Genomic DNA, 144,179 nt, shown 5'->3' with positions numbered 1-144,179 from the left:
GCCCGACCAGACACAAGCACAGCCGGTTTTTCCGGCTAATTTTGTACCTCTTCCACCCTTTGAGGCGACCGCGGTCATGGACCAAGGGCGCCGTGACAGTTTGTTGCTTGAGCTTATAGAGAGACAGGCTCGTATGGAGTGGGACATCGCTCTTGCTATTTTTCCTTTATACGAGTATCACATGAGGCGACACCGTCCCATTCAAGAGGGTTGGCCACACCCGTCCTTCTACCGGTACCCAGCTGAGGGGTACCCTGAGTCGGCTAGTGAGGAGGAGGAGGACGACGACCCAGCAGCGCCGCCGGCGAGAGCTTAGGCTGAGCAGAGGAGGAGGAGAGAGCAGGAGGAGGACCCGGACTTCACAGTGACGGTGGATGACGTGACAGAGGAGGCTGACGAGTAGCTACTGGTCTACTCACTTCCCCAATTTTCAGGCTGGTTTGGGGAAGTTCGTGTTTTGTATGTTCATTCTCGCTCTTTTATTTTATTTTGTCTCCTTTTTATTTTATTGTTTTTCATTCACTTATTGGTTGTATATTCCCGTTCCCCCGTATATATCTGCTGGTGTATGTTGGAGGACAACGAGGGCGTTGTCCGTTTTGGTTTGGGGAGGGTAATGCATCCTTTGAGTCTACATTTGCATTTGTTCTGCATTCACGTTTCTATTTTCAGCTTGCATTGTATATATTTATTTCATAAAAAATCACAAAATAAAAAAAAAATTAGAAAATTTAAAAAATTAATATAATATTCACGTTTATTTTTGCATATAGGTTGAGTCGGAACGGTTGATTTCCGTGATGATATTGCACTTTAACTTGTCATTTTACTTGAGCCTTGCACTTTTATTGACGGTTATTAGCTAAGTCTTACGCATAATCTACGAGTTTTTGTTCAAATATAGCTGACTGTGTAGACTTGACCCGATAAATTGGCAACCTACTTACAATTTCTGAGATGTAGAGCCTTATAACTAACTGGTGACATTCATGATCTGTTTACATAGGAATTGAGAGTAGTACTCCTTGCATAGCATGTTCATCATTCTTGCACTTTTATGACATTCGATTTCTTGTCAATTGCATACATTCGGGTTTGTGGTCGGTGTCACATGCAGGGAGGTGCTTGCAAATTTCCCTTTTCTTAAATTTTTTCACCCATTTAGCTCCACTTAAGCCAAATTTAGCCTTTTTGACCCATTAGCTACATCCAAAACTGAGCCTGCCTAGTCAAGCTAGTTTAGTATGTCTTTTGTGGTTTGTTTTTCCGTCTGCGAGTTTGGCTCATGTGATTTTGATGGAGTTGGTGGAAATAAACGAAAGGATGAAAAAAAAATTGAAAAAAAAAGAGAAATACGTGAATGAGAAGAAAAGAAAAAGAAAAGAAAAATGAAAAAAGATGATGTATCACGTAAATCAGAGGAAAAGAAAGAAAAAAATTTGGTTGAAAATTATTATTTGATTTGTATCATTTGTCTAATTAAGACCGTATTAAAAAAGGGAAGTTTGTGACGGTCTTCTCCTTGTTCTTATTTATACATTTTTTGAGGAGATAGTGTATTTGGTTAGTGAGTTGTGTGCCAAATAAAGGGCACTTGTGTTTATTTTTCAGTCAGTTGAGATTCGGACGGTCTTATATGGTCCTATTTAGGAACTAGCTTGACGCTTTTACCTCCATATTTCCATAATCTAGTTTTGCCTTTTCTCACCTGAACCTCACTATTCTTATAATATTTGTAAGCCCTCGGCTGTGACGGACATTGTTGGTTGGAATGTGTGCATTAGTACTCGAATCATCTTTCATTTTTGTTGCATGCATGCTATGTAGGTCGCAGTTTAGGTGAGTGACTGTTTTCTTTCTCTCTTATACATATACAATTCACCCTTTGCTTCATGAGAGAAGAGTGACCACGTGAGAGTCCCATTTTGTTGGTCTTGCAAGGTCGATAGGTCAGCTTTATTTCTGGACATCTTATAATTCATTTACGTATAGACTGCTGTAGCTGTAACTGTTGATTTCTGTTGCATTAAATTGGTTCAAGTAGACAAGTTATAGCTAGCTCTGAGTTATCATTTCCGTTCCATTAGTTTGCATTTAGTTTACTCGAAGACGAGTAAAGGTTCAGTTTGGGGAGATTTGATACGTGCATTTTATATAGTCTTTTTAGCCTTATTTTGCACATATTTCTATGCACTTTTGCACTGTTTTGTATGGCATTATGCCCGAAATGGCTACTTTGGTTTGTTTTGTCTGTTTTGTAGAAATGAACCTGAAAGTAGTGGAACCGTACGCTTTTCGTCCTGTTTTGCATGCATTTTGAGGAGACGAGAAATTTAGAGCGAGATACTGCATCGGGATGCGTGAAGGAATGGTCAACGAAGCAGCCGGCAACGAGTTTGAAGCTGTTTTGGAGGAAGAACACTCGATCAAATGCTTTTCTTGGTCGATCGAGTGGTTTTACATGCTGAGGAGGTCGATCGAGTAATTTATTCTCCTCGATCGAAGTGCTGTTTCGAGGCTTTCCTCGATTGAGTAACTTTATTGCTCGATCGAGAGGATTATCACCTGAAGTCCTCTAAACTGCTCGATCGAGAGGATTCGAGTTTTCACGGGCTTTAATTAACCCTTGTTGCATATTTTAGTTAATGGACTTTGTTATTTCTATTTAAGCATCGGATAATTAGGTCATTAACACTTCCTTTACACTACTCTTACTCTTAATTACTCCTAGAACGCAGCTTAATCTTTCCCAAAACTTTTCTACTGTAACTTTGCTTTCGGGTTATTTTGCTTGGATCTCGTTCGTTCTTTACGCCGGAATTCTAGTGATTGTAATCTCTTTCTCTTTTAATCTTAATGTCATCATTTATTGCTTTAATTACTTGTTCTTCTCTTCCTTAATTTCTGCCCTAGTTTTATTTATGCAATTTTATTATTGTTTCAACATGTTTATTATTAGTTCATTCATCATTATTAATATTGACAACATTACTAGCATGAGTAGCTAAATTCATTCATGTTGGGATTAGGGGATCTATGGTAGAATTGTGACGATGTAGCGAATATGCTAGATGATTTATTTGTGAGAATCTGTACCCATGGCAATTTAATTATAATACTGACTTAGTTGAGTGCACGCTTCTAAGTTACCCTTTAATCTGGTTAAATTTATTCCTGGATCGGAAGATTGGACTAAATAGACCTGCTATGAACAGTAGACTACCATGACGAGGACGAAAGTTAAGTTAGTGGAAATCTAGGATAGAAAGTGGACCAGAAGGACCTTCCAGTATCCGTCGCACAGTAAATTATCTAGACTATTTGCAGTTGAGTCATTAGACTACCATAGTGAACCGAAATCCCGACATGTTCCCTCTTTATTGATCACCCTTATTCACATTTTCTTGCCTTTATTGCTCTTTCCTTATTAGTCTTCCCTTCAACCCTTTATTAGTTTAGAAAACCAATTCAACCCCCCATTTTATGACCAAATAGACGGACCTTTAACAAATACCTTGCCTCCCTGTCGAGATCGACCCGACTTCCCTAGCTATATTAGTTAGTGCCAGTTGGTTATTTATGGTAGGTATACGACTAGCCTGTCAACAACCACCTAAACCGCCACCATCAGCTGCCCATAACCACCCCAAACCACCGGATGTAGCCCTTGCCCAGGTCATGGTCTAGTCAAGTCATGATGGGTGTCCAAACCTTAGCTATACACAGTTTTAATCAAGAAAACACAGTCCTACAACTTATGCTTCTTTCTGGCGAGACCACCACCTTAACCACCACTAACGACGTCCCAGAACCTCCCAGTAACAACGACCCACCACCATCATCCCAACCAACCCAGGTCTAGGTCACGACATGGCGAGTTAAGGGTCTAAAAACCCGTGTGAGTTACACGGTTTATCCAACAAACAACCACGTTTAACTCCTTCCCTTGCCGGTAAACGGTGGTCAACAAGAGTCCGGTCACATCCCTGGTGGTCTATGGTAGAAGTCACGGTTGAAGCAAGTCTTACGATGGTCCCGAACGCGAGTTATAATAGTTACAAAATCAATATATTATATTATAAGACGGTCTTACCATGAGACGATAACAAAGCTATATTCTCCTCCTCTTTCTTCTATAGATCTCCCTCTCTCGCTTTATGTGTGATATTATTATGTGAATAAAATTATAGGGTAGGTCTAACTTTGCTTTTATACTAGTAGAAGGTAGTCTTAGGAAGGTACTAGGAAACTTACCAATTTTATATTATGTATACAATTATTATTATTATTGTTATTATTATTATTATTATTATTATTATTATTATTATTATTATTATTATTATTATTATTATTATTATTATTATTATTATTATTATTATTATTATTATTATTATTATTATTATTATTATTATTATTATTATTATTATTATTATTATTATTATTACTAGTATTAGTATTATTATTGCTATTTTTTTATTATTACTACTATTAATAACACATGAGTACACGCGGCGCAATACACACGACCCACATTCATTCCCATCTCATTATTTTATTACTTATTTCCGTCTTATTCACGATTATTAATTATAAATGTCATAATTAATTCTTAAGAACACTCAAATCGTAAATATAAATTCCATTAAATTACGAGGTATTATACTCTTCCTACTTTACAAAGGACTTCGTCCCTGAAGTTCACCCAGACAACCCAAAATATTAACTCCATACATTCCAATAGAAATGCTATCATCACAAACTTATATTATAACGACAATTGCACATGTATAATATACCAAGCAATCGACAAAAAATCATATAAAACCATATAAGCAAAGTTATAGTAACTCAAAATAATTGTAGTATCACATTCTACCCTCCAAAAAAAATAATCTTCGTCCCGAAGTTTAACCCATTTATATCTACAACAACTAACCACCGACAGTGCGCGATTCTCTACTCCCACGAAGAAAGAGTTACGTCCTCGTAACTCCGACTTGCTATCGTTGTCCCATAAGCTTAATTCAATTAAGATATCAATTCAATCCATACAACATTTACTCGTAACAACATGCCAACTGGATTATCAAAAAAAATTTCATTGCACCACATATCAGACATATATCTAATGATCATACCTTTAAAATTATTTAAGCACACTATTAAAACACATTAACAAATAAGAACACATTAACAAAATTTATGCTATGATAAAACAATTTTATTAAAAACATTGTTCTAAAAACATGCATTTACAAAAGTTAGAAACATGCTGTAACTTCCAAAAATCACCAATAAATAACCGCTTAACTATTTTTTTGAGTTTTTATACTTTTTAGAAAATACAGAAAGTTAACTACATATGACAATAATAATAAAGTATATAGCTTAAACAGTCAATTTATAAAGATTTTTACAACTCAATTGGTCTGCACAGAATTTTATTAGCATATCGTTACAAATCTAGGTCAACTTGCAAAAATCATCATAAAATATCAAGACATCAAGATTTAACGTAGCTTATCAATTTAAATGTATACAGATCCTTTAAATAGTGGAGTTGAAATTATGCATAAATTATAAGCACATATTAAACCACAAATTTTACTAAAAATTTGGTCGAAAACATGACTGCACGGTAACATTTAGAACAATGTCCACTAAAACATTTATTTCTCCTAAACTGTAAAACATATACGCATTAAACCAGTGGCAAACGAAAGCTAACACACATGTTTATCACTCATTAAAATTTCCTATATAGTTAATAAAGAAGCTGGAAATGGTAGTCAAAGCAAACAAGGGTAAAATCAGAGATATCAAAGTTCCTGTCATACCACATATTCTACTAAGTCATATGTCCTTACTAGCAATCCACCTATGTTAAACTATCATAACTTGACATCACACTCTAAATATCTCCATTGCTAAAAAACATTAAAAAATGGTTTCGGGGAAACATGTACCGCATATCACTAGACATGTAATTCTAATGCACACATTAATAACATCCAATCATTCATATCTCACAATTTATGCTCATATACAAATTCAGTCTTCAAAATATCTCATAAAGAAATTCATAAGATAATCCAATCACCAAGAGAAAAAAAAAATCAAAACTCCATATCCACAAAATCACACGACCCTAGGCCATCATCTTCCATTTCAATTTACTTACCTTTCAATTTCTCATCCTGCAATAATAGTAGTATAATTTCTAGCTTAAAGAATCCAAAGACCCATATTTAAGCAACATTCTTATAATGTACCTATAGGTTATCATGGGCCGAGCCTAAGCATTAAATTAAGCCCAAGTGTGCGGGTCGTGCTACACGTGCGAGCCTATTTTATCAGCCCAAACCTAGCTCATGCGGGCTTAAATCGGGCTTTCGGGCCAATTCGGGCTAAATATTTTTTCCTCTTGAAATAAGTTTAGAAATCCCCATTATGAAATTAGATATTTTGTGTATTTTTTTTCAAAATTTTCGTATAGAATTATGTGATTTTTTCGAGTATTGTCAATTAAGAAGTAGTAACCTAATGTAGCTTTTATGAACCTATTGCTTGAGGTGACTCATACAAACCAAATGCCCAATTTTTAGTAGTGTAATAATATATTTTAGTGCGGTGCTCACCGTATGTTGTTGTAGTGTTGTAATTGATTTGATTTTTGTTGTTCTTTAGGCTAAAAAACATTCACTTAGCACGCCGATAATGGTTAACAATTTATCGGCACTAGTATGATAGAAAATCTTTGACTCATATTTAATCATATAAATACTGGTAAAAGAAAATACTAAGCCTTATCAAACAAATACATGTAAACAAGTGACTACGGCTTATTTATAATACAACAATTGTTTGGTTAATTATTTTATTAAATGATTATTAACATTCGTAAATTGTACATATTCGTAAATTTTGTATATGTTCGGCCGGACCAGGCCAAAATTCAGGGCATAGAGGCGGCCCAAACCCGACCCAATTATATTGAATCGGCCCATGGGCTTTTTGAGCCTAAAATCGAGGCCCAAGCCGGCGAAACATCGGGTTGGGCCGGGTCATGCTAGCGGGCTTGGGCCATATGATCAGCTCTAAATGTACCCCTTCTCTCTTTATTCTTCCCCGAGGTGTTCGGTTCAAAACTGAGAGGGCTATGGTACGAATTAAGGCTCACTTCTTAACCACACTAATAGGGGCATCTAATAACGTCTACCCGGGGTAGTGAATAACAAAGTACAACAAACCAAAGTACTTTAGATTAAAATATAATTAATAAAGGTTTTATTACAATTTAATCCAAACTAAATAAACTTAAAGTAAAATTAATTACAACTCGCAACAAGAATTAAATAAACCGAATAATATAACTACGTGATCTAAACTTCTAGGTAGACTGGTCAATATCCTCACGTCACCCCATGAGCTCCAAAATCAGCTAAACTCAAGTACCTGTCAGCCATCTGCTCCTCAATAATTGGTTCATCATAGGTGTTTAACGAATACACTGTCAACCAAACAGTTGAGTAAGAATAACTAACAAAAACATAAGGTGAAATAAATGTAAATGCATGATATGATATGATATGCCAATACAACCGAGCTTATCACCCGAAACACACGTTCATCCTGCAAATCCCTGGCCTGGATCATTCATCATCCCAATTGAATTTGAGGTATTCATCATCCCAACCAAAGTTGAGGTATTCATCATCCCAGTACAAGATTAAGGTATTCAATGCATATGCCATGTCAATATAAATAATAATCCCGGAACGAGTCTGAGGTATCCAATGCAAATGATATGAATAAACCAACAACACGCATAATCCAATGATATATATACTCCACATCCAACATCCAATGACAATTATCCACACAATTCCACAATTACTCTTATCAATTAAATAGTAAGACAAGTTGAGTAGTTATCCTACCTTTTTAGAAATTCGAATTATAAAGCACTGTAGATACCTCATTTATGAACCTCCCACAAACCATCCGGTGATGATTGGGCCGCATGTTTCGTACACGGACGATTTATGACAGTTCGTAAGTTTATCATCAAGTGATAGCTCAAACACTTGTGTCTACCCCTTGGTCGTCATCTACGTGCCATTACGGTCGTTTTGGCAGTAATTAGAGTACATTTGGAGTTCGGGTCAATAACCCTCTTCATATTCTAATAACCGTTTAAATTGCCGAGTCAAAATATTCTGAAATGTTCCGGATATTTCTATTCCATATTTTCAATCTTTTAATCTTTGGTAAATTATATCCCGGAATTATTTTATAAATAATAAGGAAATTAAGATCAACCGCAATTCCATAATAGAAACGCGGAAATATTTCTTCCGCAGGAGGAAACCCTTGGGGAAAGGACGCAGTGGCTGCTGCGCCTCTTCCAAGAGACGCAGTGGCTACTACTCCTCTTCCCCAGCTCCTTTTTGCGTATTTTGAGATCTTTTCGAGATTTACTTCCAAATTTTCTCCGAAACCCTAATTCCTTCGTGTGATTAGTATAAATAGGGAGTTTCGTCCCTAATATTTCTCACGCGAGTGTCCGCCATTCTCTTCTCCCTTTGCATTCTAAGACCACGCTCTTGCTTTTTGGCGTCTACGTGCTTGAACTTTCGAGCACGTAAGCTCGAATCCTTCTGAGTACCAGCCTCGTTTTGCATGACCGACCAAATTGACCAACTCCACATCAATCAACTTAATCAATCTGTTTAATTTCCTCTTAGAGGACACTTTCGTCGTACATTCGAGTCGAGCATCACTAAACGTTAACTTAGTTAATCTCGTTTCGTCAAACTTGTAAGTCTGAGGGTGTAAATCCCATATTTTATTATTGTACTTTATTATTGTAATCATTATTGTAAGGTTTACGTCGAAAATATGTTCAAAACCGATTTATAAAACCTTTATTCAAACTCTTTTTACGGATTACGGGAGACATACGTCGAGAAGGAACGCAACAACTCCTGCGCCTCTTCCTGAGGCTGCCGCAATTCCTGCTTTCCTTCTTCTTCCTTCGTCTTTTGTTTAGTTCGCCTGTTTGTTTTCGTTCGTCTTTACTTGTTCATATTTTCAACATAATAATTTTGGCATGTAAATCATTAATAATTTATCATCATTAAATTCCCAACTTAAATCCCTTATAATTCATATTTGCGGGTTGTCGTCATTAAAATCAATTCGGGTTTTTTAGAGGTTCGATTCATCAATATTGTATCTCTAAGATCCACCTTTGATATATTTATATCTGATATTCATCGTCATCATTAGTTCGTCATTAATAAACCTAATTAGCCTATTTAATTTAATTCATTACTAATCTTGTTATTAATCTTGCAATGAATTTGTTCTAATTTGTTTTGTCTCATGTTTTATTGTTTTTATGACCAATTCACATGTAAATAATATGTTAAACCACTTCCATCCGAATCAAATATTATTAATCGAGCATTAAAATCACCCATGAACATTAACGACATGCAATTCCGGTTTCACAGCCAGAATTCACCTCAGGAACAGACGCAGCAACTTCTGCGCCTCTTCCAAAGGACGCAGATCTGTTGCGCCTGTTCCGGGTTGAATTCTGTCCCTGAACTTCCGTTGTTTCTTTGGCCTAATTATTAGTTTACGTATTAACTATTACTCGTATTATCACTTAATAATCTGTTCGTTAGTTTATTTTCTCCTTTCTTTTCTAAAACCATCCGTGTTAAGTGTATTTTCGACGTAAATCAATTAACCCATTGTAATTTTCTTTATTGTATTTCTTTACCATATTGTTTGTATGCTCCCACATGCAATTAACCTAAATTCCTACCTCGACATTAATGCATGTTAAATTACGTGTTTACCGACTTAGTTAATTTTCACATGCTAGGATTAATCTAATTGATGTTGCATTGCATGTATATAACCTTCAACGTATCAAGTATAGGCGATTTTCCCTAATCAATAGTAGAGGCCGCTATCGAGGCGGGCGGTGATACGTGCATTTTATATAGTCTTTTTAGTCTATTCTTGCACGCATCTTTATGCTATTTTAGTAGTTATTTGCTACGAATATGCCCCGAATTGCATACTTTGGAAGTTCTTATATTAATTGCAGGAATGAGCTTAGAGATGCGGAATCAAGCCTAAAACATGTCCCTACGCATGCATTTAGGAGATGAGTTGAGTCGGAGCTTGGAAAGTACTATTTTGAGATGCGCATTGGAGTAAGGAAGTTAGGCGAGCCAAGAGAGTGCTTCAACTTGCCAGTTCCTGCTTGTAAGAGCCATATCTCGAGTTTTACAATAGTTATTGAGGTGATTCCAGTTGGAGGTGAAAGAGTATCCTCTTAGCATTCCAACGCCACCAACCACGCCCTATTTGTCCAAGTAACGAAGGAATGGTAGCCGTTTGAAGTTCAGTGTGCGAAGCAGGAATTACGCGCTGAGAAGTGCTCGATCGAGAACTATTTCTATTCGATCGAGAGCCCATTTGCTCGATCGAGAGCTACCTCTTCTCGATCGAGTGATTAAAGGGAAAGAAGTCCTCGATCGAGAGGAATTGTTCTTGATCGAGAGGAATGCTAAGGAATATCACTCGATCGAGAGCCTTAAATGCTCGATCGAGCAACAATCCTTGACGGGTTGGGCTTTTAAGCTTTATTTTCCGGAATTAGGTTAATAAATCCTATTTTCTTATAAATAGGAAAGTTAGGACGACATTTTGGATCTCTTCTCTTCTCCTTTTATCATCTAACACTTTGTCACTGCTACTTTTGCTACTGTTCCTTTAATTTACGGATTAATTTCAGTAATTCCTTTTCCCTTTTCTCTCTTTAATTTATTTAATGTTTATTATTTCTTCTTCTTTATTTCTCATTTTCCCTTTAATTATGTCTAGGTAAATCCCCTTAGTATGTTAGGATTAGGGAAGCCGTGGTAGCGATGTTTTAATTGACTTGAATGGATTAGTCTTGCGATAGGAATTGTTTTGGGCAATTTAATTGTTACTAGGTCGAATGAATGCATGCAGGAGACCAATAAATCTAGTTAACCCCGACCTGGATCGAAAGATTGGAAGGGAAGGCTTGCTTAATTACAATAGGGTATCGTAGTGAGGGCGAAAGTTAAGCTATTTACGCTATAGGGTGGTTTAAGGACCGAAAGGTGACGACCATAGCTCTTCTTATCAATAGTCTAATCGCCTCAGTATTTCCGATAGTGTAGCTGCCACGGTGGACCGACTCTTAGCATACTCCCTTCTCTTACTGTTAATTCTCTTATTCATTTCCCTCGCCTTAATCTCTAGTTTAGTTAAATCAATCAAAACCCCCAATTGTGACATTTAGACAGATAAATAGACAAATAGATAGTACACCGCCTCCCTGTGGAGATCGACCCTACTTACCGTTGACTTCTGTTAGTTGTACTTAGGTATTTATTTTTGGTACGAAACGACAGTATCAAATTTTGGCGCCGTTGCCGGGGAGGCAATCTATTTATTTATTTGTTTAACTTTATCTGTTTTTAGCCTCAGGGGATTTTTCCCTTGAGGCCGTTTTAATCTTTTTCCTTGAGTGCTGTTTTGATAGGCCTTACAGGTACTACCTAGACAGTTCTAGGTGAAAGACTGTCAAAGGGAAGGCTTGAGTACCTTTGACGCATCACCTATGTTCTATTATATGGAGCAACCGGTGATTTACTGCGGGAGATGTGGTGCTGCTGGGCATGATGCAGTTTGTTGTCTGACAGGGAATGACGAAGCTTACGCGTTCCAACAGCGTAGTCAAGCTAGTCAAGCAGCTGTAGTTGTGCCGCCACATCCACCTTATCAATGGCCACCGCAACAAGATCCTCCTGAGATACAGGAAGAAGACATGGCAGAGCTGAAATCTTTAATGGAGACAATTGCATCTCAAATGCAAGCTCAGCAAGATTATAATAGACAATTCTACTCGCGAGTTGATGAGCTCAAGTCTGTAGTTGCTCAGTTAGCAGCTGAGATGGAAAGAGAAGAGATCGCGGAGCTGACATATTCCATGGGGACGCTTTTATCACAATTGCAAGAGAGCAATAAAAATAAGGACGCTCGATTCCTTAAGCTCGAAATCGACATTGCTCGGTTTAGCGGTGAGATGCAAGAAGAAGAGGTATACCTTGCTGAGAGCGGTCTTTCCCCTGAGGAAACCATGTCACCCAATGCTGAGGATGACCTCTATGACTCGGATGACGAGTTTCTATCTTATTTCAATGCCTCACGCGAGGATTTCAGCGCTGTACAGGAGGAATCACTCGATCGAGTGACTTATACTAGTCGATCGAGTGATTTTCCAGGAGAAACAGCTCGATCGAGTGAAATTGCTGCTCGATCGAGTGGAATTCAGGAGGAAGTTGGTCGATCGAGTGATTATTCTGCTCGATCGACTGAGTTGGCCATTGGGAGCTTTGATTCGTCATATGGGTTCGATTTAGATGACAATTTTGACGATGATAACGGTTACGGTGAATCCCCCTTATTCAAAGCCGAGTTAGATGCACTTGAGGCTGAGATTTACGGGACGAATTCCACTGAGGGCAACGAAAGGACAGCTGAGTCGGTATTTGCTCCTAGCACGGATGAGGTATTACATTCTTTTGTCAGTGATTCCATTGTTGAGAGCAACCTACCTGAGGTAATTAGCGGTAATTTTATTATTGTTAATTTTCAAAGTAAGCTACCTCATTTGACTCGCGCTATTTCTTTTAATGCTATACCCCCTCCCATGTGGACGAATAAATTAGCAATTATTCACCATCCTTGTCGTCTCAATTTTGTTAATCTAAAACGAATCCCTACTTTATTGACGATTGCTCCCGCGCTCCTCTATTTTGTGGATAAATTTAGGAGCGCCCATAGGAAATTTGTTCGGCTTAAAAAGTTTAACATCTTTATTTCCTATTTCTGTAATCCACTTTTGTGCTACTTATGCTTCTGTGTAGCACATGCGCAGATGTACGATCTAATGCTGCGCGCTTTGAGCTATTTTGATTGCAACTAATTATAGAGGCTCGAAGAAAAGAAGGTCGAGCTGGGACCTGACTGAAGCTAGCGCTACCCGGGAGGCAACCCGGAGATTTTATTTTGCATTTTTATTTTATTTCAGTTGTAATAAATGGTTCTTATACCATAAAACTTTCTCAGTATGCTTGTCTTGTTAGTTTGCGGGCTGTTTTTATTGCGTTTTTGCAGGTATGCACTGAGGATTACTCGATCGAGTACTTTTTGTACTCGATCGAGAGCTTTTTCTGCTAAATTCACTCGATCGAGTGATTAATCTACTCGATCGACCACCTGCAAGATGAGGAACTACTCGATCGACTGTTATTCTCCTCGATCGAGCAGTTTTTGGATGCCCTTTCACGCTTTTGACTTGGATTAGCTTCCTGAGACGGTTTTTCGGGCCCTTAGCAACCTCCCATTTCATGGTCGGTTTGGGGAGGTCCCTTATTTCGCGTATCTTGTGAGTTTTCCGTATTTACTCTCCTTCTCCTTCAGTTTGCATTTCCTTTCCATGTTTTGGTACAATGGGGGCATTGTACGGTTTGGTTTGGGGAGGTTATGCATCCATATCCGCGTCTGCATATTGTTTTTATTGCATTTCTGTTTTCACATTTATTGCACTTCCGTATTGCATTGTTGTTAATTTCTTTAAAAAAAAAACAAAAAAAAAAAAAAAAAAATTAAAATTTAAAATTTCACGTTTATTTTAGCATGTAGGTTGAGTCGGAACGGTAGATTTCCATGATGATAATGCACTATAACTTGTCAATTTACTTGAGCCTTGAACTTCCGTTGATAGTTTTTAGCTTTGTCATACGCATAATCTACGAATTTTTGTTCAAATATAAGCTGACTGTTTAAACTTGACCTATAAATTGGAAAAACTACTTAAAAATTCTGAGATTTAGAGCCCATAACTGGTGACATTCATGACCAGTTCATTAGGAATTTTGAGTAGTACTCTTTGCATAGCATGTTCGTCTCTTTTGCACATTTATGAAATTCAATTTCTCGTCAAAATGCACATATTCGGGTTCGTGGTTGGTGTCACATGCAGGGAGGGCCTTGCAAATTTCCCTTTCCTTATATTTTTCACCCATTTAGCTCCACATTAGCCAAATTTGCCTTTTGACCTATTAGCTACATCCCAAACTAAGCCTGCCTAGTCAAGCTAGTTAGTATGTTCTTTTGTGGTATGAGTTTTCGTCCGCAGTTTGGCCGTATCTCTTTTGTATGGAGTTGTTGGAAAATAAAGGAAGGAGGAGAGAAATAAAAGTATTGGAAAAGAAAAAAAAAAGACGTGAAAGAAAAAAAAAAGAAAAAAGAATGCTGATGACGTGAACAAGAGAAAAAGAAAAGAAGTGTTGGAAAAAGAGTGATTTATTTGATTTAGCTATTTCAGACGGTGTTTAAAAAAGGGAAGTTTGTGACCGTCTGACTCCTCCGTTTTATTCCATATTTTTTGAGGAGATTGTGTTTGAGTTTAGTGAGTTGTGTGCCAAATGAAGGGCACTTGTACTTAGTTTTTCAGTCAGTTGAGATTCGGATGGTTTACTATGGTCCTGTTAGGAACTACCTTGACGCTTTTACCTCCACATTTCCATAACATGTTTTGCCCTTTCTCATCTGAACCTCACTGTTCCCAAATTATTTGTAAGCCCTCGGCTGTGACGGACATTATTGGTTGGAGTATGTGCATTAGTACTTGAATTGTCTTTCATTTTTGTTGCATGCATGCTATGTAGGTCGCAGTTAGGTGAGTGACTGTCCTTTCTTCTCTCTTTTACATATACATATTCACCCTTTGCTTCATGAGAGAAGAGTGACCACGAGAGAGTCCGATTTTGTTGGGTTTGCAAGGTCGATAGGTTGGCTATATTTCTGAACAGCTCATAATTCGTTTGCATATTGACTGCTTAGCTTAAACTGTTAATCTTTGTTGCATTAAATTGGTTCAAGTAGACATGTTAAGCTAGCTCTGAGTTATTTTCCCGTTCCATTAGCGTATAGTTTTGAGTTTACTCGAGGACGAGTAAAGGTTTGGTTTGGAGAGATTTGATACGTGCATTTTATATAGTCTTTTTAGTCTATTTTTGCACGCATCTTTATGCTATTTTAGTAGTTATTTGCTACGAATATGCCCCGAATTGCATACTTTGGAATTTCTTGTATTAATTGCAGAAATGAGCTTAGAGATACGGAATCAAGCCTAAAACATGTCCCTACGTATGCATTTAGGAGATGAGTTGAGTCGGAGCTTGGAAAGTACTATTTTGAGATGCGCATTGGAGTAAGGAAGTTAGGCGAGCCAAGAGAGTGCTTCAACTTACCAGTTCCTTCTTGTAAGAGCCATATCTCGAGTTCTACAATAGTTATTGAGGTGATTCCAGTTGGAGGTGAAAGCTTATCCTCTTAGCTTTCCAACGCCACCAACCACGCCCTATTTGTCCAAGTAACGAAGGAATGGTAGCCGTTTTAAGTTCAGTGCGCGAAGCAGGAATTACGCGCTGAGAAGTGCTCGATCGAGAACTATTTCTATTCGATCGAGAGCCCATTTGCTCGATCGAGAGCTACCTCTTCTCGATCGAGTGATTAAAGGGAAAGAAGTCCTCGATCGAGAGGAATTGTTCTTGATCGAGAGGAATGCTAAGGAATATCACTCGATCGAGAGCCTTAAATGCTCGATCGAGCAACAATCCTTGACGGGTTGGGCTTTTAAGCTTTATTTTCCGCAATTAGGTTAATAAATCCTATTTTCTTATAAATAGGAAAGTTAGGACGACATTTTGGATCTCTTCTCTTCTCCTTTTATCATCTAACACTTTGTCACTGCTACTTTTGCTACTGTTCCTTTAATTTCCGGATTAATTTCAGTAATTCCTTTTCCCTTTTCTCTCTTTAATTTATTTAATGTTTATTATTTCTTCTTCTTTATTTCTCATTTTCCCTTTAATTATGTCTAGGTAAATCCCCTTAGTATTTTAGGATTAGGGAAGCCGTGGTAGCGATGTTTTAATTGACTTGAATGGATTAGTCTTGCGATAGGAATTGTTTTGGGCAATTTAATTGTTACTAGGTCGAATGAATGCATGCAGGAGACCAATAAATCTAGTTAACCCCGACCTGGATCGAAAGATTGAAAGGGAAGGCTTGCTTAATTACAATAGGGTATCGTAGTGAGGGCGAAAGTTAAGCTATTTACGCTCTAGGGTAGTTTAAGGACCGAAAGGTGACGACCATAGCTCTTCTTATCAATAGTCTAATCGCCTCAGTATTTCCGATAGTGTAGCTGCCACGGTGGACCGACTCTTAGCATACTCCCTTCTCTTACTGTTAATTCTCTTATTCATTTCCCTCGCCTTAATCTCTAGTTTAGTTAAATCAATCAAAACCCCCAATTGTGACATTTAGACAGATAAATAGACAAATAGATAGTACACCGCCTCCCTGTGGAGATCGACCCTACTTACCGCTGACTTCTGTTAGTTGTACTTAGGTATTTATTTTTAGTACGAAACGACAGTATCAGGCGGGATTAGGTGTTCGATCAAAAGAGCTTCCTAATACGTACCCTCACCCCTTACTCCAGATCTCTGTGAACATCCGTGTTCATTGGCATCCACGAGAGTCATTCTAGACATAGAATGCTAAGGGTAACGAGTTCTTGGTGTTCATGTCACTACTTTGTGTCTTGACATGACACGAGGTATTCGAACGGTTTCGAATTTTACACAATAAATTGGTGGCAACTCCACAAATGCAAAAGCTTGCTCGCTTTTCTCCCGAGCGACCCCCGTGGGCCCGCGTCCACAGTTTGGCGACTCCGCCGGGGAATAATACACTTACGTGTAGCCAAGGGTGAAACTTGAACAAGGTTAGGGAATAGTTTGTACGAGACATTTGACGGTTTTCATAACTCTGTCTTCCTAGATTGTTTATTCGGCCTTCCTAGCCCCAACCCAACCCATTCGACCAATCGTCCCGTCTAGACGGTCCAAATTCTTATTTGGGCCTAAGGATGGATAGTGATTGACATCAACCATACCATGGTACTTACTCTTGTTTGTATCAAGGGCTTTCACTACTCGAGGAAATGGACTAGGAATCAGCCTCACTTCGAGTCCACTCCTATAACTACACTATAGTTGACTAGGACCAACATTTCCAAACATTGTCATTTCTTCAAACCCCACTTGACACAAGTGGCACACTCCCACTTCACAAGTCGAACCTTTTCTTTGAGTAAGTGTGTTAGAATGGTTGATCGTGTTTTGATTCGTCATCGATTTCTTATCTAGTTTTCAAGATGCCTGGAACTAGTCACACAAGTGTCAATGGACAACCGTCGAATGGTAATTATCTAATCCTAGATGCGCTAACTCGTCTCCAAGCTAGCCAAGACCAAGTGTATGATCGCCTCAACACGATCGAGGGCCGAATTGTGGCTGTAGAAACTAGGTTGCCTCCTGCAGAAAATGATGTGCCTCATGAATTTGTGAATGACTTCGTGAATGAAAATCCTACACCTTTTGTGGGAGCACAAGAGGTCAACCCTCCCGTAGGTCTGACTGAAGCTGAAAAACGACTCCAATATTTGGAGGAACAACTGATGTATCTTAAAGGGGATGATATCTATAGGGAAAATCATCGCAAGTATGAGGCAGTGAGTTCCAAATTGCCAACCAACTTCAACATGACAGATATCCCGAAATTCAAGGGGCATAAAACCTCTTTGAACCATATCCGTGATTTCAAGGATTACATGTCTATCAAAGGCATTAAACCCGAGATGTTCTTAAGGATCTTTCCTTCATCTCTTGACACTATTCCTAAGCAATGGGTCTACTCCCTAGAACACAAGAAGATTCCCACCTGGGATGATGCTGCAATCGAGTTTGCTAAACAATATGCGGATAATGCTGAGATCCAAGTCAATATGCGCACCTTAGAGGTTCTTACCCAAAATGATAAAGAAGGCTTCACCGACTTCCTAAGTACGTGAAGGAAGACTAGTACCCAACTTCTCGAACGTCCAGATGAAGCTACCCTCCTGGAAAAATTCATGGACAACTTAAAGCCCATTTATGCAAGTCATTTGAGGTACCAAAACATTAATACCTTCAAAGACTTAACTGTACTAGGAACAAGGATCGAATCTGACATCCGTAAAGGACTCTTGTCCAAAACGGTAGGTCGTGGATATCAAGGCTCAACAAGTCGTTCTTACGGCTCTACTAGCAAGACTGATGAGGTTAACCTTCTCAAACCATCAAGGAAGAATAACCCACAAAGGAAGTTCACAAATATTGGAGATACATACTCCAATGCTCTGAAGAGATTGATGAAACAGGGTAAGCTTCAACCCATAGGGCCTACACCTGAACCAGAAAAGAAATCCAAGTCCTGGGATGAGAATTCGTACTGCGAATATCATAGAGGTAAGGGACACGATACAGAAAAATGTTACAAGCTAAAACATGTACTTCAAGACATGATTGAAGACGGTCGCCTACCTATACCGCCTGGAGGTAAGCCTAACAATACTCAGAATCCTCTTGTAATTCTGATGATTACAAGTGAAGAATCTACCTTAGATTGTTAACATCTCATTTCTCCAGTCGAAGATGAGATCCATGCATTAGAATATGAAGGGAACTACTCCACCATTTCCCCTACTATCACCGAATTTATCGCATGGGCAAAGAGTGTGAATAAACAAGTCTCAGAATTAGAAAGTGTAGTGGCAACCCTACATAATCCAAGTACAACACCCAAAGAACGTGCGCCACTAAATCTCTCTCAAAATGCTACAGTGCAAGAAGTAGTAGCCGTGGTTGATGAACTAATCGACCAAATTATCCAATTAGAGGCCGAAATCATGAGGATGAGAGAGCTTGCTACTGTCAAAGGAGTATGGGCCGACGATGATGAAGATGAATACCTCACCAAACACTACCTAGTCAAAGTCAGTGAGAAAATAGTCCAAAACAGTGAGGACCAAGATATAGACCACCTTACTCGTTCAGGGCGTCCATATCAAAACGTTTCTCAAAATGGTCCCATAGCAAATGGTCCAATCACCAATACCAACGTTGTCATGCGAAATGATAACGAAGATACCTCTACTGACCATTTGCTAAAGCAACTACAGAAGACAAAGGCTGATCTTTCAGTCTGGCAACTAGTTGCAAGCTCATTCCTACATCGCCAAGCTTTACTGCAAGCCTTGGCCAAATTAAACGTGGCACGTGATTCCACACCCGATGACGTAGTCAACTTGGTCTTCCAAGATTCAACTAAGCTAAGTAACCCTGTTACTTTCTCGGATGAAGATTTGCCACCTTTCGGCGCTAGTCACAACTTGGCTCTTTACATCACTATCATTTTCTTAAAGAAGAATGTGCCAATGACTTTGGTAGATGATGGCTCGGCAGTCAACGTAATACCATTAAAAACAGCATACAAATTGGGCATGAAAGAGTCGGATTGGACCCCTACCAATCAAAGTGTTCGCGCATATGTTGGTACACGACGCAAAGTGGTAGGATTAGTTAACCTTGCCATAGCCACATGGCCAATTGAACGAAAGGTTAACTTCCAAATAGCGGACATTGAAGCATCCTTCAACATACTTCTGGGAAGACCTTGGATTCATGCTTCCAAAGCGGTAACAACCACCCTCCACCGGAAAATCAAGATCTCACTAGATGGTAAAGTGGTGACGATTACTTCGTCACCCATCAAGGCAGTAATAGAAAAGAAGTCAAATAACCAAGTACTCGCAGATCAGTTATATGAACTTGGGGACTTACATAGCGTAAACATCGTGGAAAGCGAGTTGGCACCTTTATACTTCAATCCCCACTCCAAGTTAGTGGTCAACCACATGCTCAAATCTCAGGGATACTTCCCGGGAATACCTTTAAACCCTATCCGAAGAAATACCTTTGCACCTTAAAAAGAAGGAAACTCTCAAAGGGTACCACTAGGATTAGGATACAAACCTACTAAAGAAGAAGTTCTCGAGATGCTCGCTCAATTTCAAAACCGCAAGAATGTGGGAATCCAAATGCGACCCTATGTCCCTACCCTAAACGGATACTTTGTTAGAGAGGGGGGGTCAAGAACTCTTTCACGGGTTTCCCGAAACTTGGCACTATCTCGAAAGAAAATTAGCTGGAATCGAGATCTTTCACGATTGCTACTTCATTCCTCCAGAAACGGTTCCTACCGTCAAGACTCGTCAAGCACCTTACTTAGACGAACAAGCTGTTAGCTTAATATTTCGAGAAGATTGATTTGTTAGAGCCGCGCAGGATAAGATCATTACCTTGATACTACAAGACGATCACTTCAACCCTACCGCATTGATCATAGAAACCAGTTCAAATCAACAGAAAGGATGGAGAAAATCGATCAAGTGGACGAACAACCAAGGAAGACTCTTCAAACTCACCACTAGAGAAGGAGATATGTTCAAAGGAGAACCAGAAGACGATGAATTCGAGTTAGAGTCAGAGTCGGAGTCTAGATAAGTTCCTAGAGAGTCTCCTCCTATCGTCACTCCCACTCCCCTTGTTTCTCCTAGCTTAGCATTAAGTAGTAACAGTAGTTTGGGAAATGTCCTAATAGCTGTCCCTTTACCGCCACTGACTACCGAACAGATGGCTTCTTTGTTTCAACTCTTTTCAAATTTTAATATGAATAAATTAGGTTCTACTTACTCTTTGTGTTATTCTGAATGCAATTCTGTTTACGATGATAATGAGGATAACCCAGACCCAGACTCAATCGAAATACCTCCCTACATAGCCAAAGAAATACTACAAGAAGGGGAAGGGGGACAAGTTATAGAAAACACCGAACCCATCAACGTAGGAACCGAACTAGAACCCCAAGAACTTAGGATAAGGACGACCTTGAGCCCCGCCGAAAGGCCAGTTTTATAGACCTCCTAAACGAGTTCAAGGATGTTTTTGCTTGGTCCAACAAAGACATGCCAGGGATCGACATGGATATCGCAGAGCACATAATACTAATCAAACCAGGTTTCAAACCCGTAAAACAGAAGCTTTGATGAATGAGGACAGAATGGGCTCTTAAAATCAAAGAAGAAGCCGATAAGCAATTCAAAGTCGGGTTCATCAAAGTTTCTGAGTACTCAGACTGGGTAGCCAACATAGTACCCGTACCCAAGAAGGATGGGAGAATCCGTGTTTTTGTTGATTTCAGAGACTTAAATAAAGCGAGTCCCAAAGATGACTTTCCTCTACCACATATCGATATATTGGTGGATAATACAGCAGATCACGCGTTGCTATCCTTCATGGATGGATATGCGGGATATAACCAGATCAAGATGGCCATAGAATACATGCACAAGACCCCCTTCGTCACTCAATAGAGCACATATTGCTACACAGTTATGTCGTTTGGGTTAATCAATGCCGGAGCTACATATTAACGCACCGCAACTACACTACTACATGACATGATGCATAAAGAAGTTGAGGTATACGTAGATGATATGATTGTCAAGTCCAAAGATAGAGAGGGGCACATTGCGAACCTTCACAAATTCTTCTTAAGACTACGAAAGTACAACAAGAGGCTCAATCCTCAGAAATGTGCATTTAGAGTAACATCCGGCAAACTCCTGGGATACGTCGTTAGCCAACGAGGGATAGAAATAGACCCTTCCAAAATCAAAGCTCTAATCGAAATGCCACAACCTCAAACAGAGAAAGAAGTTAGAGGATTCTTGGGTAAGGTGCAATACATAAGTCGATTCATATCGAAACTCACTATGATCTATAAACCTATCTTCAAATAGCTAAAGAAAACAGATTACACCATGTGGGATGATGACTGTCAAAAAGCATTCGACCGAATCAAGGAGATACTAGCCAAACCACCGGTGCTCATGCCACCCCAACGAGATCAACCTCTTGCTTTATATCTCACAGTAACTGAAACAACAATGGGTGCCATGCTAGCCCAAACCGTGGGAAAAGAAGAAAGAGCTATCTACTACCTTAGTAAGAAGTTCTTGGAGTATGAGTGCAAGTACACACCACTCGAGAAGACACGCCTCGCTCTTATGTGGGCAACGAAGAAGCTACGCCATTACATGCTTAGCTACTCCGTCAAAATATATTCCAAAATGGATCCTCTAAAATACCTCTTCGAAAAACCTGTTCTTAATGGATGCCTGGCAAGATGGACTTTGATGCTCTCAGAGTTCAATCTCAAATAAGTTATAAAAGGATGAAACTGTTGTTGTTCTCGATCATAGTAAGAGTCTTAAGGATGATATCATTCATTTTGTTGGAGTTTGGGGTTTGTTTTGAAAGATTAAGTAGGGTTAATTTATTTCGATTTTGTTTTAGCAGTTAGGGTTTGGAGATGTATATAGTGAGATAATGGAAATATTAGTTGAGATAATGTATGTATTTATACTAAGCAATATGTGGGTTGAGTTGTTTTTTAATTAATATATATGTTAGGAAGTTGTGCCATAATCATTATCATATCTCTCAGTGTTGCTTCAAATCTTATTACTAACCTTTCTCATTCCATATTGTCCATTCATATGCACAGTGATAGCAGTAATAATGCATGCATCGGAATTATAACGGGCCGTAATTATGCATGCATCTAGTAATATTTAATTTTTTTTTTTTTTAAGAATAAACAACGGTTATTTGTTAAAAAACCGTTGTCTTTAGTTATAACAACGGTTTTGTATATTACAACCGTTGTTATAACTTTCCCCCCAAAATTGAGTCACACTTTCCACAACGGGTTTTTATACTTAAAACCGTTGTAAATAGTTTTAACAACGGGCTCCTTAAGAAAACCAACTGTTGTTAAAACCTTTTACAACGGACGCTATAACAACGTCCGCTTTTTTATATAACAACGGGTTTTAACCGTTGTTATAGCCTGTATCTGTAGTAGTGTCTGTAAGACGCTCGGACCACCTAAGACAAGACACTCGTCGCGACGTGGAAGACGCTCGGATTTTCGCGTTTTCCTCGGATTATCCGCCCAGGCCCCACCCGAAGCCGCTCATCTCACCCTTCTTTTCTATAAAAACACCCCCTTTCTCCCTAATTTTCCTCACCTTATCTAACCCTAAATCACTCATCTTTATCCCCAAAACACTCCCTTCACATCAAAAGCCAACAAAACCCTTACTTTCCCAATTCAAGATGATGAATCTCAAGGGCAAAGCTAAGAAACTTGTTGAAGCCGCCGCTAAGAAACACAAGGGCTCATCTTCTTCATCCCCACAAGAAAGGATGCCGCCAAGGAACTTCCGCCCCATAATAGGAGGAGGGTATGACCAAGAAGGAAGTTCTCACCGTTATGGCTACCCCCAGGATGTTGATGACGAGTGAGAAATGCCTACCTCACCAATTCCATTTGTATGATACTTTTCTCTCCCTCTCTCTTTTGTATAATGCATTGCATTTAGTTTAGCTTTCAGTTGCATATTGTATTATATTTCATGTTACATTTACTTTAGTTAGTTCATATAGTATAGTTGCATTGTAATATATCTCACATAATTCATGTAGATAGTTGCATATAGACTAGAATTCATCCATAGTCACTAATGACCAATCCTATTCTTTTCTACACTAGAAATAGTGCTTAAATCGGTTTGGGGAGGTTTGATCATAGGTGACCATAGCTTACTAGAAAACACGCATCATATAAGGTAGTTTAGATTGCATTCATTTGCTATATATGTCATATAGAATTGCATTTAGTTAGAGCATGCATTCATTCATATTATATCATTGCATTTGCACTTCATTTCCATAAAATCAAAAATCCAAAAAAACATGTATTTCTTTTTTTTTTATTCCTACTCCTACATGTACATTGAGGACAATGTCCAAAATAAAGTGGGGGATGGGAATTTATATTCCAAAATGCATAAAAATTGAAATTTTTTCAAAAAATCACAAAAATATGTCTTTTAATTTCATAAAAACAAAATCCATAAAAATTTGAAAATTTGAAAAACCCAAAAACATGTTCGTTTCCTTTGTAGTGTAGTCTTGTATATATATATATTGTGTTTGTATATATTGTGTTTGTTCATCCTTGTTCACATTGATTGACTACGCCACATCCGAGACATGAGGCTATTGAAGACCGCATGGTATGATCTTTCCAATCTCCTTTTTCCTCTTTATGTTAATGACTATGTGGCTTTATTTAGATTGATGCGGTATAAACAATGTGAATCTAGGACTTGCATTTAGTTTATATGACATACTAGTTGGTAGAAGCATATGCATTAGGATGTATAAATGTTAGTTGCATCATGGCATGTAGTTTGCATGTTAGAAAAATGTTGTGAAACCGTCTATTTGGGAAGTTTGACAAGTGTACATAGGCCCTGGTAGATGCTTTTTCTTCTTAAGACTTTGCTTGTTAGAATGCTTGTAAAACACCCTAGGATGTTTCATATTAGTATCCTTTGACCCATGGTTTAAGGCCTAGTCAAGAGTATCTTGTGGTGTGATAACTCCTTGGCTACCGTTTATTCCAAGGTGACCCTTGAAACCATGCAACCATCTATCATCCATGTTCTACCATATTTTGTCATCAAAGGGAATGGGCACAAAAATATTTCAAATTTGAGTTCAACAAATGAAATGAAATGTCAAAAAGTTTGCAAAATGCATCAAATGAAAAAAGGAACAAAAATAGACTCCTAATGCTTCAAATATAAGCACCCTAACTACAAATGGGGTATATTTGAAAATGTTCAAAAGAAAATGCAAAGAAAGTTGAAATTGTCAAGTGTTAAAATGCCAAGCATCAAAGAAATGGCAAAAAGAAAGTGTTCTCAAATGTCAAATGCCACAAGAAATTGGAGGGGAAAAAAACAACAAAAGCAAACTCCCACATGAAACTCAAATACTATTGATCCCTTTATCCATCATATCCACTTTTGTGCATGGTAGAGAGGGGATGACCCTTCTTCTTGTCTAGGCAGGAAGGGGAATTCCGCGATTCTCCAGTGTTTCTAACACCATAGGGAGTCTATTCTTGACAAAAGCATTTAACAATTGAGGAAAAAGGTACCCTAGATTGACACAACTTGGAGGTGATTTATTTGTATCCTTTTAGGCTTAGTAGTTTGAAGAAACCATATCTATGAAGGAGTGTGTACCCTTGAATTGTTTCCCCTTTAAATAATTTCCGTCACTTAGATGAGGAAAGTGGCTATTCTTTTGTAGATGCATCCATTACTTGTTTTGTGTGCTTTAATGCTTGGATGTGTCGCCATTTTGGCAAGCCCCACCTTGCCTTGCAAGAAGGCATCCTACCTCATGGTTGTCTTGTTGTGAGTTGAAGGGGCGGAGTGAGACCCGCTAATTGTCTCATATCGGTTATATTATTAGGATAGTTTAAATAAAGGTCTAGTTTTTGTCACCTCTTTACTCGGGACGAGTAAAGGTTCGGTTTGGGCATATTTGATGTGAACATTATTTGCGCACATTGAGTCCTCTAATTGAACCTATTTTGCATACTATTATAGCGTCTCATAGCCATTTTATCCGTCAAATACTTCCTATTTTGCTTTCCTATTGCTTTGTGTTTGATTTGTAGAAAAGGAGACAATTAGGCGGAAATTCCCGTCTCTTGAGCTTATTTGGAAGGACATTCACAATCTTGGTTGAACGAGTATTGAAGGAAAGGAAAGAACCAAAGACTAACATTGCAAGAATATGAAGGATTGAAGGGAAATATTCTGAAGGAGAATCCGAGCATCCAAGGAGCCAAGACGCGCATCCAAGAAGCCTTGAATCCGAGTGTCCCAGCCTCTCAGCCGCTCGTCCCTCCGTGCAACAATCCGAGCGTCCCCTCCCCTTGGACGAGCGGACCACGGCGTCTTCAAAGATGACCATCTCTCCGAAATACTTGCGATTCCTTGCTTGGAACTTAGAATAGTTAATTACTAATTTAGCCTTAGTTAACCTAATGAATCCCCACTATATATACCCCATCTTGTATTATTGATAGGGGGGTCCTTAATTAATGTTTTAGAGTAGGAAGCTTCCATATTAGAAAATCCTCCTAGAATAGATTAGGAGTAGATTAGATTAGATTAATCTTTAATCTTTCCACAAAACTACACATTAATCTTTCCTTAATCATTGTTCAAGTTTATTATTATTGGGTAATTGAAGATTATTGGGTTATTATTGGAGAATTGACAACTCTTCATCAATCAATCAAGTATTCTTCTATTATTCTTTGTTTTATTATTTGGAATCATCTTCATAGGTATAATTCTCTTTACCCTTGTTTAATTTTTGTTAATCACTTTCATTTATTCATCATGTTTTGCTTTGTTAATATGATTGACAACCTTATTAGCATGTTGAACATGATAATGAGTGACTAGTCTTTTAACTAGAATTAGTGGGTAATTAGGGGAAACAAACATGGGGAATGATTCATGCTTAATCTAATATGTTTTCATAATTAAATTGCTTGCTTGTTGTGATGTCAACCTATGCACATGTTATGTTTGATGAAATGCTAAGCCTATGAATCCTTGCATTTTTACCCATCTATTATCTACTCAACAAGACTTGTAAGATATAAACCAACTCGAGTCTTGTTAGACCATACATAGAAGTGATTAGGAGGAAAGTAAGTCGACTTGTAGGTGTTGTACAATCTAATCGATTCGGCTCCGGGACCCAACTCTTCCTAAGAACCATAAGACATAAACCAACTCGGTTCCTCTACAACATTAATTGCTTCCAACTTTGTGAACATGTTTGTATGATCAAATCCCATGAATCCCCTATGAACCCATGATATCCTAGTATCCTTTATTATTTGTCTACACCTTTTATTGCTTGTTTTACTTTATTGCTTGTATTAGTTTAGATTCACCAACTACAAACCCAAATTAATTATGACACTAGCATAAATTGAGATAGATAGACTTAGAACCCACACCGTCCCATGGATCGACCTCGACTTACCACTAACTAGTTGTTTGTTGAGTTTTATAAATGTGTTTGATTGGATATGACCCGACGACATCTAACCCATCACTTAGTTGTCAAATCAGTTAGAGCTCTTTTACTTGTCGATCCACGAGGAAAGTTTAAACCCAACTAGGCCGGACCATTTCTGGTCAAGTCCATACTCCTGGGGGGTGCGGTTAGAATCACAGACTTAGATGGGAAAGAATTTGCCAACCCAACTAACCTCGACCAACTGAAATGTTTTTATGCCTAGAATAGGAACAAAAACGCGCCTCGCGTAACCTCACGTGTCGCTCCTGTTGCACGGAATAAAAAAAAAGGCCCTTGGCCAGCTGAAAGAAAGCTAACGTCATCTTGCTCTTGCATTTTGACAAATCGTCATCCTCATATCATCAAATAAACTGAATTGTGCTTTAGGAGTAAGTAAAATTGATGCTTATTTTCTAAGTTCATTACAAGCTCTTACTTAGAACAATTGTTCTTTTATATTTACTTGAACTACGCGCAAGGTTTTGATTTTATTTTTAAAATGAATACGTAGGCACTCCTTCACAGGATACAACCCATTATTTTTTGAATGTAAATAGAAGGACATTTGCATATGCATTTGGAATTCGACAAGAATAATAAAAGAAAATCACAACGGTTTCATAACCAATAAACCTCTTACTCATTTGCTTCCATAATAATAATAATAATAGTATGCCACATAATAAAAATAATGTTAAACTAAATAGGCCAGGATTCTAAAAACCCCCACCATTTTATTACAAATAATAATAATAATAAATAATAATACTAAGACTTAGGCTATTATTCCATTTTCCCTTTGCCTTTGTCATTCTTGTCATATTTCCTATCTCGATCACGAGCCGGGCGCTCCTGTGCTGTCTCAGATCTAATCACCAATGGTCTCTCTCGTGGTCTAGCCTTGCCATTCTTATCAACCACCTTCTCGACGATGGGAGAAGTCTTCGGTTTCTTCGACGGATGAATAACTCGAAATTCAGCATCTTCCTCTCCCTCGGTCAAATGCTTCTCTTTCTCCTTCTCTACATCACGAACCTTGTAGTCAACAGGCTCACGCTTCCTTAGCCTCTCGCGCTCCTCAGGAGTAGTAGCCTTCCTCCACTGCAAATAGGAATCTGATATCCATAAGGCGCTAACAAAAGAGTTTAAGAACCACATGTTCCTCTGAGCCCATTTGATGGCCCACTCTCTCCGACTCTCAGTAGTAAGTGCCATGGCAGTCTGAGGAACAGTATAGAGCTTTGGAATTGTCTGCTTCAATCCAACCAGCCTCATCAGTCTCTCGGGGAAGATGCATATCATAAACTCTAAGCCAGGAATGCGCACCGATCAAGTGGGATCCAGAGACGATACTTCGGTAATAGACTTGAGGTGCCACCAGAGTACAATCTAATCAGGAGACCATCCTCGTTCTTCAACTTGTTCTCCCATTAGTTGCAAACCCGAGTAAAGTCCACCATGTAGAACCTGGTCCTCATTGCAATTGAGCGAACATGATAAGCAGGAACATTAACTGGGGGCTCGATTAGCCGCAAACGCTCCATAAGCCAAACCTACCAACGCAGGTATTAGTATCCAAAAAAAAGAAAAAAAAATGAAAAGACGAAAAAAAAAAAGAAAAAAAAGTTGTATTCTTTTACCTGCAAGATGATGGGACTTCCTAAATAAGGAAGGTCACGGTTGGCTTTCCTGTTATCTAACCTCAATAGGATCTCTCCTAAACATAGGCAAGCTGGGCTTCTGCGCAGCTCCATCTACTTAACTAGGCTCAAATAGCGAGGATCACCTCTCATATCCTCATCAACATGCCCTTGAAGGACATAACCATGCAATAGGCAAAACCCGAATGCCCTACGCCTCGCAACATAGGAGATAGAAGGGCCTGCCCTATTTATGAACCGATCGATGAAATCAAGCATACTGACACCTTTTGAGGTCACAAGACGGTCAACCTCAGCTCTTGTCAATCCAAGCAAATACCTAAATTTATTCTTATACCCTTGAGAAGTAGAGGGTATAACAGGTATATGTTCTGGGTCCCAACCATCAATTGCAACAATTTCTTCAGGAAACGGACAGATATCGCCTCCAGGGAAGGCAACCACGTGGAAATTCGGATCCCAATACTCAAGACAAGCATCCAAGAATGGTTTGACATTCTTAATTAGCTTCAAGCTCAAAATCGATCCAAAGTTGTAGGCACCCATATCGTGTTTCTCCATATTTGAGAATTCGTTGGTCCATTCTTTGAGACGGATTTCTAAAGTATTCATGATGTATGATTAATTAGAGAGTTTTATGTAATAGACAAAAGAAAGACGGAATATTTATGTGAATAAAACCTCCATCGACGTCTACATTTATACTAAAATCTGTTTCCTAAAATCTGTCAGGACGGACACACTAGGGAAAGGGCGCAACACCTGCTGCACCTCTTCAAAGGAACGCAGCTCATGCTACGCCTCTTCCTCAGCTGTATTTCTGTGATTTTCCGCGTTGGATCTTTCCTAATTTCTTAAAGCATAATTTCCTATTCGTATGGGTTATTATTTTTGGTAATTCCGTCGAATTACTATATTTCGAGTTTCCTAATATCACGGGCACGCATTTCGAGGCGACATTGGCATTTTCGTCAACTCAGCACACTTACCCATTTCTTTTTAATTTTCTTTTTTGGGGAATCATTTCACCAATTTAATTATTCATTTTCAAACTTACCCATTTCTTTTTAATTTTCTTTTTTGGGGAATTATTTCACCAATTTAATTATTATTTTCAAACTTACCCATTTATTTTTATTTTTCTTTTTTGGGGAATCATTGCACTCTCGTTTTATATTACATTTCAAACTTATATGTTTTCATTTTAATTTTTTTTACGGGATAACCCTCCCTGCCGTCCAGTCATTTTCGGCAAATATTTTGCATTTTTTTCGAGTCTTTGTCTTGCACTAATTTAGGCCATGTGTACAAACATGTGTTTTATGTGAATTTCTGTGCCAATTTCGGCAGCATGATGGCATAAATCGTCATCTACCAAACCTGTTCAAAGCTAACCTGCAGGTACAAACAAGATAACCCAACAGCAAAGACACTCAGGCCGTCGTATATACAACCAAAAGGAAATATGTACACCAAACTGGGGGCTCGTACCCGAAACAAAGTTCGAAAAGTCCAAAATGAAGGTCCTAAAAATGTACAAAAGTGTATGTAGTGCAGCCAACAACAAAAACAAGCGAACTACTGCTGGCCGCCACCCAGCTCGGTAAATCTCGCCTCGAGAGCAGTGATCTTGGCATCGCGGACCTCTGACTCCCTCAGCAGGCGAGCTGTCTCCTCCCGGGACTGCGCTAGCTCTCGCTCCAGGTCGCGCTCTGTAGATACCTCGTTTCTGCACCTCCCGCAAACCACCCGGTGATGATTGGGCCGCATGTTTGATACGCGGAACGATTTGTGACAGTTCGTAAGATTATCGTCAAGTGATTGCTCAAATATTAAATGTCGACCTCTTAGTTGTCATCTACGTCCCGATACGGTCGTTTTGGCGATAATTAGAGTACATTCGAGTCCGGTCAAAAACCGTCTCCATTTTCTCGATAATCTGTTAAATCCCGAGTCGGAATGTTCTGAATGTTCCGGATATTTCTATTCCATATTTCATAAATTCTATCTTTTGGCAAATAATATCCCGTAATATTCATAAGATAATCGAATTATTTCCGTCCTACCATAACTCAAACGCGAAATCTTTCTTCAAATAGAGAAACCTCCCAGGAATAGACGCAGTCTTTGCGCCTCTTCCAAGAGACGCAGGGGCTGCTGCGCCTTTTCCCAGGCCCTTCTTTGCATGTCTTACGTATCTTTTTTCATATCTTTCCGAGATTCACTTCCAAAGAGTCTCCGAAACCCTATTCCGTCGTGTGATTAGTATAAATAGGAGCCTTCGTTCCTCATATTTCTCACGCGAGTGTCCGCCCTTCTCTTCTCCCTTTGCATTCTAGACTTTGTTCTTACTAATTGGCGCCTACGTGCTTGGACTTCCGACCATGTAAGCTCGGATCCTTCCTTACCACCCTCTCCGTTGCATGACCGACCAATTTGACCAACTACACTCAATCAACTTAATTAATCAATCGTTTTCCTCTTACGAGGGCACTCTCTTTGCATTCGCGTCGAGCATTCACTAGTCGATATCTTAGTTCATCTCGTTTCGTCAACATGTAAGTCTGAGGGTGTATAATCCTTATTTATTTATTGTATTTTATTTATTGAATCATCGTTGTAAGATTTATGTCGAAAACACCGTTAAAACTGATTTCCAAAACCGTGCTTTAAAACTCTGCTTTTGCGGATTTCCAGTAGACAGACGTCGAGAAAAGACGCAAAGAATCGCCGCGCTCTTGAAGGAGCGCGATTTCTGCTGCGCCTCTTCGTGAGGGCCGCCGCAGCTTCTCGCTTCTTTTCTTCTTCCTTCGCCTCTCGTAATTCGTCTTTGATTATTTGTTTTCACTTGTTTTCCTTAATTCTCCGGTACAATAGTTTAATAATCACATGTATATAATTCATCATTCATCCACATGTTTTAATCATCATAAATCCGACCTTAAATCCCGAATAATTCATATTTGCGGGTTTTCGTCACTAAATTCAATTCCGGGTTGTAGAGATTCAATTCATCAATATTGGGTTTCTGGAATTCGTCTTTGATATAGTTTTCATCTGTTCATCATTAATTTGTTGCTAATTCATCATGTTTCGACTAGTTAATTGATTTCAACAGAGGACTCATTAATATCTTTCATTAATCAATCATTCGTTCGTATAAACTAATTCGTTTGCATCCGTATCATCCATATTTTACTGTTTTTATGACCCCATTCATATGTTAAATAACCTGTTAATCACTTTCATCCGGGTAAAATCATCAATCCATCATTAAATTTACCAATTGACATTAACGGCTTGCAATTACGGCTTCACAGCCAGAACTGAGCCAAGGAACAGACGCAGCGTCTGCTGCGCCTATTCCAAGGGACGCAGCTCTGCTGCGCCTGTTCCTGGCTGAGTTCTGTCCCTGAACTCCGTTTCTGTCTTGACATAGTTTAATTAGTTTACATATTAATTCACTATTATCCGTAATATCACGCTAATTCCTGTTCGTTAATTTATTTGATTTTATTCTTTTTATCCGTTTTGAAGGTATTTTCAACATAAATCGCCTATCCCAATGTAATTATTGTAATTTTCATTATTGTAATTTATAATTATTGTATTTCTTTTATCATTTTTATGTTTTCACATGTAATTGAGCTTTAAATCCTACTTCGACCCAATTGTATGCTAATTATTTGTCAACCGACTTAGTTTAATTCTCACATGCTAGGATTAATCTATGGATGTTGCATTGCATGCATTATAGCCGACGATATATCAAGTACGAATAACTTCCCTAATCATTAGTAGAGGCCGCTATCGAGGCGGGCGGGATTAGGTGTTCGATCAAAAGAGCTTCCTAATACGTACCCTCACCCCTTACTCCAGATCTCCGTGAGCACCCGTGTTCATTGGCATCCACGAGAGTCATTCTAGACATAGAATGCTAAGGGTAACGATTGCTTAGTGTTCATGTCACTACTTTGTGTCTTGACATGACACGAGGTATTCGAACGGTTCCAATTTCCCATAAAAATTGGTGGCGACTCCATACAAAATGCAAACGCTTGTTTTTTCGACCTTCACCAAGCGCCCCCGTGGGCGGCCCGCTGTCCACAGTTTGGCGACTCCGCTGGGGATAATACACTTACGTGTAACAAGGGTGAAACTTGAACAAGGTTAGGGAATAAGTTTGTACAAGACAATTGTCGGTTTTCATAACTCGGTCTTCCTAGATCGTTTATTCGGCCTTCCTAGGCCCAACCCAACCCATTCGACCAATCGTCCCGTCTAAACGGTCCTAATTCTTATTTGGGCCTAAGGATGGATAGCGATTGACGTCATCCATACCATGATCCTTACTCTTGTTTGTATCAAGGGCCTTCACTACTTGAGGAAATGGACTAGGAATCGGCCTTACTCTTGTTTGGCACGAGCCTCTCCACAGACTTCGGGTTTGATGGTTCGGTATGGCAACCCACCCTTTAAACCAAAACCCTTTTAAATGCACTCAGCATCGCGTTATAATGCTTGTATAAATATGTAAACCTTACGTGATCACCATTGCTAAACAAATCATGACGAATTTTCAAAAATCAAAACCCAATTTCAAAACAAAATTTCGAAAAAAAAAGGCCTGCAATTAGCGCAAAATCCGGTCAAAACTCCGTCCGATTGTCGTGTCAAAATTCGGGCCACAAGCCTATTTCAAACCTCACTTCAAGTCCACTCCTACAACTACACTACAGTTGACTAGTACACACATTTTCAAAGACCTTGTCTTTCTTCAAAATTCACTCAACACAAGTGGCACACACCCACTTCACGAGTCAAAACTTTTCCTCTTTTAGCAAGTGTGATAGAATGGTCGATCGTGTTTTGATTCGTCGCCGATCTCTTATCCAGTTTCCAAGATGCTCGGATCAAGTGAAGAAACAAATCTCCAGCAAATTCAAGATAGTAATGATCGAATCCTGGCCGCGCTAGCCCAAATACAAGTTACCCAAAACCAAACTTATGACCGCCTCGAGCTCATCGAAGGCCGTATCTTTGATGTAGAGGGAAGGTTGCCTCCCCTTAAAGGTGAAGTACTACGTTTCTCCGATTACGAGTCTGGGGATGAGAATCCTATCATGGGGACAACTGCAGCCGAGAAGAGACTCCAATACCTAGAGAAGCAATTGATGTACCTTAAGGGGGATGGCATTTATAGGGAAAACAATGGCAAGTATGAAGCCGTCAATTCCAAATTGCCAACTAACTTTAGCATGACGGACATCCCTAAGTTTAAAGGACATGAGAACCCTTTGAACCACATCCGTGCCTTCAAGGATTACATGTCTATCAAAGGCATCAAACCCGAGATGTTCATAAGGATCTTTCCTTCATCTCTTGACACCATCCCGAAGCAATGGTTCTACACTTTAGATCACAAGAAGGTCGCTACTTGGGAAGATGCCGCAATCGAGTTCTCGAAACAATACGCGGATAATGCCGAGATCCAAGTCAACATGCGTACTCTAGAGGTTCTTACCCAAAATGACAAAGAAGGATTCACCGACTTCCTAAGTAGGTGGAGGAAGACTAGTACTCAACTAGTTGAACGCCCGGACGAGGCTACTCTCGTGGAAAAGTTTATGGATAATCTCAAGCCCATATATGCCAACCATTTGAGATATCAAAACATCAAGACTTTCAAGGACCTAACCGTATTAGGGACACGAATTGAAGATGACATCCGTAAAGGACTCTTGTCCAAAACGGTAGGTCGAGGATATCAAGGGTCCACAAGTCGTTCATACGGCTCTACTAGCAAGACCGACGAAGTTAACCTTCTCGAGCCATCTAAGAAAACTACTCCACCAAGGAAATTCACAAACCTTGGGGATACGTACTCCAACTCTCTAAAAAGGTTAATGAAGCAAGGTAAACTCCAACCCCTTGGACCTACTCCCGAACCCGAAAGGAAGTCCAAGTTTTGGGATAAAAATTCGTACTGTGAATACCATAGGGGCAAAGGGCACGACACAGAAAAATGCTACAAGTTGAAACACGTGCTCCAAGATATGATTGAAGACGGTCGACTTCCAATTCCACCAGGAGGTAAGCCCAACAACACTCAGAATCCTCTTGGAGTTCTAGTGATTACAAGTGACGAATCTACCTTAGATTGCTCACACCTCATTTTTCCCACCGAAAATGAAATTCATGCAATTGAGAAAGAAAGGCTCTACTCCACTATCTCCCCTACCATTTCCGACTTCATCACATGGGCAAGGAGTGTAGATAGACAAGTGTGGGAACTAGAAAACATGGTAACGGCCTTGCGCAATCCCAACGCAATACCTAAAGAACGCGTACCATTGATCTTCCCTCAAAATGCCACTATGCAAGAAGTAGTCACCGTGGTTGATAAACTAGTCGATCAAATCATACGACTAGAAGGTGATATCATGAGAATGAAGGAACTAGCTGCAGTCAATGGGGTTTGGACCGATGATGATGAAGACGAATACCTCATTGAAAACTCCCTAGTCAAGGAAACAGTCCAAAATGGTGAAGACCAAGATGTGGATCACCTAACTCGTTCGGGTCGCCCATATCAAAGCACTACTCAAAACAGTCCAACCAACGTCATCACACCAAATGACAACGAAGATGACCCCACTGATCATTTGCTCAAGCAATTACAGAAAACCAAGGCTGATCTTTCAGTCTGGCAACTAGTGGCAAGCTCATTTCCACATCGCCAAGCTTTACTGCAAGCTTTGGCCAAATTGAATGTGGCACATAACTCCAATCCTGAAGATGTAGTCAACTTGGTCTTCCAAGAATCACCTAAGCTAAGTAATCATATTACTTTCTCGGATGAAGACTTGCCACCTTTTGGCGCTAGTCACAACCTCGCTCTATACATCACTGTCATTTGTCTAAAGAAAAATGTGCCAATGACCTTGGTAGACGATGGCTCCGCGGTCAACGTTATACCCCTCAAAACGGCATACAAACTAGGCATGAAGGAGTCGGATTGGACTCCTACAAATCAAGGTGTTCGTGCATATGACGGTACGCGATGAAAAGTTGTAGGACTTGTTAACCTAACCATAGCCACGGGGCCGATTGAACGAAAGGTTAACTTCCAAATAGTGGACATCGAAGCTTCATTCAACATACTTCTGGAAAGGCCTTGGATTCATGCTTCCAAAGCGGTAACATCCACCCTTCATCAAAAGATCAAGATTCCACTAAATGGCAAAGTAGTGACGATCACTTCGTCACCCATCAAGGCAATAATCGAGAAGCAATCAAACAATCAAGTCCTTACGGATCCCGTATACGAACTTGGGGGCTTCCAAAGTGTAAATGTCATAGAAAGTGAGTTGGCACCCTTATACTATAATCCCTACTCCAACTTGGTAGTCAACCACATACTCAAATCTCAGGGATACTTCCCTGGAATGCCTTTGAACCCAATTCGGAAAAATACCTTCGCACCATACAAGGAAGGCAACTTCGTTCAAGAAGGAAGTTCAGAACTCTTTCACGGATTTCCCGAACCTTGGCATTATCTTGAGAGGAAGTTAGCCGGAATCGAGATCTTTCACGATTGCTACTTCATTCCTCCCGAAACGGTTCCTACCGTCAAAACCCGTCAAGCACCTTGCTTCGACGAACAAGCTGTTAGCCTATTGTTTGGAGAAGATCGATTCATTAGGGCCGCGCAGGATGAGATCATTACTATGATACTTCAGGACGATCGCTTCAACCCCACCGCGTTGATCACAGAAATCGACACAAAGCAGCAGAAAGGATGGAGAAAATCTATCAAATGGACCAACAACCAAGGAAGACTCTTCAAGCTCACTACTGGAGAAGGAGAAATGTTCAAAGGAGAACCAGAAGATGACGAGTTCGAGTCGGAGTCGGAGTCGGAGTCAGAGTCAGAGTCTAGAGGAGTCATTAGAGAATCTACTCCTGTTGTCATCCCCACTCCCTTTGTTTCTCCTAGCTTAGCCTCGAGTATTCACGGTAGTTCGGGAAATGCCCCAATTACTGTCCCTTTGCCGCCACTGACCATGGATCAGTTGGCTTCTTTGTTTCAACTTTACTCAAATCTTAATATGAATAAATCAGGTTCTGCTTACTCTTTGCGTTATCTTGAGTGCAATTCTGTTTACGATGATACTGAGGATGACCAAGACCCAGACTTGACCGAAATACCTCCCTACGTAGCCAAAGAAATACTACAGGAAGGGGAAGGGGGACCTGTAATAGAGGACACCGAACCCATCAATGTTGGAACCGAACTAGAACCCAAAGAACTTAGGATAGGGAATACCTTGAGCTCAACCGAAAGGGCCGATTTCATAGACCTCCTAAATGAATTCAAAGACGTGTTCGCTTGGTCCTACAAAGACATGCCAGGGATCGACAGGGATATTGCCGAACATAGGATTCCAATTAAGCCGGGTTTCAAACCTCAAAATGAAGCTTGACGAATGAGAATAGAATGGGCTCTAAAGATTAAGGAAGAAGTGGACAAGCAATTCAAAGCCGGGTTCATCAAAGTTTCCGAGTATTCGACCGGGTAGCTAACATAGTACCCGTGCCCAAAAAGGATGGGAGAATCCGTGTTTGTGTTGATTTCAGGGACTTGAACAAAGCAAGTCCGAAAGATGACTTCCCTCTACCTCACATTGACATATTGGTAGACAACACTGCAGACCAGGCATTACTATCCTTCATGGACGGATATGCGGGTTATAACCAAATCAAGATGGCCATGGAAGATATGCACAAGACCGCATTCGTCACCCAATGGGGAACATATTGCTACACGGTAATGTCGTTCGGATTGATCAACGCCGGAGCTACATACCAACGCACCGCAACTACACTCCTACATGACATGATGCACAAAGAAGTTGAGGTATATGTAGATGACATGATCGTCAAGTCCAAGGAAAGAGAGGGACATATTGCAAACCTTCACAAATTCTTCGCAAGGCTACGAATGTACAACATGAGACTCAACCCCCAGAAATGCACATTTGGGGTAACATCTGGCAAACTCCTGGGATACGTCGTTAGTCAAAGAGGTATAGAAATAGATCCTTCGAAAATCAAAGCTCTGATCGAAATGCCACAACCTCAAACAGAAAAAGAAGTCAGAGGATTCCTGGGAAAAGTACAATACATAAGTCGATTCATATCAAAACTTACAATGATTTGCGAGCCTATCTTCAAGAAACTCAAGAAAACAGACCACACCATGTGGGATGATGATTGTCAAAAGGCGTTTGACCGAATCAAGGAGATATTGGCTAAACCACCAGTGCTCATGCCGCCACAACGAGATCAACCTCTTGGTTTATATCTCACAGTAACTGAAACCGCCATGGGTGCCATGTTGGCTCAAACTGTAGGAAGCGAAGAAAGAGCTATTTACTATCTTAGTAAGAAGTTTTTGGAGTACGAATGCAAATACTCACAACTCGAAAAGACCTGCCTCGCTCTTGTGTGGGCAACGAAGAAGCTACGTCACTACATGCTTAGCTACTCCGTCAAGATATACTCCAAAATGGATCCAGTCAAATACTTCTTTGAGAAGCCCGTCCTCAACGGACGTCTGGCAAGATGGACTCTGATGCTATTAGAATTCGACCTTAAATATGTGCCACTAAAAGTTATAAAAGGTCGCGCCGTCGCCGAATTCTTCGCAGAAAATCCCATCAACGACGCACAAACCATAGATACTTGGTTATTTCCCGACGAGGATATACTTCAAACAGATGTAGACTCCTGGGACCTATACTTTGATGGAGCATCAAACTTAAGAGGATTCGGAATAGGAGTGTTGCTCATTTCTCCTGAAGGTGAGCGTACACCGATTGCAGTCAAACTCGACTTCGAGGTGACAAACAACGCTGCAGAATACGAAGCTTGTCTCATTGGGCTACAAGCGGCAGTGAGCTTAGGCATTAAAAACCTCCGAGTACATGGGGACTCATCACTGATCATCAACCAAGTTACAGGATCCTGGAAAATCCGAAGTGAAAGCCTTGCACCCTATCAGGCTAGGATAGACCAAGTCGCTCAATTCTTTGATCACGTAACATACCTACACCTACCTCGGGAGGAAAATCAATTTGCAGACGCTCTTGCGAAACTTGCATCTTTGATAAATATGCCAGATCACATGATGGAAATGCCTTTATGTATCGAACGACGGTCAGAGCCGGCTTATGTCCATCAAATCACCGACGAAGAGGAAATCGCACAGGAACCCTGGTTCCAAGCTATCCTGAATTTCAAGCTTAATGGTACCTATCCACCGGATATGGACAAGAGGGGACAACGTGCTATACGCCTATTAGCTTCCCAATACATTCTGATGCAAGGAGAATTATACAAAAGAACACCTCTTGGTGTAGTCCTACGTTGCCTCGATCATTCACAGGCACGAAAGGTGATGGAAGAAGTCCATGACGGAGAATGCGGTCCTCACATGAGTGGGCCCATGATGGCAAAGAAAATCACACGTTTAGGGTATTATTGGACCACAATGGAATCCGATTGCATCAAGTACGTGAGACATTGCCACAATTGTCAAATCTTCGGGAATGTACAACATGTCCCTCCTTCATTGCTCTACACGATGACATCTCCTTGGCCATTTTCCGCATGGGGAATCGACATAATCGGGAAAATAACCCCAGCCGGAACAGGAGGTCACTGTTTCATTCTAGTGGCGATTGACTATTTCACCAAATGGGTGGAAGCGGCTTCCTACACTGGTCTTACGGCAAAAAATGTGGCCAAATTCATACAAAACAACATCATCTGTCGATATGGTTGCCCACATGAGATCATTAGCGATAATGGGTCACATTTCCAAGCCGAAACAGAGCAATTGCTAGCCAAATACAAGATTAAGCATCACCACTCTTCGCCCTATAGACCACAGACTAACGGCGCGGTAGAAGCGGCAAACAAGAATGTTGTCACAATTCTCAAGAAAATGACTGACAACTATAGAGATTGGCCAAGCAAGATACCCTTTGCTTTGTGGGGGTATCATACATCTGTCAGGACACCCACTGGGGCTACTCCTTTCTATTTGACCTACGGCATGGAAGTCGTACAACCAGTCGAGCTAGAAATACCATCTTTGCGTATTCTACTAGAAAGCCAAATCCCGGAGGCCGATTGGAAGAAGGATAGGTATGAAGAACTCATCCTCCTGGATGAGCGTAGGCTACGCGCCTTACATAATGTCCAAACATATCAAGCCTGTATCAAACAAGCTTTCAACAAAAGGGTTAGGCCAAGAAACATCAAATAAGGGGACTTAGTACTCAAATCGGTTAGAGCTCTTTTACCCGTCGACCCACGGGGAAAATTCAAACCTAATTGGGCCGGACCATATTTAGTCAAATCCATACTCCCAGGGGGTGCAGTTAGAATCACAGACCTAGATGGGAATGAGTTTTCAAACCCCACAAACCTCGACCAATTGAAACGATACTATGCCTAGAATAGGACAAAAACGCGCCTCGCGTAAACCCATGTGTCGCTCTTGTGGCACTAAATAAACGGCCCCGGGCCAAGCTGAAATAAGCTAAATGTCACTGTGCTCTTGCATTTTGACAAGTTTGTCATCCTCATATCATCAAATAAACTAAATTCGCACCTTCAGAGTAAGCAAAAGCTCATGCTTATTTTCTATGTTCATTACAAGCTCTTGCTTCGAACAATTATTCTTTTACATTTAATTGAACTACGCGCAAGGGTTTGATTTCGCTTTTTAAGTGAATACGTAGGCAATCCTTCACGGGATTCAACCCATTATATCTAAAAACAAAAAATGTAAATAGAAGGACATCTGCATTGCATTTGAAATTCAACAAGAATAATAAGTGGAAAATCTCAACGGTTTCATAACCATTTAACCTTTTTATTTTCATTCAATTTCTAAATAATAATAGTACGTTACATAATAAAAATAGAATAGGCTAGGATTCTAAAAATCCCTCCTTTTTATTACAACAACAATAATAATAATAATCAAATAATAAATAAGGACTCGGGCTTTTCCTCCATCTTCCCCTTGCCCTTGTCACTCTTGTCATATTTCTTGTCACGGCCTCGAGTCGGGCGCTCTTGCACCACTTCAGACCTAATCACCAACGGTCTTTCTCGAGGCCTGACTCTTCCGTTCTTGCCAACCACCATTTCCGCAACAGGAGTAGTCTTTGATTTCTTTGAAGGGTGAATGACCTGAAACCCGGCTTCTTCTTCTCCCTCTGTCAGATGCCTCTCCTTCTCTTTCTCTCCCTCGCGCACCTTGTAGTCAATAGGCTCGCGCTTCCTCAGTCTTTCGCGTTCTTCCGGAGTTGCAGCCTTTCTCCACCTCAGATAAGAGTCCGACACCCACAAAGCATTGGCGGAGAAACTCAAGAACCACATGTTTCTTTGGGCCCATTTAATGGCCCACTCTCTTCTTCGACTCTCTCGTAGTAAGCGCCATAGCATCAAGGGACGGTATCAAGCCTAGGGATCGTCTGCTTCAACCCAACTTGCCTCATCAATCTTTCCGGAAAGATGCATACCATGAACTCCAATCCCGGAATGCGCACGGACCTAGTGGGATCCAAAGAAGACACCCCAGTGACAGACTTGAGGTGCCACCACGGTACAACCCACCTAATCAACGGGCCATCATCACTCTTCAGCTTGTTCTTCCAATAATCGCAGACCCGGGTGAAGTCTACCATGTACAACCGCGTCCTCATCGCAATCATACGGGAATGATAGGAAAGTGCATGAACTGGGGGCTCGATCAATCGGAGCCGTTCCATAAGCCAAACCTACCAAGAGCAGGTATTAGACACCAAACAAAAAAAAAAAAAAAAAAAAAAAAAAAAAAAAAAAAAAAAAAAAAAAAAAAAAAAAAAAAAAAAAAAGAAAGAAAAAAAAATGATGTCTCTTACCTGCAAAATGACGGGACTCCCCAAGAACGGCAGATCGGGGTTGGATTTCTTATTATCCAAACCCAAGATGATCTCCCCTAAGCATAAACAAGCTGGGCTCTGCGCGCACTCCATTTGCTCAATAAGACCCAAAAGACGGGGATCACCTCTCAAATCTTCATCAACGTGTCCTTGGAAGACATACACGTGCAAAGAAACAAAAGCCAAATGCCCTCCTCCCGGCAACATGGGAAACAGAGGGTCGGCCCCGTTAATGAATCGGTCTACAAAGTCCAACATTCTCACGCCTTTCGGGGTAACTAAGCGATCCACCTCAAGTCTAGTCAGTCCGAGCAAGTCTCTGAATTTGCTCTTATACCCTTGTGAAGTGGAAGGAATGGCAGGTAAATGTTCGGGGTCCCACCCACCAATAGCAGCAATTTCTTCAGGAAACGGGCAAATATCGCCTCCCGGGAACGCGAAAACATGATAATTCGGGTCTCAATAGTCAAGGCAAGCATCCAAGAACGGTTTTACTGCCTTAATGAGTTTCAAACTCAACAAAGACCCAAGGTTATAAGCACCCATGTCGTGCTTCTCCACATTTGAAAACTCGTTGGTCCATTCCTTCAAGCGGATCTCCAAAGTATTCATGATGACAATTTTCTCTTGAAGATTTATTTCGAGAGTTTTATGTGAATAGACGAGGAAGAGACGGAAAAATTGTGTAAATTAACGCCCCGTCGACGCTTCTATTTATACTAATTGCTGTTTCCAAAAATCCGACAGAACGGACCGGGGAACAGCGCGCGCGCTGCTGCGCCTCTTTCAAAGGGACGCACTCATGCTGCGCGCTCTTCCCCAGGCTCACTTTCTGTGATTTCCGCGTTTGGATCTTTCCTAATTCTATAACGAATAATTTCCTATTCCTACGGGATTTTATTTTGGTAAATACGAGCAGTTTACCATGTTTCAAGTTTCCTATTTTCGCGGGCACGCATTTCGAGGCGACATCGACACCTTCACCCTTTCATGACACTCAAACTTTTTATTCTTAGGAAATTAATTTCATTTCATTTTTTTAGGAAGTAAATTTCATTTTGGGAAAATAATTTTCTTTTGTCTTCATTTCAACATTTCCTTTCTACACTTACAGATTTCTCTTTTTTCTTTTTTTTAGGGGGTAACCCTCCCAACCGTCCGGTCATTTCCGACAAAATTTTTGCATTTTTTGCATTTTTGTGCTCTTTTGAGTCTCATTTTGCGCTGGTGAAAGGCCTTATGTATATAAAATGTATGTTCTGCGTGATTTCTATGTAAATTTCGGCAGCATGACGGCATAAACTGTTGTCTACCAAACCTGTTCAAGAACTAACCTGCAGGTACAAGCAACACAACCCAGCAGCAAAGGCACTCAGGCCATCGTATAAACAAATGTACAAGCAAACTGGGGGCTTGCGGCCCGAATAAAGTCCAAAGTCCAAGCAAACTGGGGGCTCGCGCCCCAAACAAAGTCCAAAAATGTTCAAAATCAGATGTCCAAATGTACAAATGTACAAAACTACACAAAACTACTGCTGGGCACCCTCCAACTCAGCAACTCTCGGCGTAAGAGCGGCAATCTCGGCGTCCCGAAACTCGAGCTCCCTCAACAAGCGAGCTGTCTCCTCCCGAGACTGGGTCAACTCTCGCTCCGACTCACGGCCAGCCTGTAAACAGCAGTAAATTGGCTCATGTCAATCAATTCAAGCAATACTCGAAATTCAAAATCAAAAAAAAAAAAAATCAAAACCAAAAGTCAAATAAGGTTCATACCTGACGACCTCGACCACCGATGAGTGCCTCGATGGCAGTAGCTCGTAGCCGGTTGGCCACCCTCCATAGTGCCACGAACCGAGATGGCGCGACCTGCATTTCAAAAGAAATTCTCAGTAAATGAACAAGTTCAATCAAATGTGTTCTTACACGAAAGGTATATAAACCGGAGGCTCACCCTCCGAATCGATCTTGCGCCGGTCGTCTAGGCCAGCATCCGTCACAGCTACGTCAAAGTCACGCAACTCGGAGATCGTCGTCCTCCCAGTCGCGTCAGTGTACTCGAGGGTCTCGGGGTACTCTGGGGGCTCGATGCCCGCCGCCTCAACCTCCTGCAAAGACAAATAGCTCTCGTTAATCGATGGTCTTTCGTCGCAATCCTCAAAATCAAAATCAAGAAAAAGTAAAAGATACTCACCACTACCGCCGCACGCCAACCTCCCGTAAAGGAACGCCGAGTAGTCCTCGCCAGAGCGAAGAAGGTCGTCGCCACTCGGCACCAGCCAAGTCCGCCTCCTCTCGGCCTCGAAGGCTCCCTAAACATCGTCCTGGGAGGATCGACGGGAACCGTCAACGCGTCCCGAGAGCACTGACGAGCCAACCGCTCGCCCAAGTACCACACAGGACCCATCGACGTCCATAGCAGCAGCCGACTCGAGCTCCTAGGTCGAAGGACCTCAGCGACAAAAGGAGGAGCTCCAGCGTACTCCGCCCAAGGTCTGGGCACCCACTGCAACAAGGTAAAGGCAAAAAATCATTCCTATGATCAATTAAAAGCAAAGTATAAGAAGAGTAAACGGGATACTCACGCTGCTCAGCTGAAGGGCGTTCACGTCCCGCCGGTAGACATTGTGAGAAGAACGCTTGCTCTTCGTCCGGCACATGACCCAATCCCTCACCACGGGATAGGCCCTCTCCAACGGCTCCGTCCTCTTGGGCGCGAGACTCGGGAAGTAAGAGTACACCCACGCCTGTAAAACAGAATAATCAATGACGATCTTTCGTGATTTAATAAAGAAAGGAATTTACTTTGGTCTAAAGGAAGGTTCATACCTCCAACAGTAGTCCAGGTCCGACAGCGCCAGGAGAAGTCCCCTTCTCCATCAACTCCGGACGAACCATGGCCCTCATGAAGCGGATGAGGACCACAAAACCAGCAAGTGACCCGGTCCCCCGGCGCCTAGGGAACTCAGGTCAGAAAGAAAGGGAAGAAGCTTCGTCGATAACCTCTCGCCCTTGTCTCCGAGGTAAATCGAAGACAGAAACCACCAAAGCCACAGACGAGCCCTCTGCTCAGCTGTACAAGGAGGAGGAGCTGTCTCCCTCCCATCGATCGTCACCAGCGCCGGGGTCTTCCCCGCAAAGTAGTCTCGAACGTAAGTACTGGGTACCAAACCCGGCAAAAACGAATACCTTCGGCGACAAGTTCCACTCCGATCAATCTCCTCGCCTCGGCGAATCCGCCCTCATAGCAGCCTCCGCCACACCATGTCCTCGGTCCCACACGGCACCCAAATCATGCCGTAATCCTCCAAAGTGACTCCCACCTCACCAAAAGGTAGGTGAAACGTGGAAGTCGTATCCCAAAATCGATCCAAGAAAGCGCGGACCAGGCTAAGGTTAGCCTGCAACTGCCTCTTCCAAGAGACGCAGCTCTTGCTGCGCCTCTTCCTTGTGTTCCCTCCATACGGATTTTCAAAAATTCGTTATAAGTTCGTTATTTGTGGGCCCATCTTTGGTGCGCCTCTTCCTTGACGCTGTTATATTCTTTTGGTCCGTTTCGATGATTTTCTTTCGTTCCGCCCACGTTTCATCAGCCAGCGACAGTATTTTGCAGTATTGTCCAAATCCATTTTATCCAAATACGACAAAGATTTTTGCAAAGATTTGTCCAAATCCATTTTATCCAAATAGCGACAAGATTTTGCAAAGATTTGTCCAAATCCATTTTATCCAAACACGACAAAGATTTTTGCGATTTGTCCAAATCCATTTTACCCAAATAAGACGATATTTTGCAAAGATCGCTCATTCAACATTTCTCTCACGATGATCAAGATGTTCCTAGTCGTCAATATATTCCCCAACAAGAGTTCGGTTGAGACCGACGCAAGCAAATTCAACCTCAAGTTTTGCAAGAGTTCGCTTGAGACCGACGCAGCATTCCCAAATTTCTACCGACGTCCTGCTGCTTTCGATTCTTATTCTTCACGGAGTTCGCCGAAGGTGTCATTCTCCGTAAGCATCTCGAGAAAGAAGTTCCTTCGAAATCCTTGTGATCCCTAATGCCTTCAGACACCAAGTTATCTTCAGACCAAAGAGTTTTGCCGAAGCGTCTTCAGTCCCGTTTCACCCAGGGGTATCTCAAGTATGGTCTCTTCTTATGGCTGGCGAGCTTCTTTACGTAGTCTAATGGACTTTAAACGACCCTCCCCGATAGTCGACAGACTCTAAAATGTTCCCGACGACAGGTCCTTGGCTCAGACCCCTTGAGCCGCCTCGCGTCGCCATAGTCGTCGAGTTGTTATCTTCGATTGACCTGATGGCTATACTTTGACTTTCGCCTTGTCCAAGCCTCGGTCAAAGTGGGGGCTCAGAGATACCTCGTTTCGCACCTCCCGCAAACCACCCGGTGATGATTGGGCCGCATGTTTGATACGCGGAACGATTTGTGACAGTTCGTAAGATTATCGTCAAGTGATTGCTCAAATATTAAATGTCGACCTCTTAGTTGTCATCTACGTCCCGATACGGTCGTTTTGGCAGTAATTAGAGTACATTCGAGTCCGGGTCAAAAACCGTCTCCATTTTCTCGATAATCGTTAAATCCCGAGTCGGAATATTCCGGAATGTTCCGGATATTTCTATTCCATATTTCATAAATTCTATCTTTTGGCAAATAATATCCCGTAATATTCATAAGATAATCGAATTATTTCCGTCCTACCATAACTCAAACGCGGAAATCTTTCTTCACCGGAGGAAACCTCCTCGGGAATAGACGCAGCAGTCTTTGCGCCTCTTCCAAGAGACGCAAAGGTGGCGCCGCGCCTTTCCCGAGCCCTTCTTTGCATGTCTTACGTATCTTTTTCATATCTTTCCGAGATTCACTTCCAAAGAGTCTCCGAAACCCTATTCCGTCGTGTGATTAGTATAAATAGGAGCCTTCGTTCCTCATATTTCTCACGCGAGTGTCCGCCCTTCTCTTCTCCCTTTGCATTCTAGACTTTGTTCTTACTAATTGGCGCCTACGTGCTTGGACTTCCGACCACGTAAGCTCGGATCCTTCCGGGTACCAGCCTCTCCGTTGCATGACCGACCAATTTGACCAACTACACTCAATCAACTTAATTAATCAATCGTTTTCCTCTTACGAGGGCACTCTCTTTGCATTCGCGTCGAGCATTCACTAGTCGATATCTTAGTTCATCTCGTTTCGTCAACATGTAAGTCTGAGGGTGTATAATCCTTATTTATTTATTGTATTTTATTTATTGAATCATCGTTGTAAGATTTATGTCGAAAACACCGTTAAAACTGATTTCCAAAACCGTGCTTTAAAACTCTGCTTTTGCGGATTTCCGAGAGATGACGTCGAGAAAAGACGCAAAGAATCGCTGCGCCTCTTCGAAGGAGCGCAGTTTCTGCTGCGCCTCTTCGTGAGGCTGCCGCAGTTCCTGCTTCTTTTCTTCTTCCTTCGTCCTCTGTAATTCGTCTTTGATTATTTGTTTTCACTTGTTTTCTTTAATTCTCCGGTACAATAGTTTAATAATCACATGTATATAATTCATCATTCATCCACATGTTTTAATCATCATAAATCCAACCTTAAATCCTGAATAATTCATATTTGCGGGTTTTCGTCACTAAATTCAATTCCGGGTTGTAGAGATTCAATTCATCAATATTGGGTTTCTGGAATTCGTCTTTGATATAGTTTTCATCTGTTCATCATTAATTTGTTGCTAATTCATCATGTTTCGACTAGTTAATTGATTTCAACAGAGGACTCATTAATATCTTTCATTAATCAATCATTCGTTCGTATAAACTAATTCGTTTGCATCCGTATCATCCATGTTTTACTGTTTTTATGACCCCATTCATATGTTAAATAACCTGTTAATCACTTTCATCCGGGTAAAATCATCAATCCATCATTAAATTTACCAATTGACATTAACGGCTTGCAATTACGGCTTCACAGCCAGAACTGAGCCAAGGAACAGACGCAGCGTCTGCTGCGCCTATTCCAAGGGACGCAGCTCTGCTGCGCCTGTTCCTGGCTGAGTTCTGTCCCTGAACTCCGTTTCTGTCTTGACATAGTTTAATTAGTTTACATATTAATTCACTATTATCCGTAATATCACGCTAATTCCTGTTCGTTAATTTATTTTATTTTATTCTATTTATTCGTCTTGAAGGTATTTTCGACATAAATCGCCTATCCCAATGTAATTATTGTAATTTTCATTATTGTAATTTATAATTATTGTATTTCTTTTATCATTTGTATGTTTTCACATGTAATTGAGCTTTAAATCCTACTTCGACCCAATTGTATGCTAATTATTTGTCAACCGACTTAGTTTAATTCTCACATGCTAGGATTAATCTATGGATGTTGCATTGCATGCATTATAGCCGACGATATATCAAGTACGAATAACTTCCCTAATCATTAGTAGAGGCCGCTATCGAGGCGGGCGGGATTAGGTGTTCGATCAAAAGAGCTTCCTAATACGTACCCTCACCCCTTACTCCAGATCTCCGTGAGCACCCGTGTTCATTGGCATCCACGAGAGTCATTCTAGACATAGAATGCTAAGGGTAACGATTGCTTAGTGTTCATGTCACTACTTTGTGTCTTGACATGACACGAGGTATTCGAACGGTTCCAATTTCCCATAAAAATTGGTGGCGACTCCATACAAAATGCAAACGCTTGTTTTTTCGACCTTCACCAACCGCCCCCGTGGGCGGCCCGCTGTCCACACGCTCCCTCTGCAAAGGACAACAATTGGCTCATGTCAATCGTTTCAAACATAAAGAAAGTTAGAAAATTCAAAAATGAAGTAAACGGAAGGTTCATACTTGACGTCCTCGACCGCCAGCAAGTGCCTCGACGGTAGTAGCCCGTAGCCGGTTGGCTACCCTCCACAAAGCCACAAACCGGGATGGCGCTACCTGTATTTCAATAGACAAGGATTCTTAATGATTGGACAAAGTTAAACAAATGTATTCTTATACAAAAGCTAAACAAGTTGGGGAACTTACCCTCCGAATTAGATGCTGCCACTCGTCCAGGCCAGCATCGGTCACCGCCTAGCCAAAGTCGCGAAGCTCGGAGATCGTCGTCATCCCCGTCGCATCAGTGTGCTCGAGGGTTTCGGGGTACGCTGGGGGCTCGATGCCCGCCACCTCAATCTCCTGCAAAATTCAAGTGGTTTCCGTTAACCGATGATCATTCATCACATTTTCAAGCCAATCGAATGAAAGTTGAAGTACTTACCATGACTGGCCAGTACGCTAACCTCCGGTAGGGCAACGCCGAGTAGTCCTCGCCAGGGAGAAGAAGGGCGTCACCCCTAACGTCTGCCAAGTCAGCCTCCCTCTTAGCGTCATAAGGCTCCCTGAACATCGTCCGAGGAGGATCGATGCGGACTGTGAAGGCATCACGAGAGCACTGGTGAGTCAAACGCTCGCCCAAATACCACACGGGACCCATCGACGTCCTCAACAGCAACCGGCTCGAGCTCCTAGGTCAAAAGACCTAAGCCACAAAAGGAGGGGCGCCAGTGTAGTCCGCCCATGGCCTGGGCACCCACTAAGATAAGCAAACGAGAGGTCATTATTATGATCAGTTCTAAAAGAAAGCCATGAAAAAGCAAATAAGGAAAAGTGAGTCGAGGATACTCACGCCCTCCAGCTGCAGAGCGTTCACGTCCCATCGACAGACATCGTGAGAAGAATGCTGGCTCTTCCTGCAACACATCACCCAATCCCTCATAACGGGATAGACTCTCTCCCCCGGCTCCGTCGTCTTGGGCGCGAAGCCCGGAAAGTAGGAGTACAACCACGCCTGCAAAACAAGATAATCAATGACGATCTTTCGCGATTCGATAAGAAAAGGAAATGATCTTTCTTGAAATGAAATAAAGGTTCATATCTCCAGCACCAGTCCAGGACCAACAGTGGCAGGAGAAGTCCCCTTCTCCACCAGCTCCGGATGAACCATGGCCCTCATGTAGCGAATATGGACCGCAAAGCCAGCAGTGACCCAGTTCCAACGACCTAGGCCACTCAGGTCAGAAAGGAAGGGAAGAAGCTTCGTCGACAGCCTCTCTCCCTTGTCTCCGAGGTAGAGCGAAGATAAGAACCACCAGAGCCACAAACGAGCTCTCTGCTCCGCAGTACAAGGAGGAGGAGCCGTCTCCCTGCCATCGATCACCACCATCGTCGGGGTCTTCCCAACAAAGTAATCCCGGACGTAGGAACTCGACACCAACCCGAGAACAGCAACAGCTTTCGCCGCCAGGTTCCAACTGATCAAACACCTAGCCTCAGCCGAGTCTACTCTCATGGCTGTCTCTGGCCACTCCACAGCCTCAGTCCCGCACGACAAACCAGAAATCATGCCGTAGTCCTCCAACGTGACCCCGACCTCGCGAAAAGGCATGTGAAAGGTCGGTGTCGTATCCCAGAACCGATCAAAGAATGATCGAATCAGGCTAAGGTTAGCCCGAATATTCCTTCCCTTGATATCCCTCCACGCTCGTACCAGGGCTCCTAAAGCTCCCAACTGGATGATGGTCTGCTCCTCCGCCGACAGTCTCCCGTAAGCCTTCATCATCGTAGTGTAACTCGAGAAGGACCTGATGTTCCCGGCCTCCTATTTTGATTCAATGCAAAGAGCTATCTTTAGCTCGAATGAAAGAGGAAAGGAATAGCAAATGAGAATAAAAGAAGGTAAAGGAAAGAATGATGAGTTGAATTTACCAAGCTCTTCACCGTCCTGTAGGACAGGTGACTCTCCGCTGCCCAGATGAGATGTCGGCTATCCCATCTCTCAGCCCACTCTGGTGTTCCCCTCAACTGGCAACCACCTCGTCCAACGTTGGGCCGCCTCGGGACCTCCTCCTCAACAGCCTCCTCCTCGACGACCTCGTCCTCAACAGCCGCCACTGCATTAAAAGCCTGCTCCAACGCCTCCTCGAGCGTACGAGAAGGGTCAAGAACATTTTCCACATCCATGGGACATCCCCCTGACGTATAAGCCTCGTCACCTGCAAAATTAAAGTGAATTTAGGCCGCGTCAAGTGACAGCGAGCCTTAGTTAAGGGATTTTCGAGCTTTCAAAGCCCCGAAATCGCTCTTTTCTCGCCATCTTTGGCCATTTTCCCAAAAACCCGACCGCTCATGTGGTAGTATGGGTCAAGTCAGGTCTAAATTGAAGCCTAGTCATGGATTCGAGTCGGAATTTCGACAGCATTTCGTTATAACGGCGATTATGCCCTGGAAAAGTGTCCCAAAAAAAGCCGTCACAAATCAAAAATCTGAAATGGTAGGAAGTTTACCCATCATACAAGGATTCCAAATATCAAGTTTCGTCACAAATGGGCAATCCTAAGGCCATTTTCGAAGCAATTTACGACTCAGCTGTGAGACCGTCACAATTTCACTCAAATGCTCAAAACTCATTGAAAATTCGAAATGAACACATGGTTATGATCCTCATACTACCAATTATCAATTTACAAATTTAATTTTATAAGGCAAAACTGTTGGGGGAAAAGCCCCAAATTTTCGACATTTTTAGGGTTGGAAACCCTAATTTGTCGGTCCAAATTAATCAAAAATGGAAGATTAATGCAAAAATAATACACATACCATGATTAGTCATAGCAAATGCAAGATCTTGATCAAATTTTGGTGAGAAATGGTTGGAATTTGAGAGAGTTTTGAAGGATTTGTGTTTCGAAAATTATGAATAAAACACGATTTTTATCGGGTTTTTACTCAGACAGGGACACATCCAGGAAAGGACACAGCAGGTGCTGCGCGTCTTCCAAGCGACGCGGCTCTTGCTGCGCCTCTTCCTCAGCTTCTCTCCCAATCAGTATTCGAAAATTCGTTATAAGTTCGTTATTTGTGGGCCCATCTTTGGTACGCCTCTTCCTCAACACCATATATCATATATTTGGTCCATTTGATGTTTATTCTTCGCCCGGACCCGCATTTTTGAGCAAACTGCAAACTGTCGCACTACTTTATCAAGATCTCGCTTGTCACAACGAGCGAATGCCCTCTGACTGGTGTTTTGACACAACTCAATTATGTTACCCCAGCGAGAGTTCCGGACAACCAATTGTTCATCTCAAGACGTGGAGATCAACCTCGATTGTGTTACCCCAATGAGAGTTCCGGACAGCCAATCGTCCCTCTCAACACGTGGAGTTCAACATCAATCTCAAGTTTTACCGAAGTTTGTTTGAAGACCGACCCAAGCAGATTTCTCCCAGAAGTTCCTGCCGACGTCCTACTGCCCCCTTAAATCCTTCAATATCACGTTCCCCTTGGAGTCCGACAGAGTAAGGAGTCTCAAGGAATCTCAGGTATGGTCTCTTCTTATGGCTGGTGAGCTTCCTGATGTAGTCTAATGGACTTTAAACGACCCTCCCCGATAGTCAACAGACTCTAAAATGTTCCCAACGACAGGTCCTTGGCTCAGACCCCTTGAGCCGCCTCACGTCGCCATATTCGTCAGGTTGTAATCTTCGATTGACCAGATGGCTATACTTTGACTTTCGCCTTGTCCAAGCGTCAGTGAAAGTGGGGGCTCTGTAGATACCTCATTTCTGCACCTCCTGCAAACCACCCGATGATGATTGGGCCGCATGTTTGGTACACGGAACAATTTATGACAGTTCGTAAGTTTAACGTCAAGTGATAGTTTAAACACTTGTGTCTACCCCTTGGTCATCATCTACGCGCCATTACGATCGTTTTGACAGTAACTAGAGTACATTTGGAGCCCGGGTAAAAAACCGTCTTCATTTTCTAATAACCGTTTAAAATGCCGAGTCAGAATATTCTGGAATGTTCCGGATATTTCTATTCCATATTTTCAATATTTTAATCCTTGGTAAATTATATCCTGGAATTATTTATAAATAATAAGGAGATTAAGATCAACCGCAATTTCATAATAGAAATGCGGAAATCTTTCTTCCGCAGGAGGAAACCCTTGGGGAAGGACGCAGCAAGTGCTGCGCCTCTTCCAAAAGACGTTGTGGCTGCTGCGCCTATTCCCCAGCTCCTTTCTGCGTATTTTGAGCTATTTTCGAGATTTACTTCCAAAGTTTCTCCGAAACCCTAATTCCTTTGTGTGATTAGTATAAATAGGGAGTTTCGTCCCTCATATTTCTCACGCGAGTGTCCGCCCTTCTCTTCCCTCTTTGCATTCTAAGACCACGCTCTTGCTTTTTGGCGTCTACGTGCTTGAACTTTCGACCACGTACGCTCGGATCCTTCTGAGTACCAGCCTCGTCTTTCGTCTTTACTTGTACATATTTTCAACATAATAATTTTGGCATGTAAATCATTAATAATTTATCATCATTAAATTCCCAACTTAAATCCCTTATAATTCATATTTGCGGGTTTTCGTCATTAAAATCAATTCGGGTTTTTTATAGGTTCGATTCATCAAGATTGAGTCTCTAAAATCCACCATTGATATATTTTTATCTGATATTCATCGTTATCATTAGTTCGTCATTAACAAACCTAATTAACCTATTTAATTTAATTCATTATTAATATTGTTTTTAATCTTGTAATTAATCTGTTCTAATTAGTTTTGTCTCATGTTTTATTGTTTTTATGACCAATTCACATGTAAATAATATGTAAAACCACTTCCATCCGAGTCAAATATTATTAATCGAGCATTAAAATCACCAATGAACATTAACGACATGCGATTTCGGCTTCACTGCCAGAATTCACCTCAGGAACAGACGCAGCAACTGCTGCGCCTCTTCCAAAGGACGCAGCTCTGCTGCGCATGTTCCGGGTTGAATTCTGTCCCTGAACTTCCGTTGTTTCTTTGGCCTAATTATTAGTTTACGTATTAATTAACTATTACTCGTATTAACACCTAATAATCTGTTCGTTAGTTTATTTTCTCCTTTCTTTTGTAAAACCATCCGTGTTAAGTGTATTTTCGAGGTAAATCAATTAACCCATTGTAATTTTCTTTATTGTATTTTGTATTGTATTTCTTTACCATATTGTTTGTATGCTCTCAACTGCAATTAACCTAAATTCCTAGCTCGACATTAATGGATGTTAAATTACGTGTTTACCAACTTAGTTAATTTTCACATGCTAGGATTAATCTAATGGATGTTGTATTGCATGCATATAACCTTCAACATATCAAGTATAGACGATTTTCCCTAATCATTAGTAGAGGCCGCTATCGAGGCGGGCGGGATTAGGTTTTCGATCAAAAGAGCTTCCTAATACGTACCCTCACCCCTTACTCCAGATCTTTGTGAACATCCGTGTTCATTGGCATCCACGAGAGTCATTCTAGACATAGAATGCTAAGGGTAACAAGTTCTTGGTGTTCATGTCACTACTTTGTGTCTTAACATGACACGAGGTATTCGAACGGTTTCCAATTTTCCACAATAAATTGGTGGCGACTCCACAAATGCAAAAGCTTGCTCGCTTTTCTCCTGAGCGACCCCCGTGGGCCTGCGTCCACAAGCACTCCAATTAATTAAGTAAACGAAAGCTAGTAATGCTCCTCCACAATTCCGTCACCTAAATAAGATATTAATTATAATTACTCATTATTCTAATTATATAAAATATAAACAATTGAACTAATTTTTTTAACTTACTTATTCATTAATTATAATAACTATATTATTAGGTAAACTAGTAACAAAAACCAGTCTTAATCCCATAATCGAATCCCATGGACCATGATCAAAACCCGTCTTAAAAACCTAACTCAATCTCCCTCCCATACACGGTTCAACCTATGTTTAACACTACCCAAACACCCTTCAATCCCATGACACTCACCTACACACGACAAACCACCAACCCGACACCAATCCCTACACCAAACCATCCTATCATGAGCTCTCTCTGTCACCTACACAACCACACCACTGCCACCACTACTGGCCACCATATACGACCTCACCATACTGCCTTGCCACTCTACACGACTCCACCAAACACAAACACTCAACACACCGAAAACACACAAACCGCAACACCCACCCTTTCCACTAGTGGCTACCACAGTGGCCCTCCTCTAACTCATGGTGGACCCACTGGTCACATCATACCTCATGGTGTATAAACCTCATTTTTACACCTTCCACCAACCACCCAGTGATGATTGGGCCGCATGTTTAATCACGCGAAGCGATTTATGACATTTCATAAGTTCGTCAACAAGTGATATCTCAAACCGTCGAGTCAACCTCATGGTCATCATCTATGTGCCGATATTATGGTTTTGACAATAATTAGAGTACATTTGGAGTCCGCGTCAAAAACCGTTTCCATTTTCTAAAAAATCGTCTAAAGCCGACTTGGAATGTTCTAGAATGTTCTAGAGTTTTATTCCTAAATTTTATTGTTTATGATTAAATCTCGAAAAATATATTCTTTACAGATTAAAGAAGCATACATCTTCCCTACTTCCTAATTTAAAGAGCGGAAATCATTCTTACTGAGGAGGAAACCACCCAAGAGAAAACGCAGTAGGAACTGCGCCTCTTGGAAAGGTCGCAGTTCCTGCTGCGCCTCTTCCTAGGTTGTTTTTCTTCAGACTCCAGAATATTTCCGGATTTCTTTCCTAATCCAACCTTTTCCTCAATTCCTCCTCGTGATTAATATGAATAGAGGCCATCGCCTCACATATTACTCACGCGAGTGTCCGCCCTTATCTTCTTACTTTGCATTCTAAGACCACGCTTTTGCTTTTCGACGCCTACGTGCTTGCTCTACGCGACCACGTAAGTTTAGATCATTCTGAGTACCAGTCACGTTGCATTGACCGACCAATTTTACCAATCCGCCTAATCAATCTAATCAATTTGTTTTAAAATCCTTTTTTAAGGGCACTTTCAATCATACATCGAGTCGAGCAATCACTAACGACAACTTAGTTAATCTCACTTCGTCAAACATGTAAGTCTGAGGGTGTAAATCCCTATTTATTTATTTTATTTTCTGTAATTATAATTTATGTAAGAATTTATGTCATAAGCATGCTTAAAACCGTCTTTAAAACCAAATTTAAAACCCTATTTTTTTCAAAACAACAGTGAAAGACGACGAAGTTGGAACGCACCAGCAGGTGCGCCTTCCAGAATAGTCGCCTTACATGCCGTGTCTCTTCCAGAGACCACCTGCTGCTGATGCTCTTCTTCTTCTTCTTCTTCTACCTTAAGTATCTGCTTCATTTTTATATTTCATTTTTCTTTCTTTATTTTCTTCAAATTCTCATGTTTCCAGCTTATAAAACTTACTAATCCTTTCCGACTTAAATCCTTATAATTAATATTTGCGGGGTTTGGTCATAAAATTCAAAACCCGGCTTTTAAAGGTTCGATTTCTCCATATTGAATCGTTAGAATTCGTGTTTTGTACACCGTTTTAGTTCGCTTTCGATTTTAGTCCTTTATTTTCCAAGTTTTCATTCTCCTTTGGTTTCACTTTAACCGTCTCCATTCGAGTTGTGTATAAAATCAATCCCAGCATCGTATAATCATAACCATCTTGTTTAGTTCATTTTTATCCGACTTTTGATGATCTTCAATGTATATTAACATGCTAAATTACTCTCACTCGGGTTGTATATCATTAACCAACATAAATCAACTAAAGAATAATAACTAATCAACGGGTTTGACTTTCACAGTCAGAATTCAGCTCAAGAACAATCGCAACAAGTGATGCGCCTCTTCCAGAGGATGCAATTATTGATGCGCCTGTTCTGGGTTGGCTTCTGCCTCTGAACACTTTCTCGTTTTGACGTAGGTTTTCTATTAGGATTCTAATCGAATATTATCCTTATTATCACTCTTAATTTGACATATTTTCATATTTTAAATTCCTTTCATTTTCCTTTCTTTTCAAATCCTTCTTTTGAGCATATTTATGACATAAATTAAAGTTAATCATTTGTATCGTCTTCTTATATCATTCTTGCATGATTTACTTGCTTGGAAATTCACATGTAACGAATCTAATTCCATTTGTCAACCGACATAGTCTAATCTCATGTGCTGGGTTTAATCCATGTTTGTTACATTGCATGCATACAATTGACAACATATCAAATATAAATAACTTCCATGATCATTAGTAGAGAACGCTATCGAGGCGGGCAGGATTAGGTGTTCACTAAAGAGCTTCCTAATACGTACCCTCACCCCTTACTCAAGATCCTTGTGAACATCCGTGTTCATTGGTATCACGAGAGTCATTCTAGATATAGAATGCTAAGGGTAACGAATTTCTTAGTGTTTATGTCACTACTTTGTGTCTTGACATGAGGCGAAGTATTCGAACGGTTCCAATTTTCGATAAAAAATGGTTGCGACTCCACAAATGAAAGCTTGTCAAACCTTTCACCGGTTTTAATGCCTTTCAAATCAGTTACAGCCCATGACGTGCTTTGGCTCTTACCAGAGTTCCATGGGAGAATGCCGCCGCCTCGAAACCAACGCGCGGGTGGCTTTGTTTACAGTTTGACGACTTCGCTGGGGATGATATATTAGACTAAGTCTAGTATTACCTAGGGTGAAACTTAAAAAAGGTTAGAGAATATTTTTATGACACAGTTATCAGTTTTCATTACTCGTGTTGGAATATGTGTCCTCCGACAATAATGCGATCACAACTGTCGATCATGATGATCACATGTTTAAATCTCATTTTAAGAATACATGTGGGATGTAATATTTTACAGTCAACTAGTCCACACATATCGGTAATGATTGGCTGACTAGAGTTTGACATTACTGTCGTGCGACGGTGGTGATCAGTTGATCCCCATAGGTCATACCTAAAGGGTAACACTCTTAATTGATTATTTAATTGATCGTATGTCGATACGGGTTAATTAAATTGCTTAAAATTGACGGACGATTTTGTGAGTATTATTAACGTGTCTTATTGTAATTCGATTAAATAAGATACGGACTAAGTAATTAAATTGTTTTATTACTTAGATAAAATTATTGTTTACGAAACAATTGAAACTGAATGAATAATTTATTATAAATACAAGACGTTGTGATTTACAATTAGTAAACCGTTTTGGTACAAGTAATTATGAATTACTAAGTCGATTTTGTACATGACGTATTTTTATTAATACGTTGATTTTTAATATGTTAAAAATACATGACAATTTCACATGACTAGTAACATGTGACAATTGACAAATGACAAATATAAAATGGACTTCCCATTTTATGTAAGTGCCGAAAATTGGAGGGAGTATTAGGTTAAAATTGTGTTGATTATTTTTAAGTGGAAAGCATAATCATTAAACCTAATTCATAGTCATGCACACCTAGTTGCTTTTGTGAAGAGTATCTTGGTCATGCATTGGCCCTTGCCACCCCCCCCCCTACCCGGTTTTCCCTAGAGAAAAGGCCAAGGGTTTCTACAATTTATATTGTAATATACACTAAGACATTCACTAGTGTATTATTCATTCTTTTACACAACCAAAACTTAGAGAAGTTTAGAGAGAAAAATACTCATATATTTCCTTCCTCTTGGCCGAATAGACAAGAGACAAAAATAATATTTTGGGTCAGTTTTAGTAAGATTAATATTATTCTAGTTCAAATAATATTAGTCTTTTAAGAGGTTCTCTTGAGTATTCACCTTTGGGAGGGATTCTAAGCTTGAAAATTTTTTCATCCATATAAGGAAAGCTCAAGAACAAGAAAGAGATCTTACTTGTGCCCTTTAATCCGAAATTCCATAGTAAGAAAGACGATTTCTTCTCTATTCTTATTTAAGTTTGCATGCATAAGATTTGTAATTATTTTATGACTAAATAATTTCTCACATATATGAATATTTAAATTAATGAGAATATGAATTCCCAACAAGCGGTATCAGAGCCTTAGGTTGTTTGCATGCAAATCGGTTTATAGTTTTTCCGAGTTATATGATTAACATACAAAACTAATTAAATTGGTTTTATGAAGAAAAACCTAAAAATAAATTTGCATGTTAAAAGTTTCTGGTCCTAAGTGATTTTTAGGACATTTTGGTTTATTTATGGATTTTATTGTTCATTTTATATAATAATGACATTAAAATGTGATTTTTATGATAAACATGTCATTTTTGAACGAAAAATAGCTAAACTTTGATTTTTTAAGTGGTTTTTGGATATGTTTTCACATATATTATCTACTGATGGCCTGTAAATTGTCATGATAAAATGAGTTGATTTGCTCGAAATATGGATTTTTTAAGTTAAAATCGTATTTAAATGGGAAAATAGGTTAATATGAGTTATATTTCGAATCTGGTAATGAAAATTTATTATGTTGTCACATGCAATTTTACAAGATGTGTGTAAAATATTTGGCTATAATGAAGTCTTTATGCATGATTTATGAATTTTTGATGAAAAATCACATAAATAGTGACTAAAATTAGTAATAATGTTAAAACATACTTAATGACTTAAAGAAAAACGTCACATGTTGCATTTTATCATATATTTCAGATCTAAAAATGAAAAGTTGATAAATATAATTTTTCTCATATTTTTATGGTGATAATTGTTAAAATCGATAAACCGCAACATTGTTTTTCTCGATAATGTTTCGAAATTTTTAACCTAAGTTTTGAATATTATGAGTGTCATGGTATTTTTCCAGAATGTTCATGAGTTTAAATTTTAAATTTTGAAATTATTTGAAATTTTTATGATTTAATTTGAAGTTTATGACATAATTTTGTATTTTAGGTCCATTCATGAACAATATTAAGAAATCTAGGTTAATTATTGTCAAATGTTAGTGGAGACTAATTTTGAGTCCTAAGAAGGTTAGGGTAATTAACTTGTACATAAATATGATTTTATGTAATTATTGTGATTTTAAAAGGTTAAATCATGCAAATCCGTAAAAACCGATTAATATACGATATTGGCTCATTAAATGCGATTTAGCATAAAATTGGGCATGTTCATATATATTATAATGCTGCATTTTATTTATGATTGTCATATTTTAATTTTATGTAGTTTTTTGAATTATGTAATTTTACTTAGTATGACATTAGTTTTAATTGATATTACCAGAAATGTATGGGAATATCGATTCGGTTGTAATTTATTGTGATCTCGTATCACCGTTTTGTAATTTAATAGATTTATTTTTATTTTTTTAATTACAAATGTATAATAGGAAATTATGTAATTTATTATGTAATTTATTTATTCCGGAGTTCCTTGAAGACGGTGCCACTCGAGAAGGCGATCCATCAAAGAATGTTGCCTTAAAATGCGTGCCAAGACCGAAGTTCAAGGGACCAAAGGAGTTGGTTTCGGAATTTGTAATAGTTTATTAAATTTACTATTCTAGGAAGGTCATACTAGGATTTTATTTATGCTTTGCATTTTATTTATATGTTGCATGCATCGCTAAATCGCCATAACTAAAACATGCATTATCATTTAAATCGAGTTTATCGACCGTGCCAATTACAATTATCGTAGTTCACCGCTTTAGTTCACTTAAAACGTTATAGATAATAAATTGACATGACCTCTCGCTAAAATAAACAATTGATACTTAGCCTTACCAAAAAGTAGAAACCATGAAAATCTATTTCGTGAGGGAGTGCACTCGGCCTTACCGGGGTACAAACCTTGTTACGTAGGGGAAGTGGGTGATAAATGTCTACCCACCGAATTTATAAAGATGAGGGTTGTATTCGGCTTTACCGATGCCCAAGTTGATGTAAATTTGGATCATGGACACATTTATTCGAAATTTGGGTTGAACTCAACGAAAGTATTCTCGACGGTTGCCGGATGTGTTTCGGGCTAAAGATAAATATTAATGTAAATTTATCGACCAAGAGTTCTAAGAGTAGAATCGATTAAAAAGTTAATCCACCGAGTTATATTAATGAGGGTTGTATTCGGCTTTACCGATACCTAAGTTAATATGAATTTGGGTCTTGGAATCATTTATCAAAGTTGGGTAGAGGTCACTAGATAAATGCAATAAAACTTGTTTAAATTAAAAATTTACGAGTGTTATTATTATTTTGAAAACGACAAATGTTTTATTCCTTCTATTTTCGTTTTGTAGACTACTTTTATTTCTTATAACAAATGGCCGCACCAAACACCAACGCCGCACCTCTCACTAATGTTTCATGGCTCCGATCCTTCATGGATCGTTGTAAACTTGAAAAGAATGGGTCAAATTTCTCCGATTGGGATGCCCAACTCAAATTAGCCGCCCAAGGTGACGACAAGCTTCGTTACCTCACCGAGGCCTCTCCACCCGAACCTAATGCTAGGTTGAGTGCCGCCACTAGGAAAGCATATGAGGCTCACCACAAAGAGTCTGCCGCTATGAAAAATGTGTTGATTTTTGCGATGGAGGCGGATCTCCAAAGGAGAGCCTTTAAAATAGGCACCGCTTATGAAATCTATTCCAAACTTGTGACAATGTTTTCACAAGCTCCGAGGATCGTCCAATATGAGGCGACCTCGGCATTCTTTGATCTCGATTTTAAGGAGGGCCAAAAGGTTAGCCCTCACGTGCTCAAATTGTTGGAGCTAGTCGAGACATTGAAACTTCAAAAGGTTGAAATCCCCAAAGAGCTCATTGTATATAGGATTCTACACTCCTTATCCAAAGTCAAAGCATATGTTCAATTCCAGGTGAATTTTAACATGCAAGACAAGGACGTGTCTCTTGAAGAGTTTCACAAGTTACTTGTGCAAGCCGAAAGAGACATGGGGTTAAATGTTAACCCACCTAAGGATGTGCTTAATATAAGCACCAAGAGCAAGGGGAAATTCAAGAAGAATGGGAAAAAGGGTAAGAGGCAAGCTCCCATGTCCACCAAGGCTATGACTTTTGAAGCTACCACTTCCAAGACCAAGAAGGGTCCTCTTGATAAATGTCATTATTGTAATGGTGTTGGACATTGGAAAAGGAATTGTTCCAAGTACCTTGGTGACATCAAAGCTGTAAAGATCACTCCAGTAGGTAAATGACTATCCTTTATTTTATGTTTCTAATTCAACTATGGTATTTTGATACAAAGTTGTGATAATGTATCCCCTTTTTATTGTAAATAGGGCCTCCTCCAAGCAAAGACAATGGAAAGGAAAAGCAAGCTTGAGAAATCATCAAGGAGCTAGGAGTAGCTACCAATGAAGCTTGGCTTTTTATTATTGTCTTATTTTATGTTGTGTTTCGGATTTTTAGAACTATTTTGATTTCCGTGTTCGACATGGAAATGGTTGATCCTTCTAAATAATGGTTGTATTTTGGATTATGGTGGCTTGGTTTGCAACCCAAGTCACCCCTTTTATCGTATTTCCTTGTTCTAAAAATTCGTCTTTATATGCTTGCACATAGAAACATATGATCATCTACTTAAAGTGATCCAATAGACAACTATAATGATGGGATTCATTATATGTCCACAAGCTTAAGGCTTGTGTATGATCAATTATAAAGTGATGTTGAGTTGATGAACTCTCCTAAAGAAATGTCAATTACCAAGTACAGTCATCAAATTTAAAATCTATTAGTCAATCTATGAGATAGTCCTCCCTCTACTTCGAAATCATCACTTGTGTCTCAAAAGCTATCTTTAAATATCTAGTGTATTTATTCTAAAGATAGAGTGGGAGAAAAATAAAGAGACACAAAGAATAATTTGTATGCTTGAGTAAATGAGATCTACGAAAGAAAGAATGATTTGTATACCTAAATAAATAGTATACATGAATAGATGAGATTTATGGTCTCGAATAGATGAGATCTACATGACAAAAAGAGACCAAGTGAAGTAATCAAAAGAATATGTTCTTAAGATAACTGCACGAGAAGACCAAAAGAAAGTTTTGATAGAAAATGACTAAAGAAGATAGAAAATGAGTAAAGAAAAGTCTCAACAAGAGATTTTGCTAGTTTATGACCTAGATATAAATAGAGTTTCAATATTGATATTTACTTAAGAGCCTAAATGAAACAGAGTTGCATCTTCGAATATAAATGAGATTTATGATTAAAAGTTGCAAAGGAAGATATGCCGATATCTACAAAAGCTAAGTTAATTGTTAACCACGGTAGTGTCATTACTTATCCTCATTATGAAAGTGAAATGGTTAAACCTCCTTCCGAAAAGGGGTATTTTGAGAAGGACGTATATTAAATGGAATTTCACTTTTAAATAATTACATTGCTACGCATCATTATAAAAATGAATGAGTTAGAGATTAAAATCTCTTTCCATAAGTTTAAGACTGAAACCTTTTCAAAATAGGTATTTTGAAAGGATATGCTGGGAACATATATGGTTTTAATCTTAATAACTTGGCAAAGCAAAATGTATTTCAATTCTTGAAATGTTTCGATTGAGTAGTCATTTATGAAACATGTGGAATTGAGTGGGAGTTTGAAATTATCATGTGAAGACATGGAATTTAGTGGGAGCAATCATCTTGTAAAATTTATAACTCATTACTCATTGAGAATGACGAGCTAGTACTATCTTTCACAATGAAGTGTTTGAGTTTTCAATTCTGGATGAAAATGGACTATGATGAATCCAATCACATCATGGGATGTTGGATAAGTATTGAGATATACACATCAAATCAACGAGAAACGTAGGTTATTCATATCGATGAAAATGGAATTACCATAAGCAGTCATGGTCATTCATTGAACCTAAGAATGGTTGATCACATGATTAAAAATTACTAATGTTTCCGCCATTAGAATAATCATGCACATGTCCTATAATGAATCATATGCTTAATAGCATGATGAGTCATTGGTAAGCCATAGAAGAATTGTCATGAATTCTCAATAAGAACTAATGAGCTATTCTAGTGTTTGACAGAACACTCTGTTATGTGACAAGAAGTTGCACATATTGAAGTTCGAAAACGCGTAAGGATTTATGAAGATCCTAAGCTAATTAAGCTTAAAGAGAAATAAGAATTTGAAAAGATACTTGTTATAGTAAGAAGTTACTCAAAACTAGTATTTTCTAATATGCTAGGACTTATGAGAATAGCTAGGCTAATCATCTTGACAATTGTTGCAAGACCCTAGAAAACGTATACCTAGTGCATTGTGAGTTGGTAGAAGACTTGACCAGTGCAAGTTATATCATCTACCACAATTCGTTGCTTATGTGATAAACAACAAGAAAGTTCTTTCACGACAAAGAACCTAAACCTAGGTTGGGAACCTAGATGTGTACTTGGTAAGGTTCATGCTATGAGAGATAACATGAATATAAAGGAAAGTGCAATACGAAAAGTATGAACACATGGACACATGGTATGTTAAACTTTTATTGCAATCAACAAGTGTTTTCACACTTATATACATCACAAGGTAGTAATATGGTATTGACTACCCGAATATGATATCCACATTTGTCTTTTGAATTATTATTAACTCACCTTATACTTTGTTACATCCAAACGGGTTGTAGAGACAATTGAACCCTGTTAAAGTGAACACAGATTAGCATTGTATTCGCCCATAGTCACTTACATGAGGTGACGGCTCGAAGTGACTAGAGTGTGATGCGATTGATGGAAAGTTCAAGTGCCATGGAGTCATGTAAGATTCCCAGTCGATCACATAGGCAGACTGTTAGGAACACTTTGTCGGGCCTTATGATCGCTTATAGAGTTCTGGCAAATTTATATAGCCTGGTCGTGGCGGGTGGCTTTGTTTACAGTTTGACGACTTCGCTGGGGATGATATATTAGACTAAGTCTAGTATTACCTAGGGTGAAACTTGAACAAGGTTAGAGAATATTTTGTATGAGACAGTTGTCAGTTTTTATTACTCGTGTTGGAATATGTGTCCTCCGACAATAATGCGATCACAACTGTCGATCATGATGATCACATGTTTAAATATCATTTTAAGAATACATGTGGGATGCAATATTTTACAGTCAACTGGTCCACACATATCGGTAATGATTGGCTGAGTAGAGTTTGACATTACTGTTGTGCGACGGTGGTGATCAGTTGATGCCCTTAGGTCATACCTAAAGGGTAACACTCTTAATTGATTATTTAATTGATCGTATGTCGATACGGGTTAATTAAATTGCTTAAAATTGACGGGCGATTTTGTGAGTATTCTTAACGTGTCTTATTGTAATTCGATTAAATAAGATACGGACTAAGTAATTAAATTGTTTTATTACTTAGATAAAATTACTGTTTACGAAACAATTGAAACTGAATGAATAATTTATTATAAATACAAGACGTTGTGATTTATAATTGGTAAACCGTTTTGGTACAAGTAATTATGAATTACTAAGTCGATTTTGTACATGACGTATTTTTATTAATACGTTGATTTTAATATGTTAAAAATACATGACAATTTCACATGACTAGTAACATGTGACAATTGACAAATGACAAATATAAAATGGACCTCCTATTTTATGTAAGTGCCGAACATTGGAGGGAGTATTAGGTTAAAATTGTGTTGATTATTTTTAAGTGGAAAGCATAATCATTAAACCTAATTCATAGCCATGCACACCTAGTTGCTTTTATGAAGAGTATCTTGGTCATGCATTGGCCCTTACCACCCCCCCCCCCCCATACCCGGTTATCCCTAGAGAAAAGGCCAAAGGTTTCTACAATTTATATTGTAATATACACTAAGATATTCACTAGTGTATTATTCATTCTTTTACACAACCAAAACTTAGAGAAGTTTAGAGAGAAAAATACTCATATATTTCCTTCCTCTTGGCCGAATAGACAAGAGACAAAAACAATATTTTGGGTCAATTTTAGTAAGATTAATATTATTCTAGTTCAAATAATATTAGTCTTTTAAGAGGTTATCTTGGGTATTAATCTTTGGGAGGGATTCTAAGCTTGAATCTTTGTTCATCTATATAAGGAAAGCTCAAGAACAAGTAAGAAGGAGATCTTACTTGTGCCCTTTAATCCGAAATTCCATAGTAAGAAAGACAATTTCTTCTCTATTCTTATTTAAGTTTGCATGCATAAGATTTGTAATTATTTTATGACTAAATAATTTCTCACATATATGAATATGTAAATTAATGAGAATATGAATTCCCAACAACTCGACCTTCTTAGGTCGTTTTAGCCAACCTTCCTAGGCTTAACCAAACCAATTCGACCAATCGTCCAGTCTGGACGGTGCAAATTCCAGGATAACGATTGACGTCAACCATACCACGATGCTTACTCATGTATTTTTCAATAGCTTTCACTACTCAAGCGAATGGACTAGGAACCGACTCATGTTTGGCACGGGCCTCTCCACAGACCAGGGTATGATAGTTTGGTTTGACAACCCATCTTTTAAGTTAAAACCCTTCTAAAAGCACTCCACATGCCGTTATAATGCCTATGCCTATGTTTGTAGCTTGCATGTTATCACCTTTTGTAAACAAAACCATGACAAAATTTTCAAAAAAAAAAAAAAACTTGTTCTTCAAAATAAAAATGTAAATCTTTCAAAAATGACCTAAATAGCGCAAAGTCAATAAAATCAAGTCGAAACTCTGCCATAATTTCAAAGGTCTATCATTTCTCAAAACCACTTCGAGTCAACACTCCTACAATCACACACAATGGTTGTATAGGATGGCATTTCAAAATCAACTTTTTTTCAAAATTTGTCACACGACACAAAGGACACTCATGTCCTTCCTTTTTTTTTCGAGTCATTGCACGAGTCCTTGTTTTTTTTCGAGTAGGTGTGGAATGTGGTCGATTGTGTCTTGATTCACCGTCAGTTTTAATTCTCAGTCCAAGATGGTCGGAACTAACGAAAGCCAAGGAAGCGTCCAAGGTTAACCCGATTATAATGGTAATAATCAAGTCTTGGCCGCACTACTGTGACTCCAAGCAAGTCAAGATGTCGCATATGCTCCTCTCCAAACGATCGAGGGCCGCCTTGTGGCGGTGGAAGCTAGACTCCCCCCTGCCGAGGATCCTATTCCTGACACCTCGTTATACGACGATCCTCCACCTGTTCTCACCGAAGCAGAAAAATGTCTTCAATATCTAGAAGAGCAACTAATGTACCTCAAGGGGGATGACATTTACATAGAAAATAGCCGAAAGTATGCACCAGTGAATACTCAATCCAACCAACTTCAACATGACTGACATCCCGAATTTAAGGGGCACGAAACCTTCTAAACCACATTCGTGCTTTCAAAGACTACATGTCTATCAAGGGCATTAAGCCAGAGATGTTCCTAAGGATATTTCTCTCATCTCTCGATGCCTTTTCCAAGCAGTGGTTCTATTCTTTAGATGACAAGAAAATTTCTGCTTGAGATGACGCTGCTATTGAATTTACTAAACAGTACACGGATAATGCAAAGATCAAAGTCACCATGCGCACTCTAGAGATCCTCACCCAGAATGAAAAAGAAGGTTTCACCGACTTCCTAAGTAGGTGAAAAAGTCTAGAACCCAACTAGTTGAGCGTCCAGATGAGGCCACTCTTGTGGATAAATTTGTGGACAATATAAAGACTAGCCTATCTATGAAAGTCACTTGAGATACAAAAATATCAAATCTTTCAAAGATCTGACAGTACTAGGTACAAGGATCGAAGACGATATTCGTAGTGGACTCTTGTCCAAAATTGTGGGACGCGGATATAAAGGGTCGACATCAACTGAAAGTCTTTCCTACGGTTTCACTAGAAAAACCGATGATGTCAACCGCATCGAGTTATCTATGAGAAGCAATACGTCAAGGAAGTTCACTGACATTGGTGACACATACATAAATGCACCAAAAAGGTTGATGAAACAGGGTAGAATCCAACTATTAGGACCTACACCTGACCTAGAAAACAAGTTTAAGTTTTGGGATAGCAACGCTCATTGTGAGTATCAAACGGGTAAAGAGCACGACACAGAAAAATGCTATAGGTTAAAGCATGATATTCAGGACATGATTGAAGACGGACGCTTGCATATCCTTCCCGTAAGTAAGCCTAACAATACTCACAATCCTCTTGGAATTCTAGTGATCTCAAATGGCGAATCCACCTTGGATTGTTCACACCTTGTCTCTCTAGTCGAAGATGAGATCAACATAGTTAACCACAGAGAAACCTACTCTACCATCGCACCTACTATTACAGATTTCGCCGCAGGTGCAAAGTGCGTGAGTAAACAAGCCGCTCAATGGGAAGATATCGTGTTATCCCTATGCAATCCTAATGCTTCAATTTAAGAAAGGAAGCCACGCAAATAACCATTACCCTATCCTATTAATCTACAATGCAAGAAGTTATCATGTTAGTTGACGATTTGGTTCAACAAATTATCAACCTAGAGGCTGAGATTTTGCGCTTGAAAGAGCTCAACACTATCAATGGGGCTGACACGTTTCCTGCTGACTGTTCCCCTGGATTTCTCCCTGGTACCACTGGCGTAATGCTGGTTATTGGTATGGGATCTGGAGTCAGTGCTCCTAATCCCACAGGATTGAGTACCATGAGATACGTTTGCGGCATCCTTGGTGGTGGTGGGACCCCTGGTGGTTGGATTGATGCGTGTCTTTTATATGATGTTTTACATCCCATTTTACACGCATTTCAGAGCTCATTCATGTAGTTTATGCTGCATTTCTCCCTATTTCCGTCTACTTCCGTATTTTGTACATTATTGCAGAAATGTGAAGAATCCAGTGGAAATCAAGCTAAATCCGTCCCCGAGTATCCTGCATTTCATTTTGACGTGAAGTATTCACCCGAGGAACGAGCTTGGTGCGCAATTCAAGGCCCAAAAGACAAGTCCACGAGTTCATAGAAGTCAAGTAGCAGCTCAAGCAGTCGATCGACCATCACCTTCAGTCGATCGACCAACCCTCGGGTTACAGAAGCTATTGTTCACTGCCAAGCAGTCGATCGACCCCTCACATCAGTCAATCGACCACGATGCTATTCCAGACGAGAATTAAAAGACTGAGGAAACGCAAGCCCATGATTCTAGGTTTAGGAAATAAGAAGTTAGGTTAATTGTTATATAACGTAACCTAGAAACATTCAGTTATCATCTAGTTTTTAATCAAGTTTTATTCAGTAGTTTTACATCGAGTTTCACATACGGTTCTTTATAGTTAATTAGGGTTTGGGATTATTGTTGAGCATTGGATCTTTGGTTCTTATCAATCTTTCCTCTGCAAATTCGGTATTCATCTACCCCAATTTCAGTTTATTGCTTTGCTTTATCATTAGTATAGAATTGCTAGCTAGATTCCCGCAACCAATTTTATCGTTTATGTTAATTGTTTACTTTATCGTTTCAAGCATGAATTTAGTAATTCTTATCGTTAATGTTATTGTTTTTACCGTTAGCATGAGTCGCTAAAGAGTTTGTGCTAGGATGTAGGCGATTTATGGCATAGGCGGCAAAGTATTGAACACGGCCTGATTCGCGTGTCAGTCGATCGACTGACATTCTCGGTCGATCGACTGACCTCGTGAGGTTACCCTTCGTTTTAATTGAATTTAATGTTGTATTTAACTAATCGAATGCATGCGACCAGTTAGATGCTTATTTTATGACTGACCCATTAGATCGGAAATAGGGAAAGTTATTTGACCACCAATTAAAATGACTAAACTGTGCTGAGATCGAAAAATAGGTATAGTTTAGACCGTTAGTCACTTTTCAGGATGAGAGTCAGTATTAGTGATATTAGGGACCTATAGCGAGATCGAAAGAAGCTATTTGTTAAGAGTGGACCGAGGGGACCTCTTGTTTCCCGCCTCACTTGTGTTCGATTTAGACCTGTTTAGTATGCTGCCGCCGAAGCTTTAATGAACCGACCATCCTAGTACCCCTTTCTTTATCTGTTTAAGCCATCTTTTTAGTTTACTGTTTTTATTTATTCTTAGCTTTAGACCAAATCAACTCAACCCCCACTATTGTTACCTTAGACTGAATTTAGACAACTAGAATTTACATCTGCCTCCTTGTGGTTCAACCCTGTTACCACTAGCCTAGGTTAGTCTTAATAGGAAATTATAAATCTTATTTTTGGTCCTCACAACGACGGGTATCAAATTTTGGCGCCGTTGCCGGGGAGGCAATAGTTCTAATTTTAGATGTTTTTGTTTTTAGTCTTTCTTAGTTTAAGGGACTTCTGTTCCTTAAACTTTTCTTATATTCTTTTTGTAGTTTCTTCTTATGCGCAGGTCACAGGGTGGTGAACTAGTACCATTTGATCCTGAGATAGAGAAATCTTTGCGCGAGTTGAGACGAACATAAAGGGTATATATTACCGACAGAGGAAGAGCTGAGTACTCTGTCAAGCTATTACGAGAACGACCTGTTCGAAGAAGACCCACATTCTTCACCCGTTTCCACTTCTTCAGCCGAGACAGTTTTTTCTCCAGAAATTCCAGTCATGGCCGAGGAAGCGAGTATAGCTAGTCATTCTGAGCCGACAGCCGAAAATTTATATAAGGGGTTCGAATTACCAGGAGATGCCAGGAAGTTCGAACCAAAGCCTTCGTACATCAACATGGTTGAGAGAAACCAAGTCGGGGGAGCTGCAAATGAAGATGCAGCCAAGCATATGAAGACCTTTATTGACTACTGCTGTTCCATACCCCCACCAGCCGGTGTAACCCAGGACCAGATCAAGGAGACCATGTTCATCTTCTCCCTTCGTGATGCTGCAAGGGAGTGGTATAGAGATCTGGACCGAGCCGTTCATGGGATTACTGATTGGAATTCCTTGGCATTGGCATTCTACAAGAAGTACTTTTCTGCTTCAAAGACGATTGCTATTAGAGCCCAAATCACAAGTTTCAAACAAAGGGCCAGATGAGAACTTCCACGAGGCATGGGTCCGATTTAAGAAGCTGGTGCGTACCATACCGCACCATGGGTTCGAAAAGTGGAGCTTGTGCAATCATTTCTACAATGGGTTGTACGACGATCAGAGAGCCATTTTGGATGCTGCAGCCAATGGACGATTTGCTGAGAATTTGGGAGCAACCAAGGGGTGGAAGATCATTGACGATCTAGCCACCCACAAGGCTGAGTATGGTAATTCCAGAGGGAACCGGAGGAGAGTCTGCGAATCTTCCTCTCGTTGCTGCGCTTGAGGCTCTCACTGCGAGATTTGACAAATATGAACTAGGAGGAGCTTCTAAAGGTGGGATGTACCAAGTAAATGTCTTTGTGTCGACGGTCCTTTCGTCTGTGAAAGGTGTGGAGCTGAGGGACACGTTTCGAAGAACTGACCTAGTCCCTTTGAGTCTTGTGCTGCCTTTCAACACTATAGGCAGACCAACACCTACTATGAGATGAATACCCATCCAAACTTGAGTTGGAGGAGCCAAAATGTCCTGAGCCCAACTCAAGCTCCGCCGCAGCAGCAACCTTATGTACCTCCTCTTCAAAAGCAACAACAATATCAGAAACCTCCCTATGTGCCGCAACAGCAACAATCGCAGAATTCTGAATTTTCCGAGCTTAGGAACTTGTTGCTAAAGGAGTCCCAAGCAAGAGAGGCCGGGATGAAGCTACTAGAGAGCCAAATTGCTCAATTGGCTAGAAAAAGTAACACTCGAGCTCCCGGACACTTGCCGACTCAAACCGACCAAAAGGAGACCTTAAATGCCATCACTTTGAGGAGTGGGTCCACCCTTGATGGTCCTGCCATGGTCGAGGACGCTAATGAAAAAGATGAGCCGGAATCAAGTCAGAATTTAGTTGATTACCTTTATCTATCTACATCGTAGTTAGGTGAGTGTCACTACAAAATGAATTCTTTCTATCTTTACATTATTCACCTGTGCTTATGAGTGATTTGAGCGACCCGTGAGAGTCCAATTTGATAAGTCTCTATAGTTGACGGTTCAGCATGTTTTTAACGACTCCATAACTCGTTTGCATGATTCAATTGCTAATTGATTGTTGGTTGTGCATTAAATTGGTTTAGGCTATTCAATTGCATTTCGCTCTTGAGTTTGAACTCGTTCCTTTAGATCGAGTCTAGTTCTTGCTTGGGGACAAGCAAGGGTTTGGTTTGGGGAAGTTTGATGCGTGTCCTAAATATGTTGTTTTACGCCCTTTTTTACACGCATTTCAGAGCTCATTTATGTAGTTTATGCTACTATTTGCCCCATTTTGTCTACTTCCGTATTTTTATATAATATTGCAGATTTATGCGGAAATGAGTAGAAATCGAGCCAAATCCGTCCCTAAGTACATAACATTGCATTTGACATGGAGTAGTGACTCAAGAAATGAGCTTGGTGCGCGTTTCAAGGCCTAAAGATAGCAAAAGCATGGGTGCGTACGAGTTTAACAAGCAAAGAAGCACTTCACATTATTGCAGCCTGCTTCAGATGGCAATATCTCGAGTTCTAAAGCTGATAATAGAGGGATTCCAATTTTAGGTGAAAGCTTATCCTCTTAGCTTTCCAACGCCGCGTAGAACGCCTGATTTGACCAAGTAACGAAGAAATGGCAGCGGTTTTAAGATCGGTGCGCGCTGCAGGAATCGACAGAATGCAATTCTGTACAGCACCTTTGGTCGATCGACTGACCTACATGGTCGATTGACCAGAGCACGACATACAGAAGCTCCTGTACAGCGCAAGTTGGTCGATCGACTGATGCTTATGGTCGATCGACTGAACAACGGGTCTGACGAGAATTAAAAGATCAAGGAACTTGAAGCCCATTGTGTTTAGGTTTTAATAATAAGTGTTACGTATATTTCCTATATAACGTAACCTAGCTTACAGAGATATTGATTCAGAAATTTACCTAGTTTTACATTTAGTTTAGTTTATCAAATAATTAGGGTTTGGGATATTATTTCGCATTGGATTTTCGTTGTGCTTTCAATCATTCCGTTACAATCCTTCTGCAAATTTCGGTATTCCTTCTACTTTATTTTAGTTTATCTTTATCGCTTTGATAGTATAGAAATTGCTAGCTAGTTTCCCAAAGCCGATATTGTTGTCTTATGTTATCTATTTGTTCAATCGTTTTTATCATGAATTCCGTAGATTTAATGATCAATCTTATTGTTGTTATCACCTCTTGTATGAGTAGCTAATTTATTCGTGCTAGGATGTAGGGGAATTATAGTGTAGGCGGCGTAGAATAATGCGGACTGAATCGCGTGTCAGTCGATCGACTCACATACTTGGTCGATCGACTGACCATGTGGGGTTTTACTTTCGTTTTAATTGTTTTAATTCTTTATTCGACAAATCGAGTGCACACGACTAGTTGAATGTTTAGGATGTGACTGACCCATTAGATCGAGAGATAGGGACAGTTGTTAGACCACCAATTAAAATGACTAAACTGTGCTGAGATCGAAAGATAGGTATAGTTTAGACCGTTAGTCACTTTTCAGTACGAGAGTCAGTATTAGTGATATTAGGGACTTATAACGAGATCGAAAGATGCTATTTGTTAAGAGTGGACCGAGAGGACCTCTTTATTTCCCGCCCCACATGTGTTTGATTTAGACCTGTTTAGTATGTTGCCGCCGAAACTATAACGAACCGACCATCCTAGTACCCCTTCTTTATCTGCTTAATCCGTCTTTTTAGTTTATTGTCTTATTTACTCTTAGCTATAGACCAAATCAATTCAACCCCCACAATTGTTACCTTAGACTTTTATCAGAAAGCTAGAAATTACGTCTGCCTCCTTGTGGTTCGACCCTGTTACCACTAGCCTAGGTTAGTCTTAATAGGAACTTATAAATCTTATTTTTGGTACTCACAACGACGGGTATCAAATTTTGGCGCCGTTGCCGGGAAGTCAATTGTTCTAATTTTTGGTTGTCTTTATTTTAGTCTGTTTTTCGCCTCAAGGGAAGACTGAGTACCTTGAGGCAGTTCTTATCTTCTCCTTTCGTGTTGTTTATTTGCAGTACTTCAGGAGAGTCCACTCATGTTCCATTCTTGGGAGCAGCAGATGGAGATTTGTGGGAGATGTGGCGTTGAGGGGCATGCTTCTGTTATGTGCCGAGCAGATATGGACCAAGTCTATGCTTACTGGCATTATAAACAAGATCATTATGCGCCGCCACTTCCGTGCTATCACCAAGGCTTCCAAGAGCCTTCATATTCTTTTGCACCACCTCAGCAAGACCCTCTTTCTTCTGAAGAGAGTGCGGAATTGAAGTCTACGATAGAGATGCTTAAACTCCAAATGCAAGAAATGGCTGAACAGAGATAAGCTTCTTTCAAAAGACTTGAGCTTCTCTTGGCTCAAGTAGCTGCCGAGCAAAATGATGATATGTATGACTCGGAGGATGATGATTTGGAGGATGATGAAGCGTCAATTGAAGACTTCAATGCTGTGCCACATGAAGAATTCGATCAGGCAGATTTGTGTGGTCGAACGAATGACATTGCAGAAGGAAGAGTGGTCGATCGACTGGAACCAAAGTGGTCGATCGACCGATTATCTTTGGAGGAGGAAACTACTCGATCGAGTAGTGACGCTGTTCGATCGACCCCTGCAGCCTTGGGAATTGTTAAATCGTCACCAATGCCTATTCCGGATGACGATGAGAAGGTAAATGAAGACCATTCCTATCCGATTAGAGGTAATTCCACTCCTTTAGTCGATTATGTATACCTTCTTACTCCTTCTGCTGAACCATTTGCTGCTGTAGAATTGACGCCTCCGTCCCAGTTTGGGAACAAATTGGAGGAACTTTGCTTTATTTCTCTTTCTACAGGTCTTGGCAAGTTCAAAGACCCCGGAGGTGGGTTGGGTGTTCCTAGTTTGAAGTCTGGCACTGCCCAGATATATGATCCAGGAGGAGGTCCTGATAAGGATATGCCGTCTAAGAAGAAGCTGTGCGCTGAGGTGAAAGATTGGGATCCGGATGCTGCGAGACGTTGTTGTTCTTCCGTTGCCATGTTGTGGAGGCCGGGAGTAGATTTGACAGTTGCTGAAGCCACTGCGTTCAGTCAGAAGCCTAGTAGTGTGCCGATGATTTGTGCTTTTTGATGATCGAAAAATGGGTCGAGCTAGGACCGTCTAATCTAGCGCTACCGGGAGGCAACCCGGAGTTTGAAACATTTCGTTTAATTTGGTTTTGGAACATTTAGCTTTACTTGTTTTTGTGTGCTCTAATAATTAGCTATACTTTAGTCGGATACTTTGGGTTTTGCGCAATTTTGGGCACGATATTATGTGTGTATGCAGGTATATGGACCTTATTAGCTCAAGTTATTGAGCTAATTCGAAGAAATCAGAAAGTTACAGCAGTTTTCCCAGTCGATCGACTGCCTTCCATGATCGATCGACTGAGTTGCGCATCTCAGAAGTTTATGTTCCTGTTCACTTTGGTCGATCGACCACTGCTGCTGCTGTACCTGTTCATGACCTTTCCCCTGCTGTGTTGGGTTATTTTGCGGGATTGAGGGAGTTCTCTACTCTATTTCATTTCCCGACTCATTTATGATTTCTTCCATTTTCGTAACTTTGCACATAATTACCGCTTCAATATTGTTTTCTCGGTTTTACGCGCGGTTTTTGTTTGTCTTTTCAGGTATTTATTGGTAGCACTGCTGGCTACTGAAACCTCTTAGCTAACGCTGGTTTGGGGAGGTTTCCTTTTGCTGCGCTTAAAGTCTTGTGAGTTCCCAAGTTCCACTTTATGTCATATTTACTTATTCTCTCGCAAATTCCCGTTTCTCTTTTATTTCATTACATGATTTTGCACAATGGGGACATTGTGTGATTTGGTTTGGGGAAGGGTTTTGCGTCGCATTTGCATAAGTTTTATTGCATTTCTGTTTCACGTTTAATTTTGTTTTGCATTGTTTATTTCATTGCTTGAATATACAGAAAATTTCAAAAAAATTTCAAAAAAATTGCACGTTTATTTTAGCATATAGGTTGAGTCGGAACGGTAGTATTTCAATGATAACATTGCATTTGTAGTTGTTTATGCCTAAGCCTTACTAATTGACATGTTATTAGTAGAATCGTATATGCATATCTACGAGTTTTCGTTAATATTTTGCTGAACTTGAGACTTGACTTAGAATTTTGGCAAGCTACTTATATATTCTGAGAATTAGAGCCGTACAACTGGTGTCATTCATGACCAGTTTATCTAGGATGTGAGTAGTTACTCCTTATTAGACATGTTACATAAATGTGCATAAATATGAACTTAATCTGCTTAATACTTGTATGCATTCGGTTTGTGGTTTGTTGACACATGTGGTAGAGGTTTCCCTTTTCTCATTTTACCCATAAGCTTCACACTGCCAAAAACAGCCTTTTTGTCCCATTAACTACATCCTACATTTAGCCTGCCCTTGTCAAGCTAGTAGTTTAGTTGTTGGGATTGTCACTTTATTTTTGGTAGCCTTTTGCTCGATTGAGATGTTGTTGGGAGAATAAAAAGAAAGGAAAGAAAGAAAAAAAGAACTGAAAAGTTGAAAAAATAAGAGAAAAAAATGATTCGAAAAAAAAAAATGAAAAAAAAAAGAGTTCTGTACTGTTTAAGCAGTCGATCGACTGCCCCTTTTGGTCGATCGACCGAGGTTCGAGAAAGAGAAAGAAATAAAATTCGCATAATTCAAACCTTTATCTTTTGGCGATTTGTGCTCCCATGTATTATTCATATTTTATGGGGAGTTAGTTGATTACCTTTATACCTGGAGATTGTGAGATTGGTGCTTGCTATAGCACCATTCCATTTGTTTTTGAGCAAGAAGTTGGATGTTGCCATAGGGTTCCGTTTCGGTACTAGCTTGATCACCTGTACCTCCACTTTTCCATAAATGTTTTGCCTCTTCTTACCCATACCTCACATATCCACATATATACCTCGGCATGTGGCATGGTCATCTGATTGGTTGGAATGCATATGTACGGTTGTAGAGATTACTTTCATATTAGATTGCAGGCATGTTCTTATAGGTCGTAGTTAGGTGAGTGTCACTACAAAATGAATTCTTTCTATCTTTACATTATTCACCTGTGCTTATGAGTGATTTGAGCGACCCGTGAGAGTCCAATTTGATAAGTCTCTATAGTTGACGGTTCAGCATGTTTTTAACGACTCCATAACTCGTTTCCATGATTCAATTGCTAATTGATTGTTGGTTGTGCATTAAATTGGTTTAGGCTATTCAATTGCATTTCGCTCTTGAGTTTGAACTCGTTCCTTTAGATCGAGTCTAGTTCTTGCTTGGGGACAAACAAGGGTTTGGTTTGGGGAAGTTTGATGCGTGTCCTAAATATGTTGTTTTACGCCCTTTTTTACACGCATTTCAGAGCTCATTTATGTAGTTTATGCTACTATTTGCCCCATTTTGTCGACTTCCGTATTTTTATGTAATATTGCAGATTTATGCGGAAATGAGTAGAAATCGAGCCAAATCCATCCCTAAGTACTTAGCATTGCATTTGACATGGAGTATTGACTCGGGGAATGAGCTTGGTGCGCGTTTCAAGACCTAAAGATAGCAAAAGCATGGGTGCGTACGAGTTTAACAAGCAAAGAAGCACTTCACATTATTGCAGCCTGCTTCAGATGGCAATATCTCGAGCTCTAGAGCTGATAATCGAGTGATTCCAATTGGAGGTGAAAGCTTATCCTTTTAGCTTTCCAACGCCACATAGAACGCCTGATTTGACCAAGTAACGAAGAAATGGAAGCTGTTTTAAGATCGGTGCGCGCTGTAGGAATCGACAGAATGCAATTCTGTATAGCACCTTTGGTCGATCGACTGACCTACATGGTCGATCGACCAGAGCACGACATACAGAAGCTCCTGTACAGCGCAAGTTGGTCGATCGACTGATGCTTATGGTCGATCGACTTAACAACGGGTCTGACGAGAATTAAAAGGTCAAGGAACTTGAAGCCCATTGTGTTTAGGTTTTAATAATAAGTGTTACGTATATTTCCTATATAACGTAACCTAGCTTACAGAGATATTCATTCAGAAATTTACCTAGTTTTACATTTAGTTTAGTTTATCAAATAATTAGGGTTTGGGATATTATTTCGCATTGGATTTTCGTTGTGCTTTCAATCATTCCGTTACAATCCTTCTGCAAATTACGTCTGCCTCCTTGTGGTTCGACCCTGTTACCACTAGCCTAGGTTAGTCTTAATAGGAAATTATAAATCTTATTTTTGGTACTCACAACGAAGGGTATCAAATTTTGGCGCCGTTTCGAAGAACTTCCCCAAACCAAACCCTTGCTTGTCCCCAAGCAAGAACTAGACTCGATCTAATGACCTAATGGAACGAGTTCAATCTCAGAGCGAAATGCAACATGTAAAGCCTAACCAATTTAATGCACAACCAACAATCAATCAGCAGATGAATCATGCAAACGAGTTATGAAGCCGTCAAAAACCCCTGAACCGTCAACTGTAGAGATTTATCAAATTAGACTCTCACGGGTCGCTCAAATCACTCAATAAGTACAGGTGAAAATATGTAAGATAGAAAGAATTAATTTTGTAGTGACTCTCACCTAACTACGACCTATAAGAACATGCCTGCAATATAATATGAAAATCATCTCTACAACCGTACATACGCATTCCAACCAACAAGAGACTATGACACATGCCGAGGTATAAATGTGGATATGTGAGGTATGGGTAAGAAGAGGCAAAACGTTTATGGTAAAGTGGAGGTACAGGTGATCAAGCTAGTACCAAAACGGAACCAAATAGCAACATCCAACTTCTTGCTCATAATCAAACGAAACGGTGCTACAGCAGGCACAAATCTCCCAATTTCCAGTATTAAAAATAATAAACTAACTCCCCATGAAGTAAGAATAAAACATGGGAGCAAAAATCGCCATAAGATAAGGGATTGAATTATGCGAATTGATTTTCTTCTCTTCTCGGACCATCCAGTCGATCGACCAATTATGCCAGTCGATCGACCGCTTTGAACAGTACAGAACTCTCTCTTTTTTTTCTTTTTCGAGTCGTTTTTTTTTCATCTCTTTTTTTTCTTTTTCTATTTCTTTCCTCCTTCATTTCATCGTCCCAATATTCTCTCAAACATGAGCATATGCCACCAAAAATGAGTAACAACCCTAAGAACACAGACTACTAGCTTGACAAAGGACAAGCTAAATGTAGGATGTAGTAAATGGGACAAAAAGGGATATTTTTGGCAGTGTGGAGTTTCTGGGTAAAATGAGAAAAGGGAAACCTCTACCACATGTGTCAACAAACCACAAACCGAATGCATACAGGTATTAAGCATATTAAGTTCATATTTATGCAAATTAAGGAAACATGTCTCATAAGGAGTAATACTCACATTCCTAAATAAACTGGTCATAGATGACACCAGTTTTAGGCTCTAAATCTCAGAAATATGATGTAGTTTGCCAATTTTCAAAGTCAAGTCTCAAGTCCAGCAAATAATTTAACGAAAACTCGTAGACTATGCATATGTGATTCTACTAATAATCATGATGATAAGCAAGGCTCAGGCAAAACAGGTGCAAATGCAAAATCATCATTGAAATACTACCGTTCCGACTCGACCTATATGCTAAAATAAACGTGCATTTTACGGAATTTTTCAAATTTTTCAAATTTTTTTTTTTGAATTTTTGTATATATAAGAGAAATGAAATAAAACAATGCAAAACAAAATTAAACGTGAATGCAAGCAAATGATATATGACGCAAAACCCTTCCCCAAACCAAATCGCACAATGTCCCCATTGTGCAAAATCATGTAATGAAGAAAAGAGAAATGGGAATTGCGAGAAAATTAAATAAATAAAGCATGAAGTAAAAGTTGGGAACTCACAAGACTTTAAGCGCAGCAAGGGAAACCTCCCCAAACCAGCGTGAGCTAGGAGGTTTCAGTAGCCAGCAGTGCTACTAATAAGTACCTTAAGTTCGTAAATCGACCAAACGCAGCAGGGGAGCGGTCGTGAATAGGTACAGCAGTGTCTTCGGTCGATCGACCAAAAGGGGCAGTCGATCGACCAGATGAACAGGAACAGAAGCTCCTGGAAAGCGCAACTCGATCGATCGACCAATGAAGCGGTCGATCGATCGATCAAAATCTTGTTGTACTCCTTACTTCTTCGTATTTGCTCAATAACTTGAGCAAATGAGGTCTAAAACCTGCAAATGCACGATAATACGCGCCCAAAATTGCGTAAAACCCAGAATAAAGTACAAAGTGCTTAAAAAATACTAAGCAAACGAAATTAAATGCGAAGTTTTCGCGCACACAAAAGCAATAAAAAATTGTCTTTAACAAAAGCAAATAAAGTTTAGTTTATAACGAGCTCGATCAACTAATAGTTGATCAAGAAGGACCAAGGTGTGGCCCACTTCGTCGGCTTCTGGCTACTAGAGGTAGCCTCAATAGTGCTTATCTGAGCAGCTGCACCCTTCTCAGCTTCCACGTCCGTATGGCTCAACGGATCAACACTCTCATCATCTCCCCAGTCAAGGATCTTTTCGGGCTTGTCAGAATCTAGATCAGACTTTCTGGCTTTGACTGGCTCGTCATCAACTACCTCATCAATGCCATAGCTCAGGCAACCAAGACCTCCTCTTTGAATGATCGGCTTCTTTACAGCTGGCACAACTTGCAACACTTCCTTCCCCAAACCAGCTCCTGCATTATCTAAAACAACAGATTCTTCCTCCTTCTTGCTCCCAATCTGGGGCGAAGGGGTTAACACAGAAGTAGTAATAGAGTCAGGCAATTCAGGAAGCACAAAGTATGATTTCTTTTCAGAAACCGTGTTACAAGTCACCGGCCACATGGGGTCCTTTTTCTTAGCCGGTTGGGCAAAGACAATAGAATGCTTGCCTACTTTGAAAGTCAAAGTACCTAGACCGACATCTACGACTGCACCAGCAGTGTGCAGAAATGGCCTACCCAAAATAATGGGAATATGAGCATCCTCAAGCATGTCAAGGACAACAAAGTCAACAGGGAAGAAAAACTTCCCTATTTGGACAGGGATGTCCTCTAGGAGTCCTATGGGTTAGACCGCCGATCGGTCAGCCATCTGAACTGTCATGTCTGTCACCGCGAACCTAGTCAATTTAAGCTTCCTATCTAGACTCAAAGGCATGACGCTTATACTAGCTCCTAGGTCACATAATGCCTTCTCAATAGAGAAGGTGCCTATTTTGCAAGGAACAGAAAAGCTGCCTGGGTCCTCTAACTTATGGGGTGCAGTGTGAGACAAGTAGGAGCAAGACTCTTTAGTTAATGCAACAGTGTGAACATGTTCAAGCGACTTTTTCTTATACAATAGCTGTTTCATGAACTTAGTGTATGCTGGCACTTGGTTAACTAACTCAAGGAAGAGTACCTGAACATTCAAGCTACGAATGACTTTCTCAAACTTACTGAAAGATACCTGTTCCTTTGTTGGCACTAGTCTCTCCGGATATGGGGCTGTAAGAAGTACCTTAGCCCTCTCCTCTAGGTTACGGATGCCGGCATCCGTGGACTTAGGCTGAAAGTCCACTGCTTTTTCCTTGTTGAAGCTTGAACCCTCCTCAGACCGTCTCAAATGTGAGCCATTGAACGTCATTGGGTCAAACTTCGGAACCGGGACGGACCCATCAGCGCTCGGGTCTGGTCCTAACACCTTCGGGGTTGTCGTGCCCCAAAACAGATGGTCCCTCAAGTTATCGGGCATCGGAGGACGAAATTCCTCGCTATCAGCAGTAACCTTGGTCGATCGACCACTTTGTCCTCGCCGATCGACCGTTGTGCAGTACGATTCCGAAGCTCCTCAGAACCCGTATGTCAGTCGATCGACCGGATGTATCAGTCGATCGACTGATATACTTGGCAGACGCCTGTTTCTTTGATTTATTCGTTGAAGCTTTCTTCTGACTTGATTTCGGCTCATCTTTTTCAACAGCGTCCTCGACCATGGCAGGACCATCAAGGGTGGACCCACTCCTCAAAGTGATGGCATTTAAGGTCTCCTTTTGGTTGGTTTGAGTCGGCAAGTGTCCGGGAGCTCGAGTGTTACTTTTGCTAGCCAATTGAGCAATTTGGCTCTCTAGTAGCTTCATCCCGGCCTCTCTTGCTTGGGACTCCTTTAGCAACAAGTTCCTAAGCTCGGAAAATTCAGAATTCTGCGATTGTTGCTGTTGTGGGACATATGGAGGTTTCTGATATTGTTGTTGCTTTTGATGAGGAGGTACATAAGGTTGCTGCTGCGGCGGAGCTTGAGTTGGGTTCAGGACATTTTGGCTCCTCCAACTCAAGTTTGGATGGGTATTCGGCTCATATTAGGTGTTGGTCTGCCTATAGTGTTGAAAGGCAGCACAAGACTCAAAGGGACTAGGGCAGTTCTTCGAAACGTGTCCCTCAGCTCCACACCTTTCACAGACAAAAGGACCGTCTGACACAGCATTTACTTGGTACATCCCACCTTTAGAAGCTCCTCCTAGTTCATACTTGTCAAATCTCGCAGTGAGAGCCTCAAGCGCAGCAACAGAGGAAGATTCAGCAGCTCTCCTCTGGTTCCCTCTGGAATTACCATACTCAGCCTTGTGCGTGGCTAGATCGTCAATGATCTTCCACCCCTTGGTTGCTCCCAAATTCTCAGCAAATCGGCCATTGGCTGTAGCATCCAAAATGGCTCTCTGATCGTCGTAGAACCCATTGTAGAAATGATTGCAGAAGCTCCACTTTTCGAACCCATGGTGCGGTATGGTTCGCACCAGTTTCTTAAATCGGACCCATGCCTCGTGGAAGTTCTCATCTGGCCCTTGTTTGAAACTTGTGATTTTGGCTCTAATAGCAATCGTCTTTGAAGCAGAAAAGTATTTCTTGTAGAATGCCAATGCCAAGGAATTCCAATCAGTAATCCCATGAACGGCTCGGTCCAGATCTCTATACCACTCCCTTGCAGCATCACGAAGGGAGAAGATGAACATGGTCTCCTTGATCTGGTCCTGGGTTACACCGGCTGGTGGGGGTATGGAACAACAGTAGTCAATAAGGGTCTCCATATGCTTGGCTGCATCTTCATTTGCAGCTCCCCCGAACTGGTTTCTCTCAACCATGTTGATGTACGAAGGCTTTGGTTCGAACTTCCTGGCATCTCCTGGTAATTCGAACCCCTTATATAAATTTTCTACCGCTGTCGGCTCGAATGACTAGCTATACTCGCTTCCTCGGCCATGACTGGAATTTCTAGAGAAGTAACTGTCTCCGCTGAAGAAGTGGAAACGGGTGAAGAATGTGGGTCTTCTTCGAACAGGTCGTTCTCGTAATAGCTTGACAGAGTACTCAGCTCTTCCTCTGTCGGTAATACCCTTTGTGTTCGTCTCAACTCGTGCAAAGATTTCTCTATCTCAGGATCAAATGGTACTAGTTCACCACCCTGTGACCTGCGCATAAGAAGAAACTACAAAAAGAATATAATAAAAGTTTAAGGAACAGAAGTCCCTTAAACTAAGAAAGACTAAAAATAAAAACAACTAAAATTAGAACTATTGCCTCACCGGCAATGGCGCCAAAATTTGATACCCGTCGTTATGAGCACCAAAAATAAGATTTATAATTTCCTATTAAGACTAACCTAGGCTAGTGGTAACAGGGTCGAACCACAAGGAGGCAGATGTAAATTCTAGTTGTCTAAATTCAGTCTAAGGTAACAATAGTGGGGGTTGAGTTGATTTGGTCTAAAGCTAAGAATAAATAAAAACAGTAAACTAAAAAGATGGCTTAAACAGATAAAGAAAGGGGTACTAGGATGGTCGGTTCATTAAAGCTTTGGCGGCAGCATACTAAACAGGTCTAAATCGAACACAAGTGAGGCGGGAAACAAGAGGTCCCCTCGGTCCACTCTTAACAAATAGCATCTTTCGATCTCACTATAGGTCCCTAATATCACTAATACTGACTCTCATCCTGAAAAGTGACTAACGGTCTAAACTATACCTATCTTTCGATCTCAGCACAGTTTAGTCATTTTAATTGGTGGTCAAATAACTTTCCCTATCTTCCGATCTAATGGGTCAGTCATAAAATAAGCATCTAACTGGTCGCATGCATTCGATTAGTTAAATACAACATTAAATTCAATTAAAACGAAGGTTAACCTCACGAGGTTAGTCGATCGACCGAGAATGTCAGTCGATCGACTGACACGCGAATCAGGCCGTGTTCAATACTTTGCCGCCTATGCCATAAATCGCCTACATCCTAGCACAAACTATTTAGCTACTCATGCTAACGGTAAAAACAATAACATTAACGATAAGAATTACTGAATTCATGCTTGAAACGATAAAGTAAACAATTAACATAAACGATGAAATTGGTTGCGGGAATCTAGCTAGCAATTCTATACTAATGATAAAGCAAAGCAATAAACTGAAATTGGGGTAGATGAATACCGAATTTGCAGAGGAAAGATTGATAAGAACCAAAGATCCAATGCTCAACAATAATCCTAAACCCTAATTAACTATAAAGAACCGTATGTGAAACTCGATGTAAAACTACTGAATAAAACTTGATTATAAACTAGATGATAACTGAATGTTTCTAGGTTACGTTATATAACAATTAACGTAACTTCTTATTTCCTAAACCTAGCATCATGGGCTTGCGTTTCCTCAGTCTTTTAATTCTCGTCTGGAATAGCATCGTGGTCGATCGACTGATGTGAGGGGTCGATCGATCGCTTGGCGATGAACAAGTAGCTTCAGAACCGAGGGTTGGTCGATCGACTGAAGGTGATGGTCGATCGACTGCTTGAGCTGCTACTTGACTTCTATGAACTCGTGGACTTGTCTTTTGGGCCTTGAATTGCGCACCAAGCTCGTTCCTCGAGTGAATACTTCACGTCAAAATGAAATGCAGGATACTCGGGGACGGATTTACCTTGATTTCCGCTGGATTCTTCACATTTCTGCAATAATGTACAAAATACGGAAGTAGACGGAAATAGGGAGAAATGCAGCATAAACTACATGAATGAGCTCTGAAATGCGTGTAAAATGGGATGTAAAACATCATATAAAAGACACGCATCATGGATTGTACCCTGGGTGGCCACTGTTCCTGCTCGATACACTTTCTCAGGTGGTGTGGTTACCCCTGGTGGCAGCATATCCATATCGAGCCTGGTTACTAGATTTTGCGGTATTAGCCTCCCAAAGTACTCCCTGGCATTCCCCTGGTCGAGTGTTGACCTTGCCATATGCTGGAGCTTTCCCAGGGGTGACACTACATCTGTCTTCTCCTGCAAGGACTGGTTATCCCTTTGTAACCCTATCACCGCATGCTGCAAGGACGTCATCCCACGGAGCAACTGCTGTACCGGATCCGGTTGTGGTGCTCCTGGGAGACGGGCTCCTATTAGGTGTCCTGGTGATCCTGGGCACTGCGGACTTCCATACTTATTAGGCTTTGTGATAGGATTAATTAGTGATTTTCCAGCCTTCCCTGCTCCCAGATCTGTGATTTTGGGGGAGTAAGGAGGCTTTGCTGATACTTGGGGCTGAGCCTGGCCTGCAGTCACTCTGGTGGTAGGGACCGCCGTTGTTAGAACTCCGGAGCTTGCCGACGTCACCCCTACTACTGGAGTTTGGGCTGATGTACTCATCGGATCTGATACGTTCTGATTGGATCCTGACATGACCAACTATATAGATGTTAGGTGATGCGTGTCTTTTATATGATGTTTTACATCCCATTTTACACGCATTTCAGAGCTCATTCTTGTAGTTTATGCTGCATTTCTCCCTATTTCCGTCTACTTCCGTATTTTGTACATTATTGCAGAAATGTGAAGAATCCAGCGGAAATCGAGGTAAATCCGTCCCCGAGTATCCTGCATTTCATTTTGACGTGAAGTATTCACTCGAGGAACGAGCTTGGTGCGCAATTCAAGGCCCAAAAGACAAGTCCACGAGTTTTAAGAAGTCAAGTAGCAGCTCAAGTGGTCGATCGACCATCACCCTCAGTCGATCGACCAATGTTCGGGTTCCAGAAGCTACTGTACACTGAGGACCAGTCGATCGACCACCTACCTTAGTCGATCGACCACAATGCTGTTCCAAACGTGAATTAAAAGACCGAGGAACTTGAAGCCCGTTAAGTTTAGGTTTTGGAATAACTGTTACGTACACTTTCTATATAACGTAATTGAGGATACCTAGTCTAGCATTCAGTTTTTCATCCAAGTTTTTGCCTAAGTTTTATTCAGTAATTTTCATTAAGTTTCCGCATACGGTTCTTGATAGATAGTTAGGGTTTGGGATTGTTGAGCATTGGATTTTCGGTACTTAATAACTAATCTTTCCTCTGCAATTCGGTATTCTTCTGCCCTAATTTTAGTTCATCTTTATTTTATCAATAGTTTAGAACTGCTAAGTAGATTCCCGCAACCGTTATCATTGTTTATTTTAATTATTTGTTTTACTGTCTTAAGCATGAATTCCCCTATTTACTTTATTAGTCTTATTATTGTTTTCACCCTTAGTATGAGTAGCTGAATAGTTTGTGCTAGGATGTAGGCGAATTGTAGCATAGGCGGCATTAGATTAGGCACGGCCTGAACCCGCGTGTTGGTCGATCGACTACCTTACCCGGTCGATCGACTGACCTCGTGAGCTTATTTCGTTTTAATTGATTTTAATTGTTGTATTTAACGAATCGAATGCATGCGACCAGTTAGATACCCTTTTATGACTGACCCAATAGATCGAAAGATAGGGTAAGTTGTTAGACCATCAATTGAATCGACTAAACTGTGCTAAGATCGAAAGATAGGTATAGTTTAGACCGTTAGTCACTTTTCGGAACGAAAGTTAGTATTAGTGATATTAGGGACCTATAGCGAGATCGAAAGATGTTATTTGTTAAGAGTGGACCGAGAGGACCTCTTTGTTTCCCGCCTCACCTGTGTTGACTCAGACCGACTTAGTTTGCTGCCGCCGAAGCTATAGTGAACCGATCATCCTAGTACCCCTTCTTTATCTGTTTAAACCATCTTTTAGTTTATTATCTTTATCTGTTCTTAGCTATAGACCATCTCAACTCAACCCCCACAATTGTTACCTTAGACTGAATATAAATCGACTAGATATTACATCTGCCTCCTTGTGGTTCGACCCTGTTACCACTAGCCTAGGTTAGTCTTAATAGGAATTATAAATATTATCTTTGGTACTCACAACGACGGGTATCAAATTTTGGCGCCGTTGCCGGGGAGGCAATAGTCCTAATTTTAGTTGTTTTTATTTTTAGTCTTTCTTAGTTTAAGGGACTTCTGTTCCTTAAACTTTTCTTATATTCTTTTTGTAGTTTCCTCTTATGCGCAGGTCACAGGATGGTGAACTAGTGCCATTTGACCCTGAGATAGAGAAATCTTTGCGCGAGTTGAGACGAACACAAAGGATACTACCGACAGAGGAAGAGCCGAGTACTCACAAGCTATTACGAGAACAATTGCTTCAAGAAGACCCACAGATCTTCACCCGTTTCCACTTCTTCACCGAGACAGTTACTTCTCCGAAATTCCAGTCATGGCCGAGGAAGCGAGTATAGCTAGTCATTCTGAGCCGACAGCTGAAAACTTATATAAGGGGTTCGAATTACCAGGAGATGCCAGGAATTTCGAACCAAAGCCTTCATACTTTAGCATGGTTGAGAAGAACCGATTCGGGAGTCGCAAATAAAGATGCAAACTAAGCATATGGAGACCTTTATTGACTACTGCTGTTCCATACCCCCACCAGCCGGCGTGACCCAAGACCAGATCAAGGAGACCATGTTCATCTTCTCTCTTCGTGATGCTGCAAGGGAGTGGTATAGAGATTTGGACCGGACCGTTCAGGGGATCACCGATTGGAATTCATTGGCATTGGCATTCTACAAGAAGTACTTTTCTGCTTCAAGGACGATTGCTATTAGAGCTCAAATCACGGGCTTTAAACAAGGGCCAGATGAGAATTTCCACGAAGCATGGGTCCGATTTAAGAAGTTGGTGCGAACCATACCGCACCATGGGTTCGAAAAGTGGAGCTTGTGCAATCATTTCTACAATGGGTTGTACGACGATCAGAGGGCCATTTTGGATGCTGCAGCCAATGGACGATTTGCTGAGAATTTGGGAGCAACCAAGGGGTGGAAGATCATTGACGATCTAGCTACCCACAAGGCCGAGTATGGGAATTCTAGAGGGAACCAGAGGAGAGCTGCTGAATCTTCCTCTGTCGCTGCGCTTGAGGCTCTTACTGCGAGATTTGACAAGTATGAGCTAGGAGGAGCTTCTAAAGGTGGGATGTACCAGGTAAATCCTGTGTCAGACGGTCCTTTCGTCTGTGAAAGGTGTGGAGGTGAGGGCCATGTCTCAAAAAACTGCCCTAGTCCCTTTGAATCTTGTGCTGCCTTTCAACACTATAGGCAGACCAACACCTACTATGAGCCGAATACCCATCCGAACTTGAGTTGGAGGAGCCAAAATGTCCTGAATCCAACTCAACCTCCGCCGCAGCAGCAACCCTATGTGCCCCCTCATCAAAAGCAACAACAATATCAGAAACCTCCTTATGTGCCGCAGAACAATCGCAGACTCTGAATTTTCCGAGCTTAAGAACCTGTTGCTAAAGGAGTCCCAAGCAAGAGAGGCCGGGATGAAGCTACTAGAGAGCCAAATTGCTCAATTGGTTAACAAAAGCAACACTCGAGCTCCCGGACACTTGCCGACCCAAACTGACCAAAAGGAGACCTTAAATGCCATCACTTCGAGGAGCGGGTCCACCCTTGATGGTCCTGCCATGGTTGAGGACGCTGTTGAAAAAGATGAGCCGGAAATAAGTTAAAAGAAAGCCTCAACGAATAAATCAAAGAAATGTATGTCTACCAGGGATATCGGTCGATCGATCGATATACCTAGTCGATCGATCAAGCACGGGTTACGGGAGGTTCTAGAATCAGACATCTCGCCGATCGATCGAGGACAAAGTGGTCGATCGACCGAGATCGGCTCGCCGATGCCGAGGAATTTCGTCCTTTGATGCCAAATAATCATGAGACCACTTGTTTCGGGGTACCACAGATCCCCGAAGATTTTAGGACAAGACCCGAGTGCTTGATGGGTCGATCCCCGGTCCCAAGTTCGACCCAATGACGGTTAATGGTTCTCATTTGAGACGGTCTTAGGAGGGGTCTAGCTTCAACAAAGAGAAGGTGACGGACTTCCAGCCTAAGTCCAAGGATGCCGGCGCGCATGATTTAGAGGAGAGGGCTAAGGTACTTCTTACAGCCCCTTACCCGGAGAGGCTAGTGCCGACCAAGGAACAGGTATCTTTCAGAAAATTTGAAAAAGTTATCCGTAGTCTGAATGTACAGGTCCCTTTTCTCGAGTTAGTTAACCAAGTGCCCGCTTATACTAAATTTATGAAACAACTTTTGTCCAAAAAGCGGTCACTTGAAACAGTGCACACTGTCGCACTTACTAAGGAGTCTTGCTCCTATCTCTGTCTCACACACGCGCCCCATAAGTTAGAGGATCCGGGTAGCTTTTCCGTCCCTTGCAAAATAGGCACATTCTCAATTGAGAAGGCATTGTGTGATTTAGGGGCTAGTATAAGCGTCATGCCCTTGAGTCTAGCTAGGAAGCTTAAATTGACCCGGTTTGCTATCACAGACATGACAGTTCAGATGGCCGACCGATCTGCGGTCGAGCCTATAGGAGTCCTAGAGGACATACCCGTCCAAATAGGGAAGTTTTTCTTCCCTGTTAACTTTCTTGTCCTTGACATGCCTGAGGATGCCCATATACCGATCATCTTAGGTAGGCCATTTCTGCACACTGCTGGTGCAGTTATTGACGTAGGCTCTGGAACTTTGACCTTCAAAGTTGGGAAACATTCTATCATTTTTGCCCAACCTGCTAAAAAGAAGGACCCCATGTGGCTCATTACTTGTAATACGGTTTCTGAAAAGAAATCGTACTTTGTGCTTCCTGAATTGCCTGTCTCTATTACTACTCCTGTGCTAACCCCTCCGCCCCAGATTGGGAGCAGAAAGGAGGAAGAATCTGTTGTTTTAGACATTGCAGGAGCTGGTTTTGGGAAGGATGAGCCGCAGGTCACTCTAGCTGCGACAAAGCCTATCATTCAAAGAGGAGGTCTTGGTTGCCTGAGCTATGGAATTGATGAGATAGTTGATGACGAGCCACTCAAAGCAAAGGAGTCCGACTTGGATTCCGATGAGCCCAAAGAGACCCTTGATTGGGGAGATGACGAAGTTGATCCGTTGAGCTCTCCGACCGTCGAAGCCGAGAAGGGTGCAAAATGATAAGATGAGCACCATTGAGGCTACCTCTAGTAGCCGTGCCGACGAAGTGGGCCATACCGTGGTCCTTCTTGATCAACTATTAGTTGATCGAGCTCGTTATAAACTTCATTTTATTTGCTTTTGTTAAAACAATTTTTATTGCTTATTGTGTGCACGAAAACTTCGCATTTTATTTCGCTTATTTAGGATTTTTAAGTACTTTAGACTTTATTCCGGGTTTTGCGCAATTTTGGGCGCGTATTATTGTGCATTTGCAGGTTTTCGACCTCGGTAGCTCTAGTTATTGAGCTAATACGAAGAATTAAGATGTCGCAGCAGTGTTTTCAGTCGATCGACTGGCCTATATGGTCGATCGACTGATTTGCAGGTTTACAGGAGCTATTGTTCACGCCCACTTGATCGATCGACCGATCTTCTTGGTCGATCGACCACTGCTGCTACCGTATTTGTTCACGACCTCTCCCCTGCTGTGTTTGGTCGATTTGGGGACTTAAGGGAGTTCTCTACTCCCTTTTATCTTCCGTAAAATTTATATATTTCTTCTGTTCTCTCATTTATGCACAATTTTACCGCTTCAAAATTGTTTTCTCAGTCTTATGCATGGTATTTTTCTGTCTTTTCATGCACTTATGGTAGCACTGCTAGCTACTGAAACCTCCTAGCTCACGCTGGTTTGGGGAGGTTTCCTTTGCGCTTAAAGTCTTGTGAGATCCTGATTTATTTACCTCATGTCATATTTATTTATTTCTCGCAAATTCCCATTTCTCTTTTTTTCATTATATGATTTTGCACAATGGGGACATTGTGCGATTTGGTTTGGGGAAGGGTTTTGCATCGCATATCATTTGCTTGCATTCACGTTTAATTTTGTTTTGCATTGTTTCATTTCTTTTCGCTTATATATACAAGAATTCCAAAAAATTGAAAAATTCAAAAATTTCCATAAATGCACGTTTATTTTAGCATATAGGTCGAGTCGGAACGGTAGTATTTCAATGATGACATTGCATTTGCAGTTGTTTATGCCTAAGCCTTGCTAATTAACATCTTATTAGTAGAATCGTATATGCATATCTACGAGGTTTCGTTAATATTTTGCTGGGCTTGAGACCTGACTTAGAAAATTGGCAAGCTACATCATATTTCTGAGATTTAGAGCCTATAACTGGTGACATCTATGACCAGTTTATTTAGGAATGTGAGTTGTTCTCCTTATGAGACATGTTTCCTTAATTTGCATAAATATGAATTTGATCTACTTAATACCTATATGTATTCGGTTTGAGGTTTGTTGACACATGTGGTAGAGGTTTCCCTTTTCTTATTTTGCCCATAAACTCCACACTACCAAAAATATCCTTTTTTGTCCCATTTACTACATCCTACATTTAGCCTGTCCTTTGTCAAGCTAGTATTTTAGTTTTTGGGATTGTTACTCGTTTTTGGTGGCATATGCTCTGTTGAGATGATGATTGGAAAATGAAAAAGGAAAGAAAGAAACAAAAGAAAAAAAAGAGAAAAATGATTCGAAAAAAGAAAAGAAAAAGAGAGAGTTCTGTACTGTTCAACTCTGTCGATCGACTGCCAATTATAGTCGATCGACTGAAGATCCGAGAAAGAAATCAATTCGCATAATTTAATCCTTATCTTTTGGCGATTTTTGCTCCCATGTTTCATTTATATCCTATGGGGAATTTATTGATTTGTTAGTTTGGAGATTGTGAGTTTTGTGCTTGCTATAGCACCGTTTCGTTTGATTATGGGCAAGAAGTTGGATGTTGCCATTTGGTTCCGTTTTGGTACTAGCTTGATCACCTGTACCTCCACACTTCCATAATTATCTTTGCCTCTTCTTACCCATTACCTCACATATCCCATATATACCTCGGCATGTGTCATTGGTCATCTGTTTGGTTGGAATGCATATGTACGGTCATAGAGATCATATTCATATTTTATTGCTGGCATGTTCTTATAGGCCGTAGTTAGGTGAGAGTCACTACAAAATTAATTCTTTCTATCTTACATATATTCACCTGTACTTATTGAGTGATTTGAGCGACCCGTGAGAGTCCAATTTGATAAGTCTCTACAGTTGGCGGTTCAGCATGTTTTTAACGGCTTCATAACTCGTTTGCACGATTCATTTGCTAAGTGATTGTTGGTTGTTGCATTAAAATGGTTTAGGCTTTGCATGTTGCAATTCGCTCTGAGATTGAACTCGTTCCATTAGGTCATTAGATCGAGTCTAGTTCTTGCTTGGGGACAAGCAAGGATTTGGTTTGGGGAAGTTTGATGCGTGTCTTTTATATGATGTTTTACATCCCATTTTACACGCATTTCAGAGCTCATTCTTGTAGTTTATGCTGCATTTCTCCCTATTTCCGTCTACTTCCGTATTTTGTACATTATTGCGAAATGTGAAGAATCCAAATGAAATCGAGCTAAATCCGTCCCGAAGTATCCTACATTGCATTTGACGTGAAGTATTCACCCGAGGAACGAGCTTGGTGCGCAATTCAAGGCCCAAAAGACAAGTCCACGAGTTTTAAGAAGTCAAGTAGCAGCTCAAGTGGTCGATCGACCATCACCCTCGATCGATCGACCAATGTTCGGGTTCCAAAAGCTATCAGACATCGAGGACCGGTCGATCGACCACCTACCTTAGTCGATCGACCACAATGCTGTTCCAGACGTGAATTAAAAGACCGAGGAACTTGAAGCCCGTTAAGTTTAGGTTTTGGAATAACTGTTACGTACACTTTCTATATAACGTAACTGAGGATACCTAGTCTAGCATTCAGTTTTTCATCCAAGTTTTTGCCTATGTTTTATTCAGTAATTTTCATTAAGTTTCCGCATACGGTTCTTGATAGATAGTTAGGGTTTGGGATTGTTGAGCATTGGATTTTCGGTTCTTAATAACTAATCTTTCCTCTGCAATTCGGTATTCTTCTGCCCTAATTTTAGTTCATCTTTATTTTATCAATAGTTTAGAACTGCTAAGTAGATTCCCGCAACCGTTATCATTGTTTATGTTAATTATTTGTTTTACTGTCTTAAGCATGAATTCCCCTGTTTACTTTATTAGTCTTATTATTGTTTTCACCCTTAGTATGAGTAGCTGAATAGTTTGTGCTAGGATGTAGGCGAATTGTAGCATAGGCGGCATTAGATTAGCCACGGCCTGAACCCGCGTCTTGGTCGATCGACTACCTTACCCGGTCGATCGATTGACCTCGTGAGCTTATTTCGTTTTAATTGATTTTAATTGTTGTATTTAACAAATCGAATGCATGCGACCAGTTAGATACCCTTTTATGACTGACCCAATAGATCGAAAGATAGGGTAAGTTGTTAGACCATCAATTGAATCGACTAAACTGTGCTAAGATCGAAAGATAGGTATAGTTTAGACCGTTAGTCATTTTTCGGAACGAAAGTTAGTATTAGTGATATTAGGGACCTATAGCGAGATCGAAAGATGCTATTTGTTAAGAGTGGACCGAGAGGACCTCTTTGTTTCCCGCCTCACCTGTGTTGACTCAGACCGACTTAGTTTGCTGCCGCCAAAGCTATAGTGAACCGATCATCCTAGTACCCCTTCTTTATCTGTTTAAACCATCTTTTAGTTTATTATCTTTATCTGTTCTTAGCTATAGACCATCTCAACTCAACCCCCACAATTGTTACCTTAGACTGAATATAAATCGACTAGAATTTACATCTGCCTCCTTGTGGTTCGACCCTGTTACCACTAGCCTAGGTTAGTCGTAATAGGAATTATAAATATTATCTTTGGTTCTCACAACGACCGGTATCATTAGGATATTTCGAAAAGAGGTATTTTAACCAAGATTTAACCACAAGGCCCCACGGTGGGCGCCAAATTGTTTTGGTAAGATTTTACCGACTAAAGATTTGTGAGTTAATGCGGCTATTCTAATTAAAATACGATATTAAGGACTTAAGTAGATCGGTAGTAATAACATAGCGAGAACGAAATTAAACAACTAGTACGAAAGAAAAACAAACGAAAAAGAAAGTGAGACAAACGACAGAAGCAAAATGGTGACGCGGATAACCCAAAATGTGGGAAAAACCGCGGGGGGAATGGTATCCCAACAATGATCCACTAGTAGTAATAGTATCCGAGGGTGAACCTAGCTCGAACGATCATGAGGTACAACACTGATCTCCAAATGACTGTACAAATGATACGAACGATGTATAAATTTCTAAGTGTGTTAATCATATTAATTATTGCAGGTGGTGAATGATATTTGTTCGAGTCGATTCAAATGATGAATACCCTTAAATCTGATGTTCGTTTCTCTTTTATAGCCCTCCTTTGAATTGTCGCACATGCTCCCTACATATGCTCAAGCATACGCTCCACTCCCTATGAAATAGGAAGTGGTTGCTGACTTTGTCAAAACTTTTGCTGATCACTGCAATGTTCCTGCTGACTACTTCAATGTTCCTGCTAGCTGCTTGTTACTTAATTTAAACGTGGCCTTTGTATCACTTGAATGTCTAGGTTCATCCCCCCTTGTTCTTCCTTGTGTCTAGCAGCTTGCTGCCTTGTTATTGATCTGTGTGCCTTTATTTTATCCAATTTTGAGTTGCCACGTCATGATGAGAATGAGAGGGTATTTTTACCCATACAGGGTGCTTTAGGCGCGAGCCTGCGTGCTACGTAAGTAGCCCCTGCCTCAACCAAAAATCCGGTTTTGGCTCATTATTCCCATGTTTTAGACCATGTTATGCACGATTTAGCATGTTATAGTCATGAAACATATGAAAATATGATAAAAGAAGATTTTTACACCCTCATACTTACATGCTAGGCTTGTGGCGAGAAACCGACGAAAATGTATCAACTTGTTTGGCCGGAAAACTCGATTTAAAAACCGTTTTAGTACGTAAAAGAGTGTTTTGTTAAGTTCATTGATGGAGTAGTGGTCGAGATGGTCGCTCAAGTGATTTAATACACGATGACGGTACCAAAAAAATGTGTAAGGCTTGTGTTTACGATGGGTACGTTGTAAACACGTGTCGGATTGTGACTTGAGAAGTCGAGTCTAGAATTTTAAGGGAGAAAGAGGGGGCGGACACTCGCGTAACTCTCAAATGGTGGCGTTTGAGGGGTATTTATAGAAAAATGGGTGGTTGTGTGTGTTTTGAGCGACGTGGCCGCATGGGCTGCTGAAAGAGGCGCGAGCCACGTCGCACGTCTTCGAGGTGTCTTGTCACTATCACAAAAGGAAGTCATGATTTGTTCTATCCTAGGATTTGGAAGAACTTGATTTGTACTTGACCATGTATGATTCTGGGAAATCTTAACATGGAAGCATTTGAATGGTTTGTTTTTTTTTGTGTTTGACGGTGTGTTAGAGTCGGGATTTGAATTTTGTGTCGATTTTTGGTCCGGTGTCGGTTTTGACTCTAGTTAGTGTCATTGCGACCCCGTCGTCATGCATTAAATGCCCCAGGTACTTTTTAAAAGTTTTAAAATGTTTTATTTTCGAAATCGTTTTAAGTTTTTCGATGTATAGTTGTATACAAACTGTCAATCAAACGCTGTGATTCCTAAGCATGTTGTAGTCCGATAATCATCGGGTGTTTGTTGGAGACTCGACAGATACATGGTATCTACAGAGCCCCCACTTTGACTGAGGCTTGGACAGGGAAAACGTCAAACTAGAGCCCCCAGGTGAATTGAAGATTATAACCTGAAGACCAAAGCGACGTTGAGGCGGCTCGAAAGGATTCGGGCGAAGGACCTGCCGACGGGAAGGGTGATGCGTGTTATTTATATGATGTTTTACATCCCATTTTACACGCATTTCAGAGCTCATTCTTGTAGTTTATGCTACATTTCTCCCTATTTCGGTCTACTTCCGTATTTTGTACATTATTGCAGAAATGTGAAGAATTCAACAGGAAATCAAGCCAAATCCGTCCCCGAGTAATCTGCATTGCAATTGACGTAAAGGAATTGCTTAAGGAACGAGCCTGGTGCGCAATTCAAGGCCCAAAAGACAAGTCCACGTGTTTTAAGAAGTCAAGTAGCAGCTCATCCAGTCGATCGACCGTCACCATTAGTCGATCGACCAATGCTCGGGTTCCAGAAGCTAATGTTTGCTGAGGAGCAGTCGATCGACCAGCCTTGTCTGTCGATCGACCAGATTGCTATTCCAGACGTAAATTAAAAGACTGTGAATCTTGAAGCCCGTGAAGTTTAGGTTTAGGAAATAAGGTGTTACGTTGATTGCTATATAACGTAACATAACCAATCAAGTTAGATATCAGTTTTCTATCCAAGTTTTTATCACAATACAGTACTTTCAGTTTTAGTTTATTCGAGTAATTAGGGTTTGGAACATCGGTTAGCATTGGAATTCTGCCCTTGTTCTAAATCTTTCCTCTTAAATCTCGGTATTCATTCTGCCCTAATTCCATTTTATTGTTTTACTTTCTTTATTAGTATAGATTTGATAGTTAGTGTCCCGAAAGCCAATTATCGTATTAATATTGTTGTTATTTACTTTAAGCATGAATTCAGTGATTGTTATTAGTTTTATTGTTGTTTTTACCTTTAGCATGAGTAGCTAATTCTTTAGTGCTAGGATGTAGGCGATTTATGGCATAGGCGGCATTAGATTAGAAAGGACTGTCTCGCGTGTTGGTCGATCGACTGATATTGCCAGTCGATCGACTAACCTCGTAGGGTTTTATATTCGTTTTAATTGTTTTAATCTTGTATTTAACGAGTTGAATGCATGCGACCAGTTAGATACCTATTTCGTGACTGACCCATTAGATCGAAAGGTAGGGGAGGTTATTAGACCATCAATTAAATCGACTAGACTATGCTAAGATCGAAAGATAGGTATAGTTTAGACCGTTAGTCACTTTTCAGGACGAAAGTTAGTATTAGTGATATTAAGGACCTATAGCGAGATCGAAAGATGCTATTTGTTAAGAGTGGACCGAGAGGACCTCTTTATTTCCCGCCTTACCTGTGTTTGATTCAGACCGACTTAGTTTGCTGCCGCCAAAGCTATAATGAACCGACCATCCTAGTACCCTTCTTTTATCTGTTTAAATCATTTATTTAGTTTACTGTCTTTATTTACTATTAGCTGTAGACCAATTCAAACCAACCCCCACATTTGTTACCTTAGACTAAATATAGAGCAACTAGAATTTACAACTGTCTCCTTGTGGTTCGACCCTGTTACCACTAGCCTAGGGTAGTCTTAATAGGAGATTATAAATTTTATTTTTGGTACTCACAACGACGGGTATCAAATTTTGGCGCCGTTGCCGGGGAGGCAATAGTCCTAATTTTAGTTGTTTTTATTTTTAGTCTTTCTTAGTTTAAGGGACATCCGTTCCTTAAACTTTTCTTATATTCTTTTTGTAGTTTCTTCTTATGCGCAGGTCACAGGGTCGAGAATTAGTACCGTTGAACCCTGAGCTTGAAAGATCCTTGCGCGAGTTGAGACGAACACAAAGGGTATTACCGACAGAGGAAGAGCTGAGTACTCTGTCAAGCTATTACGAGAACGATCTGTTCAAGAAGACCCACGATCTTCACCCGTTTCCACTTCTTCACCGAGACACATTTACTTCTCCGGAAATTCCAGTCATGGCCGAGGAAGCAAGTATAGCTAGTTATTCTGAGCCGACATCCGATAACTTATATAAGGGGTTCGAGTTACCGGGAGATGCCAGGAAATTCGAACCAAAGCCTGCCTACATTACTATGGTCGAGAGAAATCAGTTTGGGGGAGCTGCAAATGAAGATGCAGCAAGGCATATGGAGACCTTTATTGACTACTGCTGCTCCATTCCCCCACCAGCTGGCGTGACCCAGGATCAAATCAAGGAGACCATGTTCATCTTCTCCCGTCGTGATGCTGCAAGGGAGTGTTATAGAGAATTGGACCGGACCGCTCAGGAGATCACTGATTGGAATACATTGGCATTGGCGTTCTACAAGAAGTACTTTTCTGCTTCAAGGACGATCGCTATTAGAGCTCAAATCACGGGCTTTAAACAAGGGCCATATGAGAATTTCCACGAGGCATGGGTTCGATTCAAGAAGTTGGTGCGAACCATACCGCACCATGGGTTTGAAAAGTGGAGTTTGTGCAATCATTTCTACAATGGGTTGTACGACGATCAGAGGGCCATTTTGGATGCTGCAGCCAATGGAAGATTCGCTGAAAATTTGGGAGCAACCAAGGGGTGGAAGATCATTGACGATCTAGCTACCCACAAGGCCGAGTATGGGAATTCGAGAGGAAACCAGAGGAGAGCTGCTGAATCCTCTTCTGTTGCTGCACTTGAGGCTCTTACTGCGAGGTTTGACAAGTATGAGCTAGGAGGAGCCTCTAAAGGTGGGATGTACCAAGTCAATGCTGTGTCAGACGGTCCTTTCGTCTGTGAAAGGTGTGGAGGTGAGGGCCATGTCTCGAAAAACTTTCCTAGCCCCTTTGAATCTTGTGCTGCCTTTCAACACTATAGGCAGACAAACACCTACTACGAGCCAAGCCACCCAAACTTGAGTTGGAGGAGCCAAAATGTCCAAAATCCAACCCAACATCCGCAGCAGCAACAACCCTATGTGCCCCCTCACCAAAAGCAACAACAATACCGAAAACCTCCTTATGTGCCGCAAAACAACAATCAATCAGAATTCTGAATTTTCCGAGCTCAAGAATCTGTTGCTAAAGGAGTCCCAAGCAAGAGAGGCCGGGATGAAGCTACTGGAAAGCCAAATAGCTCAATTGGCTAGGAAAAATAACACTCGAGCTCCCGGACACTTGCCCACTCAACCGGAACAAAAGGAGACCCTAAATGCCATCACTTTAAGGAGTGGGTCCACCCTTGATGGTCCTGCCATGGTCGAAGACGCTGTTGGAAAAGATGAGCCGGAAACAAGTCAAGAGAAAGCTTCAACGAGCAAATCAAAGAAAAAGACGTCTGCCAAGTATTTCAGTCGATCGACTGATATACCCAGTTGATCGACTGAAGCACGGGCTACAAAAGCTTCGAATCAGACATCTCGGTCGATCGATCGAGGACGAGTCGATCGACCGAGATCGGCTGCGATCTTGAAGAATTTTGTCCTTTGATGCCAACTAATCTACGAGACCACTTGTTTCGGGGAACCACCGTCCCGAAAATTTTGGGGGCAGACCCGAGTGCTGATGGGTCGGTCCCGGCCCTGAATTTCGACCCAATGACGGTTAATGGTTCTCATTTGAGACGATCCGAGGAGGGGTCTAGCTTCAACAAAGAGAAGGTGACGTACTTTCAGCCTAAGTCCAAGGATGCCGGTGCGCGTGAATTGGAGGAGAGGGCTAAGGTACTCCTTACAGCCCCATATCCGGAGAGGCTCGTGCCGACGAAGGAACAGGTATCTTTCAGTAAGTTTGAGAAAGTTATCCGTAGTCTGAATGTGCAAGTCCCCTTCCTTGAGTTAGTTAACCAAGTACCCGCTTACACTAAATTTATGAAACAACTCTTGTCCAAAAAGCGGTCACTTGAAACAAAGGCACACTGCCGCACTCACCAAGGAGTCTTGCTCCTATCTCCCCCACTGCGCCCCATAAGTTAGAGGATCCGGGTAGCTTTTCCGTTCCTTGCAAAATAGGTACCTTCTCAATTGAGAAGGCATTATGTGACTTAGGGGCCAAGATATAAGCGTCATGCCCTTGAGTTTAGCTAGAAACTCAAGTTGACCCGATTTGCTATCACCGACATGACGGCTCAAATGGTCGACCGATCCGATCTGCATGGTCGAGCCTATAGGAGTCCTCGAGGACATACCCGTCCAAATAGGGAAGTTTTTCTTCCCTGTTGACTTTGTTGTCCTTGACATGCCTGAGGATGCCCATATACCGATCATCTTAGGTAGGCCGTTTCTGCACACTGCTGGTGCAGTTATTGACGTAGGCTCTAGAACTTTGACCTTCAAAGTTGGGAAACATTCCATCATTTTTGCCCAACCCGCTAAAAAGAAGGGTCCCATGTGGCCTGTTACTTGTAATACGGTCTCTGAAAAGAGATCGTACTTTGTGCTTCTTGAATTGACTGTGCCTATTACTACTGCTGTGTTAACCCCTCCGCCCCGGATTGGGACCAAGAAGGAGGAAGAATCTGTTGTTTTAGATAATGCAGGAGCTGGTTTGGGGAAGAGCAAGCTGCAAGTTATTCCAGCCGCGAGAAAGCCTATCATTCAAAGAGGCGGTCTTGGATGCCTAAGCTGTGGGACCGATGAGGAAGTGGAAGATGAGCCAGTCAAGGTGAGATGGTCTGATTTGGAGTCTGACGATCCCAAGGAAGTCCTTGATTGGGGAGGTGACGAAGTTGATCACCGAGCTCTCCGATCGTTGAAGCTAAGAAGGGTGCAACTGATAACATAAGCACCAATGAGGCTACCTCTAGTAGCCAGAAGCCGACGAAGTGGGCCATACCGTGGTCCTTCTTGATCGACTATTAGTTGATCAATCTCGTTACGAACTTCTCTTTATTTGCTTTGTTAAGACAATTTAAATGCTTTTTGTGTGCGCGAAAACTTCGCTTTTATTTTATTTGCTTAGGATTTTTAAGTACTTTAGGCTTTATTCTGGGTTTTTCGCAATTTTGGGCGCGTATTATTGTGCATTTGCAGGTATTTGGAGTTTATTAGCTTAGATCATTGAGCAATTACGAAGAAATAAGACGCTGCAGCAGTTTTTTCAGTCGATCGACTGGCACCATTGGTCGATCGATCAATCGCAGTTTACAGAGAGCTACGTTCACGCCCACCTCGATCGATCGATCTTCTTGGTCGATCGACCACTGCTGCTGCTATATTCGTTCACGACCTCTCCCCTGCTGTGTTTGGTCGATATGCGGACCTAAGGGAGTCTTCTACTCCACTTTATTTTCCGTCAAATTATCTATTTCTTCTATTGTCTCATTTATGCACAATTTTTACGCTTCAAAGTTGTTTTCTTCGGTCTTATGCGTGGTTTTGATTGTCTTTCAGGCACTCTTATTGGTAGCACTGCTGGCTGCTGAAACCTCCTAGCTCCCACTGGTTTGGGGAGGTTTCCTTTGCTGCGCTTAAAGTCTTGTGAGTTCCTGATTTCTTTCCTTCATGTCTTGTTTATTTTATTTTCTTGCAAATTCCCATTTCTCTTTTCTTCATTACATGATTTTGCACAATGGGGACATTGTGCGATTTGGTTTGGGGAAGGGTTTTGTGTCGCATATCATTTGCTTGCATTCACGTTTACATTTCAGTTTGCATTTGTTTATTTCATTTCCCTTATATATACACAAAAATTCAAAAAAAATTGAATTGAAAATTTTCAAAAAAGTCGATAAAATGCACGTCTATTTTAGCATATAGGTCGAGTCGGAACGGTAGTATTTCTATGATGATTTTGCATTTGCACCTGTTTCGCCTGAGCCTTGCTAGATCAACATGTTATTAGTAGAATCATATATGCATACCTACGTGTTTTCGTTAATTTATTTGCTGAACTTGAGACTTGACTTTAATAATTGGCAACCTACACCATATTTCTGAGATTTAGAGCCTATAACTGGTGACATTCATGACCAGTTTACCTAGGAATGTGAGTAGTACTCCTTATGAGACATGTTTCCTTAATTTGCATGAATATGAACTTGATCTACTTAATACCTGTATGCATTCGGTTTGTGGTTTGTCGACACATGTGGTAGAGGTTTCCCTTTATTCATTTTGCCCATAAGCTCCACACTGCCAAAAAATATCCTTTTTGTCCCGATTACTACATCCTACACATAGCCTGCCTTTGTCAAGCTAGTAGCCTAGTTTTTGGGATTGTTACTCGTTTTTGGTAGTATTTGCTCTGTTGAGGTGATGGTTGGAAAATGAAAAGGAAAGAAAGAAATAGAAAGGAAAAAAAATGATGGAAAAATGATTCGGAAAAGAAAAAAAAAGGAGGTTCTGTACTGTTCAAATGGGTCGATCGACTGGCATCATAGGTCGATCGACCGAGGATCGTGAGAAAGAAAGAAATCAAATTCGCATAATTTAATCCTTTATATTTTGGCGATTTTTGCTCCCATATCTTATTTATATCTTATGGGGAGTTAGTTGATTACTTCTATTTTGGAGTTTGTGAGTTTTGTGCTTGCTATAGCACCGTTTCGTTTGTTTATGAGCAAGAAGTTGGATGTTGCCACTTGGTTCCGTTTTGGTACTAGCTTGATCACCTGTACCTCCACTTTACCATAAAAGGTTTTGCCTCTTCTTACCCATACCTCACATATCCCATATATACCTCGGCATGTGTCATTGGTCATCTGTTCGGTTGGAATGCGTATGTACGGTCGTAGAGGTCATTTTCATATTTTATTGCTGGCATGTTTTCATAGGCCGTAGTTAGGTGAGAGTCACTACAAAATTACTTTTTTTCTATCTTACATATATATCACCTGTGTTTATTTGAGTGATTTGAGCGACCCGCGAGAGTCCAATTTGATAAGTCTCTATAGTCAAAGGTGCAGCAGTTTTTGACGACTTTATAATTCGTTTGCATGATTCACATTACTAATTGATTGTTGGTTGTGCATTAAATCGGTTTAGGCTTAACAGTTTGCATTTCGCTCTGAGATTGAACTCGTTCCATTAGGTCATTAGATCGAGTCTAGTTCTTGCTTGGGGACAAGCAAGGGTTTGGTTTGGGGAAGTTTGATGCGTGTTATTTATATGATGTTTTACATCCCATTTTACACGCATTTCAGAGCTCATTCTTGTAGTTTATGCTACATTTCTCCCTATTTCCGTCTACTTCCGTATTTTGTACATTATTGCAGAAATGTGAAGAATTCAACAGGAAATCAAGCCAAATCCGTCCCCGAGTAATCTGCATTGCAATTGACGTAAAGGAATTGCATAAGGAACGAGCCTGGTGCGCAATTCAAGGCTCAAAAGACAAGTCCACGTGTTTTAAGAAGTCAAGTAGCAGCTCATCCAGTCGATCGACTGTCACCATTAGTCGATCGACCAATGCTCAGGTTCCAGAAGCTACTGTTTGCTGAAGAGCAGTCGATCGACCAGCCTTGTCTGTCGATCGACCAGATTGCTATTCCAGACGTAAATTAAAAGACTGTGAATCTTGAAGCCCGTGAAGTTTAGGTTTAGGAAATAAGGTGTTACGTTGATTTTTATATAACGTAACATAACCAATCAAGTTAGATATCAGTTTTCTATCCAAGTTTTTATAACAATACAGTACTTTCAGTTTTAGTTTATTCGAGTAATTAGGGTTTGGAACATCGGTTAGCATTGGAATTCTGCCCTTGTTCTTAATCTTTCCTCTTAAATCTCGGTATTCATTCTGCCCTAATTCCATTTTATTGTTTTACTTTCTTTATTAGTATAGATTTGATAGTTAGTGTCCCGAAAGTCAATTATCGTATTATCATTGTTGTTATTTACTTTAAGCATGAATTCAGTGATTGTTATTAGTTTTATTGTTGTTTTTACCTTTAGCATGAGTAGCTAATTCTTTAGTGCTAGGATGTAGGCGATTTATGGCATAGGCGGCATTAGATTAGAAAGGACTGTCTCGCGTGTTGGTCGATCGACTGATATTGCCAGTCGATCGACTGACCTCGTAGGGTTTTATATTCGTTTTAATTGTTTTAATCTTGTATTTAACGAGTTGAATGCATGCGACCAGTTAGATACCTATTTCGTGACTGACCCATTAGATCGAAAGGTAGGGGAGGTTATTAGACCATCAATTAAATCGACTAGACTATGCTAAGATCGAAAGATAGGTATAGTTTAGACCGTTAGTCACTTTTCAGGACGAAAGTTAGTATTAGTGATATTAGGGACCTATAGCGAGATCGAAAGATGCTATTTGTTAAGAGTGGACCGAGAGGACCTCTTTATTTCCCGCCTTACCTGTGTTTGATTCAGACCGACTTAGTTTGCTGCCGCCAAAGCTTTAATGAACCGACCATCCTAGTACCCTTCTTTTATCTGTTTAAATAATTTATTTAGTTTACTGTCTTTATTTACTTTTAGCTGTAGACCAATTCAAACCAACCCCCACATTTGTTACCTTAGACTAAATATAGAGCAACTAGAATTTAAAACTGCCTCCTTGTGGTTCGACCCTATTACCACTAGCCTAGGTTAGTCTTAATAGGAGATTATAAATTTTATCTTTGGTACTCACAACGACAGGTATCAAAGGGCGACGCCAAGGTGACTCGAGGGTAAGAGCCAAGGACCTATCGTCGAAAACAATTTAGAGTCTGTCGACTATCCGTGCGGGTCGTTTAAAGTCCGTTAGACTACGTACAAAGGCTTGCCAGCGATAAGAAGAAGTCATGCCTGAGGTATCATCGGGATATGTCCTTGCGCGTTCTTGTTTGCGGACAAAGGCTCGCCAGATGTGTTGAGGATATGAAGGGGCTCGCCAGCCTTGATGCGTATATGAAAGGGGCTCGCCAGCCGCGGTGCGTATATAAAGGTGCTTGCCAGCCGCGATACGTATATGAAAGGGGCTCGCCAGCCGCGGTGCGTTTATGAAAGGGGCTCGCCAGCCGCGGTGCGTATATGAAGGTGCTTGCCAGCCGCGATACGTATATGAGAGGGGCTCGCCACCCGCGGTGCGTATATGAGAGGGGCTCGCCACCCGCGGTGCGTATAAGAAAGGGGCTCGCTAGCCGCGGTGCGTATATGAAAGGGGCTCGCCAACCGCAGTGCGTATATGAAAGGGGCTCGCCAACCGCGGTGCGTTTATGAAAGGAGCTCGCCAGCCGCAATGTGTTGTAAGGCTCGCCAGCCATGTGCGTTGTAAGGCTCGCCAGCCATGTGCGTTGTAAGGCTCGAAAGCCATGTGCGTAATGAGGCTCGCCACCCATATGCGTAATAAGGCTCGCCATCGATGTTGAAGGGTCAATTGATCGACCGTGGAAATAACTGCATTGGATGGGCTTGTTCCAGGAAGTTCGTTTGAATTAGCGGGCTTCGTGAGGAAGCCTCTGATATCCTGTCGGGGAATCTTGTTGTTTGTTTGTAGTGCCAGGAAGGGATAGGTTGGTAAGCCTAGCCCCCATGGTCGGCAGCGATTTTTGAATCTCGAGGAGTGATAGCGGTTTTTTTTACCGTTGGTTTTGTAGGAAAGGGACATATGTGTGCTTTGTCGTCCGATGTGTGTTGAGGAGGACGATTTTAATTTCGACCTTCCACAATTTGAAATTTGATGAATGTTTTTTGAAAATTTGCGAGAATAGCGGGTTTGAATCCTGCTATATGGTTTCTTTTTTTGACGGATGGGGGCTTTTATTGCCGCTATCGAAATTTGAAGAAAACAGAGATTTTGAGTTTCGCTTTTGAGTTTGGACCTACGGTTTTTATTGCCGTCGTTTGAAGTTTGAAAGAATAGCGAATTTTGAATTTTACTATTATTGTTGTTTTTTTGAGATGACGGTTTTTATTGCCGTCGTCGAAATTTGAAGAAATAGCGAATTTTTAATTTCACTATTATTGTTGTTTTTTGAGATGACGGTTTTTATTGCCAGCGTTGAAAATTGAGGAAATAGCGAATTTTGAATTTCACTATTTTCGTTTTTTTAGATGACGGTTTTTATTGTCGTCGTTGAAAATTGAGGGAATAGTTAATTTTGAATTTCACTATTATTGTTTTTGACATGACGGTTTTTATTGCCGTCGTTGGAAATTGAGGAAATAGTGAATTTTGAATTTCACTATTATTGTTTTTGAAATGACGGTTTTTATTACCGTCGTTGAAAATTTGAAGAAATAGTGAATTTTGAATTTCACTATTATTGTTTTTAAAATGACGGTTTTTATTACCGTCGTTGAAATTTGAAGAAATAGTAAATTTTCAATTTCACTATTATTATTTTTTAAATGACGGTTTTTATTACCGTCGTTGAAATTTGATAATTTGTGTGGGAAATTGGGCCAAACCCAAAATTTCGCTGAATGAGTCAGGGAGCGCCTCATTGAAGCATGAGCATAGCTGCGAAGGAAGGGAGCTTCCCTTTTTTCTGTAAAAAAAACGCGAGAATGGGTAGCTCCCCATTCTCATCATCTTCTTCGTCATAAACACAAAAAACCTGAGAAAAGGTGCCATTTTCGACCTCGCTTCTTGCTTGTTTTCGTGCCCTTATCATCATGTCCTCTCAAGGTATGTAAATCCTCTTAAATCCATATGAATTTGTTCATTTTTTGTTGATTGAATTAAGGCAAAACCCTAGTTTTTCGAAAATTGAATTGGGCGTTTTTATTAGCCCATTTTCGAGTGAAATTGATGATTGCATTAGGTTAGAAGCATGTTTAGGAGTATAGGGGTGCTTTTAGTTCGCATTTTGGTTCCCATTCTCGCTTCTTATGCTTAAAAATGTGAATGAGACAAGGAAATCGTCTTATTTCACAAAGTCAAGTTTATTTGCTTGAGTTGTGTGCCCTACTAGGTTGTATTGTAGTCGGGAAAGACCGTGTTTGCCACTTTGAACCTTTGTCGGGGTATTGTGGGCAAAATTGGAATTTTTGCCTTTTGCGACGGTCTTATGTCTGACAAAATAAGAGTCTATTTGAGCTTAAATTGAGTCAGTTTGCTTTGAAACGGACCATATTTGTAGTTTAGGTCGCTTTGAGGCATGATAAAATCACGTTGCTTCGTTGTGGTCGTATCTTGAAATTTTGACTTGTTTGCGCTTGAATTTGCGTAAAGCTTCCTTTTTGAGCCGTGGAAAATACCCCATTGTATTGGGAATATTTTAATTGTTGGCGGACCTTAGGTGGGTCCCGAGGGACCATTTTTTTTGTTGTTTTTTTACTCGTCTTTTGCTTGAAAAGAAGGGTGAGTCGTTTCTTGTGCGGTTTTTGTCGATTGTTTTGTTTGGTTGGGTTCGGGCGGGATTTGTTTTGCAGGTTTTTTTGGATTTGTCCATTTTGTGCCGTCGTAATGCCGAAATTTCGGCTGACGTTTTTGCTTGTTCTTTGATTGCAGGGGAGTGTTCGGGGCCTACTGGGTCCATTGCTGAGACTTCGGAGGATGAGGGTGACCCTGGAGGAGGAAGAGACGACTGTTTTTGTTATAGGCTTGGTTGTGTTTCTCCCTGGCGGCCTTTTCCCGACCGACGATCGGGTATTGCTCCGTTGGCTGTCGTCCGCAGAGGTTCGGATGTCTGATGAGTGGGGTTCAAGATGGGCACGTTATTCCACGTTGCCTTCTTTGATCGTTGTTGAATTCTGACGATTGGGGTTCAACATCGGGGTAGCGTCCGATGTGACAGCTCCTTTTTGTCGGCGAATTCTGATGATTGGAGGTCAACGTCAGGGTGACGGGCTGAGTCACGATCCCCGATTGTCATGCCATCCAAAATCTGCCAGGCATTAATTTCCTTAATTACCGTCATGGGAACCAAGTCTGCTTCCGCTGTCACTCCTCTGTTTTCCGTGTTGCTCCATTTCTTTTCCGATCGAAAGGATAGGGAGTGCTTAGTTCGGTAGGTGGCAGATAGCCTCCAGTTTGTTGTTTTAGGCCAGTGTCTGTATGATAGATGTCTCTACTAGACCCTGTTTGTATGGTCAGCCGTTTGTATCAAACGTGTGTCGATGTATTTTGCGTGATGCGGTTTGTATATATGTGTTTTTGGATTGTGGTTTATTTGTGATTTTTTGCTTTTTTGTGTTGTGTTTCGGAGAAGCGATGTCGGCTGTTAGTTCCCCTTTGCTTAGCACTAGTGCCTGCATCGTTAGTGTAGAAAACAGGCGACAGGTAGCATATACGCATAAACGTAAACACGTAAAAAGCATTTGATTGAAAACGAAATTAACCACGATGACTCGAAGTTAAAATTGAAATTTGAAAAGATATTTTGAAAATTCACTACGCCAAATCTGGAAATCAATAAGGAGCGTATCAAAACGGATTAATGCATTTAGTAACGACACATACATTACCGTTTTCCAAATATTGGCGGAAACCTAGACCGTGCTAATAGGAATTACGGTTTCCTCGGAAACCGTTGTTATTATAATTTGACAATGGCTAATTAACAAGCCATTGTCAAAAACTTTTAACGGTTTCCAAAAACCCGTTATAGAATCACTCTTATCAACGATTGTTAGAAAACCATTACCAGTTTAAGATATCGGCATTTCAAAAACCGTTACTAAATTAACACCGGCAACGGTTTTTATTACCCGTTGTTATGTTATTGATACGGATTTTTTTGTAACCGTTATTATTGTCTATTATGAGATAACGGTTTTTTAATTCAACCGTTGTCAGTATTTGATTAGATTTTTCAATTTGATTACTGCATTCAAAACTGAACTTTAATAAATATTCAATTAGACCATAATATTCAATTTGACCAAAATAATTCTATAAATATGTCTTCATAATGTTTTAGGTCAAATTCTAAATTATCAAACATTTACTCTCAAATTTCTTTCTAAATATCTCTCTAAAAAAAATATGGCTGGTGAGCTACAATCACGTTCTCGTTACGCACAGCCTTTTACTTGCATTCTCCATAATCTCCCGGTTCATTATGGTGTGAATGGAAAGGGTTTAAACCCTAATTTGGGGTGGTTGACGCAAATGCTTCATAACTCCGGTTTCACCGCGGTTAAAAAAGTGTACTCTGGGTATACAAACAAGCAAGGTTTTGTAGGCTTCGCTTTTATCTTGTTTGACGAAGCCAACTACCACGATAGTTTTCGTCAGGCAAGAAAATTAGGGGCTAGATTTGTGGGGGAAGATGCGGGGAAAGAGGACTTCTATTCGGATGATAAACAACAAGGCCCTTATCTATGGGCTGCGACCCATCTTGATCATCATCTGCTGAAACATTGCAGGAAGCATCACATTCTTGCCACCATGCCTATGTCATGGGAGAGAGAGGCCATTCCACCTGCGCTTCCCGGTGATAATGAAGGGCCGATCTACGACTTGCTCTATACCGAAATTCATAATGAGTATCCTAATACTTCATCAGATTCTAATAATTAAGTCTTTAATTATTATCTGGCATTGTAAGTTGTATTTGGATTATGGTGGTGGTTTGAATTAAAGTTTAATTATTTATGTTTTTTGTTACGTTTTTTGTTACCCCATCCTCTGGAATTCAGAGACAATATCACCACAAAAATATCAAACTTTTATTATAATGATTTAGGTTTTTAGGAGTACATTAAAATATCAAGCTCAAGAAAAAAATCGCGTAAAACAACCTTTGACAAACGTGAAAAAGTAAATGTGTAGTGTGGAGTTGAATGGAGGGAGTATGTTTTTTGTTACCCCATCCTCTGGAATTTAGAGACAATATCACCATATATGTCTCTTTCACCTTCAGCCCAATCCACACAGTCGTTTTCCGATTGCAACGGCACTGTCCCATGCTCGGCAATGCGACCTTGGCGGTGCAGAATCGGAAGTAGTAGGAGACAGTCAGATTCATTCGCAACCCATAAATATGGGCCTACCCGCTGTTCATCCTGATCAAACCAGAGTCTCGAAGAGTCATTGTTATAGAATGCCCGCTCAAGTTTGCGAGCCTGACAAAAGCATTCCCGCTCTTCACCCACGCCAAACTCGATGAGGTCACACCGCCCGAGGCCATTATGCGCATCATTGTCCGGGTAGATAGTTTGAACCAAATTCAATCCGGCTAACCGAATCAAACCTATTAATCAGTCAAGGCTATACAAGAGATTGTGAAAGATGCACGTATAGGGTTTAGAGTACATAAATCTACTTGGGGGTCCTACAAGAGGTTCATATGATGCTTCATCATCATCATCAGCGGATGAATAATATGAACCACTGTAAGTTGATGAACTTGACGACATAATCGATGTGGAATTAATGGAGGAATTAACATGTTAAGAATTGGAAAGTGCAAACGGTACAAGTTAAGATTATGAAAATTATCATTCTACTTATAATGAGCTTGGGTTGTATTGGAAACGGTATAATAAGATAGTAAGAATTGGAACCGGTATAATAATAAGATAATAATTGGAAACTTAACAAGTTAAGAATTGAAAAGTGGAAACGGTAAAAGCTAAATAAGAATCGGTCCAATTACTTAAGAAGAAACAAAACGGTTATAAAAAAACCGTTGTCCAATTAGTAAAAACACAACGGTTCAATTACTTAACAAGACTAATGCATGCCTTGTAATTTTTATTTTTTCTGATTCAAAGTTGCAGTATTGCGTGTTTGACCATATGTATAACATAAAATGATAACGGTTCTTTGTTAAGCCGTTATCATATTTCACATATCAACAACGGTTGGATAGTACCCGTTTTAAAAAAAAATTGTTTAATTATCTGTGATTTTCTAGTGTTTGTGATTTGACTAATGCATGCCCTGTAATTTTTACCTTTTCTGATTCAAAGTTGCAGTATTGATTCTTTGACCGTATAACTCAAAAAGATAACGGTTATTTGTTAAGCCGTTATCATATTTCATATATCAACAACGGTTTTTTTGTAAATCCGTTGTCATATTACACCAATAAACAACGGTTTTTCTTATAACCGTTTTAAATACAGATCTAAAACTGAAAAGTTTGTGGTTTTACCAATGCATGCCCTATTATTATTCGTTGTTTGACCATTATTCACCTCATGCATGCATGCACAATTAATACAAGTTTGAATGTAACGTATGAATGAAATTAATCTAATTATTATAGCTTTATTATACTACTATAAATAGCATCACATTTGCAATAACAATAAGAATCACTTTATTATTACTAACCTTTCTACTTCACTTTTTTAATAATCTACATATACATACATATAATAATTAAAATAATGTCGTCGTCTTCATCATCTGCAGTCGCACCTTCTCAGCAATTGGTAACCCGCTATATCAACCCGATTACGGGCATAATTCACAATCTCCCAGTCATACGCGATTCTGCTGGGAAGCGAGCTTCTAAGTCTCTTAACCCATTTAGGGACATCCTCATTGAGAATGGGTTTTCAAATGTTAGGGCAATCTACCCGGCTTGGAATTCTGGTCGTGGGTTTCTTGGATATGCTCTGATCGTGTTTCGAGGGGATGGTCTTGACGATTTTCGCCAAGCAAAACAACTCGCTGCAAGGTATGTATCACGTGAAAAACAAAGGGGCAAAAGCGACTATTATGACGGCGACCCTCAGGATCGTTATGTACATGTTGGGCCTTACTTATGGGTTGCCACCGATGAGGACGCTCATCTGATGGGAAAGTTCATACCGTACAGTTTTATAAATGTACCGAAATCATGAGAAGACGAAGAAGTGCCTCATTTTGATCACCGTCGAGATGCCGATGTAGTAAGCTTGATTTATAATCAAGTTTATCCTCAGTACTGATACATGAAATTTATATAGACTTTTTAGCCTTTTATTGCACGTATTTCTATGCCTTTTGTATCGCTTTGTATTGCAAAATGCAACGAATTGGGTACTTTGGTTTGTTTTGTCTTAATTGCAGAAATGGATAAGAAAGTACTGAAACCGACTCTTATTCATCCCTTTTAGCATGCATTGTAAGGAGACGGAGTCATTAGAACAAGAGTCGTACCTCGTGATGCGTGAAGGAAGGTCATATGAAGCTGCCAAGACGAGTTTGAGGCTGATGCATTGGATTTCCACTCGATCGAGATGTTCTGGAGTTCGATCGAGTGGTTTGGCCGGAACAGAAAGTCGATCGAGTAGTTATTTCTGCTCGATCGAAATGTGCTTTATTGGAGTTACTCGATCGAGAGCCTAAAGTACTCGATCAAGAACATTCGCTGGAGAAGACCTCGATTGAGTAGTCTGAAAGTACACGATCGAGGGGTTTGCTATATTACACGGGTTTTAGTAATCCTTGATAGTTTTAATTATGTTAGTTTTCACTCCCCTATATAAGGGAGTCGTAAATAGGTTATTAAACATTCACTCTTTACCTCTCTCTTTACACTTTTACTGCTTAATTACTGCTAAAACTTTTCTTAGTCTCATACATTTGCTCTTGCTTTGGTGGATTGTTCTTTACGCCGGAATCTATTAGATTGTAATCATTCTTTTCTCCTTAATCTCAATACTTTATTTACTTTAATTGCTTGTTCTCTTGTTGTTATTCTTGCATTTGTCTAGTTTATGCCTTATTGTTATTCCTCTATTATGTCTTCTATTAGCATCATCATGACTATTGTTATTGTTAATCTCAAGAACATGAGTAGCTAATCTCTTTTATGTTAGGATTAGGGGATCCATGGTAGAATCGTGACGATGTAGTGAATAGACTAGATAATTTACTTGTGAGAATCTGTCCTCATATCAATATAACTGTAACACTTATTTAGTTGAGTTCACGCTTCTAAATTATATTAATTTGGTTAACTTTTTTCCTGGATCGGAAGATTGGAATAAACAGACATGCTATAAACAATAGACTACCCTAATGAGGACGGAAGTTAAGTTAGTGGAGTTCTAGGGTGGATAGCGGACCGGAATGACCTTTCCCATGCCCTTTTCACAGTAGATTCTCTAGGCTATTTGCAACCAAGTCGATAGACTACCATGGTGAACCGAAATCCTGACATACTCTCTTTTATCTGATTACTTTTATCTTAGTTTTCTCACATTACTGCTCTTACTTTGATTCTCTTGCTCTTAAACCTTTAGTAGTTTAGAAAACCCAAACTAAAACCCCCCAATTATGACTTATATAGACGAACTATAGATAGATACCTTGCCTCCCTGTAGAGATCGACCCTACTTATCACTAGCTTCTGTTAGTATTTAGGTATTTATTTTTGGTACAGAAACGACCGTATTAAGTACCCATCTCCTCGTCAAACTCCTGTTAGGGTGTTTGATTAATTAATTTACTATTTAGTTAGCTGTTTGTTTTTGTGGTTTTTAATTTTTATTGTGTTTCTTTTTTTCCCCTTGTTGTACTATTGTTTTTATTTCGCCATTGTATAATATGCTCGTTTTAATAAATGCTCGTTTTAATATATAGTTCTACTCTTTATTACATGCATCTTGATTATAAACACCTCTAAAAATGACACGGTAGTGCAGAAAAACCTTGTTAGATCATAAAAACCTCTAAATATAAATGGAAATTCGATGATATTAATACGATAATTACAAAAGAAGATATAAGAACCGTGTTAAATTATGCAATGGCTGAATAACATTATTTTAGATAACCTTCTTTCTTTCTTTCTTTCTTCATTTATTTCTCTCTCTCTCTCTCTCTCTCTCTCTCTCTCTCTCTCTCTCTCTCGCTTATTACTCAAATTATGTCAAGTGGTAGCTCTTTTTCTTCCTCTATTTCAACAGAGATATGTAATTGCTCAGTTTCGGCAACATTGCAGACTTCTTGGACTTTGCAAAATCCGGGAAGAAAGTTTCTTACTTGCAAATTCTATAATCCCGGGACTAAAATGCGTTGATGCAATTACTTCAAGTGGGTTGATGAACTAATGACTGAGTGGCAGAGGAAGGTTATAAACAGGTTAGTGAATGAGAAAAAGAGCATGGATATCGAGATTACTCAAGTGAGAAGTATACTATATCAATTTGAAGAATCGAAGCGGGGAAATGACAGTTAAATATTGAAGACAAAAAAAGAATGCAAGAAGTTAACCATGGATATCGTAGAACTCAAAAATAATGAGGCATGGCTTAACTTAATAGTCAAATTTCTTCTTCTAATTGTTATTTACCTAGTTTATTATGTATGGTGGTAGTTTGTACTCTTTATGTATAAACTTATAATCCTTTAAATTAATGGAAATATAAGCAAGATTTTCTAAGAAACATATTGTAATTAGCTGGGATATACCAAAAGATGCTTTATTTATTTCTTGGCGGTAAAATTAAACACAATTAAATATAAAATAAAATGGTTATACCCAAACCGTTGTTAAGGGCGTATATAGTTATAACGGTTCAAGCCGTTGTTATGTATATAAAAATGATGATTTATTTCTTGGCGGGAAAATAGAGCAACATGAAAATATTACAGACAACGGTTATTTCTGACCCGTTGTAGATAGTACCTATCAATTACGGTTTCAAACAAAACCGTAGTCTGTTTGGAAACAAAATATAACGGTTTTTCTTATACCGTGCTTATTACTTTCCAATAAACAAAATCTTGCAAGTGTTGTAGTATTCACACGTATATACTCTGAGCTTTCCCTCCCCCATATAATATTCTCAAACATTGAGCTTCCCCTCTACCACCAGCCTACCCATCGCCGTCGCAGTCATCGTCATCGTCGCCATTGCGGCCGCCAGATCAATCTGGATTCTCCTCTTTAAAGAAGTAATAAACCCTCCTCTCGGTAGATTTGTTTGTTATTATAAGTATGCATTGTTATTATTTGTTTATTAATTTCTGCTTTAGATATGGTCCAAAAGGGCAAATGAAACGATGGAAATAAGTTAGGCGACGACTCAGGTGAAGAGAATAATTTGCAACACACTTCGGGTCGAATGCGGCACAGGGTTCCCTAGAAGCAATAAATTCAAAGATACCTAATCCTTTACAATGGGATAAAGATACGGGGCTACCATATGGTGAGTATGCCGGGTGTTTTGCGAGTTGGATTGGTTATTGTGTAAGATAGTATGTGCCTCTCGGTACGCCGCATATCAATGAAGTGAATAAAATACGGAACACCATGCTAATAAGTAGAATAAAGGTATGTAATGCGTGTCATTTTTATGATGTTTTACACCTCCTTTTACACGCATTTCAGAGCTCATTTATGTAGTTTATGCTACTATTCTCCCCATTTTCGTCTACTTTCGTGTTTTTGTACATTATTGCAGAAATGTGAAAAATCCAGCGGAAATCAAGCTAAATCCGTCTCCGAGTACCGTGCATTGCATTTGACGTGAAGTATTTATTCGAGAAACGAACTCGGTGCGCATTTTGAGGCCTGAAAGATAACTTTATGAAGAATTAGAAGCGGACTACCAGCTATAGTGGTCGATCGACTGCCTCCTATGGTCGATCGACCAGAGCACGACATACAGAAGCTTCTGTTCAGCGCAGTCCAGTCGATCGACCGGTCACAGTGGTCGATCGACCAAGCCGTTATTTTGACGTGAATTAATAGAACGAGGATTAGGAAACCCATTGTGTTTTAGGTTTTGAGAATAAAGTTACGTGATATTTCTATATAATGTAACCTGCTCGTTCAGATACGGCATTTGGCTTTTAGGGAAATTTATTAGGGTTCTATATTGAGTTTTAGCATTAGGGCATATTTGTTCGAATACAATTTATCTTCGTTCTTGCTTTTCGGATTCTTCCTTTCTCTGCAATTCCATTCGGTATTTCTCTGTTCCAATATTCAATTTTATTGCTTTATTTCGTTCATAGTATAGAATTGCTAGAATAGTTTCCCGAAAGCCAATTTATCGTCTCATGTTATTTGTTCGTTTAATTAATTTAAGTATGAATTCGAATGTTTTAATTGTTAAGTTTATTGTTGTCATTATTTCTAGTATGAGTAGCTAAATACCCTGTGCTAGGATGTAGGGAATCTGTAGAAGTAGGCGGCATTAGAGTAGTATGACCTAAATCGCGCCACGGTCGATGGACCGCACACCCTGGTCGATCGACTGGCCACGTGTGATATGCTTCGTTTTAATTAATTTAATTTCCATATTTGACGAATCGAGTGCACGCGACTAGTTGAATGTTTAGGAATCTACCGACCCAATAAAGATCGAAAGATAGGGGAGGAAGATAGCCTACCTAATTAAGACGACTAGATTAATGAGATCGAAAGATGAGTTAATTTAGCCTTTTAAATCACTTTTCAGGACGAAAGTTAGTATTAGTGATATTAGGGACCTGTAGCGAGATCGAAAGATGCTACCTGTTAAGAATTGACCGAGAGGACTTCTTATTTTCCTGTCTCACGTGTTTGTTTTAGACCTACCTAGTATTCTGCCGCCGAAACTATAGTGAACCGACCATCTTAGCACCCCTTTTAATATTTGATTTCATCTTTTAGTTTAGTTTACTTTTCATTTGTTGCCATTAGTTATAGAACAAATCAATTCAAATCCCCCTCACATTTGTTACCTTAGACTAGAATTAGACAACTATTAATTGCATCGCCTCCCTGTGGTTCGACCCTGACTGCAACTAGCTATAGTAGTAGTTTGGACTATAAATATTATTTTTGGTGCATACAACGACAGGCATAAAATTTTGGCGCCGTTGCCGGGGAGGCAATTGTGTAAAATTATTAGTTGTTTTATTTTTAGTCTTTCTCTTAGTTTAAGGGACATCTGTTCCTTAAACTATTCTCATATTCTACTTGTAGTTTCTTCTTATGCGCAGGTCACAGGGTGGTGAATTACTACCGTTCAATCCTGAGATTGAGAAGACTTTGCGTGAGTTGAGACGATCATCTAGAGTATTGCCGACAGAGGAAGAGTTGAGTACTCTATCTAGTTACTACGAGAACGAGCTGTTTGAGGGGGATCCACCTTCATCTCCTATTTCTACTTCATCAGCTGAGACCGTCACATCTCCAGACATGGCTGAAGAAGGGAGTATAGCCAGTCACTCTGAGCCGACAGCTGAGAATATCTATAAGGGATTCGCATTACCTGGGACGGATAGAAAATTCGAGCCGAAACCGTCCTATATCAACTTGGTTGAGAGAAACCAATTCGGGGGAGCTGCAAATGAAGATGCAGCCAAACATATGGAGACATTCATTGATTACTGATGTTCCATACCCCCACCAACCGGTGTGACCCAGGACCAGGTGACGGAGATTATGTTCATATTCTCTCTTCGTGATGCTGCAAGGGAGTGGTACCGAGACCTAGATCGAGCTGCTAATGGGATCACTGATTGGAATTCGCTGGCCCTGGCATTCTACAAGAAATATTTCTCTGCCTCGTAGACAAATTCCATTAGAGCTCAGATCATGAGCTTTAAACAGGGTACGGATGAGAATTTTCATGAGGCATTGGTCCGTTTCAAGAAGCTGGTGCGAACTATTCCACACCATGGGTTCGAGAAATGGAGCCTATGTAATCAATTTTATAATGGGCTTTATGACGATCAAAGGGCTATCCTGGATGCTGCAGCTAATGGCAGATTCCAGGAGAATGTTGGAGAAACTAAGAGGTGGAAAATTATTGATGATTTGGCCACCCATAAAGCTGAGTATGGAAATTCCAGGGGAAATCAAAGGAGAAGTGCTGAATCCCCTTCTGTAGCTGCATTAGAGGCTCTTACGGTGAGATTTGATAAGTACGAGTTGGGAGGAGCTTCAAAAGGAGGGATCTATCATGTGAATGTTGTTTCAGACGGTCCTTTCGTCTGCAAAAGATATGGAGGAGAAGGACATGTTTCAGACAACTGCAGCATTTCCTATGAGTCTTGTGCTGCTTTTCAACATTATAGGCAGACAAACACTTATTTTGAGCCGAATGTCCATCCGAACTTGAGATGGAGTAGCGAAAATGTCCTAAATCCGACTCCACCTCCACAGCAACAGCAGAATTATGTGCCCCCTCATAATCAGCAGCAGCCGTACCAAAAGCCTCCGTATGTTCCACAGCAGCAGCAGCAGTCCCAAGGCTCCGAATTTGCCGAGTTGAAAAATTTGTTGCTGAAGGAGTTTCAAGCTAGAGAGGTCGGGATTAAAATGTTGGAGAGTCAAATTGCTCAATTGGCTAGCAAGAGTGCAACAAGAGCTCCAGGACATTTACCGTCTCAAACGGATCAAAAGGAGACCCTAAATGCCATCACTTTGAGGAGCGGGTCTATCCTTGATGGGCCCGCTATGGTCGAGGAAGCTACTGAAAAAGATAAGGCGGAACCAAGTAAGAAGAAAGCAGAGACGAAAAGTGGCAAGAAAAAGACGTCTACCAGGTATATCAGTCGATCGACTGACATACCCGGTCGATCGACTGACTCGCATAACAAAACAGCTTCTGGTCCTGTAGAAGTCAGTCGATCGATTGACATGCATGGTCGATCGACATACAGCGCTGCTGATGGTGAGTCTTTTCGTCCTCCAATACCAAATAACTTGAGGGAGCACTTGTTTCGGGGTACGACTACTCCGAAAATATTGAGGCAAGACCCGAATCCTGATGGGTCAGTTCCGGTTCCCAAGTATGACCCGATGACGGTTAATGGTTCATTTTTGAGACGGTTTGAAGAGGGTTCGAGCTTCAACAAAGAGAAGGAAGTGGATTTTCAGCCTAAGTCCACCGATGCCGGCATGAGAGACCTAGAGGAGAGGGCAAAGTTACTTCTTTCAGCCCCCTATCCGGAGAGATTGGTGCCGACAAAGGAAAAGGTATCATTCAACAAATTTGAAAATGTTATTCGTAGCTTAAACGTACAAGTTCCTTTTCTTGAGTTAGTTAATCAAGTGCCTGCTTACATGAAATTTATGAAGCAACTTTTGTCTAAAAAGAAGTCACTTGAAATCGTATAACTGTCGCACTAATCGAGGAGTCGTGTTCTTATTTGACCCATACTGCACCTCATAAGCTAGAAGACCCAGGTAGCTTTTCAGTCCCATGTAGTATTGGCACCTTTTCTATTGAGAAGGCCTTGTGTGACCTAGGAGCCAGTATTAGTGTAATGCCTTTGAGTCTTGCTAGGAAGTTAAAATTGACTAGGTTTGCAGTTACCAATATGACAGTACAGATGGCTGATCGTTCTGCGGTCCAGCCTATAGGAGTCTTAGAGGACATTCCGGTGCAAATAGGAAAGTTCTTTTTCCCTGTTGACTTCATTGTACTAGATATGCCCGAGGATGCTCACATTCCTATCATATTGGGTAGACCATTTCTGCACACTGCTGGTGCAATTATAGATGTTGGCTCAGGGACATTGACCTTCAAAGTAGGGAAGCATTCCATTGTCTTTGCCCAGACAGCTAAGAAGAAAGACCCCATGTGGCCAGTCACTTGTAATACGGTTTCTGAAAAGAAATCTTATTTTGTGCTTCCTGACATGCCTGTCTCTATGCCTGTTTCTGCTATAACGCCTCCGCCCCAGATTGGGAGCAAATTGGAGGAAGACTCTGTTGGGAAATGTGTCCTCAACAATAGTGCGATCATATGATTTAAATATCATTATTAAATCTCATTTTAAAGAATACAATTGGGAAGTATTTTTACTGTCAACTGGTCAACATATATCGGTAATGATTGGCTGACTAGAGTTTGACATTACTGTCGTGTGACGGTGGTGATCAGTTGACCCCCTAGGTCATACCTATAGGGCAACACTCTTAATTGATCGTTTAATTAATCGTATAATGTTACGAGTTAATTAAATTACTTGAAAAATTGACGGACGATTTTGGAAGTAAAATTTACGTATCAAATTGAAATGTGATTAAATGAGATACGGTCTGAGTAATCGAATTGTATCATTACTCGGATGAAATTATTGTTTAAAGAAACGATTGGATTTGAATGAATTATTATAAATGTGATTTATAAAGGGTAAAATATTTTGGTACAAGTAATTATGAATTACTAAGTCGATTTTGTATATGACGTATTTTTATTAATACGTTGATTTTTAATATGTTAAAAATTCATAAACAATTTATGTTACATATGACATGTGACATATTGACATTTGACAAAAATAATATGGAATCCATATTACAATATGGACCGAAATATTGAGGCATAATTAACATATTGTGTTAATTTAGATTAGTGGAATTCATCATTATTTCTCTAATTTAGGCATGCACACCTAGTGTCTTTTGTGTAAGAGCACAAAGACCATGCATTGGCCATCTCCCTTCACCCTACCCGGTTCTACATAGAAAAGAACAAGGGTTCTTTACTTATTATTTTTCATTATTCACTATATGGAGTAGTGTGTGAAATATTATTATTCATTCTTATCATAAAATTATTTTAGTGAGACAAAAATAATCTCTCTTCCTCTCCTCTTCTCTCAACCGGTTTTGAGAGCCCAAAAACCAAACTTTTTGGTTCAATTTTTCACAAGATTAATATTATACTAGCTCAAATAATATTAATTAGATTAAGAGTTAGCTTTGGGTATTATTCCTAAGGAGAGATCCTACACTTGGATCTTGTTCTTCCATTAAAGGAAAGCTCAAGAACAAAAGAAAAGGAGATTTCTTTTGTGCCCATTTGAACCGAAATTTCAATGTAAGGATATGATTTCTTCTCTATTTTATTACATTGTTTGCATGCATAAAATCCACATTTAATTTTATGACAAATTAATTTCGACATATATGAGTATGTATATGAATCTACATTTCCTTCAGACTCTTCTGTTTTGGATATTGCAGGAGCTGGTTTGGGGAAGGAAGAGCCGCATGTTGCTCCAGCTGTGAAGGAGCCAATCGTTCAAAGAGGCGGCCTAGGATGTCTTAGCTATGGCACTGATGAGGAGCCTGATGAGGAGCCAGTCAAAGTGACGGAGTCCGATTTGGATTATGACGAGCCAGACGAGGTCATTACTTGGGAAGATGTTGAAGTTTTTGATCCGTTGAGTTCTGCGGATGTTGGAGTTGAGAAGAGTGCAGCTGAGAAGATGAGCACTGTAGAGGCTACTTCTTGTACCCAGAAGCCGAGCAAGTGGGCTATTCCGTGGCCATTCTTGATCAACTATTAGTTGATTAAGACTTTTTCAAAAACCATTCATTTTATTGCTTTCGTTGAACTCTTTTTGTTGCTTTTGTGTGCGCGAAACTTCGCATTTTAATAAGTTTGCTTAGGATTTTAAATGCTTTAGATAGTTACTTTGGGTTTTGCGCAATATTGGGCGCGTTATTGTGTGTATTTGTAGGTTCATAGACTTTGATAGCTCAATTTATTGAGCTAATTCGAAGAAATCAGAAAGTTACAGCAGGTTTACCGGTCGATCGACTGTCTCCTATGGTCGATCGACTGAGCTGCGACTTCCAGGAGCTTCTGTTCGTGTTCACTCTGGTCGATCGACTGAGTGATGTGGTCGATCGACCATGTTCACTATTGTACCTGTTTTCGATCATTCCCCTGCTGTGTTTGGTTGATTTGCGGAGTTGGGGGAGTCTTTTCTCCACTTTATTCTCCGACTCATTTCTGTTTTCTTCCGTTTCTTTATTTTACACATAATTTTGCGTTTCAATAATTGTTTTCTCGTATTTACGCGCGGTATTTTGTTTCTTTTCAGGTACTTATGGTAGCACTGTTGGCTACTGAAACCTCCTAGCTCACGCTGGTTTGGCGAGGTTTCCTTTTGCTGCGCTTAAAGTCTTGTGAGTTTCCGAGTTTAACTTCATGTCTTCTTTAGTTAATTTAACGCAAATTCCCGTTTTCCTTTTATTTCACTATATGATTTTGCACAATGGGGACATTGTGTGATTTGGTTTGGGGAAGGGTTTTGCGTTGCATTTCATTTGCTTGCATTCACGTTTAATTTTTGTCTTGCATTGATGTTTAATTCCTCTATGTATATGTTTAGGTATTTTACCCAAGTCGATTGATTAGGGTCAATGTAGTCTATATTCGTTGGTCGATTGTATAATAGTTCGTATGTCAATAAGTAAATAGGAAAATAAAGTGCGTAATTTAAATTGAAACAAGAGATTTGGTGATGCGGAAAACCCAATGTGGGAACAACCGCGGGAGGGACGGTACCCTGCCAAGTGTTGCACTATATGAATAGGAAGATGAATATAATTATGGTACGAAGCTTAATCCTGCTGACCCTAGGTGTCAGGCCTGCAAGATCTAGAATGAGCGTATATTATTTGCAGAGATGTGATCTTGAATGTTTGATGAATGAATGCGGGTGTCGAATGAATCCATTCTTGATTCGCTCCCTTGGCTATTTATAGGGTAAGAACCCTAGATATGTCCTACCTTGAATATGGAAAGGGAATATAATTTCCATAAGGACTCTTTCCAAATCCGGACTCCCTTGCCAATTCTCCTTGATCTCCTTGACTTCTCCCTAACTTCTCCCTGACACTTCCTTCCTTAACGCGGGCGCCTTCTATGATGGGCTCCTAATCTTCCTTAAGCCCGTTTCTCCACTCCCTTGTCCGTGGGCTCCCTTCCTCCTTATCACTCCGTCCATAGCCTTTACCTTATTAAGTGGGCCTCCTCCATTATGCTATTTTTAGCCCAAACAATTTGCCCCAAATTTCTTGTGAAGTACGCTTTCAAGTATCGAGCAAGGAAATTTACGTAACCAAATGTTAAAAAACCCTACGCCGTCCTTTACTCCTTCCCATGCAAGCCATCATTTCCAGCCGCCCTACTCCTCTTTCTTCGCACCCAACTCCCTCTCTCCTCTTTATAACTCCAACGTTCCTCTTCCACTCTCATTAATCACTTCAAATTATTTCAAAAATTCTTCTCTCTTAAACCCTCAACCTTCCTCCTCTTTCACTCCTTGCCGGTTTCACTGTTCCCCTCCCCGTCTTCATCATCAGGTAATCCATCTTCTCTTCTTCTTTTAATCTTTATTTTCTCTCTCCACCATGGGTAAAACCCGTCAATCCTCCACACCTTCTAATCGTAATTTCCCTTCTCGGGGGCTTTTTAAGCACCCCCATGACTGTGACTCTGCTTTAACGCCGGCCGACATCCCCATGATCAAGAATCTGCTTGGTCTTGGTGACGGGGTGGGTATCGCCATCCCTGAACCGGAACAGAAAGCTAACGCCCTTCGTCCTGGGTGGGTTAGTTTCTACCTGTAACCGTTTAGATATGGCCTCCGTTTTCCTTTCCCTAAACTCATTCAAGATTTTATCTTCACCAACAATTTCGCCATGGCACAAATCTCTGCCGCCATTTGGAGAGTTCTTCTCTATTCTCTGGCCGCTGGTCAGAGTACTGGCAAATCTGTCACTCCGGGCGATCTGGCCCATATGTACAACATCAGATCCCTGGTCAGGGGTCAATTCTCATTCCGGGGCCGTGGAGAGGCTTCTTTCAAACACGTGTCGAAATCTCGCGATGAGAAATGGTTTGAGGACTTCTTCTACGTGAGGAAGGACTCCATCCAGCCTCTTGTAGATTATATTTTCGAGAAATGGGATCTGACTTCGAGTAAGTAGCCTTCCTGTCACCTGATTTATTTCATCTTGCTGCTTACTAGCTTACTTCATCGTGTTCGTGCAGGCCCCTGTGACCTTACCCGTATCGGCGCCAAGATCCCTACCCGTAGTGTCGTTCAAAGATTTCCGAATCTGAGAGAAAGTTCCCAGACCTGCTTCCTGGTTTTTCACCTGCTTCTTCCTCCAATCCTCCTCAATCAGCCCACAGTATGTCTTCTGGTAAGGTTTCTGTAACCACTTTTGTTTGCATGTTGTTTTTGCTGACGTTTTAAGTATTCTGTCGCTTGAGGCTATGTGTGCTTGCAGGTTCAAAAGTTGATTAATTGGAACTCATCCTCCAATGTGCTAAAAGAAAGAGACCTTCTGCCAGCCCCGTTGTGGCCTCTGCCTCCAAGAGGAGTGCACCTGCTGCCTCTTTTCAGACTCCTCCCACAGTTTCCAGTTCTGCTGCACGTGAGCCCCTAGAGGTTAACCCGTTATCTCGCCATCCGCCTACTCCTCCTGCCAGTCCTCGGGCTTCATCTAGCGGAGGCATTATTGCTCACTTCTCAGAGGGCTTTGGGAACGTGGATATGGTGCCCTACTGGCCGGAGATTGATCAGCTGCTCTTTCCTCCTGTTGAGGAAACGTTTTTGGAGTTCATCCCAGAGGAGATGGGTGAAAAAGACGTGCACAACGTCTTCATGGTAAATATGCTTCACTTTCTACCTGCTTGTCTATTTGTTTACTTGGATCCTGCCTCCTGATTTCTTTGCTGACTCTTGATTTGCTCTGCCCCATACCCTCCAGTTTGTACTCTACAACAGGAAGATGGTCAACATAGTGCAGACGACCAGCCGTGCTACCAGTGCCAAGAACCAGGAGCTGAAGGAGACTGTTGCTGATTTGGCACAGCAGCAGATCGATCTGAAGGAGCGTGTGGTGGAGCTGAAGACTGAGCTTGCTGTCACCAAGAAGAAGCTGAAAGAGGGGGCTGATCAGCTGGCGCGTACTCAGGTGGTGTGCAATACTTTCTCTGACTCCCTTAAGCGCTCTGATGAGAAAATCAGTGAGTTGATTTCCCTGGCCACCAATGTTGTTGCCTATGCTACCTGGCGGGGAAAGATCAGCGGGATGCGTATTGCCCTCGAGGAGGCTCCCACCCAGCAGGCCATAGAGGAAGAGGAGAAGCAGCTGGAGATGCTCTACCCCGCTCAACCTGATCTGAGTATGCTAATGCCTGAGGTTGGTTAGGTGAATTCTCCTGCGTTGGTTGAGCGAGTGCGGGGGTGATCTTTGGAATGTCCCAGGATGCTGCTGACGGAGCTCAGGGAGCTTTGGCGGCTGAGGATATGCAAGCTGGTGCAGTACCTGAAATGAGCGGTTAGCAGGCAGAGGAGGTGCCAGAGGTGGAGGTCATTAATCTGAGCGATAATTAAGTTTTTATGTTTTGATGAATTCTTTTTGGTAGTCTGGCCCAGAGGTGGCAGACTTTGTAAGTTTTAAACTTGTTTTTTTTGTGGTTGCCCCGCCAAGGTGGCTGTTAAACTTTGGGCCGTACTTTTGGCCATATTTTGAAATGCCCCTTGCCATAGTTTGGCAAGGTTTTAGCTTACATATCGTGTGTTTGTTGTTTATCTTCCCTGTTTTTAGGAAGTTTTTGCCGTGTTAGCCTGTTTGACTGATTTAGGCGAGTCCTGTCACCCTGAAAAGCCTAACGTTCTGACTCAGATAGCTGTCGTGTCAGCCTGACGGCTGATTTAGGCGTATGCCGCAATGTGAGGAGGAGTGGCCGTGTCAACCCAGGAGACTGATTTAGACCAGCCTGGTCAGCCTGAAAAGACTGATCCAGACTAAGCTAGCTGCCGTGTCAGCCGGATGGCTGATTTAGGCGTATGCCGCAGTTTCGGACCACTTAACCTTGTTCATGACACAAGGTGTGTTTATCTCGTTTTAAGCCAACAGGGGCGTCATTGAGGCAAGTTTATCGTCATTCTAGGACCAGATGGAGACGCTGCAGGATTCTGGTAGCGCAGATATCCCTACGTTCCATGTTCGTTTGTGCATGCATCTTTGGGGCCCGATTAATTGAGATTATTGCGAGCTACGTCCGGGGGTGGTATCGGGGGTAGCCGGATAAGCGTATTCACCATCAACCAGGCTCCTTTCGTATGTTCCACGGTCACTTTGGTGAGGGTGCTCCTTGTGGAGAAAATAGGTTAGGCATGTTGGAGTGCCGTGTGCCTTGTCACCCCGCGTTGGCGCTGATTGTGATCTGCTAGACATCCTTTCAAAGTACCATAGATGCTAGGATTTAAAGTGATGTACTTAGAGAAGCCTGAAAATAAGAAAATCTATTAGAATGATGCGAAGTACCTGTCGCCATCTCATGGGGTACCAGAGCAATTGTGGTCCCAGGATGCTGCCAGACCACACCATCTAATAGTAGTTTAAAGTCTTAAAAATAACTAAAGACACCAGAAATAAGAGTGAAATTGGCAGTATGCCTACTACCGGATTTTTATTTTATGTTTTTAAAAATGATTTGGCTTCTCACAATACATTATTCTGAAAGCTAAATTCTACTTATTATTAAAAGTAATATCTCTTCAGGTGAAGTATGTTCCATGGGCGTTGTATGATTTGACCGTCTATAGTCATCAGTCTGTATGCGCCATGGCCAACAACTCCTTCTACCTGGTATGATCCTTCCCATTTGTAGGCGAATTTGCCTGCTTTTCGATTTTTGGTGTTCTGAAACACCTCTCGGAGGACCAGGTCTCCTACCTCTAGGAGCCTGACTTTTACATTCTTGTTATAACTCCTGGCCACTGACTGTTTGTAGGCAGCCAGACGGATTTTTACGCTTGCTCGCAGCTCGTCAATTGTGTCCAGGCTTCTGGTCATCTCTGTACTGTTCAGTTCCCTCGTCATATTTCCATACCTGTGAGTGGGAACCAGAACCTCTGTCGGAATGATCGCCGCGCCAAACACCAGGTGAAGGGTGTCGACCCATTGCTAACTTTGGTGTCGTTAAATCGACCATAATACTAGTGGCAATTCATCTGCCCACTTTCCTCCTAACTCCCGTAACCTCCTTCTCGGATTGTCCATAATGATTTTGTTCTTTGGATTCGGTTTGTCCGTTGGACTTTGGAGTCCTAGGTGCCGACTTTTTAAGGTGATGCTCCACCTGGCACAAAGATCCCTGTCGTTGGAGATGAATTGTGAGCCATTGTCACATATGATTTCTGATGGGATACCAAATCTGCAAATAATGTTTCGTTTGATGAATGAGATGACCTGTTTGTCTTTTACCTCCGTGAATGCTTCTCCCTCTATCCACTTGGAGAAGTAATATGTCATTGCTAACATCCAAGTTCTGTTTCCTGTGGCCCGTGGTAGAGGGCCTACTATGTTCATGCCCCATGCCATGAATGGCTAGGGAGAAATGATAGGGTGCAGAGGCTCTGCTGGCTGATGGATCATGGGCGCTGAGCGCTGGCAGGCGTCACATTTTCGTGCGTACTCTGCTGCATCTGCCTTCATTGTGGGCCAATAGTATCCCTGTCTGAGGGCTTTATTTGCCAGACTCCCGCCCCGCATGGTTTCCACATTCGCCATGTGGAGAGCATGCAACACGATCTGTGCTTCTTCTTTGTCCAGGCACCGTAAGTAGGGGCCTGCTAGTGATTTTCTGTATAATGTATCATCAATGAGTATGAATCTGGAGGCCTTCACTCTGAAAGCTCTTATTTCCTTCTTGTCATCTGGTAGCTTGTTATAACGCAGCCAGTCTAGGTAAGGTGTGCGCCAGTCGTCTGCCTGGTTGGCTATTTGGCCTGGCTGCCTGTTTGGCTGGGAGCTCTCACCTTCCTCTGTAACTGCTCGGATTTCTTTCTCGCTCTGTGGATCCTCCAGTTCACCCCTGACTATTTCGTCTGCTTTCTGAATGGAAGGTTCCAGCATATCTATTGGGATGCTGGATAGCTCTGTTGGTTTGAATGTTGCCCCCAGGGTTGCTAGGGCGTCTGCTTCCACGTTCTGATCTCTGGGGATCTATTTAAGCTTGCAAGTTTCGAATTTTTGTTTTAACTCCTTTGCTACTTTTAGGTATGCAATCATTTTCGAATCTCTGGCTATAAACTCATCATTCACGTGGTTGACTATTAACAGAGAGTCACTAGATATGAGCAGGTGCCTGACCCCCAACTCCAAAGCTAGCTTCATTCCCAATATCAAGGCCTCGTATTCTGTCTCATTGTTGGTTGCCTTGAATTCGCATCTTACTGCTTACGCTATCAGGTCACCCAGTGGTGACCGTAGAATTAAACGTACGCCTGCTCTGCTTTGGTTGGAGGCTCTGTCAATGTGCATCTGCCAGATTTCTGCCTCTTTGCTTCCTCCTAAAGTGAGGATCTCTTTATTTGCTAGATTCTGGATGGCAGGACTGAAGTCTGACACGAAGTCGGCCAATGCTTGTGATTGGATTGCTGTTCTGGGGTCATATTGGATGTCGTACCCACTGAGGTGTACGGACCATTTCGACATTCTCGCCGATAGTTCGGGCTTCCTCATGATAGCTTTTAGCGGGTAATTGGTCACGACATGTACAATGTGGGACTCAAAATAGGGCGCATTGCGAGATGCCACTACCAATGCTAGTACTAAATTTTCAAGGGATGTGTACCTGGTCTCTGCCGGCAGCGGATTTGCTCACGTAGTATACTTGGTTTCTCGCTCCTTTCTGCTCTCTCGACCAGATCGCACTCACTGCTACCTCTGTGACGGCTAGATATAGGAATAGTGGTTCTCCCGGATCTGGTTTCGACAAAGAAGCGGCGGGAGGTAGTGCTTCACTCTCTCTCAAGGCTTGCTCGTGTTCGAGGTCCATTCAAACTTCGGCTTTTCCATAGTACGTCGTAAAATAGCCTCGCATTTATCCAAGATCTTGAGATGAACCTTTGTTCGTGGCTGCTACCTTCCCTTAGTCTTTGAACATCTTTAGGCTTCTCGGGTGACTCAAATGTAAGATGGCTTTGATCGCTCGATCTTTGGCCTCTATTCCTCTTTGAGTTACGATATAGCCCAGGAATTTGCCAGAAGATACTCCGAAGGTGCATTTAGATGGATTTAGCTTCATCTTGCATTCCCTGAGGGTGCTGAACGTTTCTGCCAGATGTTGCATGTGATCTCTGGCTTTTTCTGATTTCACCACCATGTCATCAATATACACCTCCATTGTTCTTCCTATCTGCTCTTTGAACATGCGGTTAACCAGCCTCTGATATGTGGAGCCTGCGTTTTTTAGGCCGAATGGTATGACGTTGTAGCAATATATTCCTCTTTCAGACATAAATGTTGTCTTCTCTTGATCTGTAGGATCCATCTTGCTCTGATTGTATCCACTCCATGCGTCCAGGAATGTTAACATCTAATGTCCAGCTGTCGCATCCACCATTGCATCAATATGAGGCAGCGAGAATGGATCTTTAGGGCATGCTTTGTTGAGATCGGTGAAGTCCACACATACTCTCCATTTCCCATTCTTCTTAGGCACCACCACTACGTTGAACAGCCATTCTGGATATTTTACTTCTCTTATTTTCTTTGATGCCAGCAGGCTATCTACTTCCTGGTTGATTACCTTATTTCTCTCCGCTGCAAACTTCCTTCTTCTCTGTTGGATGGGCTTGCACTTTGGGTCTACACTAAGCTTATGTGTTATGATGGACGGATCTATTCCAGTCATGTCATCGTGTGACCATGCAAAATAATCTATGTTATCTTGTAAGAACTTGACTAACTGCCGTCTTAAGCTTCCTGTACATCCTGCTCCAATGAGCACAGTTCGTTCTCGGTGCAGCTTATCCAGGTTGATTTGATCCAGCTCTTCTGCTGGCGGTTCGATGTATTCGTCCTGGATAGGCTGCTTCTGTAATTGCTATGCGGGGGCTGGCAGTGGATTTGAGTGCCTTCTTATAGCAGCCTCTAGCTTCCTCCTGATCTCCTTTTATCGTTTCTACTCCCCATGGGGTGGGGAATTTTATGCACTGGTGGTATGTTGAGGGGACTGCAACCATGGTCTTCCTAAGATGACGTTGTAAGTAGAGGGGCCATCTATGACCAGGTATCTGACTTGCTTGTTGACTCCCCCCACATAGGTGGGGATGACTATCTCACCTAGCGAGTTGGCTGTTTCTCCACTGAAGCCTACTAGCAGAATAGTCTTCTTCTGTAAATCCTTCTAGCTGAATCCCATATTTTCTATAGTTTTCAGCATTATCAAGTTGACCGAGCTTCCTGTGTCCACCAAGACTTTTCTAACTGTGCAATTGGTCATTAATAAGGTGATAATAAGTGCGTCATGATGCTCTCGCTCATCGTATGCATCTCCTTCATCAAAGCTGACCGATGGCAGGTCACTGTGAGAAATTCTGCATGAATTGGCCGGTCTATCTCCTTTGGTTTCTGCAGCGTGTGTCTTTGGTCGTCGAATATATCGATCCGCTCAAGTCCGAGCGCTTTGTTATCACGTTTATAATTTTGGTGCATGTAGGTGGGTCTGCCGGTTTGGCGGAGCCTACCTTATCTTGTTGCTTGCCCCCACGTGGTAATAGGTGGCTCAGTTTTCCATGTTCGTATAGGCTCTTGATCTCTCTTCGTAATGTATAGCAATCCTCAGTGTTGTGCCCAATATCCCGGTGGAACTCACACTTCTTCTTGCTATCCTTCCTCCATGCCTGCTCTCCTACCGGTGGGTTAGGCCACCTGACTCCGTCTCCCATCTCTCTGAGTGCTTTCAAGATTCCTCTGATTCCTGTGGTGAATCCGTATTCTGCCAAAGTGGGGAGTAACTGATTTTCTTCGATTCTGTTAACTTCCCTCCCGTATGGTCTGTATCTCTCGTCCTTCTTGCTGGTGGTTTGCTTTCTTCCTAATTTCTCTACGGCTGAGGTACTGGAGATACTAGGTGTGCTGAGCAAGCTGGCTCTGGCTAAGACATCTTCCTCCAACCTGATTGCGGCAAACCGCTTCTCTGTCTCGCCTTGAAACTATGGCACGGATGCATGGTTAATCGCTTGTATAGGTCGGAGTCGTGGTGGAGGCCTCTTCGAAGGCTTCTACTCATTGAGACATCACACTCTCGTCATCGCTACCTTCTCATTGTTGAACCTAGTATTGTATTCTCCAATGCTCTCTCCTTCCCCCTGGACGATTCTGTACAGGTCTCCTGCGTGCTTCTATGGCTTTCTGCTGCTTGCGAACTGTTAGGTAAATGCGTTCACCAATTCAGCAAATGTAGATATCGACCTGTTGGGCAGGCTCACAAACCATCGAAGTGTCGGTCCTGTTAGGGTGGACCCGAACCATTTACACATGCAGGGCTTCCTTAACTCCCCTATAGTTATTACCGCCATCATTTTCTCGCTTATACTTGGTGATATGATCAAAGGGGTCTCTTTGTCTTGTCGAAGAGAGGCATATTTGGATTCGTGAATCCCTTTGGCATGGCCGTGATGGATATGGTGTCCACGAATGGTGAGTCGGCATAACTGTCTGAGCCGCTTTCTCGAGTGGGGGTGGTAGCCCCGGGACCTGCTCGGATCTCTTTTAGTTCTAAGTACTGCGATTAGTTATACTTTGGCCGAACTGGGGTCCGTCTCGTCGCTATCTGCGTATTTCCTCCCGATCCGGGTTCTTGAAGATTCGATAAGCTCCGGCAATCGGGGGTTGTGGTAACGATGGTCCCCTGCCGCGCTCACTTCACTCGGTTTGACTCGGATCTGCTACGGGTGTCCGCCCGATTCTTTGTGAGGTCGCTTGACGGAGAGGCCACTGTTTGTGTCCCTATGCGATTAGCCGTGCGCTATCAGTGTGAGGTATCATAACCCTCGTGGGGTTATTCTTCCATCTGACGGTACTGTAGCCAAATCTAATCTTGTTATTAGCTCGGCTGGTATCTGCCTGCTGCCCGATACTCCCAGTGTCAAATCTATTAATGGAGATCTTCCTTCACTTGTCCCACCTGATGGGGTGACAGACTGTTGTTTCAAGATATAAATCTGTGCCCAGAGCTCTATATCCCTTCTTCTTGCCTCAGCATCTGCTCTCCTTTGGTCTTTTCTCATGTTTTCCATAGCTTTCTGAAGATTTTCCACGCCAGTGAGTAAGATTTGTGTGGGACTAGGTGGCGGAGTGGTGCCTGAACTTGCTATTCCCTTATCTGATCTGGGGTGAGTTGTGACAGCAGGAGTCTTAGGAGGTAGAGAAGCTTTTGTTATCGGTATGATTCTTGAGGTATGTCCGGGAGCCTACGTGGCCACCGTTGATGTCGGATTTTGGGTAGATAGTGGTGGTGGCGATGGTTGCCTGCTCCCTGACACGGCTTCAGATGCTTGCTTTTCCATTGTATATCTAGAATATCAACGATTGACGACAACAATGCCCCCTGGACGATTAGTTGGTGATTATTGAGCGATACGAGCGACCCGTGAGAGTCCGATTTGATAAGTCTCTACAGTTGACGGTTCAGCAGGTTTTTAGCGACTTCATAACTCGTTTGCATGATTCATATTGCTAATTGATTGTTAGTTGTTGCATTAAATTGGTTTAGGCTATTCGGTTTGCATTTCGCTCTGAGATTGAACTCGTTCCATTAGGTTTCAGGATCGAGTCTAGTTCTTGCTTGGGGACAAGCAAGGGTTTGGTTTGGGGAAGTTTGATGCGTGTCATTTTTATGATGTTTTACACCTCATTTTACACGCATTTCAGAGCTCATTTATGTAGTTTATGCTACTATTCTCCCCATTTTCGTCTACTTTCGTGTTTTTGTACATTATTGCAGAAATGTGAAGAATCCAGCGGAAATCAAGCTAAATCCGTCCCCGAGTACCGTGCATTGCATTTGACGTGAAGTATGTATTCGAGAAACGAACTCGGTGCGCACTTCGAGGCCTAAAATATAACTTTATGAAGAATTAGAAGCGGACTACCAGCTATAGTGGTCGATCGACTACCTCCTATGGTCGATCGACCAGAGCACGACATACAGAAGCTTCAGCGCAGTCCAGTCGATCGACCGGTCACAGTGGTCGATCGACCAAGCCGTTATTTTGACGTAAATTAATAGATCGAGGATTAGGAAGCCCATTGTGTTTTAGGTTTTGAGAATAAACTTACGTGATATTTCTATATAACGTAACCTGCTCGTTCAGATACGGCATTCGGTTTTTAGGGAAATTTATTAGGGTTCTAAATTGAGTTTTAGCATTATGGCATATTTGTTCGAATACAATTTATCTTCGTTCGTGCTTTTCAGATTCTTCCTTTCTCTGCAATTCCATTCGGTATTTCTCTGTTCCAATATTCAATTTTATTGCTTTATTTCGTTCATAGTATAGAATTGCTAGAATAGTTTCCCGAAAGCCAATTTATCGTCTCATGTTATTTGTTCGTTTAATTAATTTAAGTATGAATTCGAATATTTTAATTGTTAAGTTTATTGTTGTCATTATTTCTAGTATGAGTAGCTAAATACCCTGTGCTAGAATGTAGGAAATCTATAGAAGTAGGCGGCATTAGAATAGTATGACCTAAATTGCGCCACGGTCGATCGACCGCACACCCTGGTCGATCGACTGGCCACGTGAGATATGCTTCGTTTTAATTAATTTAATTTCCATATTTGACGAATCGAGTGCACGCGACTAGTTGAATGTTTAGGAATCGACCGACCCAATAAAGATCGAAAGATAGGGGAGGGAGATAGCCTACCTAATTAAGACGACTAGATTAATGAGATCGAAAGATGAGTTAATTTAGCCTTTTAAATCACTTTTCAGGACGAAAGTTAGTATTAGTGATATTAGGGACCTGTAGCGAGATCGAAAGATGCTACCTGTTAAGAATGGACCGAGAGGACTTCTTATTTTCCCGTCTCACGTGTTTGTTTTAGACCTACCTAGTATTCTGCCGCCGAAACTATAGTGAACCGACCATCTTAGCACCCCTTTTAATATTTGATTTCATCTTTTAGTTTAGTTTACTTTTCATTTGTTGCCATTAGTTATAGAACAAATCAATTCAAATCCCCCTCACATTTGTTACCTTAGACTAGAATTAGACAACTATTAATTGCATCGCCTCCCTGTGGTTCGACCCTGACTGCCACTAGCTATAGTAGTAGTTTGGACTATAAATATTATTTTTGGTGCATACAACGACAGGCATCAGTATGTATATACAATAATAAATATTTTTGCTGAAATTAAGTTATTACTTGATATGTGTATTAGACGAAACACTTGTACCGACTATCCTCATCATATATGCAGTTAGCTTACATTGTCCACGAAAAGTATGATAAGTACCTAAAAACAAAGACAAGCGAAGCCCTCAGTTCTTGGAAGTTAAAGATTGCTGAGAACCACTTGTTCAACAAGGAAACCGGGGAGATGAACAAGAACCCACCAATAAAGAAGTATCCGTATGTCAGTCAAGACCATTGGGATAGCTATATCTCTTATATGCACTCTGACAAGTTTAAGGTAACTTAATAATAATAAGTATAGAAGTATACTTAGTTTAGTTTTTGGTCATGCTTACGTTTCTTGATACAAGTTATTTGATGAAGGCTATGAGTGAGAGGAACAAGGCGAACATTTCAAACAAAAAGACCGTCTTTTACGGCTCCCGAGGTGGTTGTAGATTTATTAAGAAGAAACTTGTAAGTACATAATTCTTATAGTATTAGACTATTAGGTGTTTTAGTCGGATGTTATATATGTTCATCGTAATCATACATACTTTTAGAGGATATCAATGTGATGACTGAATTGTAGGCAAAGCTTGGAAAATTCAGTCGTCACGATGCTTGGGTGGAAGGTCACACTCCTAAGAATGAAAAGACGGAAACTGAATATGCCAAGGACATCAAAGAGAAAATTGTAAGTTTAAATAAATATGTCACTTCTACCACTGGTAGCCAGAGTTATATAATTGTGTGTTGCTTAATGGTTCTATGTGTATGTAGAGGATCTGTGAGAAGGAGGTAGAGTAAGGAAAATGGAAGCCTAAAAGACATGATGACGTTCTTGTTAGGGCAATCGGCAAAGCAGAGCATCCCGGTCGTGTGAGAGGGGTATCGACGCATGTTGGTATTAGTAAGTATTTTGGGAAAACTACTCGAAGTGGTGATGATTCCAAGAAGGCAATCTATAAATATTGTATTTGAACCAACGTAATTTATAACTATATATGCTGACATTACTCCTACTACACAGCTACATAAAATAGCCAGGTTGATGATGAGAATGTTGGAAAATGGGGAAAAGCCATCAGAAAAAGAGTTGGATATGGTTCAAGAAGTCATAAAGGAAGCAGATGGGGAGGAGGAGGAGGAGGAGGAGGAGGAGGAGGAGGAGGATGACAAGGAGGAGGATGAGGAGGAGGAAAAAGAGGTAATAATATTTATGTCTTATATATATACAATGTGTTATATGATTTGGAAAATCAATACGTGTTATATGGACAAGTGTTAATGTACAGAAGGAAGCCGAGGAGGACATGGCAAGGGAGAAGGAAATGGCAAAGGAGACTCGGGTGGGAGCCGAGGATCGATATCAGGCAGTTGAAGAGGAAGAGGAAGCCAGTAACGCCGTGATACAGGAAGAGATTGAGGTAGTTGATGATCGGACGTCCTTCTCTACACCGAAAAAGGTAATAGCTACTAATTTATAATTATTCATCTCAGTACACATTTTTTACTTATGAAATTTATTAAAGGTAGTGAATGTATGTATACTAATTGATTAAAGCTGTTGTGAAGGGCGATTTTAAGGTGCCTTGTCATCTTTTCTATTTACAGGGGAAACAGAAAGTTGTTGTTGCCAGGGAATACGTGTTCGCTTACGACCGGCTTCAACAAGTTAAGGTTCATGGTATAGCCCTTCGTCACAATTGCAGTAAAGTGGAAGTGTCCCAATTATATAAAGACGAGTATGGGGAAGTACAAGTACTATTTCCTACTGAGGAGGTCACGTATTTGAAAGAAGTCATAAGCTCTTATGTGCAATGGCCTAACAACCTCATCAATGTTGTCATCCCCGGGGTACCTATACGCAGACGTTAATTATTACTTGTTCTTTAAATATATTAGGGCACGAATATTAACACATCGTAATTACTTTAATCTTTACATTTGCAGAAGTTAAGCAAAGCTATGGCAGCAGCTAAAACAATTACTACTACGTCAACGAAAGTTGTTGCAGTCAAGCCTGCTTATGATTTTTATTATGAATCGTGTGACTATAAGAAAAAATTGAAAACTGCTTCGCTGATGGCTTTGCACAACCTGGCTGTAAATAAGTCACCTAGAGGGGATGTAGTCATGATTAACATTATACAGGAAATTATGGGCGCAGCTGTTGTAGCCGTACTGGACCCGAAGCAACTGATGAAATTCGTCGACCTTGACAATTTAGATGTTGTTCACATTTTGATTTGGATGAAGTAAGTTTTATTAATAAAACTATTTAATCATTTTCATTTACGAATAATGATGTTTGTTTAAATTATCAATTACAATAACATTCTTTGTTCCATGTGGCGTAATAGGTACCTGAATAATCAGATCGTTGAGTGGAAGGTCCCATTTCACGCCTACGGATTCTTGAGTCCTAAGGTGTTATCTGTGCATAGAATTTCATACGAAGAACTAATTAATAGTATCGCTCATCGGTTGATGTTGTCCAAAAAACTATGGCTTGCCCCCTACAGTGAGAATATGTATGTATAGTACATGATTATTGTAATGAATCACGGTTCTATAAATTTATTACTAACATTCTTAAATGCGTGTAAATGAACTAACAGTTCAATGTCCCAAATTGAATAGGAAGCATTGGGTGCTACTGGCAATCCATGTGGAAACAAAAACAGTGTACTGGATTGACTCTCGCGAAGGCAAACCCTTTGACAGTTGTGTAAGGATGATAACGGAGTAAGTTTACAACCTTCAATAATGTCATTTGATATTGTATGACTTGAGACATATATATGCAAATAATAATGGCATGTGTGTATATATTTATGATTTAGTGTTTTTGAAGCAAAAAAAGAGATTATGTCCCCTTGGGAAATATGAAAGCGACGTTGTTCCCAATTTTATCACGCATTAGTAAGTGTATTCTTAATAATTACTCGTATCATTTAATTAATGTTTATGCGAGTGGTTGATTATCTAATTCAGCGGATTTGTGTGTGATTTATATAATAGTCTCCTAAAGCACCAGACGACAAACAATGCGGTTTTTACGTTTGCCAGTCCATGTGGGAGGTTACCCACGGAAAACTATCTACCATTCCGATACGGGTTAGTGTGATTTAAAAACTATTTCAGACGTAAATTGAATTCAATTCTGTATACTTCCATGTATTACATCTATTTTGATTATGTATATTTTGAATTGTATTTTCCACAAATACTCAACAAAGCCCGGAATATTCGCCAGAGGACATCAACCAAATGAGAAATATGTGGGCCAGTTATGTTGTTTCATTAGCGAGCTCTCAATAGTTTTCTCATACTTTATGTATGAGTGTGTATTTATAGATCCATTGTGTATTGGTTTCTTTTGTTTTCTCAATTACAGTTGTGCTTTGGCTATTGATCATCATGTTTGTACTGTTTTTAAACCGGGTTAATTGATTGCGGGGTGTAATATTTTGATACAAGATTGAATTTTTGCACTGCACAGCTGCTGGAATGCTATTTTTCAGCAGCAGCTGAAAAAATAGCATTTCAGCAGCTGCTAGAACAGGCTAATATCATTTTTAAAAAAAAAATTAAAAACGATAACGGTTAAAAACAACCCGTTGCAAACAATTATTTGACAACAGTTTTGTTTAGATAAATAACTGTTTACATATTTTCCGTCCCATTCAAACCGCCAAAAATATAAGATAACGAACGATAACCGTTGTGGAGTTCAAAACTTTTACAATAGTTTATTTAGGCAGAACCGTTGACAAAATTTCATCAATATAAATAGATAACGGTTACATACTGTTGTCAACAGATGAATATAACAACGGTTTTGCACGCAATAAAGTCGTTGTTAAATTTTGACGTTCAATTAAATAAGATAACGAAATGAACCGTTATCATATATAATATTTAACAACGGTTTTGGAACGATAAGACGTTGTCAATAGCAAACTACGACAACAAATTGGATACCATTCTTAAGATTTAACAACGGTTCTTGATGTTATATAACGGTCGCTTGTTATTTGTACAACCGTTGTATATATTTAACAACCGTCGTTGCAATAACGGTCTCGTGTTTCTATTTAAAAACAGTAATTTACATTATTTGACCGTTATTGGATGCCTTATTTGGCGTAGTGATTCCGCGACAAGTCGTCACGTTTGGACTTCTCAAAAAGAAATTAATTTGAAATTTCGAGCAATTAACTCGTGTCTTGAAATGAATTGCATCGAAATTTGTTGAAGTAAATTTGCAACTCGGGAAAAAAAAATTTCAAACTCAATCCGCCAGGGGTGAATTTAAAAATAGATTTTTACAAGTGGATTTGATTTGATTTTTTTGTGAGATCAAGACTCGAATTTGTGAGAGCTTGAAATTTTGAAGAAAACTGACATCATGTTATCAATTTTCGATTTTTGTAGAAAATGGGAAAAAGCGAAAAAATTTCGACATTTCGACTGACATGGAAACGATTTGTCGCTGATCGAGGCGACTAGCCCTTCCCCCTTAAAAAAAAACTCGTATGTTTAAAGCTGCGTCATGGAAACTGTGTCGGATTTCGTAAAACGCGAAAACAGGGAAATGTGAGTGTGAGAAAACACAAAACATCCTGGGTAAACCCGAAGAGGCGCGAGCCCTGCTGTGGGAGGTTTGAGGTGTCAGGAATAAACACAACTTGAAAGGGACAATTCAAGGTGGGAATCCTGAGGAGAAGCCCAAAGAGGCGCGAGCCACCTGGCGATAGAAACCAACTTCCCCTTTTTTCGAAAAAAGGCGCTGATTGTTTTGTATAAATAGGGACATTTGTGCTTCATTGTTTCATCATCCGAAACACGAAAATATCTCTACAAAAAAAACCTTTCTTCTTCTTCCACAAAATTATTCATGGATGCTTTTGAGAATAGGTTGCGGCAATGGTGTCGGGATTTGTCACCTCCCGAAAAGTATCAACTCGTTGTCATGGGAGTTGGTCAATTGTTAATGCTTTGTCAAGTCAAGGTGGAATCCTCGTTTCTTGAAGCATGCTCTCAGTTTTGGGATTCGAAACACCATGTTTTCGTTTTCCCGAAAGGCGAAATTTGTCCTCTTGTAGAAGAAGTAGGCGCCATTGGTGGGTGGTCGGTTTGTGTTCCGGTGCTTCCCCCGACTCGGTTGTGTTATAAGGAGAAGTTTCATTCGATCTTGGGCTTGTCAACAAGTCAAGTCAATTTTCTCCTTGCTCCTCATGGTGTGGATCTGTTGGCTCTTATAATAAATCTTCTCAAACAGGTTGGATGTTAATATTTCGGAGGTGGCTAGGAGAAGGGCTCATGCCTTTTGCCTTGTCCATGCATACCTTTTTGTTGATGCTTTGAAGAAGGATGGGCCAAAATGCTATGGTAGCATGAACCTTGTGCATGTGGTTGAGCAAATGGACCATGGTAGGGTCCCATCATGGTTGGTGCTTGGCGAGATAATCCAAGCTTTGAACAAGAAGGGCTCTTGCGGAGAAGCTCCCTCGTTTGGATCTCCAAGGATCCTCCATGTGTGGCTATTGGAAAGGCTAAGGCATGTAGCGCCTCCGGCCGATACTTCTTTTTATTCCTTCCTTCACCTTATCATGAGGAAGAAGTTGTACTCGGATAGTTTTGCCGCCACTGAGGCCTATTGGACCTCGAGATTGGTGGAGGAGGGTGGTCCTCACATCCGGTGGATGGTGCCATGGTAGCACTTGAGGTCATTCACGGGGTTGCCCGCTCTGGTTGCTAGTTCTCGCTCTTTGATGGTTGTGGGTTTGAAGGTTGCTTCCTTTATTTATCCCGAAAGGCTCATGAGGCAAATGGGGCATCAACAAAAGGTGCCCGCTCAAGATACTCTTGTCCAAGAGAATGTTTTTCGAAACTCCGAGCTTGTGGAGGTCTTCGAAAGATGGTGGGACGCTCAGTCTCTTTGGGAGGTACCAAACCCCGTTGCCGGTGACTCACGCTTATGTCAAGTGGTCAAGAGCTCAAACCTTGAAGTAGAGGTCCACATCTCGTAAGGATGAGGTTGTTGATTTGAAGTATAGAGAGGTTGGCAAGGCCAACCGTGCCTTCTTTGAGGACTTTGTTGATGGAGCTAGTCTGAATGTGACGAGGCCACCAAAGAGGAGAAGCTCGGGTCCGAAAGATGTAGTGGGCCTTGTATGGGCTCGCTTTGGACCGAGTATGGGGTCATGCAAGAGATCGGAGGCCATCGCCGTTGTAGATCCGTTGAGGATCCGCTCCGAATAGGAAGTTCATGCGAGACGGGCCAACAAGAAGAACAAGGGGAAGATGTACCCCGAGGGAAAAGGCGAAGGTAGAATGGAAGAATGAAGATCTCCATTACCAATTTTATTATTATGTTATATTATTGTTGTGAGTTTTTATTATGTTGTCCTAGCTATGTATTTTGTGTTTTATGCTAGTTTTACTATGTGAGGTGTCTTAGTCGACACCTAAGCTTTGACAAGTTGTAGACATGCCAAGCTTTATTTGTTGTTCAATATGTAATCCTTCTCGTTATTAATTAAATAAGAGGATTACTTGTGTTAAAAGGAAAGTCCTGAACGCTTATTCCTTCCATCCATTTTGTAAAGGCAATTCGGCTCGAATTATCCTAAACATTGCACTTGGGAAATGGGATTTTTGTGAGAAGGGAGAAAGGCCTCTTTTTTGTATTTTTGTGGGAAAAGGAATGTTTTTCCCTCTATTTTGTGAAATTTGATGTGAGTGATGTTTTGTATGTGGGTAAACACAAGGGAGTGTTTTTTTTATTATGGGGATGGTTATATCCTTCTTGTGTAAGAAAGGACTGCCTACGTATCCACATAAAAAGGTGAAATCAAACCATGATCATAGTTTGAAATGTTTTGTAAATTTATTTGGGTTTTGTGGTTGTATCCCTCTTGTATAAGAAAGGACTGCCTACGTATCCACCTGAAAAGGTGAAATCAAACCATGCTCGTAGTTCAAGGGGTTTTGTTTGAGTGCAAATGGATGTTCCCTTTGACAGATCAAAGGGAATTAGAAATGGGCAAGGTGCCGCCACTTAGACTCGATGAAACATGCAATTTCAAATCAGAATGCGTTGAGGAACTTCACTTGAAAGGGTTAAGATGGTCGCTTGTTGTAAAATTAGAGTGAGGTTCTCGATTGCTACGGTTCAAGGGTAGTATTTTTTGAGTTGGTCTAGGTTGGTCGGGTTTGTAAAATCCTCCCCGTCTAGGTTACTCAGTCTCACTGCGCCCCCCCGAAAGTATTTTCTTGATCAGGTATAGCCCGGCCAAATTGGGTTTGAATTTCTTCCTCGGATCGACGGGTAATGGTGCTTGAACCGACTTGAGGACCAAGTCGCCTTCCTTGATGTTCCTCAGTTTAACCTTTTTGTTGAATACCCGTTGTATACGTCGGTTGTATAGTTGGACGTTGTGCAAGGCATTAAGCCGCTGTTCATCTAGACGAATGAGTTGTTCGAACTTTCGACGGGTCCATTCCGCCTCAGGAACTTGACTTTCCAGTAGGATGCGTAGAGATAGGACCTCTAACTCTACCGGCTGAACCGCCTCCATACCGTATGCTAGGTAGAAGGGTGTGGCTCCTGTCGGTGTTCGAATGAAGGTTCGGTATCCCCAGAGAGCGAATGGGAGTTTGCTCAGCCAATCGCGGTAATTATCTTGCATCTTCTTGATAATGGTGACAAGAGTTTTGTTTGCTACCTCTAACGCTCTGTTGGTTTGGGAACGGTAGGGGGATGATCGATGTCGTTTGATCTTCTATTTGTCTAGCAAGGCCTGTGTTTTCGCCCAGAAGTGAGAGTCTTGATCGCTGATGATTTCATGGGGTACCCCATATCTGCATATGATGTTGTCTTGGATGAACTTGGCCACTTGTTTGGCGGTCAAGACTGCATAGGACTGTGCTTCCACCCATTTGGTGAAGTAGTCGATGGCGACGAGGACAAAGCAATGCCTTTTAGTGCCTATCGGGTTGACTTTCCCGATGATGTCGATGCCCCAGGTCGAGATAGGCCAGGGTGTTGTCATGGTGTATAAAAGGGATGGTGGTATGTGATGTATGTTGGCGAAGATTTGGCAATTGTGGCAATGTTTGACGTAGTCGCGGCAATCGGCTTCCATGGTGGTCCAATTGTAGCCTAACCACATGATTTTTCGTGTCAGCATCATTGCGCTCAGGTGAGAGCCACATTCTCCGTCGTGGACCTCTCCCATGCTTTTTGGCTTTGTGATGGTCAACTAGTTTAGATCTCGCGCAATAAATGCGCGGTTTTTATAGAGTTTTTATTTTTAGAAAAAAAATATTAACTATAAAAATAATCCAAAAAATTGAGTAATGTCATGAAATATGTATATTTTTAAATAAAATTAATGAAATTGTTTATAAAATTTTTAGTAGCATATCTTTTAGGTACTATTTAGCATAGAAATAACGAATTTTTTATAACAAAAATTTTAGAGACAAATTTTAAATAGGGGATTATATCAAAATATGAAAGTAAATAAGAGATTTCATCAAAATAGGAAATGTGCTTTAGGCGAGAAAATTTGAAGTTTTTCATATACTTTTAGTATATAGGGGATGCTAAGGAGGAGAATCCCTTGGGGTGTTCTTTTGTATAATTGTTCTTGGTTTATCAAGAATTGTGACGCAAGTAAACGGATGGCTCTTTGTCCTCTTAGATCAGAGTTAGGAGGGAATTCGTTTTTGGTTTTGTAGTTGAGGATGGCTTGGTACTAAGGTTCATCATGGTTTTCCTCGTCGATGTTGATGGTACAAATGTGGGCTAGCTCGCTCCTTCTCTTGACACATAGGGGCATCGATGTCATGTCGTCAGGTATGTTGACGAGCACGGCAAGATTTGCTAGGGCATCAGCAAATTGATTTTCCCCTCGTGGCAAGTGGAAGTAGTCGACTTTGTCGAAGAACTTGGCCTCTTGATTGATTCCTACCCCGAGGCCTCTCAGATTAGATGCACCATCGAAGTATAGGTCTCATGCGTCGGAGTCGGCACAAAGGATGTCTTCGTAAGGAAGTAACCATGTGTCAGTCGTTGGATCCTCGTTGACGGGATTTTCCGTTAGGAAATCAGCGACTGCCCTTCCCTTGATAACCTTGAGGGGTACAAATTTGAGATCAAACTCGGATAGCTTGAGTGTCCATCTAGACAGCCTTCCGTTTAGTACGGGTTTTTCGAAGATGTACTTGACCGGGTCCATCTTGGAGTAGATGTGAACCGTGTAGCTGAGCATGTAGTGCAGCAACTTCTTTGTTGACTATACTAGGGCAAGGCATGTCTTTTCCAGTTTGTGCTAGCGTAGCTCCCATGGTTGTGTCAGTGATAGTCAGGTACAGGGATAAGCGAATTCCTTGTTGAGGTGGCATGAGGACATGAGGTTTGGATAGGATTTTCTTTATCTTGTCGAAGGCCTTTTGACAGTCGTCATCCCAATCGGTGTGATCGGAGGCACGAAGCTTCTTGAAGATTGGTTCACAAAGCATGGTAAGCTTGGCTATGAAGCGGCTGATGTACTGAACCTGATCGAGAAATAACCGAATCTCCTTCTCGTTCTTAGGCCGAGGCATTTGTTGAAGGGCTTTGATTTTGGTTGGATCAATCTCAATGCCTCTTTTGCTGACGATGTGTCCCAAGAGTTTTCTGGTGGTGACCTCGAATGCACACTTCTCAGGATTTAGTTTCATGTTGTACTTCCGCAGACGAGCGAAGAATTTCCGGAGGGCGCTGATGTGGCCGTCCCATTCTTTTGATTTGACATTCATGTCATCGACATATACCTCTACCTCCTTGTGCATCATATCATGTAGGAGAGTGGTAGCGGTTCTTTGATAGGTTGCTCCGGCATTGATTAGACCGAAGGGCATGACAGTGTAGCAATATGTCCCACACTGTGTAGTGAATACAGTTTTGTGCATGTCTTCCTCAGTCATTTTGATCTGGTTGTACCCAACATACCCGTCCATGAATGATAGGAGGGCATGCTCGGCGGTATTTTCCACCTGGATGTCAACATGTGGCAAGGGGAAGTCATCCTTTGGACTTGCTTTGTTTAGATCCCTGAAGTCGACACAAACCTGAATTCTTTCGTCTTTGTTGGTACAGGCACGACGTTGGCCACCCAGTCAGAGTATTCAGACACTTTGATGAACCCAGCCTTGAACTATTTATCCACTTCTTCTTTGATTTTCAAGGCCCATTCAGGGCGCATTCGGCGCAGCGTTTGCTTTACGGGCTTAGCTCCGGGTTTAATGGGTATCCCGTGCTCTGCAATCTCGTTGTCGATCCCATGCATATCTTTGTAGGACCAGGCAAATACGTCTTTGTATTCGTGTAGTAGGTCAATGAACTGTTGTCTTTCCGAGGGGTCAAGGGTTGTCCCTATTCTAAGTTCTTGAGGTGTGTCGTCGATTCCTATGTTAATAGGTTCGGTCTCCTCAATGATGGGGTCCTGGTTTCCCGTTGGTCAAGTTCTTTGGCTAGGTAAGGTAGGTAGTCACTCAAGTCAAATTTCTCATAGTC

The sequence above is a fragment of the Silene latifolia genome, chromosome 2, assembly GCF_048544455.1.
Source record: "Silene latifolia isolate original U9 population chromosome 2, ASM4854445v1, whole genome shotgun sequence".
NCBI lineage: Eukaryota > Viridiplantae > Streptophyta > Magnoliopsida > Caryophyllales > Caryophyllaceae > Silene > Silene latifolia.
The sequence above is the reverse complement of the archived record's forward strand: the minus strand, read 5'-3'. Positions refer to the sequence as shown.